Here is a 144,179-nt window from a genome sequence, read left to right as displayed (position 1 = left end):
GGAGGATTAGCAGCAATCTTCCATTCCAGCTTATTAATTAATCAAAAACCCAGACAGAGCTTTAATTCATTTGAAAGCTTGACTCTTAGTCTTGTCCATCCAAATTGGAAGTCCCAAAAACCACTTTTATTTGTTATTATCTATCGTCCACCTGGTCGTTACTGTGAGTTTCTCTGTGAATTTTCAGACCTTTTGTTTGACTTAGTGCTTAGCTCAGATAAGATAATTATAGTGGGCGATTTTAACATCCACACAGATGCTGAGAATGACAGCCTCAACACTGCATTTAATCTATTATTAGACTCTATTGGCTTTGCTCAAAAAGTAAATGAGTCCACCCACCACTTTAATCATATCTTAGATCTTGTTCTGACTTATGGTATGGAAATAGAAGACTTAACAGTATTCCCTGAAAACTCCCTTCTGTCTGATCATTTCTTAATAACATTTACATTTACTCTGATGGACTACCCAGCAGTGGGGAATAAGTTTCATTACACTAGAAGTCTTTCAGAAAGCGCTGTAACTAGGTTTAAGGATATGATTCCTTCTTTATGTTCTCTAATGCCATATACCAACACAGTGCAGAGTAGCTACCTAAACTCTGTAAGTGAGATAGAGTATCTTGTCAATAGTTTTACATCCTCATTGAAGACAACTTTGGATGCTGTAGCTCCTCTGAAAAAGAGAGCTTTAAATCAGAAGTGCCTGACTCCGTGGTATAACTCACAAACTCGTAGCTTAAAGCAGATAACCCGTAAGTTGGAGAGGAAATGGCGTCTCACTAATTTAGAAGATCTTCACTTAGCCTGGAAAAAGAGTCTGTTGCTCTATAAAAAAGCCCTCCGTAAAGCTAGGACATCTTTCTACTCATTACTAATTGAAGAAAATAAGAACAACCCCAGGTTTCTTTTCAGCACTGTAGCCAGGCTGACAAAGAGTCAGAGCTCTATTGAGCTGAGTATTCCATTAACTTTAACTAGTAATGACTTCATGACTTTCTTTGCTAACAAAATTTTAACTATTAGAGAAAAAATTACTCATAACCATCCCAAAGACGTATCGTTATCTTTGGCTGCTTTCAGTGATGCCGGCATTTGGTTAGACTCTTTCTCTCCGATTGTTCTGTCTGAGTTATTTTCATTAGTTACTTCATCCAAACCATCAACATGTCTATTGGACCCCATTCCTACCAGGCTGCTCAAGGAAGCCCTACCATTATTTAATGCTTCGATCTTAAATATGATCAATCTATCTTTGTTAGTTGGCTATGTACCACAGGCTTTTAAGGTGGCAGTAATTAAACCATTACTTAAAAAGCCATCACTTGACCCAGCTATCTTAGCTAATTATAGGCCAATCTCCAACCTTCCTTTTCTCTCAAAAATTCTTGAAAGGGTAGTTGTAAAACAGCTAACTGATCATCTGCAGAGGAATGGTCTATTTGAAGAGTTTCAGTCAGGTTTTAGAATTCATCATAGTACAGAAACAGCATTAGTGAAGGTTACAAATGATCTTCTTATGGCCTCGGACAGTGGACTCATCTCTGTGCTTGTTCTGTTAGACCTCAGTGCTGCTTTTGATACTGTTGACCATAAAATTTTATTACAGAGATTAGAGCATGCCATAGGTATTAAAGGCACTGCGTTGCGGTGGTTTGAATCATATTTGTCTAATAGATTACAATTTGTTCATGTAAATGGGGAATCTTCTTCACAGACTAAAGTTAATTATGGAGTTCCACAAGGTTCTGTGCTAGGACCAATTTTATTCACTTTATATATGCTTCCCTTAGGCAGTATTATTAGACGGTATTGCTTAAATTTTCATTGTTACGCAGATGATACCCAGCTTTATCTATCCATGAAGCCAGAGGACACACACCAATTAGCTAAACTGCAGGATTGTCTTACAGACATAAAGACATGGATGACCTCTAATTTCCTGCTTTTAAACTCAGATAAAACTGAAGTTATTGTACTTGGCCCCACAAATCTTAGAAACATGGTGTCTAACCAGATCCTTACTCTGGATGGCATTACCCTGACCTCTAGTAATACTGTGAGAAATCTTGGAGTCATTTTTGATCAGGATATGTCATTCAAAGCGCATATTAAACAAATATGTAGGACTGCTTTTTTGCATTTACGCAATATCTCTAAAATCAGAAAGGTCTTGTCTCAGAGTGATGCTGAAAAACTAATTCATGCATTTATTTCCTCTAGGCTGGACTATTGTAATTCATTATTATCAGGTTGTCCTAAAAGTTCCCTAAAAAGCCTTCAGTTAATTCAAAATGCTGCAGCTAGAGTACTAACGGGGACTAGAAGGAGAGAGCATATCTCACCCATATTGGCCTCTCTTCACTGGCTTCCTGTTAATTCTAGAATAGAATTTAAAATTCTTCTTCTTACTTATAAGGTTTTGAATAATCAGGTCCCATCTTATCTTAGGGACCTTGTAGTACCATATCACCCCAATAGAGTGCTTCGCTCTCAGACTGCAGGCTTACTTGTAGTTCCTAGGGTTTATAAGAGTAGAATGGGAGGCAGAGCCTTCAGCTTTCAGGCTCCTCTCCTGTGGAACCAGCTCCCAATTCAGATCAGGGAGACAGACACCCTCTCTACTTTTAAGATTAGGCTTAAAACTTTCCTTTTTGCTAAAGCTTATAGTTAGGGCTGGATCAGGTGACCCTGAACCATCCCTTAGTTATGCTGCTATAGACGTAGACTGCTGGGGGGTTCCCATGATGCACTGTTTCTTTCTCTTTTTGCTCTGTATGCACCACTCTGCATTTAATCATTAGTGATCGATCTCTGCTCCCCTCCACAGCATGTCTTTTTCCTGGTTCTCTCCCTCAGCCCCAACCAGTCCCAGCAGAAGACTGCCCCTCCCTGAGCCTGGTTCTGCTGGAGGTTTCTTCCTGTTAAAAGGGAGTTTTTCCTTCCCACTGTAGCCAAGTGCTTGCTCACAGGGGGTCGTTTTGACCGTTGGGGTTTTACATAATTATTGTATGGCCTTGCCTTACAATATAAAGCGCCTTGGGGCAACTGTTTGTTGTGATTTGGCGCTATATAAAAAATTGATTGATTGATTGATTGATTGATTTTATTATTATTGTTTGTTAAATAAACTATTTTAATTGGCCTGAACCTTTTGAGTTATTTCCCCCTCCCAGTTAGTTTGTTTGGGTTGTGACTTGCCGTCGAGCCAGGCTTGTTACATTTGTAACAAGAACAACTGGCTCCTTTGCACTTTGTTTTACAAGAACAAGTCATCAGTTCAACACAGGTCGATGGAATGGGTTCAAGTGTCCTCCAGACTGGCTGCAGACCTTCATTGTTGAGTGTCCAGGCCTTTGTATCATCAGGTTGAGGAACATCAATATGTTGTTTGTGAGCTTGAAGCCAGACTTTTGCTTGGTAGTTAGCACGGCATTTGTGGAGTTCAAGGGCATCTTGAGTTGGTGGAAGCATTTCTAAGGCAGCCTTTGCTTTTCCAAATAGGTACAACCTAGCATGGTTTATGCTTGGCTGTTGTGGAGCACCATACAGATAACACACAAACTCTTCAATAGGGGCAAGATCACCATCTCAACCTATGCCAGAGAGAAGTTCTGTGTGCTCCTGGTATATTTTCCAACACCTTTTTTGCCATGACCAGTGAAAGCTGAAGTTGTGTCTGATCCATTCAGAGCATGGAAACCTAGTAGATTTTGCCTCACTGTCGGTGTGAGTTTCTGGCAAATAGTATGAATAGGGTAGCATTTCCTCTTTCTTGCTGTTCCTGATACCATCCACACCTCAGTGGCATTATCAGGTTTGAAGTAAACAAGCAACAGAAATACATCTGTATCCCTGCAAAATACAAGGATACGCTCATATCCTCTACTAGCTGCTTCACATAAGTGAAGAACAAGCCGTGTGTCAGCTTCTTCATGATAACATTTTAGTTCATTGGCATCTCTTTTTGTAGACCTTGCATCTGTAGCTTCAGGGAATCCACCACTGGTGACTAGCTCATAGCCTTCAGAAAGTTCACTTCCTTTTTCAGTGATGACCTCTGATAGAAACTGCAAGATCTGCCTTATTTTCATCCATGGCAATGAAACTGTTCCACACCTGTGGAAGTGGCACCAAGGGATTGTCAATCAACTTTCTGATTGGTTTTCTTTTGCCCAATCTCTTTTTGCGAGTTGCTGTCTTGACTGATGTGATACCAATGTACCTATCGAATACAACATCTACTCATGTGGTTTTTTTCATCAAAGTGTTGGGCAACACATTTGAAGAAGGCCTCTCCATAGTCATGAAATGTTTGACAACCTGATGGTTTTCCCAGTGCTTGGACCAGTGCATGTCCATCAATCAGAACACATGTCTTCAAGTTTGGAGGTGGTACTTGGTTTGGAATTTGAAGTCCAGCTGATAGATTGTTAATCATCTCTGCCTTCACAGTTGAATTAATTTCTCCCCCAGGCTTTGCCAAGGAAAGCGGCACAGGTGACAATTCATGCTTAAGAATACCCCTGGCAAAAATTATGGAATCACCGGCCTCGGAGATGTTCATTCAGTTGTTTAATTTTGTAGAAAAAAAGCAGATCACAGACATGACACAAAACTAAAGTCATTTCAAATGGCAACTTTCTGGCTTTAAGAAACACTATAAGAAATCAGGAAAAAAAATTGTGGCAGTCAGTAACGGTTATTTTTTTAGACCAAGCAGAGGGGAAAAAAATATGGACTCACTCAATTCTGAGGAAAAAATTATGGAATCATGAAAAACAAAAGAACGCTCCAACACATCACTAGTATTTTGTTGCACCACCTCTGGCTTTTATAACAGCTTGCAGTCTCTGAGGCATGGACTTAATGAGTGACAAACAGTACTCTTCATCAATCTGGCTCCAACTTTCTCTGATTGCTGTTGCCAGATCAGCTTTGCAGGTTGGAGCCTTGTCATGGACCATTTTCTTCAACTTCCACCAAAGATTTTCAATTGGATTAAGATCCAGACTATTTGCAGTCCATGACATTGACCCTGTGTGTCTTTTTGCAAGGAATGTTTTCACAGTTTTTGCTCTATGGCAAGATGCATTATCATCTTGAAAAATGATTTCATCATTCCCAAACATCCTTTCAAATGATGGGATAAGAAAAGTGTCCAAAATATCAACGTAAACTTGTGCATTTATTGATGATGTAATGACAGCCATCTCCCCAGTGCCTTTACCTGACATGCAGCCCCATATCATCAATGACTGTGGAAATTTACATGTTCTCTTCAGGCAGTCATCTTTATAAATCTCATTGGAACGGCACTAAACAAAAGTTCCAGCATCATCACCTTGCCCAATGCAGATTCAAGATTCCTCACTGAATATGACTTTCATCCAGTCATCCACAGTCCACGATTGCTTTTCCTTAGCCCATTGTAACCTTGTTTTTTTCTGTTTAGGTGTTAATGATGGCTTTCGTTTAGCTTTTCTGTATGTAAATCCCATTTCCTTTAGGCGGTTTCTTACAGTTCGGTCACAGACGTTGACTCCAGTTTCCTCCCATTCGTTCCTCATTTGTTTTGTTGTGCATTTTCGATTTTTGAGACATATTGCTTTAAGTTTTCTGTCTTGACACTTTGATGTTTTCCTTGGTCTACCAGTATTTTCCTTGGTCTACCAGTATGTTTGCCTTTAACAACCTTCCCATGTTGTTTGTATTTGGTCCAGAGTTTAGACACAGCTGACTGTGAACAACCAACATCTTTTGCAACATTGCGTGATGATTTACCCTCTTTTCAGAGTTTGATAATCCTCCCCTTTGTTTCAATTGACATCTCTCGTGTTGGAGCCATGATTCATGTCAGTCCACTTGGTGCAACAGCTCTCCAAGGTGTGATCACTCCTTTTTAGATGCAGACTAATGAGCAGATCTGATGTGATGCAGGTGTTAGTTTTGGGGATGATAATTTACAGGGTGATTACCAACACAGTGCAGAGTAGCTACCTAAACTCTGTAAGGGAGATAGAGTATCTCGTCAATAGTTTTACATCCTCATTGAAGACAACTTTGGATGCTGTAGCTCCTCTGAAAAAGAGAGCTTTAAATCAGAAGTGTCTGACTCCGTGGTATAACTCACAAACTCGTAGCTTAAAGCAGATAACCCGTAAGTTGGAGAGGAAATGGCGTCTCACTAATTTAGAAGATCTTCACTTAGCCTGGAAAAAGAGTCTGTTGCTCTATAAAAAAGCCCTTCGTAAAGCTAGGACATCTTTCTACTCATCACTAATTGAAGAAAATAAGAACAACCCCAGGTTTCTTTTCAGCACTGTAGCCAGGCTGACAAAGAGTCAGAGCTCTATTGAGCTGAGTATTCCATTAACTTTAACTAGTAATGACTTCATGACTTTCTTTGCTAACAAAATTTTAACTATTAGAGAAAAAATTACTCATAACCATCCCAAAGACGTATCGTTATCTTTGGCTGCTTTCAGTGATGCCGGTATTTGGTTAGACTCTTTCTCTCCGATTGTTCTGTCTGAGTTATTCTCATTAGTTACTTCATCCAAACCATCAACATGTTTATTAGACCCCATTCCTACCAGGCTGCTCAAGGAAGCCCTACCATCATTTAATGCTTCGATCTTAAATATGATCAATCTATCTTTGTTAGTTGGCTATGTACCACAGGCTTTTAAGGTGGCAGTAATTAAACCATTACTTAAAAAGCCATCACTTGACCCAGCTATCTTAGCTAATTATAGGCCAATCTCCAACCTTCCTTTTCTCTCAAAAATTCTTGAAAGGGTAGTTGTAAAACAGCTAACTGATCATCTGCAGAGGAATGGTCTATTTGAAGAGTTTCAGTCAGGTTTTAGAATTCATCATAGTACAGAAACAGCATTAGTGAAGGTTACAAATGATCTTCTTATGGCCTCGGACAGTGGACTCATCTCTGTGCTTGTTCTGTTAGATCTCAGTGCTGCTTTTGATACTGTTGACCATAAAATTTTATTACAGAGATTAGAGCATGCCATAGGTATTAAAGGCACTGCGCTGCGGTGGTTTGAATCATATTTGTCTAATAGATTACAATTTGTTCATGTAAATGGGGAATCTTCTTCACAGACTAAAGTTAATTATGGAGTTCCACAAGGTTCTGTGCTAGGACCAATTTTATTCACTTTATACATGCTTCCCTTAGGCAGTATTATTAGACGGTATTGCTTAAATTTTCATTGTTACGCAGATGATACCCAGCTTTATCTATCCATGAAGCCAGAGGACACACACCAATTAGCTAAACTGCAGGATTGTCTTACAGACATAAAGACATGGATGACCTCTAATTTCCTGCTTTTAAACTCAGATAAAACTGAAGTTATTGTACTTGGCCCCACAAATCTTAGAAACATGGTGTCTAACCAGATCCTTACTCTGGATGGCATTACCCTGACCTCTAGTAATACTGTGAGAAATCTTGGAGTCATTTTTGATCAGGATATGTCATTCAAAGTGCATATTAAACAAATATGTAGGACTGCTTTTTTGCATTTACGCAATATCTCTAAAATCAGAAAGGTCTTGTCTCAGAGTGATGCTGAAAAACTAATTCATGCATTTATTTCCTCTAGGCTGGACTATTGTAATTCATTATTATCAGGTTGTCCTAAAAGTTCCCTAAAAAGCCTTCAGTTAATTCAAAATGCTGCAGCTAGAGTACTGACGGGGACTAGAAGGAGAGAGCATATCTCACCCATATTGGCCTCTCTTCATTGGCTTCCTGTTAATTCTAGAATAGAATTTAAAATTCTTCTTCTTACTTATAAGGTTTTGAATAATCAGGTCCCATCTTATCTTAGGGACCTCGTAGTACCATATTACCCCAATAGAGCGCTTCGCTCTCAGACTGCAGGCTTACTTGTAGTTCCTAGGGTTTGTAAGAGTAGAATGGGAGGCAGAGCCTTCAGCTTTCAGGCTCCTCTCCTGTGGAACCAGCTCCCAATTCAGATCAGGGAGACAGACACCCTCTCTACTTTTAAGATTAGGCTTAAAACTTTCCTTTTTGCTAAAGCTTATAGTTAGGGCTGGATCAGGTGACCCTGAACCATCCCTTAGTTATGCTGCTATAGACGTAGACTGCTGGGGGGTTCCCATGATGCACTGTTTCTTTTTCTTTTTGCTCTGTATGCACCACTCTGCATTTAATCATTAGTGATCGATCTCTGCTCCCCTCCACAGCATGTCTTTTTCCTGGTTCTCTCCCTCAGCCCCAACCAGTCCCAGCAGAAGACTGCCCCTCCCTGAGCCTGGTTCTGCTGGAGGTTTCTTCCTGTTAAAAGGGAGTTTTTCCTTCCCACTGTAGCCAAGTGCTTGCTCACAGGGGGTCGTTTTGACCGTTGGGGTTTTACATAATTATTGTATGGCCTTGCCTTACAATATAAAGCGCCTTGGGGCAACTGTTTGTTGTGATTTGGCGCTATATAAAAAAAATTGATTGATTGATTGATTGATTGCTTGGTCTAAAAAAGTAACCGTTACTGACTGCCACAATTTTTTTTTTCCTGATTTCTTATAGTGTTTCTTAAAGCCAGAAAGTTGCCATTTGAAATGACTTTAGTTTTGTGTCATGTCTGTGATCTGCTTTTTTTCTACAAAATTAAACAACTGAATGAACATCCTCCGAGGCCGGTGATTCCATTAATTATTTATGGTCTTCTGGATGTTTTGTTTGCTTGAAACATTTGATTTGTACATATCTGCAAAGGTTTTGGACTTGTGTTTCTTCATGCTTTTATGAAATCCACGCCCTCTTTGCCCACGTCTTTCTTTCACATTGCTTAACATTGCCTTTTTTCCACGTTCTTCAGCACTTAACAGGTCTTGGACAGTGTCTGTAGGTGCAGCATCTTTTGTTGCCAAAGACACCAGGGGGATATCTTCCTCTGAAATATCCTCAGTATTTTCATCTACTGGGACCCGAGATATCCTGAACACATCCAACTTTTGCAGAGTGGAAGTGAGCTTCTTCACATCTTCAATGTCCCTATTTGTACGTGATGGTAGACTGTCTGAATGGTGCATTACAGCATCTTCATCTCCTACTCTAAAGAGGACCCTAGTTTCTTCTGAAATCTTGGATCTCTTTGACCATGTAATGCAAAACTTTTCTCGGGCTGTCTCATTTTGTGTAATACCTATTATACCATTGTGCAATTTGCAGATACGATTCATCCATTCTGTTGCTTGGTCCACTGGGACTTGTTTGAAGCACTTGTTGGTCCTTTTTACTACAAAGTTGTCAGCTTGAAATTCATTATAAACTTCAGGAGCTGTTGTTGGTAGACACCTCATGTCGGCTAGGTACACCAAGCCCCATCTGGCATAATTTGTGTGATCATATATGGTAAACCAAGGCAGCATTGCACCAAAGGTCTCCAGGTGAAGGGACCAATTACCATCCCGCTCTGCCCTGATAAAGTCAATCAGGGTTTCCACCATTTTCATGTAGGATGACCACAACCTATAGTTTGGGTTGGCATTGTGTTTCCTTTCAAACTCTTCTAGGAGATCTTGCACCTTTTGACTTGCCAGTTCATCTGCAAAGTCCTGAACTGCAAGCTTTATTGTGTCCACTGTTAATGTTGACCAGTTATTGTGAAATAAGGAACAGAACGATGAACAGTATTCTACATATTATTTAAGAAATAAGTTTTCATATTTTTTTCACTTGTCTTGTAAATTGCATATAAAGTAAGGTTATCCAATGTATATACACCAATTTAATTGCTATAGAGACGTTTGCCATGGCCACAAATGTAGGAATTGACACCAAGATTATTAAAATCAGGCAAAAAATGACTCGATAAGCTGAAATTTGCTAAAATGGTGGCCATCTTGAAAAATGGCCGCCATTTTATGATTTTTAAATTTTTAATTCAAAAGGGTAATCTTTTTTATGATTTATGACCTCAAGGATACCCCAAAGTCATATTTTAAGTATATTTTTTTAATGTCAATTACAAAAAAAATTCTTTGACCTTCATGTTTTCAGGACCTTGAAAATGACCTTAAAAGTCAAAAATCAGCTCGGCATCCGGCATATTCATATTCAGCATACATGAAATGACCTAAATCACATGGGTGCCAGCTTTTAACAAGAAGATGCCTCTTGGTTATTTTTTTTTTCCAACTTGGCTGGCCTACAAAGGTAAAGGAAAAAAAGGCAAATGTGCCAATGAAAGGGGAATTACCCTCTGCAAGCAACATAGGAAAATTTTGTGAAAGAATCCTACACCATAGAATAAAACCCCTGATACAAATCAGTGAACTACAGGGAGGTGGTAAGGAAAACAAAGGAACTGCAGACCACATTTCACTATTAAACCACCTGATTGACAACAAAAAACCAAGATACATAACGTTCCTGGGTGTGACCAAAGCATATGATAAAGCCTGGGCAGATGCCCTGATGTACACTCTCTACAAAAACGGACTAAGAGATCAAATATGGCTAAAAATAACGGAGCTCAACGAAAACCTGAAAGCCTCAATAATGACCAGATATGGACTTACAAGACAAATACAGATCAGACAGCGTCAGACAAGGATGAGTTTTGTCAGTCATAATGTACGTGTTATGTGTCGACGCGGGTTGAAGAGCGGACCTGCGTCTGACAGAACCCAGCGCTAAAAATAACCAGAAAGCGGTTCCAAAACAAAACAATTTATTTTTTTACCCTCTTTGGTGCATAACAATGTGTACAAACTAAACAGCGTCTTTCTGGTGGAGTGACTGTTGGCACGCTCTCCAGCACCCGTAAGGATCAAAGCTCGGCGCTCCTGGACCCACTACCACCGCCAAACACCCCCCAGGTGGACACGACAAACTGACTCTCTGTGAAGCAAAGAAGAGGTGAGGTAAGTCAGCAGTTACAACAATATCTTTCAAAAGACACACGCTATCAGCAACACATTCAGGTCTGTATCTTTTTTAACTTTATGCAAATGAGCAGCTTCTCACAACAGGTGGAGGATCACTCATCCGCACGCCACAGCAGTGAGAAGCAAGCTGCACAATTCTCATCACAATTCAAGTATACTGTGTAACAAAACACCAAGTTACTATCAACAATTAGTCAAACACTTAATTACCTTTAATGTGTGCTGACAGCATGTGTCCTCACCCTTCCTTGCTTCACGGGCTCGATGTGTCAACCCCAGGCGCGGTCCTCAGCGTCTCACAAACGAACATCACAAGGTCGAGTTCCCGGCAGTTCTGCTTGAATCACACATGCCTTAAATGCAGAACGCCATCCAATTATCTGCTTCAGCTGAAAGTCTTTAAGGTTGCATGTGAGCACCAGTCACAGGTGCTACACATGATGTTGATGAGGGTGAGGATTCTTCAGCTAGCACCTTCTCCACAGACAAATCAGTTTCCATGCCACCTGAAGAGCAAAGAAAAGAAAAGAACACCAAAACATCCAGCCACACCCCCCAACACACAACAGTACGCACTACTAATAGACGAAATAGGCAAAGAGAGAGAGATCCTGAATAACAACCTTGGAATAGAGACAGGTACATGAGAAAAATAGGATGCCTACTATGGATGGACGACATAGCCCTCATATCAGAGACAGCCAAAGAAATGCAAACAATGCTAAACATAACAAATGATCTAGCAAATAGGTACCACATAGAATTTGGGGAAGAAAAAAGCAAAGTTATGACAATAGGGAAACCAAAAGATGATACAAATTTCTACATAGGACCCAAGAAACTGGAAAAATGTGTAAATTACAAATACCTAGGGAAAATAATCAACAATAACAACATAGTAGAGAAGCTTGAATCTTCGACTGGACTGGGTTGCTTGACACGAGGACGTTTCGCTTCAAATCGCAGAAGCTTCCTCAGCTAAAATTCTTGCTCTGGAAGTCTGACTTCTGTCTGACTCTTGTAGAGAAGAATATGTTGGGAAGGTGTCGTGACACAGACCCACAACAGGGGGGCGTTAATGAACGGACAATGGATAAGCTAAAAAGTAACAATTTAATGTTGTGAAGCGCACAACGAAGTACAGACAATAACAATATTGCGGAATGTCAATCATAAACAAGGTGGCGTGTGGCAGGCTCGAAGATAGAAGACGTTTGGTGATAGAAGAGCCGGAACCCACACAGCTTCCACCACCAACGGATCTGAAGAACACCGGAGCCGCCAAGCCCTGCGCCCCAGGTGGCCACTGTCTTCAGCAATCAGACCCGGTACTGCTGGCAGAGAACAGAAACAGTTTGATGAGTGTGAGTACGCACACTCAGTAATCCCACAGTCTGTGTTCAGTAAGGAGGGAGCACCTCCACCTCCAATCACACACTCATGCAGCTCCTGTCTAACCACTTATCTGGTTGGGGTGTGAAGCGAAGCAGTCGCTGATCACACCAAACGCCAATCCCACAGATAAGGCAATCCCACAGGAAAACGGCTGCAAAGAAGTTCAGATTATTAGTCAGCGTTAAATACAGCAGAGAATAATACCTGTATGGTAGATGATTTCTCGGCGAGGAGGTGGAGTTGCAGTCCGGCCTTTATGGTGATGGTGATGGGTTGAATGAGTGACAGCTGGTGCTGATGAAGAGCGACAGCTGTCACTCCCAGTGGCTCCGGCGCCCTCTCGTGCTTGAAGCCCGCACTCCAAGCAGGGCGCCATCTGGTGGTGGTGGGCCAGCAGTACCTCCTCTTCAGCGGCCCACACAACAGAATAAAACAGAAGCCAACAAAAGCTGGAGTTTTAAACCTAACCAGACCCCTCCTACTGAAAGGCAGACTGCTATAGGCTAGTGACTAAACAATAGCTCTAATTAACAACTATTGTGCTGTAGTTAACACACCTAATGGCAGGACAGCTGTCCCTCTAATGATGGGATGGATGCCTTTCTGATGGCTCCCTTGATGACATGAATGACTCATTACCATGAACAAAACACTGAAACTCCTTTGACCTCATTAGGAGGGTGCTTCAAACAAGGATAAATACAGTAGGATCAGACCTAATGAAAAGCATAATCAACAACAGTAAACCTGTTGGGAAGGTGTCGTAGCACGGACCCACAACAGGGGGCGCAAATGAACGGACAATGAATAAGCCAAAAAGGTAACAATTTAATGTTGTGATAATACACAACGAAACGTACAGTAATTTGCACAGTCAATTTAACACCAGGTGACGTGTAGGCAGGCTCGAAGATAGAAGACCCCCGACGAGAGAGAAGCCGCGTCCCACACGGCTTCCACCACCAACAGTCTGAAGAACACCGGAGCCGCCAAGTCCCGAGTCCCCAGGTGGCCTCTGTCTTCGGCTGTCGACCCTGGTACTGCTGGCAGAAAGCAGAAATATGATGAGTGAGTGTGAGTCCGCACACTCAGGAATTCTCAGTCCCAACACAGCCAGGAGGGAGCACCTCCACCTCCAAACTAGGTTATCACTCGTGCAGCTCCTGTTGTCTTCTTTCTGGATGGAGTGAGAGACGAAGACCGTCGTCCTCTCACTATCCGCCAATCCAGTCTTCCACAGACCTCACAGGTACGCGGCTGCACAGATCACAGTTTAGATACACTGAATAATTATAGCAGAGAAGAATTACCTTGGTAATGGTAGTCGATTTCTCGGCGGGGAGGTGGAGTTGCAGTCCGGCTTTTATGGTGGTGATGATGAACGAGTGACAGCTGGTGCAGAGGATGAGTGACAGCTGTCACTTCTTCTGGGTCTGGCGCCCTCTCGTGCTTGGAGCCCGCACTCCAAGCAGGGCGCCCTCTGGTGGTGGTGGGCCAGCAGTACCTCCTCTTCAGCGGCCCACACAACAAAACCATGGAAAAGGGAAGTCAACAAGATTAGGGAAAAACTGTAAATAACAGATCAAACAAGCAAAGGAGATATAAAAAGGAAAATAGGTGAACAGCTAATGAAGAATATCAAAGAACAAGGAGAGATCAAATCAAAGGTAAAACATTACATTGAAAATGTAAAAATGTTGGAAATAGGAAAAAGGAAACCCTACCTGGACAAACTAAACAGGATGGAAGCACATAGCATCATGATGGCAAGAACAAGAATGCTGGCAGTAAAATGCAACTATAGGAATAAATATGCCAATGTATCCTGTAGGTTCTGCAATGCTGAGGAGGAAACCCAAAAACATATACTAGAAGAATGCCAGCAAATCAATAGGCAAGAGTACCCGAAAGTAACAACTGAGGATACACTGTAAAAAATGTCCGTGAAAATTACAGTGAAAAAGTGTGAAATGGCAACACGAATAAACCGTAAAGCAAGAAGAAGCTTATTGTTGTAGAATAAACATTGAATTACCATAAATTTAAAAACTGTCAAAAATGTTATTTTTAATTGTTTTAACATGTGAAATATATGGTGAAAAGCTGAAATGGTGACAGCATTGGACAGTCATATTAAAAATACCACATTACTGTATTATTCACGGAATATCACCCAAGTCATCCAGAGGCATACATTTTTAACTTATGGTTCCAATTTTAACCTACTCATTTTGGACAAGTTATTTAAAATTACTGTCATGTCTGAAGTTTTATAAAGTGAAAATATCAGATATATGTTTTCGTTTTAAAGTAATGTGCTAATTTTTAAGAACCAATCAGTGTTTAGCAGAGGCACTTTTACCCAGAATGCTTTGCGGTCTGTGTTTGTTACAAAACCTCAGAATTAGTGCATTATTCAACATTAAAAGATATGTTATATTTTAACTTTGTACAAATGACAGAATTAACATTAATGGAGTTATTGTTGGGAAGGTGTCGTGACACGGACCCACAACAGGGGGCGCTAAGGAACGGACAATGGATAAGCCAACCAGTAACAATTTAATGTTGTGGAAACACACAACGGAATACAGACAGAGATATGGATTGCCAATGATACACCAGGTGACGTGTGGGCAGGCTCGAAGATAGAAGACCTCTGGCGAGAGAAGAGCTGATTCCCACACAGCTTCCACCACCAGCGGGCCTGAAGAACACCGGAGCCGCCAAGTCCCGAGTCCCCAGGTGGCCTCTGCCTTCGGCTGTCGACCCTGGTACTGCTGGCAGAGAACAGAGAAAATCCAGGTGAGTGTGAATCCGCACACTCAGTAGTCCACTCACAGTCAATGTTCTCCAAGCAGGGAGCACCTCCACCTCCAATCACACACTCGTGCAGCTCCTGTGTAACCACTTATCTGCTACGGAGCGTGATGCGAAGTCATCGCGGTCACGCCCTTCTCCAGCTCCGATAAGAACACCACAGGGCAAGCGGCTGCAAGGAAGAGTTACGTTAGCAGAGAAATTTACCACAGAGAAGATTACCTCTTGGTTGCTGATTTCTCGGCGGGGAGGTGGCGCTGTAGTCCGGCTTTTATGGTGATGTGGTGAATGAGTGACAGCTGGTGCAGATGATGAATGACAGCTGTCACTCTCCGTTGCTCCGACGCCCTCTCGTGCTTGAAGCCCGCACTCCAAGCAGGGCGCCATCTGGTGGTGGTGGGCCAGCAGTACCTCCTCTTCTGGTGGCCCACACAACAGTTATTCTATCAGTATTTTCACAAAACCATAAGTTAGTATGACTTTATTTTTCAAGACCTCTGCCTGACCGGAGCATTATGATTAGAAGAGAACTGATTTTGTGGGTGCTCTCAGGATGTGTCTGTGTAGCTTCCTACAGGGGGCAGTATGGTCAAACATGGAAATACTGGCTCATTCTTTGGGTCTTTTGTCGCTTTTGATGCTTTCAACAGCGATCGTGTTAAAAGTCAATTTCAGCTTCTTAGTAATTGCAAATGTACTAGAAAAACACTGGAATTTATCGATTATCTGTAACTTCCGATACATTTTTGTGCTGTTGTTTTTAGCAGGAATAAACCATAAAATAGGGTAATAAATTATGTGGAATGGATAGAAATTCACCTTAAAAGGTTTATACTGTGAATTGAACAGTCATACTGTCAAGGCATAAATAATTGTGCTGTTGTTTTAACAGAAATTGACCATAAAATAGGACAATAAATGCTGTGGAATGGATAGTATTTCACTTAAAAAGCAACAGGGTTACATTGTGAATTGTACAGAAAAACCATGAGCCTACATAAAATTTCACCGTTATTTTAACAGTAAATCATCTTTATTGGAACATTTTCAAACAGTTGTTTTTACAAGTGTTAATATACCTTACTGTGAAGCCATATACAATATCACTGTATTTTTTATGGTGAAAAAATGGCAACCACAGCTGCCAGTTTTTCACCGTAAATTTGACAAGATTTTTTTTTTTACAGTGTATCTTTGAAGAAGATACAACCAAACTAAGAGAAACTGCAAAAGCTCTTACACGGATCGAGGAAAATGTAAAATACTAATGTGCTGCTCCCCCCTCAAAATGGTAGGGTAGCACCCAGCAGACCTGGGAATGCACACGACACGAGATGAGATGAGACGAACAACAAATGAAAGAAAGAGATGTAAAAGGGTGTTTTCAGCATCGCAGTGTGTTGTGTATTTTCACCTCCAAACATTCTTAAAACTTTTAACAAGACAAACAGAGTCAAGAAACACCAGTGAGACAGAAAGTCAAATTTAGCTCGCGAGGAGTGCAGACAGTCCGTACACGTAGTACCACTGAGAGCACTGAGGACTGCTGCGCATGCTCACTCTTTTTATTAGGAGAAGCTCTACCCACATTGTGAAACTTGTCCTAAGGGTGGGGGGAAACATCGCAAGACAAGTTTCTTCCCGTAAAACAAAATATCTTATGGCACGTATACTAATGATTGCAGCTGCGTGGAGAAACTTTGTTTAATCTTATCAATGGAGGTCAGCACGTCCTGTTCTTGCAGGCTCGTCTGTTGTACTTATCATCTGTTCTTCATCTGCTTGGAATGTTCCTGTACTGCACAGCACAAGGTCATAAATTTACAACAGTCAAAAACAACCTCCAACTCTCACTCCCAGTTCAGACTGACCCCAGCATGCTTCACTCCCAGTCGTTAGTGGCTACAAAAACAAAGTTGAGCTGTCAGTGTAATAATAACAAGTACATTCTCAGGGTTGCGTTAAGACATGTGCAAAACAGCTCAATAACATTTCATCAGAACAAAGACAAAGGAACAAATGTTTAACAGTGATAAAAATATATACAAAATCTTTAACATTTCCCTCCTGTTATCGCTTGTTAAACATATAGTAGGCATCACCTAGCTTAGCACTTCTTTTGAGATTTTCACTAAAAGGTTCATCATGGTATGTTCTACAGGCTTACACCCCAGAGGTTATGTCATCATTGTCATCATCATCGGTGTCTGGGTCATCGTACTTCCATTGGTCTGGGTACAGGTCATGAGAGCCCTCTTCCTCCTCCTCGTCGTTTTGCCCCAGGAGTGGATATGAAGCTGGTCCCCCTCCTGGTCCTGGACCTATTGCTGTGGTTATCATTCTATTTGCAAGGCCTCGAAGACATGGAATACAACAACATCCACACAATGTTAGAATCGCAGCAAATACTGCTATAGACACTAATAGTGAAGAAATCAAAGACCTCCATTTTCCCATCCCTTCCAGCCACCAATCCCAGCCTTCGGTGTTTACTCCACTGTGCTCTTTCATCTTCCTGTTCAACGTCCTCAGACCGTCGATGGCTTGAGTGAGGCTGCCATCTGCAGCTGTGTTGTTGGGAATGAATGTGCAGCATTGTTCTCCGAACATGGCACAAACACCTCCTTTCTCTGCCAACAACATATCCAGAGCAATACGGTTCTGGAAGGCCATAAGGGACGTGGTTTCTAACTGTGAATGGACAGCCTTAAATCCTTCCTCAGTCCAATTTCCTAATTTCTGCACATTGTAGTGGATGTAGTTTATTCTGTCTACGTTCTTATTCATTGAACACCACCAACAGATGGAGGATTCGAATCCAGCTGCTATTTGATCAGCCAGTTTATACTCGTCAGGCACTCCTCTGGGGACTCCTATCGCATCAATATATGTTGGATCCCCCACTCCTTTCCAATCTCTTTTTACTCTATGTCTGGTTATGCCTTTCTGCCAGTCTTCAGGAATGAGAGAGGCTGTATATGTCATGACTTCTTCAGGTGTCATGGGTATGGCTTTAACTGGTAACAATAATGATATTAATGCACAATAACCTGACACATTTCTTGGTAGTCTGTCAAAGATTCTGTTATCACCACACCACCACCATACATCACTCCTACTGACAGGTTTGAATGTGGAATTACTATGGACCACCTCCTTACACCAGGCAGTGTGGTTTAAGCTACCCAAAGTCTTACTTGTCCCTGTCAAGTTTACACATGTATGGTTAGCATGCCCAACTTTGCTTGAAAATAAAGGTTTAATCTTAGTCAATTTGGTCAATGGATAGATCTTGTCCCACTTAGAACAATTGTTGTTTGCTGCAATGTATGTCTGTGTCATTACAGTCAACAGACAGTCTGTGGTTATTGTTGCCGGTATTACCTGTAATATAGGTCTGGATCCCATACATACAACACAGTCCGTCTTTGTAGCTAGTCCTGCTTGTTCTGCCATTAAAAGCCAATTATTATTCTGCCCACTAATTCCTGTAGTTACTAGGAACCAGTCATCTGTTTTCATTCCTTTTGTACTCTTAATCGACACTCCTTTCGTTTTTGTTAATGCGGTTAGTATTGGTTCCAGTATTTGATCATGCTCACAAACAAAGAAGAAGAAATAGGGATCCTGGCCTGACTTTTCTACCCAGAGGAGGAACAACCAGCAATCACCCGTCTGCCCTGGTGGAAAAATACTCCCTGTTGCCGTTGTATTTATCGCAATGAATAAATTGTCGTCAGTCTGATACATTTTGAGGAATTGGCTTTGATACTTAGCCCACCCGGTTCGTGCCCAACCGGGTGTCCAAGTATTCCATCTATCGGCCACCAGGGTATCCCATCTGTGATCCTGTTGATCGTTCGTCAAATACCACTTGTGACCATTCCCGTACCATGCTCCTGATTGACCATCCCACCTTCCATGTGTTAAAGAACCATAAGGTACAGAAACGATCACTGTAGAATTTTTTGGTATGCAGACTTGTACGCCAAAGCGATAAGCATTATTATTATTGCATTTATGTACTGAAGTGTTGTATACTGTGCCTTCCTCTCTCCTTGACCTATTTAGTTTGTTGATGTGTCCTGTAGTATCGTGTCCGACACTTATGGCTTTCAATAATAAGCCTAATCCAAAAAAGAAAAGTAGCATAATAAGGACTGTCCATGGGGTCCAGGGACCCTCGTTCTTTTTGTTTTTTACTTTCGCCATTTCTACACACTACAGCACACCTATGTTCAGAACAGTGGTTTCTTAATGTCTTCTGCTAGCTTTCGTGTCTAACCTGGATCTTAACACCAAGCTCACACACTATTACTAGTCTTATCCTACTGTTCTTACTGTTTGTCTGTGTCTGCAGAAATGACTTTCTTACAGTGAGTTAAATGAATCCATGTACTTCTTTCCCCAATTTTCAAAGCTGTGGGTGTTGTGAGTAGTACTTGATGGGGCCCTTCCCACTTAGGTGAATGCCAGTGTTTTCTCTTGCTGCTTCTTATCAACACCCAGTCTCCAGGTACCACTTTAGGGTCATCCTGTGGAGAAATGGGATCATCAGTGTTTGAAACTCTCCCTCGTTGTCTTTCTAACATTTTCCTCATGTAATCTGCCAAATTGGCTTCCTCAGGTACATCCCAAATTTGCCCATAATATGGCAATCGGTATTTTCTGCCAAACAGTGTTTCATACGGTGTCAACCCCATGGTACTAGTTATGTTTATGTACATTTTTACCAAATCTACACAATGTGTCCATGGTCTGCCTGTTTCCTCCATTGTCTTCCTAAGTCTGTTTTTTACTGTCCCATTCATCCTTTCCACTAATCCGGCACTTTGTGGATGATAAGCACAGTGATTTTTAAGATTGATCTGTAGTGCTTCTCCCACATGTTGCACTATTGTATTAACAAAATGCGCTCCATTATCTGAATAGACTGTTTCTGGTATTCCAAATCGTGGAATGATGTCTTTGCACAGTGCTTTAGCCACTGTAAGTGCATCTGCATGTTTTGTGGGGAACAATTCTACCCATTTTGAGAAGGCATCAATTACGACTAAACAAAATTCCTTCCCTTCATGTTTACTCAACTGTATATAATCCATGTGGATCACTTGAAAGGGGTATTGTGGTGTTGGAAATTTGCCTCTTTGGGGTCTCAAATTACCCTGTGAGTTGTGTTTTGCACAGGTCATACATGCTCTACAATGCTGTTTTGCATATGCATCAAACCCATAAAGACAAAAAATAGATTGTAATTGCGATAACATACCCCCTGATGAGACATGCGTCATGCCATGGCTCATGATAGCTGCCCATTTAAACATGTTTTTTTGGCAATATGGGTTTCTTTTGTGGTCATACGTACAAGTCGTTTGCATATGTAGCTCCTTTGTTTAACCACATTTGTTTTTCTTTTTCAGTTGCCTGCTGTTGCATGTCAGCAAGCAGTGTGTGACCTAAATGCAAATCCGGAGAGGTTTCGTGTAGGAGAAAAATAGAAAAAGCTGCTGCTGCCTTTGCGGTTTTGTCAGCAAAATCATTTCCTTTTGAAACACTGTCAGAGCCTTTGGTGTGAGCCGCACATTTGCATATAGCAATTTGTTTAGGCAATTTCACAGCTTTCAGTAGTGCAGTTAGGAGAGTGGCATGAGTCACCGGCTTTCCAGATGATGTCACCATTCCACGCTCTTCCCACAGTTTTGCAAACACATGCACTGTGCTGAAAGCGTACTGGCTGTCTGTATAGATTGTTACAGCCTTTCCTTTAAATAAATGACAAGCTGCAGTTAGAGCTACTAATTCAGCTGCTTGCGCTGAGAATGATGATGGCAACGAAGTAGAATCCAATACTTCTGAATTTGTGACAACAGCATATCCAGATTGTGTTTGTCCATAAGCATTTTTAGTGGAGGATCCATCACATACACAATTGTACTGTGTGGGATGGGCGTATCCAAAAGATCAACACGGGCCTTCATACAGACAGTTGCTACATCAAGACAATTGTGCGGCTCACCATCCTCAGGTAAAGGTATCAATGTGGATGGATTCAATGTTGTACATCGCTCTACCGTAAGGTGTGGTTGTGATAATAGCAAGGACATGCACGAAAGATGTCTTGCTGGGGACAAAAAGCTCATGTTTGTCTGCAACAGAAGTGCAGAAACTGCATGTGGAACTTTCAATGTCAGCTGATGGAATAGAACAACATTACTGCTACTTTGAACAGCCATAGAGGCTGCAACAACAGCTTGTACGCATGGTGGTAGAGCACTTGCCACTGCATCCAATTTAGATGAGTAGTAGGCAACTGGCCTTAATTTTGAGCCATATACTTGTACCAAAACACTAGTCATGAACTTATTCTTACAATCAACTGTTTGAATGAATGGTTTACTATAATCTGGTAGTGCCAAAACTGTGGATGACACTAATATTTGTTTGACTTTCACAAAGGCTTCCTCAGCATCTTTGTTCCATTCCAGCACTGTTGACATTGAGATATCATCTTTGTACATCAAATCAGAAAGTGGACTAGTCAACTCTGCATAGCAAGGAATCCATGCCCTGCAGTAATTTGTCAGTCCAAGAAATGACATCATCTGTTTTTTAGTTTGTGGTTTCGGAGCATGTAAAATCGCTTCCTTTCTGTCAGACAGGATCGTGCGCCCTGTGGCTGACAGTTCATGTCCTAAATATTTCACTTTATCCCTACACAACTGAACTTTGTTTTTACTCACTTTGTGGCCATTATCAAATAAGAAACACAATAATGCTACTGTGTCAGTTATGCAGTTTTCTCGCGTGTCAGAGGCAATCAAAATGTCATCAACATACACTAATAGTTGGCTATCTGCCGGTGGAACGAAGTTGGCTAAACATGCCGACATGACTTGAGAATAAATCGTTGGACTTTCTGCATAACCCTGCGGTAATCTAGTAAATGTATATCGTTGTCCTTTAAAGGTAAAGGCAAACCAGAACTGACTATCTGGGTCCACTGGTACAGAGAAGAATGCATTACTGTTGGGTATTTTCGCCTCCAAACATTCTTAAAACCTTGATAAGACAAACAGAGTCAAGAAACACCAGTGAGACAGAATGTCAATTTTAGCTCGCGAGGAGTGCAGTCAGGCTGTACACCAAAGCTACACTAAAGTCTGGCCTGCGCTCCCGCTCTTTTTATTAAGGACTTCCCTACATACATGGGCGGTACAGCTCCTAAGGGGAGGAGTGATAGCGCGTGAGCTGTTGCCGCAGAACCGCTGATTGCACAATACATTCAGGACGTTCAGAACCTTTTTAATCTTGGGCTCGATTAAGATGTGTTTAAGACATCTATCGATTAATCACACTTCTTCTGACACAAAGACTAATGTATCATAATCACACTGTGGTTGGAACATTCAATTCTCTATTCTTTATCTCACTGCTCCGCTTACGGCTGCATTCTGCCTGGGTCATCTTCACATATCCTGAAAAAGAGCTTAGCGTGCACACAGAGATACCACAACTTGCAGAAACACTTCATGTCACATATCTTAAGTAACCTTCACCCATCACATCAGTACAGTACACTTTATCAGAGCAGAGAGAACTACATTCTACCAGAGCAGACAACACAAACATGCATGATAAAATAAAACAGTGTATCTACAGAATAACTCCAACATTCCCCACTGTTTATCATGCATTCCAACGGTATTACATCTTCACCTAAAAGTAAACAATTGTTACTAAGCAACCACTTCTTATTCAGATTTTCAGCTGCAATTTTCAGGCACCACAGACTTTAGGTGCGTCAACAAGTCCTTGGCTAAAACGGGAATGGCTTTTACTGGGAGGAGTAGGGACACTAAAGCACAGTAGCCTGACACATTCCTAGGCAATCTGTCAAAAATTCTATTATCTCCACACCACCACCACACGCCACTTCGGCTGACTGGTATAAATGAACCGTTTATCTGTATTATTCGACTACACCACTTGTCTTATTACATTTTCAGCTAAAGCTTCATAGGCTAAGAGTGTGTTAACTCATCACGTCAACAGTTCAAGCTTGAACTGGAGTTGTGAGCTTTTCAATATCATCATAATTCTCAGCACAGTCATTATAGTTTTCTCCACTAAGGTCTGACTGTTTCAATGCTTGATATTTTGGCATAGTTTGTTGGAAAGCCAGATTACACTGTACAAATGTATTTGACACCATTTTGCCAACCATTGTTTTGATATAAGGGATCACACAACACATGCAAAGTCCAATCAGAATTAGGACTATAATAACTGGTGTCACCATTTTCAATAGTAACTGCCACCATGGTCCTGAAGTCAACCAGGACCAGGGATTCCACCGGTTCACGGCTAGGGTGTCTTTATGCATTGCATCACAAAGTTTATTCAGCTCTTCCAATGCGTCCTGCACATCCACTGAATGAATGGAGTCTGGGATGAAAGTACAGCATGTTGTGTTCAGCAGAACACAAACTCCTCCCTGTGAACCAGTAAGCAAGTCTAAAACCATGCGATTTTGCATCACCATGGTACATAAAGCATCTATTTCAGTGTTTTGAGCTGCTACTATTTTCTCAGTTACATTCATGAACAGACCCAATCGATAATTCAGAGTTTCAATCATTAATTAATTTTTTTTTTTTTTTTCCCACTCCTATCCAGGGGAACAATGAATGTGCTATTTTATCTCCTACAGACCACAATTTTTGGTCCTTTGGTACATCCGACCCCCACATGTGATCCTTTTCCTTTTCGCTAAGGCTTATAGTTAGGGCTGGATCGGGTGACCCTGGACCATCCCTTGGTTATGCTGCTTTAGACGTAGATTGTGGGGGGGTTCCCATGATGCACTGTTTCTTTCTCTTTTTGCTCCGTATGCATCACTCTGCATTTAATCATTAGTGATCGATCTCTGCCCCCCTTCACGGCATGTCTTTTTCCTGTTTTTTTCCCTCAGCCCCAACCAGTCTCAGCAGAAGACTGCCCCTCTCTGAGCCTGGTTCTGCTGGAGGTTTCTTCCTGTTAAAAGGGAGTTTTTCCTTCCCACTGTTGCCAAGTGCTTGCTCATAGGGGGTCGTTTTGACCGTTGGGGTTTTTCATAATTATTGTATGGCCTTGCCTTACAATATGGAGCGCCTTGGGGCAACTGTTTGTTGTGATTTGGCGCTATATAAGAAAAAAGTTGATTGATTGATTGATTGATCATGTGGTAACACATCTGGGTATATCAATCTCCTCCGTCTGGTGCTGCCATTCTTCTCTGTGGAGGTCCTTGGCACTACCACATATGTATGGTCAGTCACCTGGGTAGGTGCACACACACCACCCCAATTTGGTAGGAGACTCATGTACAGTCTGGAACCACAAAGCCAATAGATGTCATCATACACCGGAGTACCATTTACAGGTGGTAGCAAAAACTTACTAACATAAGCACATGCTTCATCCGTTCCCCATGGACAGGAGCCTGTATAATTACATCCCCGTCCAATGTGATGAAGATAAGTACCATCCACATATTATGTTTTGGTTAGGCTTAAATTATTTGATAAAACATACCTTTGGGTACACAGACGTTTCTTAATTTTACCTACAGTTTTATTCCCTGTCCCGTAAAAGCAAATCGGGAATGGCCGTTGTGATGACAATTTAACGTGATGATATTTTTGCATTTCCCTTCAGTCTAGTCAATGGAGCAGCACTTGGGCATGCTTGTACGTCCTCTGTTGAAATCCCCATCATATAAGTGGTTGCACTGAGGCAAGTGGTGTTACATCTTATCAGATTTGCTGAGAACTGCTGCCCCCGAAATACAGTTTGATTATGCATCCGTATGATAAGACATTCTGTCACCCTAGCAGGGTACGGTTTAGCCGTCAGAGCTGGGTGTGTTGAGGATATAGGCATTTGCGAACAAACATAACAATTAGTAACGTAATTCCATAGCCAATAAATGAACATCTCTGTACCACAAATTAGTATGGTATATATGAGGGTGTCCATCTGTCTCATTCACATTATGAATAAACCTCTTCTGACGTTGCTTGCGTTGTTCTCTGGCTCGGTCCACAGTGAGCTGCAATTCTTGGGTCAACCACCAGGCCAGGAATCCGAGGAGCACGAAACACAATAAGATCACAACGCAACCGGCTGCACTACCAGCAGTCTGGCAGCGGCAGCGCTGAGCACGCTGCTCCGGGGTCTGCTGTAGTTCAGTCATGATTGCTAGGATACAGTGTTGTTAACCAACCTCACCTAATAGTGCAAGGATCTCCCTGCTTCACTGGCATTGAGACAATCTATTGCTAATTAAATAGACTCCCTTTGTAGCCAGACTTCCCCTTACACTGTGGAGGCAGCCAACACACGCTGTATCTTACAATGACTTAGATGTATCCATGTTGATCTCTCCGCTATCTTTACTGCTGTTGGTGTTATATGGCTGGGGGGGCCTGGCTGCCGGTTTGTTTCTGTTTTTTGGTTTTCCTCCCAGGTGGCGTGCGTTTGGGACTGAGTGGCTGTGTTGCTGAGGCTGTCAGGACTTCACCCTGATCACCTGCGACTCGTCAGGACTCACAGCTGTAGTGCATCTGGATGGATTGGAACATGTTGGCATTTAAGACTGGAGTGCACAGTGTGTATTTGCCAGAGACTCAACCTTGTGACCAGACGGGTGAGATCGTCGTCTCGGGAGCCATCTCATCAGCAGCGGATGCTGAGAACGTCCAGGTTTGATGCACAGTCTGTGAAAGAGGAGGGGGTGAGGTCTCACGCTCGTCAGCACACTTCCTGAGGTACGTTAGATTTTGTGACTAACAGTTATACAGTCAGTAAATGTGGTGTCCCTCACACCTTACTGTATTGAGCTGTTTGTTAGTCATGTATCAGCTTCCACTGCAGTGGAGTTTTGTGAACTGGATGTTCCATGCCTGCAGGTTAGGAAGCTGATCAGTAATCAAGCCAGGAAGTGTTTGCTGTTTGTACACCTTTAAGTGTTCTGTGTGTAGAGTGTGGACTCACATAATGGTTCCTTCTTTCACAGACTCGGTTGTTGCGACCACCTGGGGGGTGTCGGCGGGGTCCTTGGGTCCGAAACAGCTTCTGGCTCCGGACCGTTAGCGCTGCTGGGAGCGCACCACGCCAGGCCGCACCTTTTTATTGTATTTCACTGTTATGTATTAAATTCAGTTAGCCTTTGTACCGTGCTCTGCTTATTTCATACTGGGTCCTTCAAACGCTGGTCGGTTCTCCGAGCTGCGTCCGACACATAACAGTTGGTGTTGTTAACAGCACTTGGTATGGACCTTCCCCACGACGACTGGACCAGTTCTTCCTCTTAATCACTCTGATGAACACCCAGTCTCCTGGCTGGACTACTGGAAGGCCATCCTGTGGAAGATCAAAATTATTCGGCAGTAAATGTGTTTAAGTTATCTCTTTCTGTGTTAATGTCTTTTTCATAAAATCTGCTAATGTTTGTTCCTCATCTGCTGTTTTAGTATCCATGTCAAAATTGGTAGACGATATGGTCGTCCATAAAGTATCTCAAATGGTGTTAAACCTGATGGTGTTGGTGTTATTCTCATATACAATTTTACTAGGTCCAAACATTCAATCCAGGTTCGTTTTGTCTCTTCTATACATTTCCTTAATCTTATTTTTATTGTGCCCTTTGTCCTTTCCACTAATCCTGCACTTTGTGGGTGGTAAGCACAATGATGTTTTAACTTAATTTTCATGTGTTCTGCTACTCTTTGTACAACTTCATTTACAAAATGTGTTCCATTATCACTGTACAATGTCTCTGGTATTCCATAATATGGAATAATTGTCTTACACAGTGCTTTTGCTACTGTTAAAGCATCTGCTTTTTGTGATGGAACAATTTCTACCCATTTTGAAAAGGCATCAATTAATACTAGACAGTATTGATAAGGTCCACATCGATTTAGTTCAATAAAGTCCATATGAACAATTTGAAAAGGATACTGTGGTTTTGGGAATTGCCCTCTCCGGGGTCTTATACTTCCCTGTGGGTTGTGTTTCAATCAGGTAACACAGGCTTTACAAAAATTTTTTGAGTATAAATTAAATCCATAGGTAGTAAAGTATTGGTCTACCATATATACCATCCCCCCTGTCGACACACCCATGTGTCGCAATTGCAGCTGCTTTGAATAAGCTTTTGGGTAGGATGGGTTTGTTATGTATACAATAAAGTCCTTTGGGGTTTGGGGTTGCCCCATTTTTCAACCACAAATGTCGTTCCTGCGCTGGTGCCTGTTTTTGCATATCCAATAAAAGGTCAGAATCTATTAATGGTTCATTGTCTGTCTGGCAGGCGATAAGAATGTATCCAAACGTTTGGAATAATAGCCAACTGGTTTATTTTTATTACCATGTTGTTGTAGCAAGACTGCACACATGAATCCCCGTTTTGTGTCCACCATGAGAGTGAATGGCTTGGCATAATTGGGCAGAGATAATACTGTGGAACTCACAAGTTCTTGTTTAAGAGCTGTAAACTGTTCTTCAGCTTCTTTATTCCACTGTATTTTGTCAGTCATATCCATTGGTATAGAGTGTATTAAATCCTGCAATTTCTGCACCATCTCTGCATAACATGGAATCCAGGCTCTGCAATAATTACAGATACCTAGAAAAGTCATCATTTCCTTTTTCTGCTTCAGGTTTTAATGGATATTGTTTGATCCGTGGTCTCCAATCAGATCGTGGCTTAATTTTGACTGGCGGAGTATTTTTCAACTGTCCTACATCTGTGGGTGCATTCACCCAGAGATGAGGAGGCAGTTTGGCCAATAAAGTCTCATCTTCCTGTGTCAACAACACAGATGTTGTTAAATTTCAATCATCCAGATCTACTTCATGTATCACCAGTGTCGTCCAAGCACTTACAAACTTGTATTTCCGATACAAGCCTGTGGATGGACTGAAATCCCACACCGACATTGCATCTGCTTCATGCCAATCAGTTGCTTCCTCAGCTATTTTAACAATTCTTCCAAGGTCCTTCCAGGACTGAGTGTCTGCCCTTATCAGTGAAATATGCGGCACAGCCTCAGGTTTTCCTCTGTACCATTTGTCTGCACTTTGGGTCAGCACTACACTACACACAGAGGTGGTTTTTCTGTCTGTGTATAGGTGTGCTACTGTCTGTAATTCTGATGGAATTTTCAGAAATCCTGCTCCATATCTTTCATCCTTTCGTGGCGTGAATAGCATAGTTATGTGTAGATCTTTAGGTGACATCATTACTACATGTTTGCTGTTTTCACAGGTCATCAGACCTTCCTCCAATAATTGTTCAGTTTGTCTCAATTCCGACAGATCCAAAGAGTACTGCCAGGCCTGGGCCAAATTTGTATATACAGTAGCGGGCTGCCTTTTTTGTTTTCAGATTTCTTTCTGCGTGTATGGCGTGGTCTACATACTCTTGTAACCCAGCTGTTGGGAGCGTTATCATGTGTTTGTCTACCCATGCTCGGATATCTGATCTGGAGTTGGCATGGAGTGCATTTGTCAATTGTTGTTCATACATGCTATCATTTTTCAGTGGTAGAAGACCACTGTGCACTTTAAAAACTTTTTCCATTCGATGTCGATAGTCTTTGAATGGTTCATCATCTTTCTGTTTTGTGCGATTTATTTCTGTGTAATTTGACTTCTGCTGGTATTTCTGCTTAATTCTCAGCAATAGTGCGGCCAATCGATCTTCCAATTCTTGACTATCATGGGCTAATGGAGTGTGGTCTGCCTCTGCAGGATCCCAATCTCCTGTTACATCAGCCCAATCCTTTGTCACAGTTGCCATTATGACTTGTTGAACTTCATCCCCTCTAAGATTGTAGGATTTAACCAAAGCGGTTACGTCAATAATGTACTGGGCTACATCTTCTCGTGGGGGAGTTACACCTTCCACAGCTGCCTTAACGTCTGCTTGTGTCCAAGTTCGGTACACAAGAATAGTTCTTGGTCCTGACGTATGTGGATTTGCCACATGAATCATTGGATAGACTCCTGATCCACCTGGTTCCTGATCAGCCGGTGGGGCTGATGGTCCAGGTTGTTTTTCTTCATCTTTTGGTGTTTTGGATCGTGTTCTCATGACGTGTTGTGTAGGGTCTACATATGATGGGGGTTGTCCCTGTGGTAAATCTGGATAGAGTTTATTCTCCTTTATTTCAGCTTCTGGCTGACTGTGTTTTGTAGTATCCAATTTTACTACCATTTCTACTTTTGGAGCCGCAGGCCCTGTCTCATTATCTTCTTGTCTGTGAAACATCACGTTCCCCTGCTCCTTCTTATCATTTACTGTTTCTTTCTGTCTTTCCTTTGCTTCTCTAAGGCCCTTCTTTCGTTTCTCAACTTCTCTTTCCCATGCTACAATTTCACCTTGACCTTCTTTTTTTCTTTTTTTTTTTTTCACTTGTTCCACACTTTTTCTCAATACTGTTCTTTAGTTTAGTTAATGACTCTTTCTGCAGGCGTCCATCAAATCCATGATCTTTTATCCACTTATCTAAGTGTTTTGTTGAATTTGGATCAATTTTATTCATGTATATCCAATCTTTTGTTTTTAGATCGTCTCGGGACTTAGGTCTCTCATTTTTACTGTTAGATTTTCCCATTTTGTGTTTTCAGAACGTTTTAGACCAGTGATGGGTTTGCCCCTACAGGGTCCTAATCCACTGGTGGTGTTACAATCACAGGGTAGTAATCAACTATTCTGAGAAGTGCGTTCCCTTTCGCCACCCCGGAGGGCACAGGAAGGCCTTGCCTTTGCTTCTTCTCAAAACTTACTACTTACTTTCCTGTGAGATTTTCATAGAGGGGAGTCGAAGTGACTCCACACTCTCACTCAGTCACCTTTATTACACTCACACACAGTTATTTTATTTACACAAATACATAGAAACACTTTTAATAACCGTACGCGTATTCTTAGGCCAGGGGAGCTCGCCCTCCCGTGGAATTTAACTAATGTCCTGCATTAGGGGAGTCCACCATCCCTGCGACGTTTAACTGCCTTTTCACTGTGCACTTATTTCTAAACTAAATTTAAACACCAGTGAGACAGAATGTCAATTTTAGCTCGCGAGGAGTGCAGTCAGGCTGTACACCAAAGCTACACTAAAGTCTGGCCTGCGCTCCCGCTCTTTTTATTAAGGACTTCCCTACATACATGGGCGGTACAGCTCCTAAGGGGAGGAGTGATAGCGCGTGAGCTGTTGCCGCAGAACCGCTGATTGCACAATACATTCAGGACATTCAGAACCTTTTTAATCTTGGGCTCGATTAAGATGTGTTTAAGACATCTATCGATTAATCACACTTCTTCTGACACAAGGACTAATGTATCATAATCACACTGTGGTTGGAACATTCAATTCTCTATTCTTTATCTCACTGCTCCGCTTACGGCTGCATTCTGCCTGGGTCATCTTCACATATCCTGAAAAGAGCTTAGCGTGCACACAGAGATACCACAACTTGCAGAAACACTTCATGTCACATATCTTAAGTAACCTTCACCCATCACATCAGTACAGTACACTTTATCAGAGCAGAGAGAACTACATTCTACCAGAGCAGACAACACAAAACATGCATGATAAAATAAAACAGTGTATCTACAGAATAACTCCAACAATTACTGATATCTATTACAGAAAAACAACTAGAATTTGATCTCAATGAGTTTAACAGTGTGTGCGGATCTGGAACACATGGAGCTCTTTTTACTACAGCAGCATTTACAGCTTGGAGATCCTGTATCATTCTCCATCCCACTGAGGGCGGAGCCTTTTTTACAGGAAATATGGGTGTGTTACATGGTGACTCTGGGCATGGCACTATTACTCCTGCTGCCAACAAATCCTCTATTACTGGTCTGATTCCGTCAATTGCATCAGGTTTCAACGGATACTGTCTTACACATGGTCTGTATTCTGTTTTTGGTCTTATAACTACTGGTTGTGCATTTTTAATCAGTCCTACATCTGAAGGACCTGTTGTCCACAATCCTGATGGCACTGAGGAAAGAAGTTCATCTTCCTCAGGACTCAATTGAAATACTCAGGATTGTGAAGTGGACACATCAATGTGTGTGCCTGCGTGCATCACCAGAGATACATTTACTGGGACTTTATACAATTTGGTGGATGGACTGAACTCAGTGTGAGGTCCTGCTCTACTCCAATCAGTAGCCGATAATGCAGTCATAGCCGTTACTCCTAACTCCTGCCACTCAGTCAGGAATGGTTTACAAAGTGACACATGTAATGACATGCCTGTGAGTCTCAGTTTCAATATGTCTTCTGTCGCCCCAGATACTGTTATGACAGCTGTTGAATTGCCGTCATAAATTAAATCCGTCATAGTCAGCTTGACTGGTGAAATGTTTTTTAACTTGTTTTCATAATCGCCATCAGGACCTGGCGTATCTTTGTGCCACATAGTGAAATGTAGGTCAGATGGTGACATTTTTTGTTCCGGATGTTTTAGTAATGCTGTCGCTTGCAACATAATGTCTTTACCCCATCCTGCTGCATCTTCCTCAGAAATGTCAAATGTATAGTAGTAATGAAAGATGGAATCTTCATCTTCATTCTCTTCTCTCATCATCATATTAGCTTCTCCACATCGTTGGACAACTAATTTCCCTTGTTCCACAATTATGGACAACCCTAATGCAGTTAGGCCGTCTCGTCCTAAGAGGTTAACTGGACATTGTGGCATGTTCAACACTGACATAGTACATGTCAGGCCAAATGGATCTGTCAATGTTATGGGTTTAGTGAGAGGGACATTTGATGTTTGCCCATTTGCTGAGCGAACTTTGAATGTTTCGCTGCTCAATTTATGGACTGGTATATTATCATTGCATGTAGTTCTACATGCCCCTGTATCACAAAGAAACACTACGGGCCGCCCATTTACTAACAAGGTCACTTCTGGTTTGGGTACTGGATTTCCCAGTAAGGCACACAGATCCATATCACAATCAGACTGCCTATCTGATGTGGAGTCATGGATTATGGATTCTAGTCATTGTGGATATTGTGGCTGCGGAGGAGTATTTCGCTGTGGAGCTCTTTCCGCATTCGGGGGTGGATTTGGACAATTCCTAGACATATGTCCCTCTCTTCCACAGTTCCAACATATCAGGGGACCACGGGGTGATCCTCCCTGTCTGTTCAGTGGTTGCTGTGGCGGCCATGGTCCTTGACGTTGTGGTTGTCCACCTTGTCTATTCTGCCATGGTTTTTGGGGACGTTTCCATTGTTTTTGCTGTCTCATATTACTCTGCTGGCAATATATTTCATCATCCCCTTGTGCCACATACACTCCTTTGTCATTACTTCCTGTCTGCTTTTTCTGTTTCAGGACCTCCTTGGCATGACAACAGTGAGTGTGTGTTTCTTCTAATGTGCCAGTTGGCAAGCCAATCCAGTGTTTCTGTATCCAAGCTTTTATATCCTTATTGGAATGCTGGATCAGAGCGTTTTTTAATTGTTGTTCATACACCGGTGTTCCTGGCAATATGCCACTATGGACCCTAAAGACACTCTCAAATCTGCATCTAAACTCTGCCCATGGCTCTCCTTCTTTCTGAGTTGTCCTAGTAATTTCAGTATAATTTATCTTTGGGCCCAATACTCCTTTTGCTCGTGTAATCATAGCTTCCACTCTTGTCTGCAACACTGGATTATCATGCTCCAGTGGCTTTCTTTCCGCGTCTACAGGATTCCAGTCCCCACGTACCTGACTCCATTTTGGGCCACATGCTTTCATCCATACCTGTTGGACCTCAGTTCCATTCAGGTGATACGACTTTCTAATGTTTTCTATGTCTTGCATGAATCCCTCAATGTCAACATGAGGTGACGGTATCATGTCAACTGCTGCCTTAATATCATCAGCATTCCATGTCCGATAAACAAGCATGGTGGGTCGGTGGCCTGGAGATCCTGCACGGGGATTTGGTACTTCTATCAAAGGATAATTACCTTCCTGATCATACTGCTCTTCTAAGGGAGGAGCAGTAGGCACTTTCGTCTGACTACGTGTTTGTGGTTTTTGTTGTTTTTCACTTTTCACTTTAGGTCGCACTGCTAGATCATAATGTGGAGGTGGTGGTTCATCATCCTGTGGTAAGGGAGGATACAAATGTGTGCTTGTTGACGGACCAGCCGTCGGCGGAGGTTGTGGTTGTTGTTCAGGTTCTCTATGTGGTATTATCACATCTTCTTCTGCCTTCCCTACACCCTTCTTTTTCCTGGCTTTTTCCAACCTACGTTTCTCTGCTCCTTTCTGTCTATTCTCGGCCTCTTCTTCCCAAAATGCCACTAAGTCTGCCCCTACTTTCTGCTTCTTTTTTTTATCACCTTTATGTTCCTTTTCCAACCTTTCCTTCAGTTTCTGAATACTAGTCAGGTTCAGTCGTCCGTCAAAGTCATGTTTATTTATCCAGGTCTCCAATTTCTTTGTTGCTTTTGGATTTTTTTGCTTCCATAAATTTCCAGTCGTCAGTTGATAAATTGTCTTTCTTTTTAGACGTCTTTCCCCCCATTTTTATTATTCGTTGTTATAATTTGGACTTCAGACGGGGGCACACCTAGGGTGTTCTAAATCTGAAGTTTTCACTCTCTTTGGACGTGACAATCAACAGTCCGTCGTGTGGTTGATTCCTTTCACCTCCCCGTAGGAAGCGGAATCACTTGCCTCTGCTTCCACACACGGTTGTCACTCACGTTGTCCAAAGTATTACACTTTCACACTTTTATTCCCTACCGGTACGTATATATATATATATATAAACAGAGGAGTCCGCACCCTCCTTCGGAATTTAACTACATACACTCACTTGTACTGTAGAGGAGTCCAACCTCCTTGTAGACCTTAACTGTGTTACATTAACAGACGATTCTACATCATCGCTTGCGGAGTTTAACTGTTTATGTGATCTGATCACCACTCGTTCAGTACTTTTACAACAAATTTATACTCACTGGCTTGACTTCTTGTTCGTCTTCCTCAGGAAAATCTCGTCAACCAGACGATGCCAACGGCGGTCGACAATTGCAGACACGATCAATCGATTGGACCTTGGCCAAGGATTTTCGTCTGGACTTGACGACCTCCGCCGGACACCTCCGGTGTTGTTGAGATCCCGGACGAGCCCCCAGTCAATGTTGGGTATTTTCACCTCCAAACATTCTTAAAACTTTTAACAAGACAAACAGAGTCAAGAAACACCAGTGAGACAGAAAGTCAAATTTAGCTCGCGAGGAGTGCAGACAGTCCGTACACGTAGTACCACTGAGAGCACTGAGGACTGCTGCGCATGCTCACTCTTTTTATTAGGAGAAGCTCTACCCACATTGTGAAACTTGTCCTAAGGGTGGGGGGAAACATCGCAAGACAAGTTTCTTCCCGTAAAACAAAACATCTTATGGCACGTATACTAATGATTGCAGCTGCGTGGAGAAACTTTTGTTTAATCTTATCAATGGAGGTCAGCACGTCCTGTTCTTGCAGGCTCGTCTGTTGTACTTATCATCTGTTCTTCATCTGCTTGGAATGTTCCTGTACTGCACAGCACAAGGTCATAAATTTACAACAGTCAAAAACAACCTCCAACTCTTCACTCCCAGTTCAGACTGACCCCAGCATGCTTCACTCCCAGTCGTTAGTGGCTACAAAAACAAAGTTGAGCTGTCAGTGTAATAATAACAAGTACATTCTCAGGGTTGCGTTAAGACAGGTGCAAAACAGCTCAATAACATTTCATCAGAACAAAGACAAAGGAACAAATGTTTAACAGTGATAAAAATATATACAAAATCTTTAACAAGTAAGTAAGTAAGTAAATTTTATTTATATAGCACCTTTCACAGACAAGAGCCACAAGGTGCTTCACAACATAAAAGCAGAGTACACCACACAAAACATCAGACAATGGCCGAGACATAAAAACATAAAACATAACATAGGATCACAGAGCAGCCTAAAAGCTAAGCAAACGCTTGAGTAAAAAAGAAAGTCTTAAGTTGGCTTTTAAAAGTATCGACAGAGTCCAGTGAGCACAGAGAGAGCGGGAGACCATTCCAAAGCCTGGGAGCAACAGCCTGGAAGGATCGCTCTCCTCTGGTTGCAAAATGGGTGTGAGGAACCATCAACAGATTTTGGTCCACAGACCTCAAAGCCCTGGCAGGGGCATAAGGCTGGATGAGGTCACAGATATATGGAGGCGCCTGGCCATGTAGAGCTCTAAAAGTTAAAACCAAAATTTTAAAATTGATCCTGAAGGACACTGGCAGCCAATGAAGTTCCTTTAAAATTGGGGAAATATGAGTCCTTCTGTTAGCTTGTGTCAGAATTCTTGCTGCAGAGTTCTGTACCAACTGCAGTCGACGCAACTCCTTCTTGTTTAGACATGAAAACAAACTGTTACAATAGTCTAAACGTGTTGACACAAAAGCATGAATAATAAGCTCTAAATCATTTCGAGACACCATTTTCCTGAGCTTAGAGATATTTCTTAATTGAAAGAAGCAATTCCTCGTCAGCTGTTTACAATGCTGTACCAACGACATTGTTGTGTGGGCCGCTGAAGAGGAGGTACTGCTGGCCCACTACCACCAGAGGGCGCCCTGCTTGGAGTGCGGGCTCCAAGCACAAGAGGGCGCCAGACCCAGAGGAAGTGACAGCTGTCACTCATTACTCCAGCTGTCCCTCATCTACACCACCATATAAGCCGGACTGCAACTCCACCTCCCCGCCGAGAAATCGACTACCAGTACTAAGGTAATTTCTCTGCTGAATTTAAACTGTGACTTACGTCTGATCTGTTTGCAGCAGTTGTCCTGTGGTGCCCTTTCAACTGGGTTGGCGGTCAGTGAGAGAAGCGACGTCTTCGCCTCTCACTCCATCCAGATAAATGGTTACAGGAGCTGCTAGTGTGTTCCTAGGTTGGAGGTGGAGGTGCTTCCTCCCAACTGTGTTTGGACTGTTAATTACTGAGTGTGCGGACTCACACTCACACATCATCTTTCTGTTTTCTGCCAGCAGTACCAGGGTCGACAGCCGAAGACAGAGGCCACCTGGGGACTCAGGACTTGGCGGCTCCGGTGTTCTTCAGGCCGTTGGTGGTGGAGGCCGTGTGGGACGCGGCTTCTCTCTCGTCGGGCGTCTTCTATCTTCGAGCCTGCCCACACGTCACCTGGTGTTTATTGACTGTGAAAATTAAGACACGTTTCGTTGTGTAATATCACAACATTAAATTGTTACCTTTTGGCTTACTCATTGTCCGTTCATTTGCGCCCCCTGTTGTGGGTCCGTGTTACGACACCTTCCCAACAGACATGGCTTTGTCAAAAATGACACCCAGGTTTCGAAGACATGATTTAGCAGACTGGCCCAGGTCTCCCAAGTACTGCTGAATACCTGGAATATGGGCATCAGGGGCAATAACCAATGTCTTTGTTTTGTCTGCGTTAAGCTGAAGAAAGTTATTCGTTAGCCATTGTTTAATTTTCGCCAAACAATGGAGGAGGGAATCAAGCCTCTTAATCTCAGATGGCTTAAAGGAGCAGTAAAAGCTGGATGTCATCCGCAAATAACTGGCAAGAGACATCAATAAATCTTTGAATGATCCTACTTAAAGGGATCAAGTACAATAAAAACAAAATGGGGCCCAATACAGAACCCTGAGGGACTCCACATAACAGGTCCGCAGACTCTGACCTTATCTGGTTAGCAAAAATGCTAAAGCTGCGCCCAGACAGATATGAAAAAAAACACCGAAGAACTGACCCTGACAGTCCGACATGATCCCTCAGTCTATTCAGCAGGACCTGGTGGTCAACAGTATCAAAGGCAGAGGACAAATCCAAAAGAACGAACACGGTGGATTTCCTAGCATCAGCAGACATCATAATGTCGCTGGAAACTTTCAAAAGAGCCATTTCCGTAGAGTGTTGTCTACGAAAACCGGACTGAAACCTGTCATGAATGTTATTCTGATCCAGGAAGAGTGTCAGTTGGTCTGAAACCACCCTCTCGAGGATCTTAGACAGGAATGGGAGCTTAGAAATAGGTCTAAAACTACTTAGCTCCATTTGATTTAAACCTGTTTTTTTCAGTAGAGGCAACACTATGGCATGCTTAAAAGCACTGGGAAACACACCGGTGGACAAAGAAAGATTTACCATTCTAGTAATGCATGGACCAATTACCTCAAATACTTTAATAAAGAGTCTGTAGGGAAGGATGTCCAGTGAGCAAGAGGAAGGTTTCATAGCCCTAAATGAAGACCAAATGCTGGGAGCAGGCTCAATAACAATAGAAGTACCACACAGGGAGGGTGGAATTTTATCCTTAATCAACTTGATTTTGTCAGTGAAAAAACTCAAAAAAGCATTGCTGTCAGCTTCAGAAAACACAGGAGTAACTGAAGCAGCAGGACATACAAGAGAGTTGATTGTATCAAACAACACTCTGGGATTCTTCTTATTCACAGACACCAGCTGACGTATGTAGACAGAACGGGCACTCAGCCATTTTGTTATATGATGAAACCAGCTCCCTGAGATGAAGCCTGTGAACCTCAAGTTTAGAGGATTTCCACAGGCATTCAGTCCTTCGACACAGCTCTTCATTAATCCAAGGGCACTCATTTTTCTGTAAAGACACGTTGTATTTAACAGGAGCCAACTGATCAAGAATAGTATCACAGTGATGGTTAAAACACTCGATAAAATTGTCCATATCAAGAAAATCAGTGAACAAACAAGGATTAAACATAGAAGAAAATCTTTCTGCAGTTTCAGCAGTGATGATACGCCTCCAAGACTTAACTTCTAAGGGCTTCTGATCAGAGCTGGAATGCAGGTCAAACGAAACAAGACTATGGTCGCTCAAGTGGACATCTTTTATAGACATATTTAAAATGTCTAGGCCAAGTGTAAAAACTAAATCTAAAATGTGACCCTTTTGGTGAGTGGGCTCAGAAACATGTTGCACAAAATTAAAAGCTTCAGTCAACGATAAAAGCTCCATAGCAGAGCAAGATAACTTGTCATCAACATGAAGGTTAAAATCTCCAAGAATTAAAACAGATTCCAACGTTATAATAGAGGATAAAAAGTCACTAAAATCCTTAAGAAAGGCAGTAGCAGGGCCTGGGGGGCGGTAAACCAACACACAGAAAAATGGGTTTGAGAAACCCACCTTGACCAACTGTGTGTTGTGTGGGCCGCTGAAGAGGAGGTACTGCTGGCCCACCACCACCAGAGGGCGCCCTGTCTGGAGTGCGGGCTCCAGGCACCAGAGGGCGCTGCCGCCTCACAGGAGCAGCCGGGGTGACAGCTGTCACTTATCGCCTACAACAGCTGTCACCAATCATCTGATCAGCAATGGTATATCAGCAGGACGACATCTCCACCTCTTTGCCGAGATATCGCTCTACCTAGAAGGTACCGTACTCAGCTGACTGTGTTGTCTTTTTTGACAGTAACCCTTTATTACTTTTGTGCGTTAAATAGCAGACATTCTTCCAATGAGAGGTGGAGGTGGTTTTCCCGCCATACGGGTTGCTGGGTGCAAACACACCCACATTTAACTGTTTTTGTTCCTCGCCAGCAGTACCAGATCCGACACGCGGAGGCAGTGGCCACCTGGGAGTTCGGGACTTGGCGGCTCCAGTATTCCCGGGGTTCGGTGGCGGAGGAAATCGTGTGGTTCCGGTTCTGCTTTGGACAGACGTCTCTTATCTTCGAGCCTGCCACGTGACACATTTTTGTGAATTGACTTCTTTGTCTATTGTTGTGATCCGTTGTGTTTGTTGTGCTTATTCACAACAGTAAAGTGTTGTTATTTGACTTCCTCCATTGTCCGTTCATTTGCGCCCCCTGTTGTGGGTCCGTGTTCCTACACTTTCACAACACTGTGATTCAAAGGAGGGAAAATCCTGTGATTGTACCCCTTTACAAACATAATCCTCTTTATAAACGATGGCAAGGCCCCCACCACGGCGACAGGGGCAGGGCTTCCCAAGGACACAGAACCCAGCAGGGCAGAGCTCATTTAAATGAAGAAATTCCTCTTCTCTCTGCTAAGTCTCCGAAAGGCACATTAAGTCCAACATTTCCGTTGATATAAGATCATTCAGGGAAAATGATTTATTGCCGATTGAACGCACGTTCAATAAACCAAGGCGCAAGGTGGGCGACGTCATGTAGGCGCTGTCTGAGGCTCGCAATGGGATAGGACGAAGACAGTGGTCACGTGGACTCCAGCTGATCCGTGCAGGCGGAGGCGTAAACACGGAAGTGCACAGTAGCGACGGAACTACGCCACCAGCATACCAGCGCTGAGAAAAGTCTAGAACACCCGTACCTAACCGAACAGATGTCGATGCAGATGTGCCATCGCACACATCAAAGAGAGGAATGTGGTAGAGGAAGCGAGCCCGTCCTCGGCCACCGGTGCTGGCGCCCAAACGCGCCACTGCACGCCTTCTCTTCACCTGGACACCAGCCCGCGAGCCTCTTCTCTTATCCAAAAAGCCTTTTTTCCTCAGTCTCCTGCGGATCTTACACGGCGCCCTCAACAGCAGCGGATAATCAGGTGAGTCGGAGCCGATAGTTAGGGGCGGAGGAAATGCCTGGTTGAACCTGTCTCGTGAAGCAAATAGGCTCTCCATTGTCTCCTTGATATGAAACAAAGAGTCCCGATCGTAAGTCCGTAAAGCCAAGACACCTCCATCTGCTAGTCGGGCTGCTAAAATGACAAATGTCGTAAAAGTGGCCATTAGTAACCAACACAACAGGAGCCGAGCGACAGCCACGCCAGTCACAGGCACCATCTTGGAAAAAAAAAAACTGTTGACCATAAAATTTTATGGTAGGTTCAAAGGTCAATGCATATAAACACTGTGCATTATCAGGATCATGGCGGTGAAGTACAGTCATGTCTGTCTGTAGAAACTGGAACAAGTACTGCAACTTCCTCGTGCAAGGGGTTTATCAGCGACGGGGAGAGTGGAGGAGCTTCCGAGCTTCAGTGTTCCAGTAAAACCCTCGGAAAAAGAGGAAAACCAACTCCGACCAGATCAGTTTACTGACAGTCAACAGCGTCGTCTTTGTTGTGAAAGTGTAGGTACACGGACCCACAACAGGGGGCGTAATGAACGGACAATGGAGAAAGGTGAATAACAAGTTTTACTGTTGTGAAACGAGCACAACTAATACAACAATCAATAATTTGGGGTTTAGGTCGAAATCCGCTGGTGTCGTGTGGGCAGGCTCGAAGGTAGGAGACGTCCGTCCCAGTCGAACCGGAACCACCCAGATCTCCTCTGCCACCGAACCCTGGGAGTACTGGAACCGCCAAGTCCCGAATTCCCAGGTGGCCACTGCCTCCGCTCGTCGGATCCGGTACTGCTGGCGGGAGAGAGCAACAAACACACAGGTGTGGATGCGACAGCACCCAGTAAACGGAGAGGGGAGAAGCCGCCTCCACCTCTTGTCACTATACAGCAGGAAGGTGAGTACTTATCCAAGTAATTAGCTTTCAGTAGTCAGCTGTCCTGAAAAGGTTTAACAAGTCTTATCTGGTTATGCAGAATATGCGTGCAGAGAACGTTACCTCAATCTTAAGGCGATATCTCGGCACTGAGGTGGAGACGCCGTCCTGATGATATACCTCCGTGCTGAGTGGAGTCAGCTGTGTCCAGTAATGGGTGACAGCTGTCACCCTGACTGCTCTCGTAAGGCGGCAGCGCCCTCTGGTGCCTGGAGCCCGCACTCCAGACAGGGCGCCCTCTGGTGGTGGTGGGCCAGCAGTACCTCCTCTTCAGCGGCCCACACAACAGGACCCCCCCCCTCAACGGGCGCCTCCTGGCGCACGACCGGGCTTGTCCGGATGGCGACGGTAGAAGTCGGCCAGGAGGGCCGGGTCCAGGATGAAGCCTTTCTTCACCCAGGAGCGTTCTTCGGGGCCGTACCCCTCCCAGTCCACCAGGTACTGAAAACCCCGGCCCATTCGACGGACGTCGAGGAGCCGGCGCACGGTCCAAGCCGGTTCCCCATCGATGATCCGGGCAGGAGGTGGTGCCGGACCCGGGGTGCAGAGGGGTGAGGTGTGATGGGGTTTTATCCGGGAGACATGAAACACTGGATGAATCCGCAGCGAGGCCGGAAGCTGGAGCCTCACTGCGGCGGGATTGATGACTTTGAGGACTTTGAAGGGACCGATGTATCGTTCTTGGAGTTTGGGGGAGTCCACTTGAAGGGGAATGTCCTTGGTGGACAACCACACTTCCTGCCCAGGACGATACTTGGGGGCCGGGGCCCGCCGCCGGTCTGCATGTTTCTTCGCCCTCGTCCGGGCCTTCAACAAAGCAGAGCGGGCAGCACGCCACACCCGACGGCACTTCCGTAGGTGGGCCTGGACCGAGGGCACACCGACCTCTCTCTCGACCACCGGAAACAAGGGGGGCTGATACCCCAAGCACACCTCAAACGGGGAGAGGCCGGTGGCTGATGACACTTGGCTGTTGTGGGCGTACTCGATCCAGGCCAGGTGGGTACTCCAGGCCGTCGGGTGCGCGGCTGTCACACAGCGTAGTGTCTGCTCCAATTCTTGGTTGGCCCGCTCTGCTTGCCCGTTGGTCTGGGGGTGATACCCGGACGAAAGGCTGACCGTGGCCCCCAGTTCCCGGCAGAAGCTCCTCCAAACGTGTGAGGTAAACTGGGGACCGCGATCGGAGACGATGTCTGATGGTATTCCATGCAGACGGACGACGTGGTGGACCAGGAGGTCCGCTGTCTCCTGGGCCGTTGGGAGCTTCGGGAGGGCCACGAAGTGGGCCGCCTTGGAGAAACGGTCCACTATCGTGAAGACGACGGTGTTTCCCTGGGACGGCGGGAGACCCGTGACAAAGTCCAGGCCGATGTGGGACCAGGGGCGATGAGGCACGGGCAGTGGCTGTAGCAGCCCTGAGGTCTTTCTGTGGTCGGCCTTGCCCCTGGCGCAGGTGGTACAGGCCTGGACGTAGTCCCGGACGTCGGCCTCCAGGGATGCCCACCAGAAGCGTTGCCGGACGACTGTCACGGTCCTTCGCACCCCAGGGTGACAGGAGAGCTTAGAACCGTGACAGAAGTCCAGGACTGCAGCCCTAGCTTCTGGTGGGACGTATAGTCTGTTCTTTGGTCCGTTTCCGGGGTCCGGGTCACGGGTCAGGGCCTCCCGGACGGTCTTCTCCACGTCCCAGGTGAGGGCGGCCACGATAGCGGACTCCGGGATGATGGGATCCGGGGGATCCGACGGTTCCGTTTTGACTTCATCTTCGTGCACCCGGGACAATGCATCCGATCTTTGATTCTTGGTCCCGGGACGGTAGGTAATCCGGAAGTCAAAACAGCCAAAGAACAGTGACCAGCGGGCTTGCCTGGGGTTCAGCCGCTTGGCGGTCCTGATGTACTCCAGGTTCCGATGGTCAGTGAAAACCGTGAATGGCACGGCTGTTCCCTCCAACAGATGTCTCCACTCTTCGAGGGCCTCTTTCACAGCAAGGAGTTCCCGATTGCCGACGTCATAGTTCCGTTCAGCGGGGGTCAACCTGCAGGAAAAATAGGCACACGGGTGAAGGACCTTATCGGTCTTCCCGCTCTGGGAGAGCACCGCTCCTATCCCTGAGTCCGAGGCATCCACTTCAACCACTAACTGGCGGCTAGGATCGGGCTGCACCAGAACTGGTGCAGACGAAAAGCGCCGTTTCAACTCCTTGAACGCGGCTTCGCACCGATCCGACCAGGTGAAGGGGACTTTTGGAGAGGTCAGGGCTGTCAGGGGGCTAACTACCTGACTGTAGCCCTTAATGAACCTCCTGTAGAAATTAGCAAAGCCGAGGAACTGTTGCAGCTTCCTACGGCTTGTGGGTTGGGGCCAATCTCTCACCGCCGCAACCTTGGCCGGATCAGGGGCGACGGAGTTGGAGGAGATGATAAACCCCAGGAAGGACAAAGAAGTGCGGTGGAATTCACACTTCTCGCCCTTCACAAACAGGCGGTTCTCCAACAACCGCTGCAGGACCTGACGGACATGCCGGACATGAGTCTCAGGATCCGGGGAAAAGATGAGTATATCGTCCAGATACACGAAGACGAACCGGTGCAGGAAGTCCCGCAAGACATCGTTTACCAACGCTTGGAAAGTCGCGGGAGCATTAGTGAGACCGAACGACCAGGTACTCAAAATGACCTAACGGGGTGTTAAATGCCGTCTTCCATTCGTCTCCCTTCCGGATCCGAACCAAATGATACGCATTCCTAAGATCAAGCTTGGTGAAGATTTTGGCTCCATGCAAGGGGGTGAACACTGAATCCAACAAGGGCAACGGGTATCGATTGCGAACCGTGATTTCGTTCAACCCCCTATAATCAATGCATGGACGAAGCCCGCCATCCTTTTTACCCACAAAAAAGAAACCAGCACCCATCGGAGAGGTGGAATTCCGGATCAACCCGGCAGCTAATGAGTCCCGGATGTAGGTCTCCATTGATTCACGCTCCGGCCGTGAGAGGTTGTACAGCCTACTGGACGGGAACTCACTGCCTGGAACCAAATCAATGGCACAATCATACGGGCGGTGGGGAGGAAGCGTGAGAGCCAGATCCTTGCTGAACACGTCAGCGAGGTCATGGTACTCCGCCGGCACCGCCTTCAGATTGGGCGGGACTCGGACCTCCTCCTTAGCTTGGGAGCCGGGAGGAACCGAGGAACCTAGACACTCCCGATGGCAGGTTTCGCTCCACTGAACCACTACCCCGGACGGCCAATCGATCCGGGGATTGTGCTTTAGCATCCAGGGAAAACCCAAAACCACACGGGAGGTGGCCTGAGTCACAAAGAACTCGATTACCTCCCGGTGGTTACCTGACACCGCCAGAGTTACAGGTGGTGTCTTATGCGTGATTGGTGGGAGTAGGGAGCCATCTAGTGCCCGAACCTGCACAGGCGAGGTAAGAGCCACCAGAGGGAGCCCTATCTCCCTGGCCCATCTACTGTCTAGCAGATTCCCCTCAGAGCCCGTGTCCACCAGTGCTGGGGCCTTCAGGGTTGAATCCTCAAACAGGATCGTGACTGGGAGTCGTGTAGCAATGTGGGTGTGTCCCACGTGAATGTTTCGGCCCACCCCTGGCCCAGTCTCTAGGGGCGGGCGTTGGAGTTTAACCGCTCGGGGCAGTCGCTTGCGAGATGCTCACTCGAGCCACAAACATAACAAGCTCCGTAGGCCCGCCTCCTTTGTGCTCCAGGTGCCCTAAATGTTGCCCTGCTCGTGTCCATAGCTTCGTCAGCAGGGGGAGCTGTAGGCGCACGGAGCGCAGGAACAGAGGAGCGTGGGGAGGGCGGAGCTCGGTCGGAACCGGAAGGGAGAGGGACGACGCGTGCCTGGCCACGCCCTTCGCCTCGTTCCCGACGGCGTTCCTCTAGCCGGTTGTCGAGTCGTATGACTAGATCGATGAGCCCATCTAAATCCCGCGGTTCGTCCTTCGCCACCAGGTGCTCTTTTAGGACCAGTGACAGTCCATTTACAAAGGCGGTGCGGAGGGCAGTGCTATTCCAGCCGGATCTCGCCGCCGCGATGCGGAAGGCGACTGCATAGGCAGCTGCGCTCCGACGCCCCTGTCTTATTGACAGTAGCGCGGTTGAAGCGGTCTCTCCTCTGTTGGGATGATCGAACACCGTTCTGAGCTCCCGCACAAACCCATCGTAAGTATGAAGGAGCCGTGAGTTCTGCTCCCAGAGCGCTGTAGCCCAAGCGCGTGCCTCCCCGCGAAGCAGGTTTATTACATAAGCTACTTTGCTAGCGTCAGTCGCGTACATCACGGGACGCTGTGCGAAGACGAGCGAACACTGCATCAAAAAATCCGCGCACGTCTCCGCACAGCCTCCGTACGGTTCTGGAGGGCTTATGTAAGCTTCTGGGGACGGAGGAAGGGACCGTTGAACGACCAGTGGAACGTCGCTATCACGCGCAGGGTCCTCGGGAGGGAGAGCCGCAGCGGCGCCCGGAGGGCGCGCTTCCACTTGTGCGGCGAGAGCCTCCACCCTGCGGTTTAGGAGAACGTGCTGCTCGGTCATTAAATCGATCCGAGTGGTGAAAGCGGTGAGGATCCGCTGCAACTCACCGATTACCCCTCCCGAAGACGCCGACGCGCCCTGTTCTTCCATTGGCCGTTCAACAGCCGGTTGACGCCCCTCGGGATCCATGACGCTGGCCGAGATATCCTGTTGTGAAAGTGTAGGTACACGGACCCACAACAGGGGGCGTAATGAACGGACAATGGAGAAAGGTGAATAACAAGTTTTACTGTTGTGAAACGAGCACAACTAATACAACAATCAATAATTTGGGGTTTAGGTCGAAATCCGCTGGTGTCGTGTGGGCAGGCTCGAAGGTAGGAGACGTCCGTCCCAGTCGAACCGGAACCACCCAGATCTCCTCTGCCACCGAACCCTGGGAGTACTGGAACCGCCAAGTCCCGAATTCCCAGGTGGCCACTGCCTCCGCTCGTCGGATCCGGTACTGCTGGCGGGAGAGAGCAACAAACACACAGGTGTGGATGCGACAGCACCCAGTAAACGGAGAGGGGAGAAGCCGCCTCCACCTCTTGTCACTATACAGCAGGAAGGTGAGTACTTATCCAAGTAATTAGCTTTCAGTAGTCAGCTGTCCTGAAAAGGTTTAACAAGTCTTATCTGGTTATGCAGAATATGCGTGCAGAGAACGTTACCTCAATCTTAAGGCGATATCTCGGCACTGAGGTGGAGACGCCGTCCTGATGATATACCTCCGTGCTGAGTGGAGTCAGCTGTGTCCAGTAATGGGTGACAGCTGTCACCCTGACTGCTCTCGTAAGGCGGCAGCGCCCTCTGGTGCCTGGAGCCCGCACTCCAGACAGGGCACCCTCTGGTGGTGGTGGGCCAGCAGTACCTCCTCTTCAGCGGCCCACACAACAGTCTTTCTCGGTCTACTCATCAACCTTCCGAACAGTTCGCTCGGTAAGTTAGTGCGTTTATAAGAGCTATATAGATGAATCTTATCACAGGCGGGCACTTCTAATAATTTTTTATTTTCCTTCTACATGTGTGTGTCGTGGCTGACGTCACCCAGAAAACGACACACCGATAGGAAGCTCGTCAACTTGCAAACAAAAATCAAAATATTATTAAATAAAGTTCATGACATGCTAAGAACAGTCGTCACTACAGCTGAAGTTAACTCAAAGTGATTAAGAGAAGTTTAACACTAAACAGACAGCACTGTTAAACCAGTTCAAGTCAAGTTTAAGTTAAAGTTTGCTGGCTGGTGCAAAAATGATGACTGCTTAAAAATAGAGGAGTGATGAGTGTTCACAGCAGTGCATAAACTTTATGGTCATCTGTCTCAATATTGTAATTTTGATTGTAAATTAGAATTTTATCCATTATTCCTATTTCCATTTTTTGTTTACATATTATGTACATTTGGCCACAGTTTCTGTCTGACATGCAGTGAATGAAAGAGTGAAATCAAGTAATGACTTTATTATAGTATATACTTTTATTTTATTCAGAAGAGGAGAAAGGAATCCATCACTGGCCACCGTGTATGTCCTCAGACATATCATCTCATCAGTGGAGAGGAGACGGACCTGCAGACAAGCTCCTTACACACTACAAAGAAGGAAAAGCCAACTCATACTTCAGTTCACAGTGGCTGAAGGACGTGTATGACCGTCCGTCTCCATTCTGTTTACTGCTTTTTAAAAGCAGACTGCAGCCCTTCTATGAACATACACAAGCTTCGACACAAAGTTTGGGTGTGTCTCATAAAGATGACAGGGAAGGTGGTGAGTGGCAGCTGTACTTGTTTTGCTTACCAGCCAAATGATTAAGAAGTGGATTATAAATGCCCATGTAAAACTACAATATTGAATATTCCAATAATATGAACATTACAATGACAGTGTTCGGATGACCAAGGTCTCATCTGCTAAATCTTCATGCAGATCTCTCCCCCAATCACCATATAAATAATAATAATAAAAAACTTCTGAAAATTAAATGTTTCTGATTTTGTGTACAGTGCTAATAAGAAAACATTAACTCAAGAGTTGCACTGAAAAGGGCCCCAAAATATCTCTTGGACTGGAAACCGCTACCTTTCACATTCAATGTGCCAAGTAAGTATGAAATATTTCAAAAAGACAAAACTTTGTGGGATAAGACCATTTTTAATGACTGTATCTTATAGTCACATGTAGTCACCAATAAATCTTCTGTTCCATTACTGTAAACTGACCAATGCCTGTGTAGTAAAAACTGAATGTCTTTTAAATAACACTACTCATCTTATACTATTCTTATGAGAGCCATCTATATTTTTTGGTAACATATGTTGTCATTTGTTAATTAGCATAGTGTGTAAACTCTCAGCACACAAGTGGGGACAACAAATTGCAAAGTGCCTCACAGACTAACTCAGTGTCATCCAGGACTGGAACAAAAGGAACTGGCCCATTTTTGACCTCTTGACCTCTAGTCTGAACATGAAAGAAGCTTCTTATTTCAATGACATAATGTTACCAATGTGACTCTCAATGTATTGACAATAAAACACTTTAATTTCTCTTGTCTGCTTTTTTTTAAAGATATATTAAAATAAGAAAAAAAGCTATCTTTATGATAGCCTAGTATGGGCATAAGTGAAAAACTGATACATACAAAGAGAAAAATAACCATGACATAATTAACAATGTTAAATATGCAACAGTTTAAACAGTTTAGTTGTTCTAAGGAGAGTGTGAGAACTACAGACTTTCACAATGAAAAACAGGTCTCACATGGTAAAGTGTTCACAGCCTGATCATTTTGCTGCTTTTCTTCCAAACACTAGAAATGTCTCGTTATAGAACAGAGCCGACGTGGTCCAACTACTGACTTTACAAATGTTTACATACCGGTTTCTCTCCACACTGTGACTTCTTTCGGCTCTTTAAGCTGTTATGTTGCTTCAAAAAGTCTTCTGATCAGCATGAACGGTGTCAGCAGTCTGTTTATATGCATTGACCTGTGAACCGGAAGTGTTGGGAGCTCTCCGCACATGTGCACTGAGAAACTCGAAACTGGCTTATTGTTTACGTAGATGCCTCATGGACTGCCGCTGCCTATGGTGCGGCTGCAATCTTGGATGGGTCCCTATTGCGCCCCCAATGTATTTGTACTGCGGAATGTGTTTCCCAACTACAATAATCCGTAACTCCCTGAATTTTTACCAGATTTTCCCACGGTTTGGTTTGTTAGAAACAGCAGAGATTCAGTTACGATACAGGATGCTGTCACACATTAAAAATACGTACTTTCATGCTGAAAGACGTTGTCTTATGCTCTTTAACAAAGATGTGGTATGGCATATAGATAAATGTATAAATGAATTAATTTTATAATTTAGTAAAGAAACAAGTTGGGATTGTTCATTTGAATTCATCTCTGTCACTTTCACACACACACAATCTGACCCGTCCTGTCAAAACTATCAGGCTTGAAGTGCTCACGAGAGCTTTGATGACTCAGTGGCAACAAAACCTTCCTGTCTTATAGCAACTTGCAATTGCCTCCTCAAGCCTGTATCACTGGGAAACCTTTAAAAAGAAAATACAACAGCAATAGTAGTAGTAGCTGTGTTTCCATCCACCTATTTTAATGCACATTTTGATTTTGCCGTGAAACAAAAGTACATAACGTGGATGGAAATGAGCACAAATGCACTCTTCCTTTTGTCGCATTAACAAAAATTTGCTTAAGGGTTGCGATACTAGTTGGCTGGAAACACAGCTAATGAGACAGAGGACCAGTTCCTGCTGTAATAACAGTACACGTAAGTACCGTTTGTTACCATGACATAATATTACAAATGGTAAAATAACCAAAATTATTGTTCAGTCTTGTGAAAGGTAATCCCACGTGATCTGGTTTCTATACTGCACCGGTTATTGCAACCATAAACAGCACAAAATACAGACAAATTTGCTCACTTTCCATTGACTGCGGTGCTAGCCTATTGTGAAGAGACTGTCTCCATTATTCCAAGTAATACTCTTACAAGGAGAAAAGTTGTGATGATAACATAATTTCCAGGCCAAGAGAGCTTGCTGGTAAAAATTATTGACAACTTTGTCAGTAATTTGGTGATGTCAACGTTGCACATCAAAAGAAAGGAAAGGCCACCAAGGCTCCTAAAGACACAATTTGGGATGAAGTGCCATATTGTTAGATCCTGAGTTCTTTGGGTCTGTCCTGAATCAACAAGACTCTGTTACAAAAAGGACAGTTCAATTCATTTCATGAGAAGTTAAGCATAACAGATCTGGGGTTCTCACCATCCTGAGGTCAGCTTCCACCACCAACGGAGCTGAAGAACACCGGAGCCGCCAAGCCCTGCACCCCAGGTGGCCGCTGTCTTCAGCAGTCAGACCCGGTACTGCTGGCAGAGAACAGAGACAGTCCTGATGAGTGCGAGTTCGCACACTCAGTAATCCCACAGTCAGTGTTTAGTTAGGAGGGAGCACCTCCACCTCCAATCACACACTCGTGCAGCTCCTGTTTAACCACTTCTCTGGTTTGGGGTGTGAGGCGAAGCCGTCGCTGATCACACCAAACGCCAATCCCACAGATAAGGACACACCACAGGAAAACGGCTGCAAAGAAGTTCAGATGATTACTTTGTAAGTCAGCAGAGAAGTTACCTGAATGGTAGCTGATTTCTCGGCGGGGAGGTGGAGTTGCAGTCCGGCCTTTATGGTGGTGGTGATGAGTAGTGGATGAGTGACAGCTGGTACGGATGATGAGTGACAGCTGTCACTCCTGGTCGCTCCGACGCCCTCTCGTGCTTGAAGCCCGCACTTCAAGCAGGGCGCCATCTTGTGGTGGTGGGCCAGCAGTACCTCCTCTTCAGCGGCCCACACAACAGTCCAGAAAAGAACCACGAGGACCAGCTGTTATCTGAAATAAAATCTTTACTAACAGTGTTTCTTAACATTGTTAAATTCTGGATGGCCAGACCTATTGAACCTCCATCATCATCGTTGTAAGGGATGAACGTACAACAACTTTCTCCCACACATACACCACCTGAGGCCGCAGTTAACTGATCCAAAACCATTCGATATTGCATTTCCATGATCCTCAGAGCTGTCAACTCTACTCTTATGCCTCTAAGAGTCTCAACAGTGGAGTTGACAAAGTAATTGAATCTATAATTTAGAGTCTCCACACGTGACATCACTTTGCCCATGCCCAACCAGGGGAAGAGTGACAGCAGGACTCTCTGGTCTGTAGACCACAGCTTCGCGTCCTGAGGCACATCTGTTCCCCATACAGAGTCGTGGGGAGCCAAGTCATGCTTAAAGTGATGACTGGTCGAGAGGTGAGCGGCTACAACGTAGGAGTGCTGAGCCGTGCTTATTGGGGCACATCTGCCTGTCCATCGCGCTGGGAGGGCTATGAAGGCGTTATGGCCACACAGCCAATACATGGTCACCTGAGCATAGGTTCCCATCAGGTCCGGCGCTTGGAAGTACCACCATCCAACAGGTGAGTACACGGCCCCAAAATGATCTCACACAGCGGCTTAGCTATCTTTCCCAAATTGGTAATTGGGCCAGAAAACAAAGGCTGGTTGTTTGCATAACAGGTGAGTCGAGCTCCGGGATCAAGGAAAAGATTAGTGTGCACAGGTGTATCGAGTGACCCTTCTGCAGGCAAGAAATTTTTAAATGATATGTTTTTTGGTGCCTTGGTGGTTATATAGGAGCCAGTATATCGGTGAACTGATTAAGTACCATGGGATCAATTGCTGATGCTAACACATGTGGAAACAAAAGGCTGACATTTAGAAGTGGCAGTGGTCTTATGCGTGGGTGTGCCGCAGAAACAGGCATCAGAGAACACACATAACAGTTGTTCAAATTGACCTCATTAGCCAAAAACTTAGCATATCTATACCACATGTTCATCTGATATGGGTTACATGGCATATCATACATCCATTCAAAACTCGATCGTGAGCTTACTTGCTTCTGGTCTGAATTTTCACGCTGTTTATATAATTTATCATACCACCAAACAGTAGATGCCACAATTATAGCAATAATCATCAGGATTATCAGTAAAGTGTGAACTTTACACCCCGCTCTGGCGGCAAATCTTTCCATAACTGGAACAGTTTAAGTTATATATCTCTCCTTTTTCTTTTCTTTTTTTTTTTTTTTTACAGTTCTATGCTTGGAGAAGAGATGTCTTCTTTCTTGGTGACAGTTCAGGTTTTCAGTTCAGCAGTTCTGGGCTTAGGGACTGAAGGAATCAGGAACTCTTTTTATGCTGTTTTACCTTCAGATGTGATGCATGAATCTGTACTATATCAGTATGCATAAAGCATGCTGCAGTTGGAAGTACAATAATATGTTATGTACTTTGTCCTGTGTCCTGTTCTTAATGTTTCACACACACAGGTCCACAGGAATGGCTGTTGCCTTGACTCTACGGAGGGACAGACGTGCTTCTAGCTGTTGCTGGACCTATACAGGCCGTCAGCCGACACCTTTACACGTTGTTTCCTTCACTTAGTTCAGTGTCTTTCAGATATCTTTGCCTTTCTAGTGGGATAGATGCACCCAAGATGACCTCTCTGCAATTTTTTCTGCAGTGGGGGTGGTGAGCAGCACTTGGAATAGACCTTCCCACTTCAGAGATGAAATGGTCTTTATCAGCACCCAATCGCCAGTCTGGGTCAGATTCTCAGTGTCCTGCACAGAAACAGGAGAATCTGAAATCTTGTTAGCATGTATGACATTGAAGTATGATAGGAAATAGAAGACTTAACAGTATTCCCTGAAAACTCCCTTCTGTCTGATCATTTTTTAATAACATTTACATTTACTCTGATGGACTACCCAGCAGTAGGGAATAAGTTTCATTACACTAGAAGTCTTTCAGAAAGCGCTGTAACTAGGTTTAAGGATATGATTCCTTCTTTATGTTCTCTAATGCCATATAACAACACAGTGCAGAGGTAAGGGAGATAGAGTATCTCGTCAATAGTTTTACATCCTCATTGAAGACAACTTTGGATGCTGTAGCTCCTCTGAAAAGAGAGCTTTAAATCAGAAGTGTCTGACTCCATGGTATAACTCTCAAACTCGTAGCTTAAAGCAGATAACCCGTAAGTTGGAGAGGAAATGGCGTCTCACTAATTTAGAAGATCTTCACTTAGCCTGGAAAAAGAGTCTGTTGCTCTATAAAAAAGCCCTCCGTAAAGCTAGGACATCTTTCTACTCATCACTAATTGAAGAAAATAAGAACAACCCCAGGTTTCTTTTCAGCACTGTAGCCAGGCTGACAAAGAGTCAGAGCTCTATTGAGCTGAGTATTCCATTATCTTTAACTAGTAATGAGTTCATGACTTTCTTTGCTAACAAATTTTAACTATTAGAGAAAAAATTACTCATAACCATCCCAAAGACGTATCGTTATCTTTGGCTGCTTTCAGTGATGCCGGTATTTGGTTAGACTCTTTCTCTCCGATTGTTCTGTCTGAGTTATTTTCATTAGTTACTTCATCCAAACCATCAACATGTTTATTAGACCCCATTCCTACCAGGCTGCTCAAGGAAGCCCTACCATTATTTAATGCTTCGATCTTAAATATGATCAATCTATCTTTGTTAGTTGGCTATGTACCACAGGCTTTTAAGGTGGCAGTAATTAAACCATTACTTAAAAAGCCATCACTTGACCCAGCTATCTTAGCTAATTATAGGCCAATCTCCAACCTTCCTTTTCTCTCAAAAATTCTTGAAAGGGTAGTTGTAAAACAGCTAACTGATCATCTGCAGAGGAATGGTCTATTTGAAGAGTTTCAGTCAGGTTTTAGAATTCATCATAGTACAGAAACAGCATTAGTGAAGGTTACAAATGATCTTCTTATGGCCTCGGACAGTGGACTCATCTCTGTGCTTGTTCTGTTAGACCTCAGTGCTGCTTTTGATACTGTTGACCATAAAATTTTATTACAGAGATTAGAGCATGCCATAGGTATTAAAGGCACTGCGCTGCGGTGGTTTGAATCATATTTGTCTAATAGATTACAATTTGTTCATGTAAATGGGGAATCTTCTTCACAGACTAAAGTTAATTATGGAGTTCCACAAGGTTCTGTGCTAGGACCAATTTTATTCACTTTATATATGCTTCCCTTAGGCAGTATTATTAGACGGTATTGCTTAAATTTTCATTGTTACGCAGATGATACCCAGCTTTATCTATCCATGAAGCCAGAGGACACACACCAATTAGCTAAACTGCAGGATTGTCTTACAGACATAAAGACATGGATGACCTCTAATTTCCTGCTTTTAAACTCAGATAAAACTGAAGTTATTGTACTTGGCCCCACAAATCTTAGAAACATGGTGTCTAACCAGATCCTTACTCTGGATGGCATTACCCTGACCTCTAGTAATACTGTGAGAAATCTTGGAGTCATTTTTGATCAGGATATGTCATTCAAAGCGCATATTAAACAAATATGTAGGACTGCTTTTTTGCATTTACGCAATATCTCTAAAATCAGAAAGGTCTTGTCTCAGAGTGATGCTGAAAAACTAATTCATGCATTTATTTCCTCTAGGCTGGACTATTGTAATTCATTATTATCAGGTTGTCCTAAAAGTTCCCTAAAAAGCCTTCAGTTAATTCAAAATGCTGCAGCTAGAGTGCTGACGGGGACTAGAAGGAGAGAGCATATCTCACCCATATTGGCCTCTCTTCATTGGCTTCCTGTTAATTCTAGAATAGAATTTAAAATTCTTCTTCTTACTTATAAGGTTTTGAATAATCAGGTCCCATCTTATCTTAGGGACCTCGTAGTACCATATCACCCCAATAGAGCGCTTCGCTCTCAGACTGCAGGCTTACTTGTAGTTCCTAGGGTTTGTAAGAGTAGAATGGGAGGCAGAGCCTTCAGCTTTCAGGCTCCTCTCCTGTGGAACCAGCTCCCAATTCAGATCAGGGAGACAGACACCCTCTCTACTTTTAAGATTAGGCTTAAAACTTTCCTTTTTGCTAAAGCTTATAGTTAGGGCTGGATCAGGTGACCCTGAACCATCCCTTAGTTATGCTGCTATAGACGTAGACTGCTGGGGGTTCCCATGATGCACTGTTTCTTTCTCTTTTTGCTCTGTATGCACCACTCTGCATTTAATCATTAGTGATCGATCTCTGCTCCCCTCCACAGCATGTCTTTTTCCTGGTTCTCTCCCTCAGCCCCAACCAGTCCCAGCAGAAGACTGCCCCTCCCTGAGCCTGGTTCTGCTGGAGGTTTCTTCCTGTTAAAAGGGAGTTTTTCCTTCCCACTGTAGCCAAGTGCTTGCTCACAGGGGGTCGTTTTGACCGTTGGGGTTTTACATCATTATTGTATGGCCTTGCCTTACAATATAAAGTGCCTTGGGGCAACTGTTTGTTGTGATTTGGCGCTATATAAAAAAAAAAAATTGATTGATTGATTGATTGACATTCTTGTGGGACAACACTCGTCTCATATAATCAACTAATCCCTCACTTTCACTATCAGTCCCCATTATTGCCTATAAGTCTGGTAACGTATAGGGCCTGCCGTACAGAATTTCAAATGGCGTAAATCCAATTTCTAAGCTGGGCATTATATGCATGTATAAGTTCACCAAATCTAAACAATAAACCCAAGTTTTCCCTGTTTCTTCCATGCATTTTCTGAGCCTACTTTTAATTGTCCCATTTGTTCTTTCCACTAAACCTGCACTTTGAGGGTGGTAAGCACAGTGTGGGTTTGCATTTATTCTCAAGTGATCTGTTAAATGCTGAATGATTTTATTTACAAAATGTGAGCCGTTATCACTGTACAATGTTTCAGGTATCCCACGTCTTGGGATTATATCTCTACAGAGAATCTTTGCTACTGCCTGTTTAACAGGGAATATTTCTACCCATTTGCTATATGCCTCAATTTGCACTAAACAATTTTTTTCCTCACATTGGTTCAGTTCAATAAAGTCCATGTGAATGGTTTGGAATGTGTATTTAGGTGTTGGGAATTCCCTCGTTTTGGCCTCTCATTTCCCTGTGGGTTGTGTTTTGCACAAATTAAGCATGCTCTGCAAAAGTTTTTTGCAAATGCCTGAAACCCGAACATTAAAAAATGATGATTAACTAGTCCAACCATCCCCCCTGTAGTGACATGGCCCGTCCATGACTCAAAACAGACACCCACTTAAAGAGACTTTGTAGCAGGACTAGTTTGCTCGAGGACTGGTCCTTCTGAGCATACCACCGGGGCTGCCAGCACCCTCACTGGCTTCCACACCAGTGCCAGTCATCTGCAACCAGTTGTCACGTCCCGAACGCTTTTCAGGCGACTCCTGAGACATCAGACCCTTCATTACCCAGTGCAAACTACACTTTGAGCTTATGGCACCCATGTTCCCGTCAGACAGAACCAAGATTGCATATATCATCACTCACCTTTCCAGTTGAGCAGCAGCCTGGGCTACGGCCGAGTGGGGACGACAATCACCCGACTGTGCTTCACTCCCGGCATTCACAAAAGCACTCAAACAAGTATTCCTTTTTTCCCCCCTGTCTGCATATATAGTGATGGCAAATGCCACACTGGCAGAACCATTTATGAGCATTGCGTGAGTGAATGTGGTGTGTGTGTGACCCCCATCCGCCCTTCCCGATCACCCTACAAGTTCCTACTCAAAGCCAACCGACAACTTGGTGGTTGGCTCTCACTGCAGTATTGTATCACTTCCTGTTCCGGAGCACAGCGGTGTTTTTCTGTATCTGTTATCTGTTTAATCTGCGCAGTTAGATTGATCTAGTTATCTAGATTACGATTTGTTTCCCAGTGTAATCTTTACGTGCCTTAACTAAAGCACTCCTTCTGCTGAATCACCTCTAAATTATTTACACATTATTCACTTTGCGTGTTTTTAGGAATCCGCTAGCTTAGCGTAGCTACTAGCTCTTAGCCGATTTAGCATGGCGGCTTCTCCTGTCTCTCCCGCACTTTTCTGCTCTGGGTGTGAAATGTTTAGTTATTCCTCGGCCTCCTTTAGCAGTAACGGTACTTGTAATAAGTGTAGCTTATTCGTAGCTTTGGAGGCCAGGCTGGGCGAATTGGAGACTCGGCTCCGCACCGTGGAAAATTCTACAGCTAGCCAGGCCCCTGTAGTCGGTGCGGACCAAGGTAGCTTAGCCGCCGTTAGTTACCCCCTGGCAGATCCCGAGCAGCCGGGAAAGCAGGCCGACTGGGTGACTGTGAGGAGGAAGCGTAGCCCTAAACAGAAGCCCTGTGTACACCGCCAACCCGTTCACATCTCTAACCGTTTTTCCACACTCGACGACACACCCGCCGAGGATCAAACTCTGGTTATTGGCGACTCTGTTTTGCGAAATGTGAAGTTAGCGACACCAGCAACCATAGTCAATTGTCTTCCGGGGGCCAGAGCAGGCGACATTGAAGGAAATTTGAAACTGCTGGCTAAGGCTAAGCGTAAATTTGGTAAGATTGTAATTCACGTCGGCAGTAATGACACCCGGTTACGCCAATCGGAGGTCACTAAAATTAACATTAAATCGGTGTGTAACTTTGCAAAAACAATGTCGGACTCTGTAGTTTTCTCTGGGCCCCTCCCCAATTGGACCGGGAGTGACATGTTTAGCCGCATGTTCTCCTTGAATTGCTGGCTGTCTGAGTGGTGTCCAAAAAATGAGGTGGGCTTCATAGATAATTGGCAAAGCTTCTGGGGAAAACCTGGTCTTGTTAGGAGAGACGGCATCCATCCCACTTTGGATGGAGCAGCTCTCATTTCTAGAAATCTGGCCAATTTTCTTAAATCCTCCAAACCGTGACTATCCAGGGTTGGGACCAGGAAGCAGAGTTGTAGTCTTACACACCTCTCTGCAGCTTCTCTCCCCCTGCCATCCCCTCATTACCCCATCCCCGTAGAGACGGTGCCTGCTCCCAGACCACCAATAACCAGTAAAAATCTATTTAAGCATAAAAATTCAAAAAGAAAAAATAATATAGCACCTTCAACTGCACCACAGACTAAAACAGTTAAATGTGGTCTATTAAACATTAGGTCTCTCTCTTCTAAGTCCCTGTTGGTAAATGATATAATAATTGATCAATCAATCAATCAACTTTTTTCTTGTATAGCGCCAAATCACAACAAACAGTTGCCCCAAGGCGCTCCACATTGCAAGGCAAGGCCATACAATAATTATGAAACACAGTCTACGTCTAAAGCAACATAACCAAGGGATGGTCCAGGGTCACCCGATCCAGCCCTAACTATAAGCCTTAGCGAAAAGGAAAGTTTTAAGCCTAATCTTAAAAGTAGAGAGGGTATCTGTCTCCCTGATCTGAATTGGGAGCTGGTTCCACAGGAGAGGAGCCTGAAAGCTGAAGGCTCTGCCTCCCATTCTACTCTTACAAACCCTAGGAACTACAAGTAAGCCCGCAGTCTGAGAGCGAAGCGCTCTAATGGGGTAATATGGTACTATGAGGTCCCTAAGATAAGATGGGACCTGATTATTCAAAACCTTATAAGTAAGAAGAAGAATTTTAAATTCTATTCTAGCATTAACAGGAAGCCAATGAAGGGAGGCCAACACGGGTGAGATATGCTCTCTCCTGCTAGTCCCCGTCAGTACTCTAGCTGCAGCATTCTGAACCAACTGAAGGCTTTTTAGGGAACTTTTAGGACAACCTGATAATAATGAATTACAATAGTCCAGCCTAGAGGAAACAAATGCATGAATTAGTTTTTCAGCATCACTCTGAGACAAGACCTTTCTGATTTTAGAGATATTGCGTAAATGCAAAAAGGCAGTCCTACATATTTGTTTAATATGCGCTTTGAATGACATATCCTGATCAAAAATAACTCCAAGATTTCTCACAGTATTACTAGAGATCAGGGAAATGCCATCCAGAGTAACGATCTGGTTAGACACCATGCTTCTAAGATTTGTGGGGCCAAGTACAATAACTTCAGTTTTATCTGAGTTTAAAAGCAGGAAATTAGAGGTCATCCATGTCTTTATGTCTGTAAAAAGTAAAAAAGTAAAATGAGTCCACCCACCACTTTAATCATATCTTAGATCTTGTTCTGACTTATGGTATGGAAATAGAAGACTTAACAGTATTCCCTGAAAACTCCCTTCTGTCTGATCATTTCTTAATAACATTTACATTTACTCTGATGGACTACCCAGCAGTGGGGAATAAGTTTCATTACACTAGAAGTCTTTCAGAAAGTGCTGTAACTAGGTTTAAGGAAATGATTCCTTCTTTATGTTCTCTAATGCCATATACCAACACAGTGCAGAGTAGCTACCTAAATTCTGTAAGTGAGATAGAGTATCTCGTCAATAGTTTTACATCCTCATTGAAGACAACTTTGGATGCTGTAGCTCCTCTAAAAAAGAGAGCTTTAAATCAGAAGTGCCTGACTCCGTGGTATAACTCACAAACTCGTAGCTTAAAGCAGATAACCCGTAAGTTGGAGAGGAAATGGCGTCTCACTAATTTAGAAGATCTTCACTTAGCCTGGAAAAAGAGTCTGTTGCGCTATAAAAAAGCCCTCCGTAAAGCTAGGACATCTTTCTACTCATCACTAATTGAAGAAAATAAGAACAACCCCAGGTTTCTTTTCAGCACTGTAGCCAGGCTGACAAAGAGTCAGAGCTCTATTGAGCTGAGTATTCCATTAACTTTAACTAGTAATGACTTCATGACTTTCTTTGCTAACAAAATTTTAACTATTAGAGAAAAAATTACTCATAACCATCCCAAAGACGTATCGTTATCTTTGGCTGCTTTCAGTGATGCCGGTATTTGGTTAGACTCTTTCTCTCCGATTGTTCTGTCTGAGTTATTTTCATTAGTTACTTCATCCAAACCATCAACATGTTTATTAGACCCCATTCCTACTAGGCTGCTCAAGGAAGCCCTACCATTATTTAATGCTTCGATCATAAATATGATCAATCTATCTTTGTTAGTTGGCTATGTACCACAGGCTTTTAAGGTGGCAGTAATTAAACCATTACTTAAAAAGCCATCACTTGACCCAGCTATCTTAGCTAATTATAGGCCAATCTCCAACCTTCCTTTTCTCTCAAAAATTCTTGAAAGGGTAGTTGTAAAACAGCTAACTGATCATCTGCAGAGGAATGGTCTATTTGAAGAGTTTCAGTCAGGTTTTAGAATTCATCATAGTACAGAAACAGCATTAGTGAAGGTTACAAATGATCTTCTTATGGCCTCGGACAGTGGACTCATCTCTGTGCTTGTTCTGTTAGACCTCAGTGCTGCTTTTGATACTGTTGACCATAAAATTTTATTACAGAGATTAGAGCATGCCATAGGTATTAAAGGCACTGCGCTGCGGTGGTTTGAATCATATTTGTCTAATAGATTACAATTTGTTCATGTAAATGGGGAATCTTCTTCACAGACTAAAGTTAATTATGGAGTTCCACAAGATTCTGTGCTAGGACCACTTTTATTCACTTTATACATGCTTCCCTTAGGCAGTATTATTAGACGGTATTGCTTAAATTTTCATTGTTACGCAGATGATACCCAGCTTTATCTATCCATGAAGCCAGAGGACACACACCAATTAGCTAAACTGCAGGATTGGATGACCTCTAATTTCCTGCTTTTAAACTCAGATAAAACTGAAGTCATTGTACTTGGCCCCACAAATCTTAGAAACATGGTGTCTAACCAGATCCTTACTGTGGATGGCATTACCCTGACCTCTAGTAATACTGTGAGAAATCTTGGAGTCATTTTTGATCAGGATATGTCATTCAAAGCGCATATTAAACAAATATGTAGGACTGCTTTTTTGCATTTACGCAATATCTCTAAAATCAGAAAGGTCTTGTCTCAGAGTGATGCTGAAAAACTAATTCATGCATTTATTTCCTCTAGGCTGGACTATTGTAATTCATTATTATCAGGTTGTCCTAAATGTTCCCTAAAAAGCCTTCAGTTAATTCAAAATGCTGCAGCTAGAGTACTGACGGGGACTAGAAGGAGAGAGCATATCTCACCCATATTGGCCTCTCTTCATTGGCTTCCTGTTAATTCTAGAATAGAATTTAACATTCTTCTTCTTACTTATAAGGTTTTGAATAATCAGGTCCCATCTTATCTTAGGGACCTCGTAGTACCATATCACCCCAATAGAGCGCTTCGCTCTCAGACTGCAGGCTTACTTGTAGTTCCTAGGGTTTGTAAGAGTAGAATGGGAGGCAGAGCCTTCAACTTTCAGGCTCCTCTCCTGTGGAACCAGCTCCCAATTCAGATCAGGGAGACAGACACCCTCTCTACTTTTAAGATTAGGCTTAAAACTTTCCTTTTTGCTAAAGCTTATAGTTAGGGCTGGATCAGGTGACCCTGAACCATCCCTTAGTTATGCTGCTATAGACGTAGACTGCTGGGGGGTTCCCATGATGCACTGTTTCTTTCTCTTTTTGCTCTGTATGCACCACTCTGCATTTAATCATTAGTGATCGATCTCTGCTCCCCTCCACAGCATGTCTTTTTCCTGGTTCTCTCCCTCAGCCCCAACCAGTCCCAGCAGAAGACTGCCCCTCCCTGAGCCTGGTTCTGCTGGAGGTTTCTTCCTGTTAAAAGGGAGTTTTTCCTTCCCACTGTGGCCAAGTGCTTGCTCACAGGGGGTCGTTTTGACCGTTGGGGTTTTACATAATTATTGTATGGCCTTGCCTTACAATATAAAGCGCCTTGGGGCAACTGTTTGTTGTGATTTGGCGCTATATAAAAAAATTGATTGATTGATTGATTGAACTTCTATCAGGAAGGGCAGACCACCAAAACAACACAAAGACAGACAAAAACGAGAGACAAGTGGTGAAGACAATAACTGTAACGTGAGACATCGAGGAGATGGCGCCCCAACCATACGACATACCAGGACAAACAACCACACATGAACAAACAGTGACAGCAGCAGTCTGTTGTCTAATTAGTGAGCATCCATACCCTAATCTAGAACACCATAGTGTTAATCCCCTTAAAAGCACCCAAAAACCGAATTGTAGTGTCGGCCACAAACACACAACCATCCATACACAGAGACCCAGATCACAGCTAAATATCCAAACACTACTGTGGCTGGTTGTGTTGGGCCAAGACAAGAGTACAGAACCTTACCATATGACATGGACCACTCCGGCACGTCAGAAGCCACGCGGCCGGCCATGAGCAACAACGGAAGTGGGTCCAGGATGCAGGGCCCCGGGGAACCAGGAGAAAAAGGGCAGCGGAAGGGCACAGGGGCCAGGAAAGGCAGCCCCCAGAGCCACCAGCAGCACAGCAAACCAACAGGGGAGTGGCCCGACGGCGCCGGAACGCATTCCCGACACCACCCCTCCCCACGGAGGCACAGGGAGCAGCCCCATACCCAAGGAAAGCGCGCAGGGCGCCAGCATAGGCCCACCAATAGGGGGAGCCCCAGAACAACATCACCAGGGCCACGGCCCCCGAGGGCAGGAGTGAGCAGCGGCAAGGACAGGGGCTAAAGGAGCTACCGCAAGCAAATCCAAAGCACAAAGTAGGGACCACCAAGCCATACGAGGGCAGGGACCAGCCCCCAGACAAGAGGCAAGGCCCAACTCCGGGGCCAGGAAGAGGACAAGGCCCCCCGACAGCCAGGCCCCCCAGCGCACCCAGCAGCGCACAGCTGCGCCACAGACTGCCCTGCAAACCCATCCCCAATACCCTACCACAAATCTATGTGAACACTACAGTGTGCTACTTACAACCCAATATGATGTGCATGCAGGTGCTAACCTTTTTAAGTGCATTAAAAGGGTGTGACATGTCAATTCAATTCAATTCAAATTTATTTATATAGCACATTTAAAACACAGCTGCAGCTGACCAAAGTGCTACACAATAATAGCAATACAAAAGTGTAAAATATTAACAAAGGAAAAGAATAACAATAAATAAATAAATAAATAAAAATCTAAAAATATAGAGAGGCCCAACCCCAGGCCGCAGGCAGAAGGAGAGGCACGGCGAGGGGAAGAGGTCACATACACCGGCCCCACCGGGCCCCCAGCCCGACCCCAGATTCGGCAGAGGTGCCAGGGAAACCATGGGACGGGGGGAGGTGGGCAGCCCCGGAGGAGCACCAGAGGCCAGGGAGGAGCAAACCAACAGGGGGGACGGGGAGCCAGGGAGCCGCAGATGGATGGGCCATCCCGCCCAGAGGTCCCAGAACCATAATAAAATATAATATATATGAAAAAAAAAAACTCCAACTGACTCTATCAAAGGCTTTTTTTGCATCCAATGACACCACTATTGCCTTGGTATGGCTATGCTGTGATTTGTCAATGAGATTGTGAAGTCTTCTGACATTATTGGTAGAATGTCAACCCTTAATAAACCCAGTTTGATCCTTATGTATTATCAAATCAAAATTAAATCAATTTTATTTATATAGCGCCAAATCACAACAAACAGTTGCCCCAAGGCGCTTTATATTGTAAGGCAAAAGCCATACAATAATTACAGAAAAACCCCAACGGTCAAAACGACCCCCTGTGAGCAAGCACTTGGCGACACTGGGAAGGAAAACTCCCTTTTAACAGGAAGAAGCCTCCAGCAGAACCAGGCTCATGGAGGGGCAGTCTTCTGCTGGGACTGGTTGGGGCTGAGGGGAGAGAATCAGGAAAAAGCCATGCTATGGAAGAGAGCAGTCTAAGTCTATAGCAGCATAACTAAGGGATGGTTCAGGGTCACCTGATCCAGCCGTAACTATAAGCTTTAGCAAAAAGGAAAGTTTTAAGCCTAATCTTAAAAGTAGAGAGGGTGTCTGTCTCCCTGATCTGAATTGGGAGCTGGTTCCACAGGAGAGGAGCCTGAAAGCTGAAGGCTCTGCCTCCCATTCTACTCTTACAAACCCTAGGAACTACAAGTAAGCCTGCAGTCTGAGAGCGAAGCGCTCTATTGGGGTGATATGGTACTATGAGGTCCCTAAGATAAGATGGGACCTGATTATTCAAAACCTTATAAGTAAGAAGAAGAATTTTAAATTCTATTCTGGAATTAACAGGGAGCCAATGAAGAGAAGTCAATATGGGTGAAATATGCTCTCTCCTTCTAGTCCCTGTCAGTACTCTAGCTGCAGCATTTTGAATTAACTGAAGGCTTTTCAGGGAACTTTTAGGACAACCTGATAATAATGAATTACAATAGTCCAGCCTAGAGGAAATAAATGCATGAATTAGTTTTTCAGCATCACTCTGAGACAAGACCTTTCTAATTTTAGAGATACTGCGCAAATGCAAAAAAGCAGTCCTACATATTTGCTTAATATGTGCATTGAAGGATATATCCTGATCAAAAATGACTCCCAGATTTCTCACAGTATTACTGGAGGTCAGGGTAATGCCATCCAGAGTAAGGATCGGGTTAGACACCATGTTTCTAAGATTTGTGGGGCCAAGTACAGTAACTTCAGTTTTTTTCTGAATTTAAAAGCAGGAAATTAGACGTCATCCATGTCTTTATGTCTGTAAGACATTCCTGCAGTTTAACTAATTGGTGTGTGTCCTCTGGCTTCATGGATAGATAAAGCTGGGTATCATCTGCGTAACAATGAAAATTTAAGCAATGCTTTCTAATAATACTGCCTAAGGGAAGCATGTATAAAGTGAATAAAATCAGTCCTAGCACAGAACCTTGTGGAACTCCATAATTAACCTTAGTCTGTGAAGAAGATTCCCCATTTACATGAACAAATTGTAATCTATTAGATAAATATGATTCAAACCACCGCAGCGCAGTGCCTTTAATACCTATGGCATGCTCTAATCTCTGTAATAAAATTTTATGGTCAACAGTATCAAAAGCTGCACTGAGGTCTAACAGAACAAGCACAGAGATGAGTCCACTGTCTGAGGCCATAAGAAGATCATTTGTAACCTCCACTAATGCTGTTTCTGTACTATGATGAATTCTGAAACCTGACTGAAACTCTTCAAATAGACCATTCCTCTGCAGATGATCAGTTAGCTGTTTTACAACTACCCTTTCAAGAATTTTTGAGAGAAAAGGAAGGTTGGAGATTGGCCTATAATTAGCTAAGATAGCTGGGTCAAGTGATGGCTTTTTAAGTAATGGTTTAATTACTGCCACCTTAAAAGCCCGTGGTACATAGCCAATCGATGACAATATTTTTTCTAAGCAAGATGCCAATGCCTTAGCAATGATTTTTACATCGGTATTTATTAATGATAGAGGACGGTAATTAGAGTTCAGAGTATGGTCTTTTTCTGGTTTCAATATAAGTTTTATTGTTGCAGTATTCATATGAGCGGGAATTTGACCTTTAATCCAAATTTCTGAAACAGTCCTAAAGAATAGTGGAGCCAGTATCTGCCAAAAATGTTTCAGGAATTCGAGAGGACAGCCATCTGGAACCGGAGCCCTGCCGTTAGGCATTTTATTCAAAGCTGCATGTAGTTCTATGATAGTTACCGGAGTGTCTAATGATTCAGTGTGCTCTTTAGAAAGCTGAGGCAAGTTTAGATTATCAAGGAATGACTGGATATCTACTGGATTAGGTGCATTCTCTGATGAGTACAGATTACTATAATAATTCTTAAATATCTGATTAATTTCCTGTGGTGACTGTGTGAAGTTTCCAGCTTGATCCTGGATAGATGTTATCCTTGATTTTTCCTTATTGCATTGTAGTTGATTTGCCAGAAATTTACCTGATTTATTATTATGTTCGAAATTATTATATCTTCTTCTTCTTCTTCTTTGTCTTTCGGCTGTTCCCATTAGGGGTCGCCACAGCAGATCAATCTTTTCCATCTCGCCCTGTCCTCTGTATCTTCCTCTGTCACACCAACCACCTGCATGTCCTCCCTCAGCACATCCATAAACCTTCTCTTTGGCCTCCCTCTTCTCCTCCTGCCTGGTGGCTCCATCCTCAGCATCCTTCTCCCTATATACCCTGGGTCCCTCCTCTGCACATGTCCAAACCATCTCAATCTCGCCTCTCTGACTTTGTCTCCAAACCGTCCCACCTGAGCTGTCCCTCTGATATGTTCATTCCTAATCTTGTCCATTCTTGTCACTCCCAAAGAGAATCTCAACATCTTCAGCTCTGCCACCTCCAGCTCTGCCTCCTGTCTTTTTGTTAGTGCCACCGTCTCTAAACCCTACAACATAGCTGGTCTCACTGTAATAAATATTGCAGAGAAAGGCAAGAGCTTCTCTCAGAATTTAGAAGAATCGACCTGAAAGACGTGTCTGTAGGAAATATTTTAGACAAGTGGGGACAAGTGGGAGGTGGAAGTGTTGGTTTTTAAATACCTGAAAGACACTGCATCGAGGATTTATTACTGCCATAACGGACTAATGCACCAGGTGGCAGCAGTGCACCAAAAAGGACGCCGGCTGCCGGTAAACGCCATAGAAGAAGAAAAAGAAAGTGACACGTCAGTGTCTAGTTTTTCCAACTGTAGCTGAGACACCAAGAAGCGCTTACATTTTCCGAACTGTACTGAGTAAGCTTAGACTAAACCTAAAGTCTGTGTTTTTCCTCTGAAATGGAAGAAGTGGAGATTGCCGATATCAACGACGATGATTTCACATCATTGGAGAAGCAGGGGCCGCTGGAAAACGCGGACCTGAGCGTCCTGAGCCTAACTGGTAAAACTCGCATTTCTTTTTCCTCTTTTCTGCTGTGGTTAAGTTGTTAAATTGATTTTCAGCTTCATGATAATTTGAGCTGCACCAGTGACGCACATCTACTGGATCGTGTGATACAAACAGACAACTAGTTATTTACATCGTACGTTCTGTCCACAATAGAGATTATTATACTGTTTATTTAGGTAGTCTCGCCTGAGTCCAAAAACAATTTCGACCTAATCGGTAACAATTAAGGGGCAGAGGGTTCTCCTCCGAAACTGTTTAGTATAGCTGTGCTGTTGGCAACTATCACCCGAAGGGAAGCTACTAATCGCCGGAACGGAATGGAACCGGAACAACAGGTGTTAGTCCATGGGCCAAGCAGGTTTTTGGTGCCACTTAAGGTGATGAAACGACACTTGGAATCCAGCCTCAGTGTACCATGGCCTACACAAAAAATGTATGATAACCATTCCAGGGTGGTCAATGAAGAATTACAGAGAGGTCAAAATGTAAAAATTATACAATTATATTAAAAACTATACTACATTATTTGTCTGATCATGATAATTCCAAAAACGTATAGTTTGGACTATCTGAATGTTATGGGGTAAAAACATCACAATTGGTGGGTGACAAAGGCCAGCCTCAGTTTGTACAGGGGTTGAAAGTTAAAGTTGCTCCGATTTCAGTAAAAAATGAAGCATGTTATTGTTTGGGTCAATAGGGTTCTAAAAAGGAACAGTTTGCACCATCTGTCATGCTTAGTTGTAACATATAGTTGTATGCGAAAGTTTGGCCACCCCTGATAATTTTCATGATTTTCCTTTATAAATCATTGGTTCTCTGGATCAGAAATTTCAGTTAAATATATCATATAGCAGACAAACACTGATATTTGAGAAGTGAAATGAAGTTTAGTATTTACAGAAAGTGTGCAATATTTAATTAAACAAAATTCCGCAGGTGCATAAATTTGGGCACCATTGTCATTTTAGTGTTTTGAATACATTTAGCACTAGACATAATAACCGGTTTCATGGTATACCGCGGTATGATAAAGCCACGGTATCAAAACCACTAAAATTTTCCATTATACCGTTTCTACGGTATGAGCGGGTTATGAGAATTCTTGAGAGGCAGAGCGAAGGCAGCCGCTGCCACCCTTCCCCCTGGCGCGCACCTCTGTCTCTGTTTACAAACAGGCAGCTAACGTTAGCTAGCTCTGCATCATGGCTGAAGGAGGAGAAGCATGCACCGAACTTTTCTCTCCCCTCTGTCTAAAAAGACTAATGGGCCTTTCACACTGAACAAGTCGGAAGCATCAAATGCGTCAAAAATCGGTCTAAAAAGTATTATTTTCAATGAGACATGTTGCTTTTTAGATGCGCCAGAAGCGTTACGTCAAAAGCCGAGCAAAAGCGACGTTTCTGTTGGGAGCGTGCATTGCCACTTGTCGGCAGGCTGACGCGGTCAAAGTTTAACCCAGTCCAACTTTCGACGCTCTGAGCTGTGACGTAGCTTCGCGCTGCGCGTCGGGCCAAAACACGGAAGACTAGTGGCAGAAATCACTGATCTATACAAAACAGAAACGTGTCATGGGACTGCTCATTTATAGAGCAGTTTTCTGAAGAAAAATCCTTGGAAATGCTTTTTTGTTGTTGTTTGTCACATCAAAATTTGTGATTACTGTTAAAAAAAAGTTTAAAAGACTTGTAATTAAAATAGCTAAATAAATCAATAAAGGGTTCTTTAGAAACCTTTCATCTGTAAATTAAAACCACCTGTTATTTCAGATTAGATCATTTCTTGTTTAACATAAGGAACCTTGGACATTTATTTTTAGACAAATAAAATACCATGGAAATTTGTACACTTTTTTAAGTCTGGTAGATTATTTATATCTCATTTCAACCAGAAAAACACACACTGTAAATAAATAAAAATGTTTATTACAAATGCAACAGGAAATAATTTAACAATGACTGCAGTGTGATTGTAAAGTAGGATTTCTGTGACATAAACCTCATGATGGATTTTTTATAGTCATTTAAACTTGTAATTTCGTCAAAATATGTAATTGCCTTTAATGTTATCAGGACAGAGTCATTTCTAAAATATGAATTTGAGCACAATAAGTGGAGAGCTTCTACCTGTGCAGATGTCTTTGGATTGATTTTGTGGACATTTTTAATGATCCGTTCATTTATTGTTAAAATATAAAATGAAACAGCTTTTTAAAAAAATAATATAGTTGCTGTTGAAAGAGTCTTCTATTTAGAAGCAGGCGATGTTCTGCCAGCACCCAGCAGGGTGATGGGAGAATCGTTCTACTGCTATTTTTTTAAAGGTTTTTTTTTGTGGTTCAGGCGCCGCAAATTCAAGATGGCGATCGCTGAACTTTTTTCAGATTGTGGAAACAGCCAGAGCGTGACGTAGCAATCTCCGCCCCCTTGCCGCTTCTGAAGCGAAGCGTCTGACATCACGACGCGTTGGAAACGCATTCGACGGATTGGAAAGCGTTGACGTATCGGCCTAGTGTGTTCAATGTGAAAGTCCCTCAAGTTTGCTTTTTCGTCTTATTTTCTGCGGAATAGCTCTTCAAGCCAAAAATGGTGCCAAGCACTTTGTTGGTGAAGCTGGGCCAAGTATTGAGCATCCGGAGCTCTGGACCTTATTCCAGCCACGTTTCTCCCTAAGCAAGTAAATCATGTTTCTCAAGGGGCAGATGCTACATGTCTAAAAGAGTGACTATTATTTTGGTATTTTCTATAAAGTTATCAATGGTATAGTGCTCGTAGCGGTAGACATCGCGTCAATTAGTGCACCTGAATCACGCAAATAGCCATAATGTTGTTAAAGCACATTTTAAAGCTATACATAATACTGTGAAACCGTGTGTTTTGAAACAAGGTTCGGTCAGATCGGCACACAGAAATGATCACACAGACTGCATTTTGCTAGAACAAACAGGCGTATATTTATTCCCCACAAAAGCAGTTACATCAAGCACAAGTGGTTGCAGCGCATGAAACATCTCTTTCTCTCTTACCGTGACCCTTTAAGGTGGAGAGCCAACACCTTCGGCAGAGTGCGCTTGTCAACCGGCTGGGCGTTCGTACGTAAACCCGCAGCAGACTCTATCGGAGCATGGCTCTGCCTCCTCTTTTCTAGTGTGTGCGCAAAGGGAGGGTGAGTGGCCATTTCAAACTCCCTGGCGCACATAATTTCTTTAATCAACAGGCATCAAAAAGGTATTTCCTCTTGCAAAAACATCTCTTCAGCGCAGTCGTCAATAGCAACGCGATAGCAACAAAAACAAAGTTGTGAATAATAACAAGTACCTCCAGCTCTTCACTCCCAGTTCAGACTGACCCCAGCATGCTAAAACAAAGTTGAATAATCAGTGTAACAAATACCTCCAGCCCAGTTCAGACTGACCCCAGCATGCTAAAACAAAGTTGAATAACAAGTACATTCTCAGGGTTACTTTAAGACGGGTGCAAAACAGCACAATAACATTTTTATTATACATTTCCACTCTTGGTGTTTTGCACCAATCAAGTTATGTAACTTTGTATGGAGATAGGTAAATGTGAATTCCATCCATAAACATTGACTATATCGTGCCAGAACCTTTCCCACATTTCTTCTAGTGATTCACAAACAAAATTTCGAGTAATATAGTCTTGATTATCCTCATTCCATGCAATATATTCATACACATAACCCGGTATTGTGGGGTCTAATGTGACATTATATTGGTTTACTCCAAAAGGATCATGAATTAACAGTCAATTTCATCGCATTCGTTTGAAATATTACCCATTCCACTTCCCGTCTTAATCGTATAACATATATACATGTAAAAATATTACAAAAAGTCATAACACATATTGCTATTACTAACACTATTAAAGGTGGCACTAAGGTGCTCCTGGCAGTGAGAGACATCCCTGAAAAGATATCCCACCAGTGGTGTGCTGACGCTTGCTGTACTAACTTTGCTACGTTTTACCCGGTCACTGGTAATCAATGTGGATACCATGAGACTGGAGACGTTGGACTTATGTGACTCTATTAATTGCTGAATTTCCGTAGATTGTTCCAATGCGCATTTGAAACGCTCCAGGGAAAGACTCCATGGGGAATGCAATACATCCCATTGTACCGAAGTCAGCCGACTTGATACAGAATAATTAGTCAAACGATAAGTCCGGTTTCCCCAATGCCACAGGTGCACATTGTTCAGGCAGCCAGTATACGGAACCGAAGGTACCTGTGAATTATTTTTCATTGTTGCGACACACAGAGCATGTGGGCCAACTTGCCACAACATTTCTCTGGGTGTTTCCCTAGTCCAATCACAAAGTACAACCTCTGAGTCGGTTAGACATGGATTAGCATATCCAGTTTGCAGCACACAGGCCATTCCTTTATCAGTGATGTCACACATTTTAGTATCAAAAGTCGTATTGGTTTTTGGTTCTAACCACTCTCCGTCCATATGCAAAAACCAATAACCAGTAACCGTTATTACAGGTAATACTTGATATTTACAAACAACCTTTGGTTGTGTCACATTGTACTGGGTCCAGTGTCCAGTACATACTGTTTCATTACACTGTGTAAATTCTGGATGTAACTTTAACCATAAGGTATCAGTTATATTCCAAATCCATTTCCAATCATGATAGTTCCCTGTGGTAACTATACGCTGAAATCTTTCTCTTTGAGCTTCAGCATGAAGACTTTGTATAGCACATGCTGTCCAATTTCCCATATGAGATAAATTTTGGAAGACATTGAATGTTTCATTCCATAATGCCAATTGCCATTTGAAATTCTTTTGCCACAGATTTGCATTTTGTAATTGTCCCACTAATGCTGTAGGCAACCACTCTCCAACCTGATGGATAGCTTGAGAGGAATATCGTCCAGTATTGGACAACATTGTTCTGGTTACCTCATTATCAATTGTGTTTGACACTCCCAGTACAGTTCCTGTTCCTCCTAATAGAGTGTCATACCACGCCCTTCGACGTCTTCTGCAAATTGGAATTTTTGGAAAGGTAACTTGCCAATATACCTTTGTCTTCACTGTTGCTTGTGCCAAATAGGTGCAGGTATCAATTAAAGGTGCAACCTGGGTTTGTGTTGCCTTAGCCTCTTTTGGTAGTACCCAAATTGGGTATCCCCAACGTGTTCTGTTTATCATAGCAGTACCATTAGTTATCCATATTGATGATTCTGCAGTAATATTCCAATGTGTTCCATTTGGTGAGGGGTTACAGTTCTTGGTGGTATCATTCTGCACACACATATGTATTAGAGATGACACTGTCAAGTGACACCCTTTTTCTACCATAAGTACAGTGTATTTCCCTTTAAGACATTGTCTACATTGGTAAATTGGACATTTACTAGTTAGGTTTCCAAATGGACATTTCGTATTGTGGGCACAAGTAAAATTGTCCTGTTGACTTGTTTTAGTGAGATTTCTCCAGACGAGCTCCACTCGTGGTTGGACTTCTCTCACTTGATGTCCTTCCGTCGTTCCCCAACAACTGGAGACCATGGCACCACCTACAAGGAGGAGTATGACCCAGCAGCCGACACCTCCAATCCCGGGGCTTCCACTGGTTGCCATGGCGACGTACACCTCCTGTGGTCCTCGATCGCCCGATCAGCAACTCCCACCAGGACATTGAGTCTGATCAACAGAAGAAAGACTATTCATAGAATAACAATGATTAGTCCTCTCTTACATAACACTTTGATATAGGCACATTTACCCATTTTTCTTCACCCTGATAGAGTATACTAACAGTTGCATCATTCCCTTGAGCTATAATTTCTGCCGCCTTAGGCGGTCCGTTAGGTTGTTTCACCCAAACTTTGGTACCTGCTTGATCTGAGGAACCAAAACCTTGTGTTCCTCATGTAGTTATTACTACGGGTTTTGGTATCTCCTGTACCAACCCCATTTCACAGGGTTTAATTATTAATTGAGCAATTTTGTCCCCTTTGTTCAATATCAGGGGTTGTTCTCCAAACAATCTACAAACCACTCCAATCTCGCCTTGGTAATCTGCATCTATCACCCCGGCCTGAATAGTCAGCCCTTTAAGTGATAGACCACTGCGTGGCAGGACGTGCCCATATGTGCCCTTCGGACACTGTAGGCGTAGCCCTGTTTTTACCACTTGAATTTGATCAGGTACCAATGTGACAGTAGTCAATGTTCTTAAGTCTAGTCCTGCTGAGCCTGGAGTTGCTCTGACAGGTAGTTCTGCTTGTGGATCAATTTTCCACATTTTGATGCTTTCTGTAGTATGTTCTATCATTTCTCCTGAAATCATTCTTATCAAGGGTGTGGATCCTGACCCTAAAGGTCGATTGTTCAGCTGATCCACAGCAGTGGTCAAATCCTGTTTCCATTGTCGCATAGTGCGATCTTTTGATAGCTTCAATAGGATCTCTTTAAGGAGCCCATTCATTCGTTCTACTAGTCCCGCCGCTTGCGGGTAATAGGGAATATGATAAATCCATTCAACATGATGTTCTTTGGCCCACTCTTTTACTTTATTCCCCGTAAAATGAGTACCATTATCAGTTTGAATCTGTACTGGCAAACCATAATACTGCTGTATTATTTTCAAACACTTAAGTGTGGCCATTTGATTTGCAAATTTACATGGATGCACTACCAAGACTCCCGAAAATGTATCTACAGCAGTGCATGCATGTCTACATCCCTTAGACATGGGCAGTGGTCCAATAAAATCCAACTGCCAAATTTGACCGGGACTTTTACCACGATTTAACTGCCCATGCAAATGTTGAGGAACACCCTTCCGGTGGTGTTGACATTGTTCACACTCAGTGATTGCTGTTTTTACATCATCCAATTTTAGATCAATACCCCGATCTCTGGCCCATTTTAGGGTACCTTGAACCCCCCAATGTCCTGCTTTGACATGAGCCCATCTAGCCAATCCTGGGCTGGATTGTCTTAATTCAATCATTACTCTTACTAATTGATCTGCAGCTTTATTATATAAAGCTTCTGAGTCTTGTCCATTAGTGTGTGCATCTACATGCATCACAGTAATAGGAATTGTTTTAGCCTTTTCCCAAATGTCTTCCCACAATTCTCTTCCCCAAACTTCCTTAGAATGTATTTTCCAATTAGTGGCATGCCATGTAGGCATCCAGGTAAGTAGTCCTTGGGTCACTGACCATGAGTCTGTATAAATATGGAGGCCCTGTGGTCCTCCCTGCATGACCACCATATGCACGGCCTTCAACTCCGCCCACTGACTGCTTTTTCCTTCTCCTAATTCTTCCAGAGACTGACCTAATTGTGGATTAAAAGCTCCTGCTTTCCATCGCCTTTTTCCTGCTTGATATTGACAGGAACCATCAGTGAACCATGCTCGACTTTTCTCATCATCTGACAAATCATCCCACCTTTTTCCTGCTTGAACAGGAGATTCCTCCAATGGTTGAACTTCAAAAGGTTCCTCATCTTCCTCAGGAGCATCAGCTACTTGTTCATGCAGCAATGACACCCCTTTTTCACCTGGTTTTACACGCTCTGACACATACCACTTCCATTTTATCACACTAGCCTCCTGAGCTGTCCCTATTCGGTGAGTGGTGGGATTACTCATCACCCATGTCAAAATAGGTACGTGTGTCCTCATCATTACTTCATGTCCCACTGTTTGTGATTCAGTTTCAATTAACGCCCAGTAACATGCTAAAAGTTGCTTCTCAAAAGGTGTATAACGCATACCTGCGTCCGGGAGTTTTCTCGACCAGAATCCTAAAGGTTTGCGTATCCGGTTTTGTTTTTGCCATAAGCTCCAATTAGCATAATCATTTAAAGCAGACACTTGAAGTTCTACTGGTCCTGATTGCATTTTTCCCAAAGATACAGCTTGCTGTATGGCTTCCTTTGCCATATCAAATGAGCATTGTTGTTCCTCCCCCCATACAAACTCCTCCTTTTTCCTAGTACACCGGTACAGAGGCTGCAAAATCTGTCCTAAATGTGGAATATGATGTCTCCAAAATCCAAATAGACCAATATATCTTTGTGCATCTGTTTTATTGTGAGGTACTGGAAAGTTAGCTATTTTCTCTTTAGCTTTTTGTGTGATTTCCCTCTCTCCTTTATTCCAAACTATTCCTAAGAATTTCACTGTTTGAGCTGGTCCCTGAACTTTTGCTGGATTGATCTCCCATCCAAACAACTTCATATGTGCCACTAATTTCGGTAGATATTCTGCTACCTCTGCTTCTGTGTCTCCTTGGAGCATTATGTCATCAATGTAATGTGAGATCATCATTCTCGTTGGAACCTGGAACTGTTCCAAATGTTCTGCCACCACTCTATGACAGATGGTGGGACTGTGTAAGTATCCTTGTGGTAATCTTGTGAATGTATACTGTCGACCTTCCCAAGTAAATGCAAACTGTTCCATCCTATCTTCTGGGATCGGTATGGTAAAGAATGCATTAGCCAAGTCTATAACAGCATACCATGTACCGCTATGGTGTTGTACTCGTTCAATTATGCTCACAGCATCAGGCACGGCTGAAGTTAATGGAGGCGTGTGTTTATTTAGACCTCTAAAGTCTACTGTCATTCTCCACGTGCCGTCCGATTTACTGACTGGCCACAATGGATTATTCCATTTTGTCGTCACTGGTTTCAAAACTCCTGCCTCCAAGTAGTCTTTTATAGTTGCAGTAATTTCTGCTTGTCCTCCAGGAATACGATATTGTTTCTGATTAATCACTTGTGTAGCTTCTGGTATAGGAAAGGGTTCCATTTTAACCTTTCCTACCAAAATCATTCTTATGTTTGCTACCCCAAATTGAAACTTACCCTGTTCTAAATGTAAAGTCATTCCGGCCAAAATATCCATACCAATTATCCATTCGTTGATTGGAGTTACTATCACGGTATACACTTTTATTGGCATGTTTCCAATTTTAAGCGGTAGTGTTATGTTTTTACCATACACTAACTGTCCGCCTAACCCGGTTAAAGGAACCACTGGTCCCTTCATTTTCTCTGGATTTCCATGAATTAATGAGGCCTCCGCTCCTGTGTCCACTAAAGCCGAGGTAACCCGAATTGATTTCTTCCAAAATATTTCCAATCGCACATGGGGTCTAATATCACTTGTGAACCATTGTTTTAATTCTCGGCGGGCCACAAGAGTTTGACCATCATCCTAATCTTCCTCGCAAGGGTCAAAGCTCCGAGAACGCCTTTCTTTATTTTTCCCTTTCTTTTTGTCTTTCTTTCCTTTCCGGACTGCAGCTATTTGCACCAGATCATCGTCAGAGTCCTCCTCCTCCTCCTCCTGTAGGGGAGGGGCACTAGGTTTCACTCCTTTCTTTTCTCCCTGCACAATTTCTTTCAACAATGAGGCCAATTCAAATATATCAGGGCGCATCCCTGACACACAAGTCACTTTCAATCCTTTTTGTTTACATTTTTCAGCCAAGACGGAAGTTGGTACACCGTCTATTTCTTCAGCTGGGACTCCTGCATGTAACAATGCCTTCCACATTTCACTCCTACTACTTCCTCCAGGTTGACCACGAGGTCGTGGAGGTCCATCATTTCTGTAAGCTTTAGGTCGTGCTCCTTCCTGATTGTGACTTACATCTGTCCAATCTCCTAATGATGCTAATTCCAACAAGCGCGTCTTAATAGCAGTAAATGTCAATTCTGCTGCTCCCAACAGTATGGTTAGCACTGCAGCCCGATAATGGGGCGGCGCATCACGTATTATAGCATCCCGTATGATTTTAGGCACCTCTCCATCATGTACGTTAACATTAGCTGCTCGGGAAACTGACTCACGAGTGCACAACCTGGTCAAGCGATTAACAGCATCTTTCAACGTTACCCATTGCCCTTTAATTTCAGGCCAATCATGATAGCTAGGAAACACTCCCTGAGCTGCTATCGCATACATATCAACCAATGGGAATGCATCCGCTTCTCCCATTGCTCTCCCTACAGCTCGAAATTCTGCATTTATCCGACTATCAGAACTTAAACCTGAGAATCTGGTGAAGTCTCCGTTATCCACCATCACTGCATCACCACCTTCTTCTGCCAGGCGATTAAGCCAGGAATCAGGCGGTTCTCCAGATTTTTGTCTTAATCTGCTTGTAATGTGAGAGATTTCTTCTTGTGAATAATCCTCCGTTACATTTGTCAGTCGAGGAGCAGGCTGAGGTTGCGGTATAGGTCCCTGAATGGGTTGTCCATCCGCTCCCAGCCTAACATGTCCCTGATTATCCATTAAAGGACCTAGTACAGGTGGCACTACCTTTTGCTCTTGCCGTCTCCGCATTATTGGTTGTATTTCCAATGAAGGATAAAGTGAATTAAACGGGCCAGGTGGTGGCTCTGGTCTTATTCCTCCATCATACCACCCTCCCTCATCTTCCCCTTCATCTCCCCATATATCACCATCCCAAGATTCAGGATCCCACTCCTGGGACATCCCAGCCACGTATAAACACACTTGTTTTGTGTTTACATTCCGCGGCTTCTTATTGTTCCGTGCTCTGGTGGTTTTTGATATGAGTTATGGATTTTCCTAACAGCTGTTGAGCTGCTGTCAGATGTCTCTAATTCCTTAACTTGAATTTCCAATTGCTTCACTTGTTGTTCTAATTTTGTCACCTTTTGTGATTTAGCACATTCTGATGAGCGGACTGTATCTAAAGTTAAAACCCGCTCATTCCAGGCTTCTGCGCAAATCCACATCATTTCACTAATTCCTCCCAATGGAGTTTTATCTTTAACCTCCACCCGCTTTAACATCTCACATAAAACTGGTGGAGTCGCGGTGGGAATTGCTCCAGTCCACGGCCCAGGGCGTCCCCCACGTCGCCGTAGAAGCTGACCTAATTCCTTAAAAGTAATCCCATCCCACCCCGGGACCACTTCTTCCTGTTGAGATGCCACCTCTGCATCTCTTTTTCCTTTCCCAAAACAAGACATTTCTGTGTGTAGTCTGAACACCCCTCGTTATCCTGCCGACAACGCCAAAAATGTTTTGAAACAAGGTTCGGTCAGATCGGCACACAGAAATGATCGCACAGACTGCATTTTGCTAGAACAAACAGGCGTATATTTATTCCCCACAAAAGCAGTTACATCAAGCACAAGTGGTTGCAGCGCATGAAACATCTCTTTCTCTCTTACCGTGACGCCTTTAAGGTGGAGAGCCAACACCTTCGGCAGAGTGCGCTTGTCAACCGGCTGGGCGTTCGTACATAAACCCGCAGCAGACTCTATCGGAGCATGGCTCTGCCTCCTCTTTTCTAGTGTGTGCGCAAAGGGAGGGTGAGTGGCCATTTCAGACTCCCTGGCGCACATAATTTCTTTAATCAACAGGCATCAAAAAGGTATTTCCTCTTGCAAAAACATCTCTTCAGCGCAGTCGTCAATAGCAACGCGATAGCAACAAAAACAAAGTTGTGAATAATAAGTACCTCCAGCTCTTCACTCCCAGTTCAGACTGACCCCAGCATGCTAAAACAAAGTTGAATAATCAGTGTAACAAATACCTCCAGTTCAGACTGACCCCAGCATGCTAAAACAAAGTTGAATAACAAGTACATTCTCAGGGTTACTTTAAGACAGGTGCAAAACAGCACAATAACATTTTTATTATACACAGCGGTATTTTTGCCCACGGTTATCATACCGTCTAAATCTCATACTGGCACATGCCTTTGCACTAATTATTGGAACACAAAATTGGTTTGGTAAGCTCATTTACCCTTGACCTTCTTACACAGGTGAATCCAATCATGAAAAAGGGTATTTAAGGTGGTCATTTGCAAATGTTTCTCCTCTTTGCTTCTCTTAATGAGGGGCAACATGGGAGCCTCTAAACACCTCTCAAATGACCTGAAAACAAAGATTGTTCAACATCATGGTTTGGGGGAAGGATACAAAAAGCTGTCTGAGATTTCAGCTGTCAGTTTCCACTGTGAGGAAATGGAAGACCACAGGCACAGTACTAGTTAAGGCCCGAAGTGGCAGGCCAAGAAAAATCTCAAACTGAAGTGAAGGATGGTGAGAACAGTCATAGTCAACCCGCAGACCTGCTTCAAAGACCTACAACATGATCTTGCTGCAGATAGTGTCTCTGTGCATCATTTAACTATACAGCGCACTTTGCAGAAAAAGAGATGCTGTATGATGCTGTAATGCAGAGGATGCCTTTCCTGTGTACACGCCACAGAGTCACTTGAGGTATGCTAAAGCACATTTGGACAAGCCAGCTTCATTTTGGAATAAGGTGCTGTGGACTGATGAAACTAGATTTGAGTTATTTGGACATAACAAGGGGCGGTATGCATGGTTGAAAAAGAACACAGCATTCCAAGAAAAACGCTAGCTAAGTACAGTAAAATTTGGAGGTGGTTCCATCATGCTGTGGGGCTGTGTGGCCAGTGCAGGTACTTGGAATCTTGTTAAAGTTGAGGGTAACAGCTAATCAGCTAACTGAAAAGTTATCTTTTATGTAGGTAAACCGATAAACCACCCAAAAAATTATCGGAAGCGACAGTTAACCGCTAACTTTCAGTATTGTCTCCCGCACACTTGCAACTACTGACAAGCTGATTTTGAGTTTAACACCATGATCGCTTCTGGTAGCGTCGGTGGCGACCACGAATCCAAACAATGAGGAAGCTATAGGAAGCGTTTAAAGGCTGTTATTTCTGCAAAAGGAGAGTCCTGACTCTGAGAAAGATGTGACACTCACATCGAAACGTTAGTCCCGTTGTACATCTTTGTTTTCAGCACCTTATTAAACTTTCCGGCACTTACTTCTATGTTGCACCAGTTATTTTTCCCTTTTACAAATTAGTCGTTTCTGCACCAGATTTGTTTGTGCTATACAGAAGTGCGGTGAACTCTTTGTTTTTGTTCTACAAGATATTTAATGTTCAAACTGATAAACTTTATTGTTTTTGTGCAAATATTTGCTAATTTTGAAATGGATGCCAACACGTTTCAAAAAAGCTGGTACGGTGCAACAAAAGACTGGGAAAGTTGATGAGTGCTCAAAGAACACCTGTTTGGAACATTCCACAGGTGAACAGGTTAATTGGAAACAGGTGAGTGTCATGATTGGGTATAAAAGGAGCATCCCCAAAAGGTTCAGCCATTTACAAGCAAAGAGGGGGCGAGGATCACCACTTTGTGAACAACTGCGTGAAAAAATAGTCCAACAGTGTTTTTCAAAGTTCAATTGCAGGAATTTAGGGATTCCATCATCAACAGTCCATAATATAATCAGAAGATTCAGACAATCTGGAGAACTTTGTTCACGCAAGTGGCAAGGCCGAAAACCAACATTGAATGCCCGTGACCTTCGATCTCTCAGGCGTCACTTCATTAAAAACAGACATTGTGTAAAGTTGGCGTGCTCAACCAATCGATTGCGATCAACCGGTCGATTGCGTGCTGAGTTCCACTTGATTGCATTAAAAAAAAAAAATAAAAATCTGTCAATGGACTCGAGAGAATGTCGTGTTGCTATAACAGACTGATTCCGCAGGTGGCAGCAGTGCACCAATAAGGATGCCAGCTGCCATTAAACACCAGAGAAGAGCTCTTCTGTGGTGGAGGATAAGAAACGAAAAATTATAATTCTACTGTCCCAACTTTTTTGAAACCTGTTGCAGGCATCCATTTCAAAATGAGCAAATATTTGCACAAAAACAATAAAGTTTATCAGTTTGACCATTAAATATCTTGTCTTTGTGGTGTATTCAATTGAATATAGGTTGAAGAGGATTTGCAAATCATTGTATTCTGTTTTTATTTACATTTTACACAATGTCCCAACTTCACTGGAATTGGGGTTGTAAATATTTTGTTAATTTACTGTCTTAATGTATTTATAAATTGTTTAGGTTTTTGTTATTATATCAATCAATCAATTTTTTTATATAGCGCCAAATCACAACAAACAGTTGCCCCAAGGCGCTTTATATTGTAAGGCAAGGCCATACAATAATTATGTAAAACCCCAACGGTCAAAACGACCCCCTGTGAGCAAGCACTTGGCTACAGTGGGAAGGAAAAACTCCCTTTTAACAGGAAGAAACCTCCAGCAGAACCAGGCTCAGGGAGGGGCAGTCTTCTGCTGGGACTGGTTGGGGGCTGAGGGAGAGAACCAGGAAAAAGACATGCTGTGGAGGGGAGCAGAGATCAATCACTAATGATTAAATGCAGAGTGGTGCATACAGAGCAAAAAGAGAAAGAAACAGTGCATCATGGGAACCCCCCAGCAGTCTACGTCTATAGCAGCATAACTAAGGGATGGTTCAGGGTCACCTGATCCAGCCCTAACTATAAACTTTAGCAAAAAGGAAAGTTTTAAGCCTAATCTTAAAAGTAGAGAGGGTGTCTGTCTCCCTGATCTGAATTGGCAGCTGGTTCCACAGGAGAGGAGCCTGAAAGCTGAAGGCTCTGCCTCCCATTCTACTCTTACAAACCCTAGGAACTACAAGTAAGCCTGCAGTCTGAGAGCGAAGCGCTCTATTGGGGTGATATGGTACTACGAGGTCCCTAAGATAAGATGGGACCTGATTATTCAAAACCTTATAAGTAAGAAGAAGAATTTTAAATTCTATTCTAGAATTAACAGGAAGCCAATGAAGAGAGGCCAATATGGGTGAGATATGCTCTCTCCTTCTAGTCCCCGTCAGTACTCTAGCTGCAGTATTTTGAATTAACTGAAGGCTTTTTAGGGAACTTTTAGGACAACCTGATAATAATGAATTACAATAGTCCAGCCTAGAGGAAATAATGAATTAGTTTTTCAGCATCACTCTGAGACAAGACCTTTCTGATTTTAGAGATATTGCATAAATGCAAAAAAGCAGTCCTACATATTTGTTTAATATGCGCTTTGAATGACATATCCTGATCAAAAATGACTCCAAGATTTCTCACAGTACTACTAGAGGTCAGGGTAATGCCATCCAGAGTAAGGATCTGGTTAGACACCATGTTTCTAAGATTTGTGGGGCCAAGTACAATAACTTCAGTTTTATCTGAGTTTAAAAGCAGGAAATTAGAGGTCATCCATGTCTTTCTGTAAGACAATCCTGCAGTTTAGCTAATTGGTGTGTGTCCTCTGGCTTCATGGATAGATAAAGCTGGGTATCATCTGCGTAACAATGAAAATTTAAGCAATACCGTCTAATAATACTGCCTAAGGGAAGCATGTATAAAGTGAATAAAATTGGTCCTAGCACAGAACCTTGTGGAACTCCATAATTAACTTTAGTCTGTGAAGAAGATTCCCCATTTACATGAACAAATTGTAATCTATTAGATAAATATGATTCAAACCACCGCAGCGCAGTGCCTTTAATACCTATGACATGCTCTAATCTCTGTAATAAAATTTTATGGTCAACAGTATCAAAAGCAGAACTGAGGTCTAACAGAACAAGCACAGAGATGAGTCCACTGTCCGAGGCCATAAGGTCATTTGTAACCTTCACTAATGCTGTTTCTGTACTATGATGAATTCTAAAACCTGACTGAAACTCTTCAAATAGACCATTCCTCTGCAGATGATCAGTTAGCTGTTTTACAACTACCCTTTCAAGAATTTTTGAGAGAAAAGGAAGGTTGGAGATTGGCCTATAATTAGCTAAGATAGCTGGGTCAAGTGATGGCTTTTTAAGTAATGGTTTAATTACTGCCACCTTAAAAGCCTGTGGTACATAGCCAACTAACAAAGATAGATTGATCATATTTAAGATCGAAGCATTAAATAATGGTAGGGCTTCCTTGAGCAGCCTGGTAGGAATGGGGTCTAATAAACATGTTGATGGTTTGGATGAAGTAACTAATGAAAATAACTCAGACAGAACAATCGGAGAGAAAGAGTCTAACCAAATACCGGCATCACTGAAAGCAGCCAAAGATAACGATACGTCTTTGGGATGGTTATGAGTAATTTTTTCTCTAATAGTTAAAATTTTGTTAGCAAAGAAAGTCATGAAGTCATTACTAGTTAAAGTTAATGGAATACTCAGCTCAATAGAGCTCTGACTCTTTGTCAGCCTGGCTACAGTGCTGAAAAGAAACCTGGGGTTGTTCTTATTTTCTTCAATTAGTGATGAGTAGAAAGATGTCCTAGCTTTACGGAGGGCTTTTTTATAGAGCAACAGACTCTTTTTCCAGGCTAAGTGAAGATCTTCTAAATTAGTGAGACGCCATTTCCTCTCCAACTTACGGGTTATCTGCTTTAAGCTATGAGTTTGTGAGTTATACCACGGAGTCAGGCACTTCTGATTTAAAGCTCTCTTTTTTAGAGGAGCTACAGCATCCAAAGTTGTCTTCAATGAGGATGTAAAACTATTGACGAGATACTCTATCTCACTTACAGAGTTTAGGTAGCTACTCTGCACTGTGTTGGTATATGGCATTAGAGAACATAAAGAAGGAATCATATCCTTAAACCTAGTTACAGCGCTTTCTGAAAGACTTCTAGTGTAATGAAACTTATTCCCCACTGCTGGGTAGTCCATCAGAGTAAATGTAAATGTTATTAAGAAATGATCAGACAGAAGGGAGTTTTCAGGGAATACTGTTAAGTCTTCTATTTCCATACCATAAGTCAGAACAAGATCTAAGATATGATTAAAGTGGTGGGTGGACTCATTTACTTTTTGAGCAAAGCCAATAGAGTCTAATAATAGATTAAATGCAGTGTTGAGGCAGTCATTCTCATTATATACACACATTAATATTATTTATTTTTATTATTATTATTTATTATTATTATTTATGAAAACCCCAAAACCCAGAACTCCCATAATGCATTGCAGCACAAGAATTTAGAGGTTTAGTGACCGTCCCAGCGATCGCTCCAAATTAATTATACCGAGTATCATCATTGTGACATTAAATTATTTTCATGATTACACATTTCTTAATGCAGTTATGTGATTGGTTGATTTTACTGTTCGTTCATATGTAGGAGCGCAGAGTGCATTTATTTTTTTTATTTCTCTGTACCTTTCCATGACCACCAATTACAGCTCTTACAGGACCACGTCATACCTAGCAACAGGGTTACCCCGCCTCCTCATTAAGATAGGAGTTTCTGTCTCCTTTTTGCTCAGGCTTGCTCTCACACATGCTGGCTCAGTCTTAGGCTAAGATTCCTTGCCAGGAAATTTTAGGCTAAGTTAGAAGCTCTTCGAGATGCTTCGTGCATATGGGCTTGGGTCTTTTAGTGAAATTTAGGGTTAGTCGCTAGTGATCACCATAGTATTTCTTCTGTTTTTCTTGTTGCTTAATGCTGACAAATTATACTGTATTTGTTGTTTTTCTGATGCTTGATTCTGTTTTTTCTCTCTGTTTGAGGTACGGCTCCATCCAGAGATGGGGGTGGTGTCTTCTTCTGCAAACCTCCCGTCCTGTGCACTGGCAAAATTTCCTGTATATTCATTTTGTCGGTAGCATGGCCCAAGCAGAGGGTCACCCCTTTGAGTCTGGTCTGCTTGAGGTTTCTTCCTCAGATCATAAGGAGTTTTTCTTGACCACTGTCGCCTGTGTGCTTGCTCTGGGGGTTGGTAAGATTAGACCTTGTGATGTGACTTGAGGCAACCTTTTTGTGATGTGAGGCTATATAAATGAAAATAAATGAGTTGAAGATCTGTCGGACAGTGGGCTCCTCCAGATGTTCCCAGTTAACCTGTACTATCCGTTTGGGCTTACCAGGTCTGTCCAAAGTCCTCCCCCACCCTCTGATCCACCTCACCACCAGATGGTGATTAGTTGACAGGTCCGCCCGTCTCTTCACCCTAGCATCCAGAATATGTGGCGTCAGATCAGATGATACGATCACAAAATCGATCTTCGGCCTAGGGTGCTGTGGCACCACATACACTTATGAGCATCCTTATGTTTGAACATGGTGTTTGTTATGGAAAGCATAAACAGGAGGGACCCCAGGATGGAGTCCTGAGGCACACCCATAGTAACTTTACAGGGATGTGAAGTGAATGATTTGATTTTAATGAATTGAGTACGATTGGCAAGGTAGGATTTGAACCAGGTAAGTGGTATGTGTGTGATACCAATGGAGAACAGTCTGTCCAGGAGAATGGTGTATGAGATTTTATCAAATGCTGTACTTAAATCAACTAAAATGAGAATGGATAAAAGGCCGGAATCAGCTACAAGGAATACATCACTAGTGATTTTTGATTAGACGTTTCAGTGCTATGAAAAGGGCGGAAACCAGACTGGATTTGTTCAAAAAGTTTATTATGGAATAGACATGGGTTAAAGTTGTCCGTCACCACGGCGGATTTCTGTCATTTGGAAAATTTAACCACACATATGCGCGCACGTCATGCGTGTTTTGGGGCTGAAATATGATGCTCTCACTGTCAAAGCAACATCCCATTCTGCACTAATCAAAGCAGCAGCAGTGTCAGCGTGGACTGCGGAGGAAGGGACTGTGTGAATTTTCACTTTGCTCTGTTTACTGGTTGCCATGAGCCACGGTCCTTCTCCCTGTCCAGCGGAAAAAGAGAAAGTGTTTTTTTTGTTTGTTTTTTTTTAATCAGTTGGACCTGCGGCCGGAGGACCAACGCCCAGCTGCTAACAGATGGTGGCAGCAGCAGAGAACGAGTCACTTGGAAGAAAAGCGCTTAATCAGTGAAGTTCCACAAAAACCACACATGAAGGATATATTTTTTCTTTCCTTTTTTACACGAGGGCCCGTAACTTCAGCTTGTCAGTGAGCTGACGTAACACTGTGTGCATTTGAAGGAACGAGTCACGTTTCACATAAGGGAGGACATTATTTTTAACTTCAGTTGATGAAGTGGTGAAGTGGCAGATATTAATGATCCAGTCCCGGTCTGAGGGTTGGCTGCCCCTCGGAAAAGCCACATTAATGAGGAATGAATAAAAACTCTGGTGGGACACAGCGGATGAGCCTCGTTTATTGATTGCACCAAAGTCCTGGTTAGTGACTTTAATCGACAAAAAAGGTGAGTCACGATTGATATCTTTAAATGGCTTTGATGAAGTTTAATTTGCAATGAAAATAAATTGAAATTGAAACTTAGTGCTCGCGGCCATCAATCACCTTAGCATTTATTAGTGGTTTTTCCAGCCAACTGATTCTGCTTTTTCTCTCTGTCCGAGGTGCAGAGGGAAATGCAAGGGAGTGGCGTCTGTAGAAAACGGGATGCTGCACTGACCGCAAGATGCCATGTCTGAAGCTGATGCAGAAGATGGTTTAAATTCCAGTTTTCTGTTTCTTCAGCTCTGTCAAACTTTGTGAAGACCTTGTAACTATTAGTATGGCCTAACCAGTGGGTCACCCCTTTGAGTCTGGTCTGCTTGAGGTGTCTTCCTCAATATTATCAGAGGGAGTTTTTTCTTACCACTCTCGCCTGTGTGCTTGCTATAGGGGTTGGTAAGGTTAGACCTTACTTGTGTGAAGTGCCTTGAGGCAGCTTTGTTGTGATTTGACACTGTATAAATGTAATGAATTGAACTTAGTTGAATTATAATAGAAAAGTGCCCTGTGAGTCACTTTTCTTCTTGACACTGGTGGCTTTGTGGCTGCCGTCCGTAGGGAACACACTGACATGTCATAGAATCCAGTGGACATTGACCTTATTTGGCCGTTATTTTGGAGACCAAGCATTCAACTCAGTCAAAACATTTCCATTTACTAATTCTAATAGCTAAAAATTTGGAGCAACTTGTGTCTGCTGTATGAAATTAAATTGATCTTTGTCAACTTTTTTGGTAGTTTTCATTCCACAACTCATTCAATCATAAATGGTCCAACCAATTCGGTGTTTCGCAGTTGTGAATCTCACGCCATCTGGCAGTCTGTGACTCACATGAGAGGTCAGTTTCAGCAGAGTTACGGTTCAGGGCACAATGTAAACACCTTGTGAAAGGGTGGACAACAAGACAACATTGGGGCATGGCAGAAGTTTATCATAGGCGCTACACGTCTTCTCGATAACCCTCTTAACTCGAGAGAACGTGTCATCATAATCGCTCGTGAACTTGCTGAATTGGCACCAGTCACATCCTCACTTTGCCACTGTTTACATGCACTGTGAGATGCCGGAACTCTGCTGGTGCTGTGGTGCATTCTGGGAAGTGTAGGAGGATTATGGGAAACATTAAAATACCAAATACCTTTTTCCAATCTTTGTTAGCTAATGTGGTATACCTCTCAACATGATTGGAGCATTTTTAAATTTTGACCTTTAGGTAATCTTTTACTGATCCAAATTTTATTATATATAGCTGGCACAATGGGAAGATCACCAGATCTGATTCTGATGATTAATAACTTTATTTTTGCCAGCCATTGGACCCAAATACTCCATTTAAAATGGTAGTGAAAAGTGTGGACTACTGAAAGTTCCTTGTATAAAGTGGGAAATGTGGTTTTAACAGCTCTGACTTTTTATTTGTGAAAGAATATTGTCATTTGTAGACCTAATGGGGTTTTTGTGGTCTCACCCACAGTTGGAGACATTTTGGCACAGTATGGCTGGTATATTATGGTTGTCACGGTGCTGCTCTTCCTGTTGATTCAACACATGCGCAAGAGAAGCTCCAGCCAGAGCAGCAGCACCACATCCTCACCAGCCCGGCAAGGTCAGTAGAAAGATTCATGGACTATGATGTTTGCAAATGACATTGTGATCTGTAGCGAGAGGAGAGCACAGGTTGAGACGAGCCTGGAAACATGGTGACACATTTTGGCGAGAAAGGGAATGAAAGTTAGTAGGCGCAAGACTGAGTACATGTGTGTGAATAAGAGGGAGGCTGGTATCACAGTAGTACAGTTACAAGGAATAGAGGTTGTTAAGTGAAATAAGTTTAAATACTTGGGTCAAGTATCCATAGTAATGGAGAGTGTGGTAGAGAGTGCAGGCACAGTGGAGTGAGTGGAAAAAAGTGGCAGGAGTGATTTGTGACAGAAGGATATCTGCAAGTGTGAAGGGGAAAGTTTACAAGACAGTAGTGAGACCAGCTATGTTGTACACTTTGTAGACTGTGGCACTAACAAAAAGACAGGTGGCAGAACTGAAGATATTACCATTTTCTTTGGAAGTGACAAGGCTGGACAAGGTTAGGAATGAACTTCTCAGAGGGACAGTAGGGTAAGAAAAGGGCATATAGCAAGTTGTACACTAACAAAGGAGAAAAGGATTTGTGCTGATCGGTCAGACAACGGGACTGTGCTGGAAAGGATGTGCAGTAGGATAGGGTGATAAAAGATGCAGATGGTAATGTGCTGACAAACGAGGAGAGTGTTGAGATGGTGGAAAGAATATTTTGAAGAGCTGATGAATGAAGAAAATGAGAGAAAAGGCTGGGTGATGTGAAGATGAAATCAGGAAGTGTAAGAGATTAGTAAGGAAGAAGTGAGGGCTGCTATGAAGAGGATGAAGAGTGGAAAGGCAGTTGGTCCAGATGACATTCAAGTGGAGGCATGGAAATGTTTAGGAGAGATGGCAGTGGAGTTTCTAACCGGACTGTTGAATAAAATCTTGGAAAATGAGAGGATGCCTGAGGAGTGGAGACGAAGTGTGCTGGTTCCTATTTTCAAGAACAAGGGTGATGTGCAGAACTGCAGTGACTACAGAGGCATAAAGTTGACCAGCCACAGCATGAGGTTTTGGGAAAGCATAGTGGAAACTAGTCTTAGAAAGATGGTGAAGTTCTGTGAGCAGTAATATGGTTTCATGCCAAGAAATAAGAGTACTTATGGAGAAGTATAAAAGGTCAGAGTGAGTTGCATTGCGTGTTTATGGACTGAAAAAGACTGCTAAAAAGATAGCTAACTTTAGAAACCACTTACGATTTAACCTGAGATGCAAACAAAACAATGTTATTCCCAAATGCATGAAGCAAAAGGCACTAGAAGCAGGTCACACAGCAGAAAAGATCCAGCACAGTTACCTTAGGAGGATTTTGTTTCTTAGAATTAGAAGGCTTCATTTTAAAATATTATACCTCCAAAATAATCTTGATAGTCTGCACAAAAGTTTAGAAACTTTAGTGGAGGAAGAGGCCCATAATAAGATCACAAAGTTCATAGTTAAAATTCAAATGGCTGAGCATTTAAAAAAGTAAGGAGCGGCAAATCAGGAAGTTTCACAACCTTTTAGTGCAGAAAAGGCGTACTTTCAGTGGGAGTATTTTTAAAGATACACCCAGACAAATTAGTGACAACAGGGAAAATTGGGTAAAGAATCTCCAACAGGGTTCTTACACAGACAGAAAAGGATGTGCTCGTTAAAGGACTAAATTTCTCAGTGACCCCTAAACATATACCGACAGTAGATTACATCACTGCAGTAGAGTCAGCCATTAAACACAACAGTTTGTCAGAGTCAGAAGCTGGGGACCTCCGACTAAGTCACAGCAGTGCTGAACAGTGCTAAGCCTCCTCCGTCCAACATCACAGGAGAAGAACGGAAAGCTTTGTCAGCACTGCAAAAGGACCAATGCCACCTTATCCTACCAGCGGATAAAGGCAGATGCACGGTGGTCCTGAACACATCGGACTACGAGGCCAAGATCAACAACTTGCTCAGTGACTCCAATACATACGAACGTCTGAAGACCCCACGGGCGGCTATAAGAAGAAAATCATTAACTACCTCCAAAACCTGGAGAAAGAGGGACTCATCGACAGGCAGACATACTACAGACTGTACCCTGGGGACGCCATTCCGTGCATCTATGGACTGCCCAAAATCCACAAACAGGATGTGCCACTCAGGCCTATTGTATGTAGCACAGATTCCATCACGTACAATTTGGCCAAGCACCTCAAGTAGATTTTGGTTCCTCTAGTGGGTAACTCAGACCACCATGTGGAGAACACACAAGATTTTGTGAACAAGATCAAGGACCTGCAGCTGGAGGCAGATCAAACAATCGTGTCATTTGATGTGACTTTGTTGTTCACCTGCATCCCCACCGCTGAGGCTGTCTCAGCTGTGAGGCAGAGACTGCTGGAGGATGTGTCTTGAAAGGACCAAACTTATACCAGACCACATCTGCCACTCTTGGAGATCTGTCTTAACACCACGTATTTCCTGTTTAGGGGGAATTACTACAGGCAGATTCGTGGTTGTGCGATGGGGTCTCCGGTATCCCCCATTGTGGCCAATCTGTACATGGAGCGAGTGGAGAAGACAGCCTTGACGTCTTTCACGGGCATCTCTCCCAGTCACTGGTTCAGATATGTTGATGACACATGGGTTAAAATCAAGCAACAGGAAGTTGAAGACTTTACAGAACACATCAACTCGGTGGATGCCAACATCAACTTCACATGTGAGGATGCCAGAAACAACCATTTAGCCTTCTTGGACTGTGATGTTACGATTGGAGAGAACAGGCAGCTCCAGACAGGGGTTTACAGAAAACCAACTCACACTGACCAATATCTGCTCTTTGGCTCAAACCACCCCCTTGAACACAAGCTCGGGGTGATCAGGACGCTTCAACACAGAGCCCTACAGGTGCCCACAACTGCAGAGGGAAGGGCTAAAGAACAACAACTTGTCCGGAAAGCCCTCACAGTATGTGGGTACCCACGATGGTCCCTGGACAAAGTGCAGAAGTCCCAGAGAACAAAGAGACCAGATAGACAGGAGACAGAGACAAGAAGAAGAGTGTCTCTCCCTTATTTAGCAGGAGTAGGGGGAAAACTACAGAGGATCTTCAGACAGCACAAAATCCCAGTTTACTTTAAACCGGTTAACACCTTGAGACAGAAATTAGTTCACCCTAAGGACAGGATCCCTAGTTACAGAGCAATGTAGTGTATTCTATCAGATGTCAAGAAAACTGTAACGAACACTACATAGGTGAGACTAAGCAACCTTTACACAAAAGGCTATACCAGCACCGCAGAGAGGGCGTCAGTGGACCTCAGTCTGCAGTTCATCTCCACCTTAAAGACACTAACCACACGTTTGAGGACAAGGAAGTTAAAATATTGGCCAGAGAGAAGAAATGGTTTGAGAGAGGGGTCAAGGAGGCATTCTTTGTGAAACGTTTGAAACCCAGCCTTCACCGGGGAGGGGGTCTGAGACACGCTTTATCCCCTGTTTACAATGTGGTACTCAGGTCAAAGAGTTTCAGTCTTTTGTTCATGGTAATGAGTCATTCACATCATCAGCAGTCGTCAAGGGAGCCATCAGAGGGTCCATCCCATCGTTAACAGGGACAGCTGCCCTGTCATTAGGAGGGTGCTAACTAGAGCGCAATAGGTGCTAATTAGAGCTATTGTTTAGTCACTGGCCTATAGCAGTCTGCCTCTCGGTAGGAGGGGTCTGGTTAGGTTTAAAACTCCAGCTTTTGTGACTTCTTGATTATTCTTCTCTACAAAAGTCAAGACAGAAGTCAGATCACCAGAGCAAGAATTTTAGCTGAGGAAGCTTCTGCGATTTGAAGCGAAACATCCTTGCGTCAAGCAACCCAGTCCAGTCGAAGATTCAAGCTTCTCTACTATGGAAACCACCTGGACAACTGAGCCTACATAGAAACAGGACTGAAAAAGCTTATGAAAGAATGCTAACAGAAGAGTTGTGGCATTGTATGAGGAAGTTTGGAGTGGCAGATATGTATGTGAGGGTGGTGCAGGACATGTACAAGAACATTGTGACAGGAGTGAGATGCGCAGTAGGAAAGACACATGCATTCAAGGTGGAGGCTGGTTTGCATCAAGGATCAGCTCTGAGCGCTTTCTTGTTTGCAGTGGTGATGGACAGATTGACGGATGAGCTCAGCCAGCTATGTCCATGGACTATGATGTCTGTAGATGCCAGGTTGAGACGAGCCTCGATGTAGAAATATGCTCTGGAGAGTAAAGACATTAAGAGCAAGACTGAGTACATCTGTGTGAACAAGGAGACAGGTGGAATAGTGCATTACAAGGAGTAGATGTGGTGAAAGTAGATGAGTTTAAATACTTGGGTCAACAATCCAAAGTAATGGAGAGTGTGGTAGAGAGGTGAAGAAGAGAGTGCAGGCAGGGTGGAGAAAGGTGGCAGGAGTGATTTGTGACTTGACCCAGCTATCTTAGCTAATTATAGGCCAATCTCCAACCTTCCTTTTCTCTCAAAAATTCTTGAGAGGGTAGTTGTAAAACAGCTAACTGATCATCTGCAGAGGAATGGTCTATTTGAAGAGTTTCAGTCAGGTTTTAGAATTCATCATAGTACGATACGATACACTTTATTGTCCCTTCCGGGAAATTTGTCTTAGACTCCAAGAGCTGCACAAGTAAAAAGTAAAACTGCCATGACATAATTACATAACTCATACAAATTACATAACTTAATACACACATCAATCATACATATTGCACATCCCTAATACACATATCCAAATTACAAATGCCCGTATTACACAGCGGTCTCCCATAATAATTCATGCATATTGCACATATCCCTAAAAACACATACCCCTATTGCACAGCCATCTCCCACATATGGTTAAGGAAAATACTAACAGTGAATAGATAACACTAAAATAATAATGCCACCATGTCACCTATCCCAGGAACCATATTTAAGACTCTAATTGATGTGGGCACAAATGAGTTTTTAAAGCGATTCAGTTTGCACTGAGGGACTCTATCGCCTACCAGACGGTAGGAGTTCATACTCAGGATAGAGGATGTGAGAAGGATCTGACAAAGCTCTCTGCGCTCCTTTGAGAACAGACTGTTCATACATGGACTGCAGGGAAGAGTTTCCCGTCCACCCTACCACTTTCATAGCAGTCTTCACCAGACAAGCAAGCCTAGATTTTAACTGGACAGAGAGATTACCGTGCCAAGATGACATCCCATACCGGATAATGCTTTCCAAAACAGCCTGATAAAACAAAAACAAGATTTTCTGCTCAACCCCAAATGCCCTAAGTCTGCGCAGAAAATATAACCTCTGCTGTAAACGAGAGCATAAGTTATTGACATGCGTTTCCCAGCTGAACTGGTTATCTATGTAAACGCCTAGATACCTGTAAAAGCTGACCTGATTGACTTCTTCATCATGGATTACCAGATGGGCATGATCACCAATAGAACAAGGGTCAATTATCATCTCCTTAGTTTTCTTTACATTTATAGTAAGAAAGTTAGCATCACACCAGTGAACAAAAGACTGCACCTCCTCAAAGTACAGTGATGGATCTGAGTCTTTATAAAGCAGACTGAGGATGGCAGTATCATCAGAAAATTTAAAAACATGATTTCCATGAAAGTGGCTAATCCAATCATTAGTATAGAGAGTAAAAAGGACAGGCCAACTGACACAACCCTGAGGTACGCCAGTACTGATGTTTTTAGAATCAGAGATTGTGTTATTAACTCTGACATTTTGAATTCTATCTATTAAAAAGAATAAAACCATTTTATAATTACAGGATTTACTGACAGGTGAATTAATTTTTGAATCAGTAAATGAGGCTGTAACGTGTTAAAAGCTGAACTAAAATCAATAAATAAGACGTGCGCTAGCCTTTGGGTCTTCGAGGTGTTTTAGTGACAGGTGGGTGATGCCATAATGGCATCATCTGTACCCCGCCCTCTCCTATACGCAAACTGCAAGGGATCTAGATCTGAATTTATCTCTGACTTTAAAATAGACACCATATATTTTTCCAAACATTTCATAACAGAAGTTAAAGCTACCGGTTTAAAATCATTGTTAGTCGTTGGGCACGGTTTTTTGGGTACTGGAACAATAATTGAATTTTTCCAGAGTAAAGGAACTGTGTGCTGATCCACAGACTGCTGGAAAACTGGGCACCAGGCTGGTGTGAGCTCCTCTGCAAAAGTCTTTAAAAGAAAAGCTGAGATGCCATCTGGGCCAGCAGACTTATTTTTCTGAACCCTACTAAAAAGTAACTTAATTTTGCCTGGATCAACTACTAACCTGGGGTGCAAATCAATAGATGAAATGGAATTTAAAATGTTAACACGATCCAAAGAAAAATCCTGAGTCTCAAATAAGTCATTGAGCTCATTTGCTTTTTCCTGATCATCATCTGTTACAAAACGTTTCCTTTTTGTTACCATATTAGCTGCCACTTTCATTGAATCCCAAAGTTTTTTAGAGTCCATTGAGGCAAAATTCTGCTCAATATTGTCCTTGTGCCTCTTCCTTGCATGCCTTAGCATCTGGTTCAGTTCTTTTTGCACAGTTTTTAACCCCATCCGGTCTTGATTCTTAAAAGCCATTTTTTTTACGGTTAATACAGTCTTTAACTTCCTTGGTTATGTAAGGCTTGTTGTTTGGATACATAATATCCTTTCTGGTAACCACACAATCAGTACAAAACTGTATGTAGTCTGTTATAGTATCCGTGGCCTCATCAATGTCCAGAGTATGAAAAATGTCCCAATCTGTGCAGAGGAAAGATCCCTTTAAAGCCTCTATGTTATCACTTGACCAAACAGGCACTGTCTTGATCTGTGGCTTGCTGCTCTTCAACACAGTCTTATAAGTTGGGATCAGATGTATTATGTTATGATCTGAATTAGACAAAGGAGGCTTTGCTCTGGCCCTGTAGGCATTCTTAATATTGCCATAACATTTATCTAAAATCTTGTCATCCCGAGTGGCACAGTCAACATATTGATCAAATCCAGGGAGGGACAGTTCTAATTTACAACTATTAAAATCACCAAGTATAAAAACAGGAGGACCAGGCGTACGTTGCAACTGAAGGTGAACAAAGTCTGCAATTTGAGCTGCAGCTCGGGCTGCGTTTCCACTTGGGGGAACATAAACAGCAAAAATTAAAATATTACAAAACTCCCTCGGAAGATAAAAGGGTCTCACAGAAAGGCACAGAAGTTCAACATCTTTGTTACACACCATCTCCCTGAATGTGTAATTCCTGCACCAGCCTTCATTGACGAACACACAGATGCCTCCTCCACAGCTCTTACCTGAGGATGCACTCTGGTCCGCTTGAATGACAGAAAAACCCTCCACATCAATAAGTGAGCTTGGAATATCCGCATGTAACCATATCTCTGTGATCACAAGCAGGCCTGACTCCCGGTACTCAAAGCCTACTCTGGCATTGGTACGAAGCTCCTCCATCTTATTTCTCAGAGACCTTGCATTGCACAGGATCATACCCGGCAGCGGCGGTCTGTTGCCTCTTCGGCGAAAACGCTGGCGTATTCCTCCTCATCTGCCTCTTTTCCGATGACGTGCTCTGCGGGCCTGTTGTATCCTCAGCGTCTCCGGCAGATCAGCCAGAGGCATGATTCCCGCAGATCGCAGGGAAAGAAGAGCGTCTCTGGTGTAGGTGAGTGATCGCTCACCTGCTTCCGTGTTCGGAAAAGTTTGGCAGATCCTCAGCAATTCCCAAAAAATCAGAATTATAAAAATTTGGTGCATAAATAACGCCATGGTGCTTCCCCACACACACTAACAAATAACAATCCAACAATTAAAATGTTTAAAAGTTTAAAAACACAGCAGTTAAAACACAGCAGCTGCAACAGGAGTCCGGGTCGCCACAGGGCAGCGCCACCAGTTCAGTACAGAAACAGCATTAGTGAAGGTTACAAATGATCTTCTTATGGCCTCAGACAGTGGACTCATCTCTGTGCTTGTTCTGTTAGACCTCAGTGCTGCTTTTGATACTGTTGACCATAAAATTTTATTACAGAGATTAGAGCATGCCATAGGTATTAAAGGCACTGCGCTGTGGTGGTTTGAATCATATTAATCTAATAGATTACAATTTGTTCATGTAAATGGGGACTCTTCTTCACAGACTAAGGTTAATTATGGCGTTCCACAAGGTTCTGTGCTAGGACCAATTTTATTCACTTTATACATGTTTCCCTTAGGCAGTATTATTAGATGGCATTGCTTAAATTTTCATTGTTACGCAGATGATACCCAGCTTTATCTATCCATGAAGCCAGAGGACACACACCAATTAGCTAAACTGCAGGATTGTCTTACAGACATAAAGACATGGATGACCTCTAATTTCCTGCTTTTAAACTCAGATAAAACTGAAGTTATTGTACTTGGCCCCACAAATCTTAGAAACATGGTGTCTAACCAGATCCTTACTCTGGATGGCATTACCCTGACCTCTAGTAATACTGTGAGAAATCTTGGAGTCATTTTTGATCAGGATATGTCATTCAATGCGCATATTAAACAAATATGTAGGACTGCTTTTTTGCATTTGCGCAATATCTCTAAAATTAGAAAGGTCTTGTCTCAGAGTGATGCTGAAAAACTAATTCATGCATTTATTTCCTCTAGGCTGGACTATTGTAATTCATTATTATCAGGTTGTCCTAAAAGTTCCCTGAAAAGCCTTCAGTTAATTCAAAATGCTGCAGCTAGAGTACTGACGGGGACTAGAAGGAGAGAGCATATCTCACTCATATTGGCTTCTCTTCATTGCCTCCCTGTTAATTCTAGAATAGAATTTAAAATTCTTCTTCTTACTTATAAGGTTTTGAATAATCAGGTCCCATCTTATCTTAGGGACCTCATAGTACCATATCACCCCAATAGAGCGCTTCTCTCTGACTGCAGGCTTACTTGTAGTTCCTAGGGTTTGTAAGAGTAGAATGGGAGGCAGAGCCTTCAGCTTTCAGGCTCCTCTCCTGTGGAACCAGCTCCCAATTCGGATCAGGGAGACAGACACCCTCTCTACTTTTAAGATTAGGCTTAAAACTTTCCTTTTTGCTAAAGCTTATAGTTAGGGCTGGATCAGGTGACCCTGAACCATCCCTCAGTTATGCTGCTATAGACTTAGACTGCTGGGGGGATCCCATGATGCGCTGAGTGTTTCTTTCTCTTTTTGCTCTGTATGCACCACTCTGCATTTAATTATTAGTGATTGATCTCTGCTCCCCTCCACAGCATGTCTTTTTCCTGGTTCTCTCCCTCAGCCCCAACCAGTCCCAGCAGAAGACTGCCCCTCCCTGAGTTTTTCATAATTGGGAAAAAATTAAAATAATTGGTAAATGCCAATATGCATCTGCTTCTCTCCTGTGTGTTTTCATCACTGTTTGAGCGGGCAGTTCAGCACAAACAGCCTGGCTGAATTTTAAAAAAACTACCTGAGAGCAGGACAGACGCTGTGACAACACTGATGGCGCGGTGCCATTGTTCCATTGTCTGGGGAGAACCCTGTGATATCATGTTTTCTGATTGTCCGCTGTATGGAGACTGGCGGGAAAAACCGAAGACGCTTTCTCGCGAGGTGCGACACAAGACGTGATGTAAATGAGAAAACAACTTGTCCGGTCGGACAACGATTTAGAGCTATTGCTTGTCCGATCACATTTTACACTTGTCCCGAACAATCGGACAAGCGTTAATGTCGATGGTAGCCATGGCAGTATTTTTAAATTTTTGTCCATTTTTCAGACAATATGACAACACAAAACCTTTTCACTCATGGTTAGTGGTTGGGTGAAGCCATTTATTGTCAAACAACTGTTTATGCTTTTTAAATTATGAGGACAACAGAAACGACCCAAATGACCCTGATCAAAAGTTTACATACCCTGGTGATTTCGGTCTGATAACGTGCACACAAGTTGATGCAAACAGGTTTAAATGGCTGCTAAAGGTAACCATCCTCACCTACGATCTGTTTGCTTGTAATCAGTGTTTGTGTGTATAAAAGGTCTGACAGTTTCTGGGCTTCTGACTAGGGATGGGTATTGAGAACTGGCTCCTTTCAGGTATCGTTAAGAAATGATTCGATCCACCGACATTAATACCTTTTTTGCTTAACGATTCCCTTATCAGTCCTTCAGAGTTGCCGTTGTTGTTGGGGGTGTTTGTCAGGAAAATGATCATTTCTCTACATTGATTACAGACCCTGCAGCGGGTCTGCAGGAAATAAAGGAAATAAATTGAAGGAAATAAATTGAGTTTGTCACTGCACACACAGCAGGTAGACCTTTGCAGTCAACCTTTGCAATTAAACTTCACCACTGGAGTTTGGCTGCAAATATATTTATTTGTTTTCTCCCTTGCCTGCTGCTTTTACAAGTGAGTGGAAGACGTTAAACAGTGGGTTCATGGTGGTAGCGCTTGTTAAGCACCAGGAAAGTCTTGACCTCACCTGTGTGACCCCTTGGTCTCTACCTGATCCCTGCCGTCCGTTGATGTGGAAAAAAGGAAGCCAGTCTCAATTTACGATGTGAATTCTCTCGGAAGATAGACTACTTATGCTGGAATTTATTAACAAGTTATTAATCAAACAGTGAGTACAAATAAGTTTACCAGACACAGAATTCTGTGGATCCGTTTGGCTGGCTCCTCCTAACGTAATTCTTTGCAAATCACCAGCAGGAGAGAGAGCAGAAAAGACTAAACTCTCTCTCCTACACTACTTTTTTATAATCAGAATTTGCTCTCTGTTGATTGGTCAGAGTCCCATCCGTCTCCACGATCCAGCAGTGGTCTCCTCCCACAGACCACCCACTGTGCGGTCCTCGTCTCCTTTTCTCTGCTCCTTTGATAGGCAAAGTCTCCACCACATCGTTATCAGCTTGCTTTTGGCCTCCTCGTACCTGGCGCTGCAGTGACTTCACTCCTCGCTCAAGGGCTCTTCCTCTGACTCCCAACTGGGCCTTTACCTGAAAAGGATCTATTAGACTCGTCTCTAGCTGATACCAAACATCTGCACTTGTCAACAAACCCACGGTTAACCTCAGTGTTCACAATATTTCTGTGAAGGCTCTGTTGTCCAGGCGGTTTCCATAGTAGAGAAGCTTGAATGTTCAACTGGACTGGGTTGCTTGACGCGAGGACGTTTGGCTTCTAATCGCAGAAGCTTCCTCAGCTAAATTTCTTGCTCTGGTAGCCTGACTTCTGTCTTGGCTCTTGTAGAGAAGAATAACAAAAGCCAGCAAAGCTGGAGTTTTAAACCTAACCAGACCCCTCCTACCGAGAGGCAGACTGCTATTGGCTAACAATTGCTCTGCTTAGCACCTATTGTGCTCTAGTTAGCACCCTCAATGACAGGACAACTGTCCCTCCTAATGATGGGAGTGACGCCTCTCCTGATGACGTGAATGACTCATTACCATGAACAAAAAACTGAAACTGCCTTGACCTGAGTACCCCATTGTAAACAGGGGACAAAGTGTGTCTCAGACCCCTTCCCCAATTAAGACTGTTTCAACTGTTTCACATCCAATGCTTCCTTCTCTCCTCTCTCAAACCATTTCTTTTCTCTGGCTGAGATTTTAACTTCCTTGTCCTCAAACGTGTGGTTAGTGTCTTTAAGGTGGAGGTGAACTACAGACTGAGGTTCACCGACGGCCTCTCTGCGGTGCTGGCATAGCCTTTTGTGCAATGGCTGCTTCGTCTCACCTATGTAGTGTTTGTTACAGTGTCGGGCTCTGTGTTGAAGAGTCCTGATCACGTCATCAGGAGAGGCGTCAGTCCCATCGTTAGGAGGGACAGCTGCCCTGTCATTAGGAGAGTGCTAACTGGAGCACAATAGGTGCTAATTAGAGCAGTTGTTTAGTCACTAGCCAATACCAGTCTGCCTCTTGGTAGGAGGGGTCTGGTTAGGTTTAAAACTCCAGCTTTGCTGGCTTCTGTTATTCTTCTCTACAAGAGTCAAGACAGAAGTCAGACTACCAGAGCAAGAATTTTAGCTGAGGAAGCTTCTGCGATTTGAAGCCAAACATCCTCGCATCAAGCAACCCAGTCCAGTTGAACAGTCAAGCTTCTCTACCACAGTATTCACAACACATTCCTAATATGGAATGACACCCTGACAAACTGAAACTAAACACCTGTTTCACTGCACACACAGCAGGTGCACAGACAGCTAACTGCATCATACCTTCAACAAGCTATTTTTTAACAGAAAAGCAAATGAACTCTTCTAACAATTGTCAGGGTCAAAACACATTACCCCTTACGGACACTTAAAAATGAATGGACGCGAGACCAGCAAATCTTTTGTCAGCTGCATGCAGCGGGAAGAGCAGTCTCAGAGCAGTCACTACCTCTCTTTCGACTCTTGTCGAACTGTCTTCCTGTGCACAGCGTTTTTATTAAGCAAAAGTGGTATACAAGCTGGGCGTGATGACATTGTCGGTTATTGTGACTATCATGAATAGGAGCAAAACATCCTGTGCAGCTGGTGTGCTATTGCAAGCTAATATGTGTTTCCGTGGGTTTGCTGCTGTCTGCCTGTACTCCTTTTCCCCATCAAACAACACGTCACCCGACATGACGTGAACCCAGCCGGTGCACATCAGTTCCATTGTTTCGCTGTCCTCCCACAGACAATGTCCTTGCTTCAAGGCCATAATCCCAACAGAGACGTGCAAAACTACATGGTGCAAAAGATATATGCATGCATATGACATGTGATGCAGAACAAATGATAATATATGTTGGGACAACATAATATAAATATATAAGTTGTGCTGGTGTTAATACGATGATATTATGATTATATTGTGATGATATACAGTCAGGCGCATAATTAACAACAATAAACACTTCTGTTGAAGTAATAAAACACTCATAATTGTGATGAAATTATCCTTAGCTCAAAAGGTAAAGCATGATAAAATGACACAAATGGTTAATGCAGGAGTTGTTTAAAATATATATTCCTTCACACTCCACAGAACGAAGTGTCTTCCTCGAACAAAAAGCCAGGGTGCCGCGAGTGCAGTTGCTCTTTTGCACGCTATTATTAATATCAAAATAATCATGGTGTGTTCTATGAAATCTGCATGATTAGTGACAGTAGAAATCACGTGATGGAAGCATGCTGCCTGTTTGTGTGAAAAAGCAGGCAGCATGCTTTGATCTTGTAATTTTATTGCCAAGCCCCCCCCCCCCCCCCCCCCCCCCCCACACACACACACACACACACAAACTCTTAAAACCATCATCACCTGTGTTGCAGCTTTTTGGAAAAGCTTTTGCAAAATCAAGCATTTTAGGCCACAACAATTACACACCAAAAAAAAAAGCCAGAGAAATTCTGGAGTAATCAAATATTACATAGATTTTACTTTGAGAAATCACCCCCTTTCTGTCTCTTTTTTTTTTTTTTTTTTTTTTTTAAAGATTCAGTGTCTGTGGTCAGAAGACAGGAGGCTGTAGAAGCAGCTCGGAGAAGAATGCAAGAGGACCTTGATGCCAAAGCAGCCGTTTTCAAAGAAAAACAGAAGCAGGTACATTTGTGCAAATCAAATCTCTGTCCACATAATGAAGATGTTTCCACAGTTTTACATTGTAAACTGAGTATCTACTATGTTTTTTGAACAGCAAGAGGAGGAGAAAAGGAGGCAGAAAATTGAGATGTGGGAGAGTATGAAACAGGGGAAGAGTTATAAAGGAAATGCAAAACATTCTCAGGTAACGTTCAAATATAATATCACTGGAACCACATAAAAACACATTGCACTGTCACTCTGGATATGTATTGTGAGCTTGTCATTCTGTCAAGTAAAGGTGCCCAGACATGAGCATGTTTTTGATTCACGCAACAGCACGACCTGTGTTATGATATGCTGGAGAGTAAACTCGTCTTCAGCTGGTGCAGACAGGACACAAGAGGGGCACCGATGCATGCTATTGTGCACAGAGTTTTGAAATGTTCAAAAACTATTTCACGCACAAATGTCGTACTATGTGGCGCGATCTAATCTCCAACACGACGTGCAGCTCGTCAAGTGGAGTCAACAAGCAGTGAACAGATCGAGTGGTGACATCAGCGGATCACATCAGAGCGCAGCTCGTCTGAAGGATTATAACAAGAAGTTAAATCTGTTATAAACATAAAAATAAATACTTTAGCAGCTGCACACACAAAGGAAAAAACATGTAACTGTTTTGTCAAGCCATGACAATGTAAACAAGTCAAATAATTACCTTTTTAGATGGCTCAAAATGCTTTCTGCAGTTTGTTAGGCGGGGACGCGCGTGAACGGCTCCGGCTGCAGCCTCCTCTGTGATTCAGGAAGTGATTAGAGCCATTTTCAATGACCAGTTTGCAGAAAAAAATGATTAATCAGCCACAAAATAATTATGCGTGGCAGTCGGTAGATCAAAGAACGGCATCCAGCTGTGAACACAGCGGATAGGATTGTCTCGACACAGGTCGTGCTGTTGCGTGAATCAAAAACATGCTCGTGTCAGGGCACCTTAAGATTCTTTCAGGATTAATTACATTTTTTTGATCAAATATATTATTAAATTATACGAGGTCTGTTAGAAAAGTATCCGACCTTTTATTTTTTTCAAAAACCTGATGGATTTGAATCACGTGTGCTTGCATGAGCCAACCTTGAAACTTCGTGCTCATGCGTGAACTTTTTCACGCCTGTCGATTGCATCATTTTCTGATAAGCAGCCTTTGTGTGAGGATGGATCCCTTATTTAGCAGGAGTAGGGGAAAAACTACAGAGGATCTTCAGACAGCACAAAATCCCGGTTAATACCTTGAGACAAATTAGTTCACCCTAAGGACAGGATCCCTAGTTACAGAGCAATGTAGTGTATTCTATCAGATGTCAGGAAAACTGTAACGAATACTACATAGGTGAAACTAAGCAACCTTTACACAAAAGGCTATACCAGCACCACAGAGAGGGCGCCAGTGGACCTCAGTCTGCAGTTCATCTCCACCTTAAAGACACTAACCACACGTTTGAGGACAAGGAAGTTAAAATCTTAGCCAAAGAGAAGAAATGGTTGGCATTCTTTGTGAAACAGTTGAAACCAAGCCTTAACCGGGACGAGGTCTGAGACACGCTTTGTCCCCTGTTTACAATGGGGTACTCTGGTCTAAGCAGTTTCAGTCTTTTGTTCATGGTAATGAGTCATCCACATCATCAGGAGAGTCATCAAGGGAGCCATCAGGAGAGGCGGCCGTCCCATCATTAGGAGGGACAGCTGCCCTGTCATTAGGAGGGTGCTAACTAGAGCACAATAGGTGCTAATTAGAGCTATTGTTTAGTCACTAGCCTACAGCATTCTGCCTCTTGGTAGGAAGGGTCTGGTTAGGTTTAAAACTCCAGCTTTTGTGGCTTCTGTTTATTCTTCTCTACAAGAGTCAAGACAGAAGTCAGACTACCAGAGCAAGAATTTTAGCTGAGGAAGCTTCTGTGATTTGAAGCGAAACGTCCTCAAGTCAAGCAACCCAGTCCAGTCTAAGATTCAAGCTTCTCTACAAATGAATAAATCTCTCTCCCAGACCCATCCTTCCAAGAACTGACCATAAATATGCCCATTCTAACGTGTGAAATGCTTTCATGGCGTCCAAAGATAAAATAGCTGGGTGTCCCATAGCTGCATGCATCAACAATGTGTAGCAAACACCTAAGATTGTCTGTTGCCAAACGACCTTTTATGAAACCAGTTTGATCACAATGAACCAGAAATGTCATGTTGTTCTGTAACCGGCGGGCTAACATCTTGGCATAGATTTTAAGGTCTGCAAGGATTAATTAAATTTAAAATAGTTTATGAATTAAATGAATCGTCATTTAAATTGTTAGATGAATTAGATGAATGTGTGGAAGATTTGAGCCAACTTTCATATTATTTTACCAACTATATTGGAACCACTGTATAATTAAGTCTTCTGTCATTGGTTTTTATAAGTATAAAAATGTATGTTCGCATATCGGAGCATTTAAAAAAATTAGTAGTAGTGAAAATGAGAGAACGAATTATGAAAATTAAAGAGCACCTGACATGATTTTTTTTTTTTTTTTTTTTTTTTTTTTTTCCTTCCAATGAGAGTCTGGATTCTGGCTGAAGGTATTTTGGACCATTCTTCTTTACAAAACATCTCAGGTTTGTTGGTTTCAGAGCATGGACAGCCTGCTTAAAATCACACCACAGATTTTCAATAGTATTCAGGTCTGGGAACTGAGATGGCCATTCCAAAACGTTGTACTTGTTACTCTGCATGAATGCCTTAGTAGATTTTGAGCACTGTTTAGTGTCGTCTTGTTGAAAGATCCAGCCCCGGCGCAACTTCAAGTTTGTCACTGATTCATGAACATTGTTCTCAAGAATCTCCTAACCCTAACCCATCACCACAAAGTGCTTTGAGAGGCTGGTGATGAGGCGCCTGAAGCAGACCATCGATGTGACTGTAGATGAGCACCAGTACGCGTACAGGCAAAACCGGTCCACAGCTGATGCCATCTCCACCGTGGTGCATCAGGCCCTCTCCCACTCAGAGAACAAGGACTCCTATGCAAGGCTGCTGTTCCTGGACTTCACTTCTGCGTTCAACACCATCATCCCGCAGAAACTGGTTTCCAAGCTGGCTGAACTAGGAGCCCCCTCAGCACTGTGCAACTGGATCCTGGACTTCCTGACTGTGAGGCCACAGAGTGTCAGGATCAACACCACCTCATCCTCCACCATCATCCTGAACACTGGCTCACCCCAGGGTTGTGTGCTCAGTCCACTGCTGTACACATTGATGACCTTCGAATGCAGAGCCCAGCACAAGAATAATCTTGTTAAGTTTGCAGATGATACAGCAGTGATTGGGCTCATTAGCCAAGGGGATGAGACAGCGTACAGGCGAGAAGTGGAGAACCTGACATGGTGGTGTGGAGACAACAGCCTCATCCTCAACACCCAGAAGACCAAGGAGATAGTCGTTGACTTCCGCAGGTCAGTCCCCACCACCCCCTCCCCCCTCTACATCAACAGAGCAGCGGTGGAGATCGTCTCCTCCATCAGGTATCTTGGAGTCCACCTCTCCAACACTCTCACCTGACACACCAACACCACGGCTGTCTTCAAGAAAGCCCACCAACGTCTCTATCTTTTTGAGGAAATTGGGAAGGGCTGGACTGAACACCAAGGTCCTCAGGGCCTTCTACAGCTGTGCAGTGGAGGGTGTCCTGTCCTGCTGCCTCCCTGTGTGTTATGGTGGCTGCACGGTGGCGGAGAAGAAAGCGCTGCAGGGGGTGGTGAAGTCTGCACAGAGGACCATCGGATGCAGCTTACCACCCATTGGGGACATCTACATCTCCAGATGTAGAGACAAAGCCACCTGCATCCTCTGAGACTCCACCCACCCTGCGCACAGTCTGTTCACACCCCTTCCCTCTGGAAGGAGGCTGTGCAGCATCCGGGCAAAAATGTCCAGACTGAAAAACGGCTTCTACCCGAATGCTGTCAGACTGTTGAACAGTTCAACATCCACCACCAAACTGTGAACATTGCACTACATGCACATTGTCACCTTCTTAATACTCTAATGCTGCTGCTGCTGACCCTGTGCCTTGTATATATATTCTATGGCCAAAGGGGTGCACATATTGTACATTGCAAAAGTTTATACAATAGGTTAGGTTAAAAAAATTTGTCCCAGTTAATTACACCAAGACCTGGAAAAACTGCATTTCTTTCTGCCTGTAAGGGTCGAGTGACAGTAAAAGTGAGTCTTAGTCTGAAATTAATGCGTCAGAAATTTTGAACATTTCAAAATTTTCTTTGCGCACACAGCTATGCACAGTTTGCAACAGTTTGACGTGTTTACTCATTGGCATGCGAGATTGCATGCCAGTGCGGGGATCAAATTGATGCAAGTGTCAAGGTGTCTGAATCAGAGGCTCAGAGGGGACCACGCATTCACTGCAGTGGCTCCAAAGTTATGGAACGACATGCCTCACCAAATTAGACGGGGCGCGATCTTGATCTTCATGATCGTAACAGCACTTTGACAAACAAAAGATCAAAAAGGCCCCAGGACCTGACGGCATCTCACCCTCATGTCTCAGAGCCTGTGTGACCAGCTGGTCCCCATCTTCACAGAGCTGTGGAGCTGTGCGTGGTTCCTTCCTACTTGAAGGCTCCATTATTATCCTAGTCCCAAAGAAACCCTCCATAACAAGACTGACTACAGACACACCGCCCTGGCATCTGTAATCATGAAGTCTTTTGAATGGTTGGTGCCTGAAAGACATCCCAGGACCCCTGCTGGGCCCCCTGCAGTTTGCCTCCCGGGCAAATAGGTTAGTTGAGGATACAGTTAACATGGCATTACATCCTGCAGCATCTGGACTCTGCAGGGACGTATGTGAGGATCCTGTTTGTGGACTTAAGCTCGGTGTTCAACACCATTATTCTTCACAAAAACTCTCCAACCTCTCTGTGTCAGCTGCCATCTGTCAGTGGATCTTCAACTTCCTGGCAGACGGGACACAGCAAGTGAGGATGGGGAGCATCACATCCAGCACACAGACAATCATCACTGGCGTCCCTCAGGGGTGTGTGCTCTCCCCACTGCTCTTCTCCCTCTACACAACTGAGTGCACCTCAGGGAACCCCTCTGTTAAACTCGTGAAGTTTGCGGATGACACCACCATCATTGGACTCATCCAGGATGGTGATGAGGCTGCATACAGACAGGAGATGGAACAGTTTGTCTTTTGATGTGGTCAGAACAACCTGGAGCTGAACCCGCTCAAGACTGTGGAGATGATAGTAGACTTCAGGAGAAATCCACCATCACCGCCCATCCTCAACAACACTGTGCCTACTGTGGACACTTTCTGGTTCCTGGGATCCACCATTTCCCAACATCTGAAGTGGACCTCCCATATAGACTCCATCAGAAAAAAGGCACAGCAGAGGATGTACTTCCCCAGACAGCTCAAGATGTTCAACCTGCCCCAGGAACTGCTCAGCATCTTCTACACATCCATCATCCCGGCTTGCCTTGTGCATCTCCATCTCTGTTTGGTTTCCCTCTGCTTCCAATCATGACAGGCGTAGGCTTCAGCCAACGTCATCGAAGCCAGCCTGCCCTCCATCCAGGACTTGTACCAGTCCAGGACCAGGAAGCTATCAGATAATATCTCTGCAGACCCCTGCCATCCTGGACACACCCTGCTTAAACTCCTCCCCTCTGGTCAACATTACAGAACTCTGTACGTCAGAACAACCAGACACAGGAACAGTTTCTTTCCACAGGCTGTCACACTGATGAACAATTTAACCTGCCAGAAAAACTGATTCATTCATATACCTCATGTACAACTTCAATCTGTTTGTCTGTTTCACACATCCTTTCTTTTCTGTTTTTGCACATTTTATTTTACTTGCGCATTTTATTACTGTGAAGTGTTCCATGTTTAGTGTATATTTATACATGCCTTACAGAGCGACTGCAGCTCAAACCAAAGTCAAATTCCTTGTATGCTGTGGATACTTGACTTTTTTTAGTATGGTTATTATTACTCATTTTTTTTATGGCTTTTAATTATTTTTGTTGTATTCTGTTTACAGTTTTATGTGAATTTTGTTTCTCAAAACCAAGTGAGTCTGAAAGAAGGAGAAGAGTAATGCAAGACACCCAGACAACCCAAAAGAAGTTACAGGCTTCTGTGGCTGTGATTGGAGAAACTGTGCATAGTGTGTGTTTTGCATTTTGTATCACCAGGTTTACAGCTTAATGATGAAGTGGAGCAGAGAAGGATTCTCTCACCGAAACATCAAATCTAGTTTGCATCCCAGATATACCTTCTGGCAAGTTGTAGCTGAATGTGCTAGTTTGTGCATGTATTATTTGAGTGGTGCATGTAATTTTATACTTCACTTGCACTGGTGCAAGTAACTTTATCCAAGTTTTGTCAGCTATAAGCACCAGTAGAATGAACCAATAAAGGAATAAATAAGAAAAAAAAAAAACAATTTCCAGTGTATTGTCTTCGTCTTCCCTGCGTTTTATGATTCTCACACATGGAGCGAGTTGAGTTTGTTGTGTTCGCGTGTGCACATGCAAACAAGAAAAAAAAAAAAAAAAAACTGGCTGCTGCTGTGGTTTCCTCTCTCTCTGCCCCCAAACCCTTGTCATCATTATGTTATAAAACCAGTCACCATTTGTTCTATTATACATCTGTGTAGTTAATAAAATTATCTTCACGGACGATTAGTTTGCGCGCGCACACATGGAAAAAAAAAAACTGGCTGCCGTAGGACACTTAGTGATATTTTTTCTGGCCATGATCATTTGTGTGCACGTTTTCCTTTAGTTGAGCCCTTGAATTAATGAAACGTGCGCACGTTTTCCTTTAATTGAGCCCTTGAATTCATGAAACGTGCGCACATTTTCCTTTTAGTCCAGCAGTTAAGGGATAGAATCGTGCACTTTTTTACAAAAGCGCCAAACTTTGTCCAGGGACTCTTTAGGTTATATTAAGTCATGTCAAAGTGGAGACATGTGATTTTAGCGCCTGTATCCTGCGTTTTTAAAAGGGTGTTTGCATGGTTGCTTGCTCTTGCTTGCTTCTACTGGTGGTTGGCTCTCACTGCGGTATTGTATCACTTCCTGTTCCGGAGCACAGCGGTGTTTTGCTGTATCTGTTAGCTGTTTAATCTGCGCAGTTAGATTGAACTAGTTATCTAGGTATTAGATTTGGTTTTCACAGTGTAATCTTCACGTGCTTAACAAGCACTCCCTCTGCTGAATCACCTCTAAATTATTTACACATTATTCACTTGCGTGTTTTTAGGAATCCGCTAGCTTAGGCAGCTACTAGCTCTTAGCCGATTTAGCATGGCGGCTTCTCCTGTCTCTCCCGCACTTTTCTGCTCTGGGGGTGAAATGTTTAGTTATTCCTCGGCCTCCTTTAGCAGTAATGGTACTTGTAATAAGTGTAGCTTATTCGTAGCTTTGGAGGCCAGGCTGGGCGAATTGGAGACTCGGCTCCGCACCGTGGAAAATTCTACAGCTAGCCAGGACCCTGTAGTCGGTGCGGACCAAGGTAGCTTAGCCGCCGTTAGTTCCCCCCTGGCAGCCGGGAAAGCAGGCTGACTGGGTGACTGTGAGGAGGAAGCGTAGTTCTAAACAGAAGCCCCGTGTACACCGCCAACCCGTTCACATTTCTAACCGTTTTTCCCCACTCGGCGACACACCCGTCGAGGATCAAACTCTGGTTATTGGCGACTCTGTTTTGAGAAATGTGAAGTTAGCGACACCAGCAACCATAGTCAATTGTCTTCCGGGGGCCAGAGCAGGCGACATTGAAGGAAATTTGAAACTGCTGGCTAAGGCTAAGCGTAAATTTGGTAAGATTGTAATTCACGTCGGCAGTAATGACACCCGGTTATGCCAATCGCAGGTCACTAAAATTAACATTGAATCGGTGTGTAACTTTGCAAAAACAATGTCGGACTCTGTAGTTTTCTCTGGGCCCCTCCCCAATCGGACCGGGAGTGACATGTTTAGCCGCATGTTCTCCCTGAATTGCTGGCTGTCTGAGTGGTGTCCAAAAAATGAGGTGGGCTTCATAGGTAATTGGCAAAGCTCTGGGGAAAACCTGGTCTTGTTAGGAGAGACGGCATCCATCCCACTTTGGATGGAGCAGCTCTCATTTCTAGAAATCTGGCCAATTTTCTTAAATCCTCCAAACCGTGACTATCCAGGGTTGGGACCAGGAAGCAGAGTTGTAGTCTACACACCTCTCTGCAGCTTCTCTCCCCCTGCCATCCCCTCATTACCCCATCCCTGTAGGGACAGTGCCTGCTCCCAGACCACCATAACCAGCAAAAATCTATTTAAGCATAAAAATTCAAAAAGAAATAATAAATAGCACCTTCAAACTGCACCACAGACTAAAACAGTTAAATGTGGTCTATTAAACATTAGGTCTCTCTCTTCTAAGTCCCTGTTTGGTAAATGATATAATAATTGATCAACATATTGATTTATTCTGCCTTACAGAACCTGGTTACAGCAGGATGAATATGTTAGTTTAAATGAGTCAACACCCCCGAGTCACACTGTCAGAATGCTCGTAGCACGGGCCGGGGCGGAGGATTAGCAGCAATCTTCCATTCCAGCTTATTAATTAATCAAAACCCAGACAGAGCTTTAATTCATTTGAAAGCTTGACTCTTAGTCTTGTCCATCCAAATTGGAAGTCCCAAAAACCAGTTTTATTGTATTATCTATCGTCCACCTGGTCGTTACTGTGAGTTTCTCTGTGAATTTTCAGACCTTTGTCTGACTTAGTGCTTAGCTCAGATAAGATAATTATAGTGGGCGATTTTAACATCCACACAGATGCTGAGAATGACAGCCTCAACACTGCATTTAATCTATTATTAGACTCTATTGGCTTGCTCAAAAAGTAAATGAGTCACCCACCACTTTAATCATATCTTAGATCTTGTTCTGACTTATGGTATGGAAATAGAAGACTTAACAGTATTCCCTGAAAACTCCCTTCTGTCTGATCATTTCTAATAACATTTACATTTACTCTGATGGACTACCCAGCAGTGGGGAATAGTTTCATTACACTAGAAGTCTTTCAGAAAGCGCTGTAACTAGGTTTAAGGATATGATTCCTTCTTTATGTTCTCTAATGCCATATACCAACACAGTGCAGAGTAGCTACCTAAACTCTGTAAGTGAGATAGAGTATCTCGTCAATAGTTTTACATCCTCATTGAAGACAACTATGGATGCTGTAGCTCCTCTAAAAAGAGAGCTTTAAATCAGAAGTGCCTGACTCCGTGGTATAAACTCACAAACTCGTAGCTTAAAGCAGATAACCCGTAAGTTGGAGAGGAAATGGCGTCTCACTAATTTAGAAGATCTTCACTTAGCCTGGAAAAAGTCTGTTGCTCTATAAAAAAGCCCTCCGTAAAGCTAGGACATCTTTCTACTCATCACTAATTGAAGAAAATAAGAACAACCCCAGGTTTCTTTCAGCACTGTAGCCAGCTGACAGAGTCAGAGCTCTCTTGAGCTGAGTATTCCATTAACTTTAACTAGTAATGACTTCATGACTTTCTTTGCTAACAAAATTTTAACTATTAGAGAAAAAATTACTCATAACCATCCCAAAGATGTATCGTTATCTTGGCTGCTTTCAGTGATGCTGGTATTTGGTTAGACTCTTTCTCTCCGATTGTTCTGTCTGAGTTATTTTCATTAGTTACTTCATCCAAACCATCAACATGTTTATTAGACCCCATTCCTACCAGGCTGCTCAAGGAAGCCCTACCATTATTTAATGCTTCGATCTTAAATATGATCAATCTATCTTTGTTAGTTGGCTATGTACCACAGGCTTTTCAGGGTGCAGTAATTAAACCATTACTTAAAAAGCCATCACTTGACCCAGCTATCTTAGCTAATTATAGGCCAATCTCCAACCTTCCTTTTCTCTCAAAAATTCTTGAAAGGGTAGTGGTAAAATAGCTAACTGATCTGCAGAGGAATGGTCTATTTGAAGAGTTTCAGTCAGGTTTTAGAATTCATCATAGTACAGAAACAGCATTAGTGAAGGTTACAAATGATCTTCTTATGGCCTCGGACAGTGGACTCATCTCTGTGCTTGTTCTGTTAGACCTCAGTGCTGCTTTTGATACTGTTGACCATAAAATTTTATTACAGAGATTAGAGCATGCCATAGGTATTAAAGGCACTGCGCTGCGGTGGTTTGAATCATATTTGTCTAATAGATTACAGTTTGTTCATGTAAATGGGGAATCTTCTTCACAGACTAAAGTTAATTATGGAGTTCCACAAGGTTCTGTGCTAGGACCAATTTTATTCACTTTATACATGCATCCCTTAGGCAGTATTATTAGACGGTATTGTTTAAATTTTCATTGTTACGCAGATGATACCCAGCTTTATCTATCCATGAAGCCAGAGGACACACACCAATTAGCTAAACTGCAGTATTGTCTTACAGACATAAAGACATGGATGACCTCTAATTTCCTGCTTTTAAACTCAGATAAAACTGAAGTTATTGTACTTGGCCCCACAAATCTTAGAAACTGGTGTCTAATCAGATCCTTACTCTGGATGGCGGTACCCTGACCTCTAGTAATACTGTGAGAATCTTGGAGTCATGTTTGATCAGGATATGTCATTCAAAGCGCATATTAAACAAATATGTAGGACTGCTTTTTTGCATTTACGCAATATCTCTAAAATTAGGTCTTGTCTCAGAGTGATGCTGAAAAACTAATTCATGCATTTATTTCCTCTAGGCTGGACTATTGTAATTCATTATTATCAGGTTGTCCTAAAAGTTCCCTGAAAAGCCTTCAGTTAATTCAAAATGCTGCAGCTAGAGTACTAACGGGGACTAGAAGGAGAGAGCATATCTCACCCATATTGGCCTCTCTTCATTGGCTTCCTGTTAACTCTAGAATTTAAAATTCTTCTAAGGTTTTGAATAATCAGGTCCCATCTTATCTTAGGGACCTCGTAGTACCATATCACCCCAATAGAGCGCTTCGCTCTCAGACTGCAGGCTACTTGTAGTTCCTAGGGTTTGTAAGAGTAGAATGGGAGGCAGAGCCTTCAGCTTTCAGGCTCCTCTCCTGTGGAACCAGCTCCCAATTCAGATCAGGGAGACAGACACCCTCTCTACTTTTAAGATTAGGCTTAAGACTTTCCTTTTTGCTAAAGCTTATAGTTAGGGCTGGATCAGGTGACCCTGAACCATCCCTTAGTTATGCTGCTATAGACGTAGACTGCTGGGGGGTTCCCACGATGCACTGTTTCTTTCTCTTTTGCTCTGTATGCACCACTCTGCATTTAATCATTAGTGATCGATCTCTGCTCCCCTCCACAGCAGTCTTTTTCCTGGTTCTCTCCCTCAGCCCCAACCAGTCCCAGCAGAAGACTGCCCCTCCCTGAGCCTGGTTCTGCTGGAGGTTTCTTCCTGTTAAAAGGGAGTTTTCCTTCCCACTGTAGCCAAGTGCTTGCTCACAGGGGGTCGTTTTGACCGTTGGGGTTTTACATAATTATTGTATGGCTTTGCCTTACAATATAAGGCGCCTTGGGGCAACTGTTTGTTGTGATTTGGCGCTATATAAAAAAAAATTGATTGATTGAATTGATGGTACAATACGGGGTATAATTTGCTATTCATATGACAATACGATCATACGGTATTATGTAGAGGGCCCAGTGACCAAGATTGGACATTAAGCTGTAGAGAATGGCTACTGCAACTAGTGCAAAGCTATACAGAGCTCTGTGATTCATGTATCGTCCGTCGTGCGGCGTCATATGTCGTCGTACATCCTTATATATAGCAGGGTGGTATGTTTCAAATGGAAAGAGGTAAAGGACTCATTTCAGGCCTGTAGGGATCTTAACAGGCCTCTACCTCTGAGACATAAAATGAGGTCACTGTGATCTTCCTAGCATGAAAGCTGTAGGAGTAGTTCATTAAAAATATTCATGAAACATTTGTGCATATCTAGAAAGTTTGCCAACCAGGTATTTACAATGTTTTCAGTTTAAAAATATGGTGATAATCGTCTTGATACCAATAACATAAACAACAATAATAATGGTTATGGCCATAAAAACAAAATTGATTTCTTGTAATTAAAAAAGCATTTCTTTCCGTTCAAACACTTATTTTAGAGTATAAATATGTTCGAGTGCATGAGTAGCATCTTTTCTTTGCTCTATGCTCACAAACAGCTATATTGCATAGTATATGGTATTCACAATGAGTTAGACAATATTTAGTCACTTTCCATAGATTAACGCTTTTTCTAAGAGTGTAAGCACACTGAAGTACAATCACAGCATCCCTACTTAGCCTTAAACATTTTTCATAACCTTCAAGTTTATATTATGAATTTAAAAAGACATTTGGATAAGAGTTTGTCATGAATTATATGCTGTAGAAGGCTGAAAATGGTTATTCTCTTAAACCCAAGTTTTTAGAGTGTAGACGTTTATGCATTCAATGTCTCCAGATCTTATATATAAGTGGTTAGGGTCCTTCAGGATCTGCCATAAACTCCTGCGAATGTTCTACCAGTCTGTGGTAGCCGGTGTCCTCTTCTCTGTGGTGGTCTGCTGGGGGAGCAGCATGAAGAGGAGGGATGCCATGCGACTGGACAGGCTGGTGAGGAAAGCTGGTTTAGTGCTGGGAACAGAGCTGGAGACACTAACATCAGTGGCAGAGAGAAGGACCCTCAGTAAACTGCTGGTCATCATGGACAATGTTGAGCACTCTCTGCACAGCGTCATCATCAGGCAGAGGAGCTCATTCAGTGGCAGACTGCTGTCCCAGTCCTGCCACATGGACAGATTCAGGAAGTCTTTTGTCCCTCAGGCCATCAGACTGTTTAACTCTTCTCAACACAGCAAAAAATAACCCTGTGATACATCTTAGACCTTTTATTGCTTTTTTTTTTTTTTTTTTTTTTTTTTGGCACTACCAACAATGTTTACACTGTTTACTTCTTTGCACAACCTACACTGTTTATATTGTGTACTGTTTACATCTGCACTAAATCAAATCAATTTTATTTATATAGTGCCAAATCACAACAAACAGTTGCCCCAAGGCGCTTTATATTGTAAGGCAAAGCCATACAATAATTACGGAAAAAACCCCAATCGGTCAAAACGACCCCAGTGAGCAAGCACTTGGCGACAGTGGGAAGGAAAAACTCCCTTTTAACAGGAAGAAACCTGCAGCAGAACCAGGCTCAGGAGGGGCAGTCTTCTGCTGGGGCTGGTTGGGCTGAGGGATGAGAATCAGGAAAAAGACATGCTGTGGAAGAGAGCAGAGATCAATCACTAATGATTAAATGCAGAGTGGTGCATACAGAGCAAAAGAGAAAGAAACACTCAGTGCATCATGGGAACCCCCCAACAGTCTAAGTCTATAGCAGCATAACTAAGGGATGGTTCAGGGTCACCTGATCCAGCCCTAACTATAAGCTTTAGCAAAAAGGAAAGTTTTAAGCCTAATCTTAAAAGTAGAGAGGGTGTCTGTCTCCCTGATCCGGATTGGGAGCTGGTTCCACAGGAGAGGAGCCTGAAAGCTGAAGGCTCTGCCTCCCAGTCTACTCTTAAAAACCCTAGGAACTACAAGTAAGCATGCAGTCTGAGAGCGAAGTGCTCTATTGGGATGATATGGTACTATGATGTCCCTAAGATAAGATGGGACCTGCTTATTCAAAACCTTATAAGTAAGAAGAAGAATTTTAAATTCTATTCTAGAATTAACAGGAAGCCAATATGGGTGAGATATGCTCTCTCCTTCTAGTCCCTGTCAGTACTCTAGCTGCAGCATTTTGAATTAACTGAAGGCTTTTCAGGGAACTTTTAGGACAACCTGATAATAATGAATTACAATAGTCCAGCCTAGAAGAAATAAATGCATAAATTAGTTTTTCAGCATCACTCTGAGACAAGACCTTTCTAATTTTAGAGATATTGCGCAAATGCAAAAAAAGCAGTCCTACATATTTGTTTAATATATTGAATGACATATCCTGATCAAAAATGACTCCAAGATTTCTCACAGTATTACTAGAGGTCAGGGTAATGCCATCCAGAGTAAGGATCTGGTTAGACACCATGTTTCTAAGATTTGTGGGGCCAAGTACAATAACTTCAGTTTTATCTGAGTTTAAAAGCAGGAAATTAGAGGTCATCCATGTCTTTATGTTTGTAAGACAATCCTGCAGTTTAGCTAATTGGTGTGTGTCCTCTGGCTTCATGGATAGATAAAGCTGGATATCATCTGCGTAACAATGAAAATTTAAGCAATGCCGTCTAATAATACTGCCTAAGGGAAGCATGTATAAAGTGAATAAAATTGGTCCTAGCACAGAACCTTGTGGAACTCCATAATTAACCTTAGTCTGTGAAGAAGATTCCCCATTTACATGAACAAATTGTAATCTATTAGATTAATATGATTCAAACCACCGCAGCGCAGTGCCTTTAATACCTATGGCATGCTCTAGTCTCTGTAATAAAATTTTATGGTCAACAATATCAAAAGCAGCACTGAGGTCTAACAGAACAAGCACAGAGATGAGTCCACTGTCTGAGGCCATAAGAAGATCAGTCAATTAATCAATCAATTTTTTTATATAGCGCCAAATCACAACAAAGAGTTGCCCCAAGGCGCTTTATATTGTAAGGCAAGGCCATACAATAATTATGTAAAACCCCAACGGTCAAAGCGACCCCCTGTGAGCAAGCACTTGGCTACAGTGGGAAGGAAAAACTCCCTTTTAACAGGAAGAAACCTCCAGCAGAACCAGGCTCAGGGAGGGGCAGTCTTCTGCTGGGACTGGTTGGGGCTGAGGGAGAGAACCAGGAAAAAGACATGCTGTGGAGGGGAGCAGAGATCGATCACTAATGATTAAATGCAGAGTGGTGCATACAGAGCAAAAAGAGAAAGAAACAGTGCATCATGGGAACCCCCCAGCAGTCTACGTCTATAGCAGCATAACTAAGGGATGGTTCAGGGTCACCTGATCCAGCCCTAACTATAAGCTTTAGCAAAAAGGAAAGTTTTAAGCCTAATCTTAAAAGTAGAGAGGGTGTTTGTCTCCCTGATCTGAATTGGGAGCTGGTTCCACAGGAGAGGAGCCTGAAAGCTGAAGGCTCTGCCTCCCATTCTACTCTTACAAACCCTAGGAACTACAAGTAAGCCTGCAGTCTGAGAGCGAAGCGCTCTATTGGGGTGATATGGTACTACGAGGTCCCTAAGATAAGATGGGACCTGATTATTCAAAACCTTATAAGTAAGAAGAAGAATTTTAAATTCTATTCTAGAATTAACAGGAAGCCAATGAAGAGAGGCCAATATGGGTGAGATATGCTCTCTCCTTCTAGTCCCCGTCAGTACTCTAGCGGCAGTATTTTGAATTAACTGAAGGCTTTTTAGGGAACTTTTAGGACAACCTGATAATAATGAATTACAATAGTCCAGCCTAGAGGAAATAAATGCATGAATTAGTTTTTCAGCATCACTCTGAGACAAGACCTTTCTGATTTTAGAGATATTGCGTAAATGCAAAAAAAGCAGTCCTACATATTTGTTTAATATGCGCTTTGAATGACATATCCTGATCAAAAATGACTCCAAGATTTCTCACAGTATTACTAGAGGTCAGGGTAATGCCATCCAGAGTAAGGATCTGGTTAGACACCATGTTTCTAAGATTTGTGGGGCCAAGTACAATAACTTCAGTTTTATCTGAGTTTAAAAGCAGGAAATTAGAGGTCATCCATGTCTTTATGTCTGTAAGACAATCCTGCAGTTTAGCTAATTGGTGTGTGTCCTCTGGCTTCATGGATAGATAAAGCTGGGTATCATCTGCGTAACAATGAAAATTTAAGCAATACCGTCTAATAATGCTGCCTAAGGGAAGCATGTATAAAGTGAATAAAATTGGTCCTAGCACAGAACCTTGTGGAACTCCATAATTAACCTTAGTCTGTGAAGAAGATTCCCCATTTACATGAACAAATTGTAATCTATTAGATAAATATGATTCAAACCACCGCAGCGCAGTGCCTTTAATACCTATGGCATGCTCTAATCTCTGTAATAAAATTTTATGGTCAACAGTATCCAAAGCAGCACTGAGGTCTAACAGAACAAGCACAGAGATGAGTCCACTGTCCGAGGCCATAAGAAGATAATTTGTAACCTTCACTAATGCTGTTTCTGTGCTATGATGAATTCTAAAACCTGACTGAAACTCTTCAAATAGACCATTCCTCTGTAGATGATCAGTTAGCTGTTTTACAACTACCCTTTCAAGAATTTTTGAGAGAAAAGGAAGGTTGGAGATTGGCCTATAATTAGCTAAGATAGCTGGGTCAAGTGATGGCTTTTTAAGTAATGGTTTAATTACTGCCACCTTAAAAGCCTGTGGTACATAGCCAACTAACAAAGATAGATTGATCATATTTAAGATCGAAGCATTAAATAATGGTAGGGCTTCCTTGAGCAGCCTGGTAGGAATGGGGTCTAATAAACATGTTGATGGTTTGGATGAAGTAACTAATGAAAATAACTCAGACAGAACAATCAGAGAGAAAGAGTCTAACCAAATACCGGCATCACTGAAAGCAGCCAAAGATAACGATACGTCTTTGGGATGGTTATGAGTAATTTTTTCTCTAATAGTTAAAATTTTGTTAGCAAAGAAAGTCATGAAGTCATTACTAGTTAAAGGAATACTCGGCTCAATAGAGCTCTGACTCTTTGTCAGCCTGGCTACAGTGCTGAAAAGAAACCTGGGGTTGTTCTTATTTTCTTCAATTAGTGATGAGTAGTAAGATGTCCTAGCTTTACGGAGGGCTTTTTTATAGAGCAACAGACTCTTTTTCCAGGCTAAGTGAAGATCATCTAAATTAGTGAGACGCCATTTCCTCTCCAACGTACGGGTTATCTGCTTTAAGCTGCGAGTTTGTGAGTTATACCACGGAGTCAGGCACTTCTGATTTAGGGCTCTCTTTTTAAGAGGAGCTACAACATCCAAAGTTGTCTTCAATGAGGATGTAAAACTATTGACTAGATAATCTAGCTCACTCACAGAGTTTAGGTAGCTACTCTGCACTGTGTTGGTATATGGCATTGGAGAACATAAAGAAGGAATCATATCCTTAAACCTAGTTACAGCGCTTTCTGAAAGACTTCTACTGTAATGAAACTTATTCCCCACTGCTGGGTAGTCCATCAGAGTAAATGTAAATATTATTAAGAAATGATCAGACAGAAGGGGGTTTTCAGGGAATACTGTTAAGTCTTCTATTTCCATACCATAAGTCAGAACAAGATCTAAGGTATGATTAAAGTGGTGGGTGGACTCATTTACATTTTGAGCAAAGCCAATCGAGTCTAACAATAGATTAAATGCAGTGTTGATGATGTCATTCTCAGCATCTGTGTGGATGTTAAAATCGCCCACTATAATTATCTGAGCTAAGCACTAAGTCAGACAAAAGGTCTGAAAATTCACAGAGAAACTCACAGTAACGACCAGGTGGACGATAGATAACAAATAAAACTGTTTTTTGGGACTTCCAATTTGGATGGACAAGACTAAGAGTCAAGCTTTCAAATGAATTAAAGCTCTGTCTGTGTTTTTGATTAATTAATAAGCTGGAGTGGAAGATTGCTGCTAATCCTCCGCCTCTGCCCGTGCTGCGAGCGTTCTGGCAGATAGTGTGACTCGGGGGTGTTGACTCATTTAAACTAACATATTCATCCTGTAGCCAGGTTTCTGTAAGGCAGAATAAATCAATATGTTGATCAATTATTCTATCATTTACTAACAGGGACTTAGAAGAGAGAGATCTAATGCTTAATAGACCACATTTAACTGTTTTAGTCTGTGGTGCAGTTGAAGGTGCTATATTATTTTTTGTTTATGAATTTTTATGCTTAATTAGATTTTTACTGGTTTTTGGTGGTCTGGGAGCAGGCACCGTCTCTACGGGGATGGGGTAATGAGGGGATGGCAGGGGGAGAGAAGCTGCAGAGAGGTGTGTAAGACTACAACTCTGCTTCCTACCCTGGATAGTCACGGTTTGGAGGATTTAATAAAATTGGCCAGATTTCTTGAAATGAGAGCTGCTCCATCCAAAGTGGGATGGATGCCGTCTCTCCTAACACCAGGTTTTCCCCAGAAGTTTTGCCAATTATCTATGAACCCCACCTCATTTTTTGGACACCACTCAGCCAGCCAGCAATTCAGGGAGAACATGCGGCTAAACATGTCACTCCCAGTCCGATTGGGGAGGGCCCCAGAGAAAACTACAGAGTCCGACATTGTTTTTGCAAAGTTACACACCGATTCAATATTAATTTTAGTGACCTCCGATTGGCGGAACCGGGTGTCATTACTGCCAACGTGAATTACAGTCTTACCAAATTTACGCTTAGCCTTAGCCAGCAGTTTCAAATTTCTTTCAATGTCTCCTGCTCTGGCCCCCGGAAGACAATTGACTATGGTTGTTGGTGTCGCTAACTTCACATTTCTCAAAACAGAGTCGGCAATAACCAGAGTTTGATCCTCGGCGGGTGTGTCGCCGAGTGGGGAAAAACGGTTAGAGATGTGAACGGGTTGGTGGTGTACAGGGGGCTTCTGTTTAGGAATACGCTTCCTCCTCACAGTCACCCAGCCGGCCTGCTTTCCCGGCTGCTCGGTATCTGATGGAGGGTAACTAACGGCGGCTAAGCTACCTTGGTCCGCACCAACTACAGCGGCCTGGCTAGCTGTAGGATTTTCCACGGTGCAGAACCAAGTCTCCAATTCGCCCAGCCTGGCCTCCAAAGCTACGAATAAGCTACACTTATTACAAGTACCGTTACTGCTAAAGGAGGCCGAGGAATAACTAAACATTTCACACCCAGAACAGAAAAGTGCGGGAGAGACAGGAGAAGCCGCCGTGCTAAACCGGCTAAGAGCTAGTAGCTGCGCTAAGCTAGCGGATTCCTAAAAACACACAAAGTGAATAATGTGAAAATAATTTAGAGGTGATTCAGCAGAGGGAGTGCTTTAGTTAAGGCACGTGAAGATTACACTGTGAAACAAATCATTATCTAGTTATCTAGATCAATCTAACTGCGCAGATTAAACAGCTAACAGATACAGCAAAACACCGCTGTGCTCCGGAACAGGAAGTGATACAATACCGCAGTGAGAGCCAACCACCAGTAGAGGCAAGTAATGACCTACCTACCTCCTTATTACTGCATTATTACACTATATTTACTCCTCCGTTATATTCTGTGAGACTGGATGCTGACAAAATTTTATTTTTAGTTTAGTTAGTGGTTTGTATTGAGTGGTCTATTTTCTTTTATTTATTTAATCTTATTTGTGTGTCTGGTGTCGTGTGTGTCTTGTCTAATGTGCAAGCTGCTGGATGCCTTGAATTTCCCCCTGGGATCAATAAAGTATCTATCTAAGTATCTATCTATCTATCTATCTATCTATCTATCTATCTATCTATCTGTCTGTCTGTCTGTCTGTCTGTCTGTCTGTCTGTCTGTCTGTCTGTCTGTCTGTCTGTACTTCAGGACACTATAAAGTACCTCTGATAAAGTTTTGGCGCTTTTGTATAAAAGTGCATGATTCCCCTAAAATTTGTCCCTTAGCCGCCGGACTATTTCGTTCAAAATGAACTCCATAATATGAGCTAAATTGTCATCCTCACCGACAGGGAGACGCGTCGCCCTCAGCATCCTTTTAATGTCCTTAAACTCCAGATGATGTCATGCTGGGCAGCTGCAGTTCTCTGTATGTCCTTGTGCGCCCAAACCATGATGATATATCCTGAGCAGATCCATTTCTAATTGGGAAATGTATCACACTGTCTCCTGGTTTGTGGACTAATAGTCAACAATTATGTGTCAAGACAATATTGAGTGTACATTTTACAAATCTTGGCCACGTTTAAGTAGATTGTGCCCTTGTTTTACTCAAACGATGCTTAAAAGGAGCGCACAGTATAATAAAACGTGCACATTCTCTCCACGTGCAAAACATTTTGCGATGACACTTCCAGGGCTGCATAGTTCCTTGCGCTCTCTCCCCTCAAACTCTGTCATAATTGTGTTATAAACCAGTCACCATTTGTTTTATTATACATATGTGTAGTTAATAAAATAATCTTCACAGACGATTCGTTCGCACATGCATGTGGGGAAAAAAAAGAATTCTGCCTCTGCTGCTGCTGCTCTCCCCTCAAACTCTCCCCAGAGAGGAAGAGTCTGACACATCAGAGGAGTTTTAAGGTTGATATAAGACTGACTCTTGGTTGTGCAAGTAACTTTTTTTTGGTGCAAGTAATTTTTTTGTTATTCGACCCCTGACCTTTCACTGCTATGCTGATGATACTCAGTTATACATGCAGATAACTGCTGGTCATCTCATCCACATAAAAGCCTTAGAAAATTGCCTTGCAGCAGTGAGAAGTTGGATGTCTTGAAACGTACTACTTTTAAACTCTAATTAAAGACTGAAATGATGGTTCTTGGTCCAATGAGACATCGGCATCAATTTAACCAGTTAACGCTCAGCCTCGGCTTGTGTGTCATACATCACACTGACAAAGTGAGGAACCTTGGGGTAATTTTTGATCCTACGTTGTGCTTTGACCTCCACATTAGAAATATTACTAGGACTGCTTTCTTCCACCTGCGAAATATATTGAAGATTCGTCCCATCCTGTCTATGGCTGATGCTGAGACCCTGATCCATGCATTTATCTCTTATAGATTGGACTACTGCAATGTTCTATTTTCTGGTTTACCGTAGTCTAGCATCAGGGCTGTCCAATTTGTTCAAGATGCTGCAGCCAGACTTTTGACACGAAGCAGAAAGTTCGACCACATTACACCCATTTTGGCATCCCTTCACTGGCTTCGTGTCCCAGTGAGATCAGATTTTAAGGTTCTGTTACTAACCTATAAAATTATTCATGGACTGGCACCTCCCTACCTAGCTGACCTAATTAAACCTTACGTACTGGCCCGGGCTTTACATTCTCAGTGTGCAGGACTACTTTGTGTTCCTCGGGTGAATAAGAAGTCTGTGGGTCACGGAGCTTTCTCTTATCATGCCCCTGTTCTGTGGAATTGTCTCCCTACCTCAATAAAATAATCAGATTCTGTGGAGACTTTCCAGTCCAGACTTAAGACGTACTTATTTTTCCTTTTGTATGGCTAGCATACTGCTAGTATACGCTTTTTACTCTTAATTTTATTAGTAAACAGAGCATGCTGCAGCCTCAGCTTTACCCAAATTCTGGGTCTTTTAGTGAAGCTTAGGGCTAGTGGCCAGTGATCACCTTAGTATTTCCTGTATTTTTTATCTTTCTGATGCCTGATTCTGTTTTTCTCTCTGTTTAAGGTGCAGCTCCAGCCAGACATGGGTGTGTTTTGTTTTTTTTTTGCTGGAGACCCTCCTGTCCTCTGCACCAACAGCATTTCCTATATATTTGTTTTGTGAATTGTTCTGTAATTTCTCTGTAGCATGGCCCAAGCAGAGGGTCACCCTTTGAGTCTGGTCTGCTTAAGGTTTCTTTCTCAGAGGTTTTTTTTTTTCCTTACCACTGTTGCACTGGGGGTTAGTAAGGTTAGCCATCATTCCTTAATGGTTAATGTAATATTTTTGTTTATCCCCTTGAATTAAAGCTCATAGTTCACAAAAAAAGGATTTAACTCCATTGTTATGTTCTGAAACAATAGTTCCAAAAATTGTCATTGGTCAATTGTCACCTACTTACTGTCAGTGGTGTAATGTATCTTTAGTGTTGTTCAATGGAAATGCAGAAGGATTTCAATAGCAGTGACCTCTTGACTCTTTGTAATCTTCTTTCCAAATGCAGAACAATTCCTATTGCCATGTTTGATCACACCTGTAACAGGGAATTATTTTGATTCTCTCACTGCAGACCAATGAAGAGGCAAACTCGGCTACAACTGTGCTGAAGCAAAAGACGGAAAAGAAACCACTTCGCAACAGTGGTATGTATATTAAAGGGCTGCATCTGAGTCACTTCATCCAATAACTCATAATCAATAACAGTAATCATGCATTTATTTCCTCTAGGCTGGACTATTGTAATTCATTATTATCAGGTTGTCCTAAAAGTTCCCTGAAAAGCCTTCAGTTAATTCAAAATGCTGCAGCTAGAGTACTAGAAGGAGAGAGCATATCTCACCCATATTGGCCTCTCTTTATTGGCTTCCTGTTTATTCTAGAATAGAATTTAAAATTCTTCTTCTTACTTATAAGGTTTTGAATAATCAGGTCCCATCTTATCTTAGGGACCTCATAGTACCATATCACCCCAATAGAGCGCTTCGCTCTCAGACTGCAGGCTTACTTGTAGTTCCTAGGGTTTTTAAGAGTAGAATGGGAGGCAGAGCCTTCAGCTTTCAGGCTCCTCTCCTGTGGAACCAGCTCCCAATTCAGATCAGGGAGACAGACACCCTCTCTACTTTTAAGATTAGGCTTAAAACTTTCCTTTTTGCTAAAGCTTATAGTTAGGGCTGGATCAGATGACCCTGAACCATCCCTTAGTTATGCTGCTATAGATTTAGACTGCTGGGGGGTTCCCATGATGCACTGAGTGTTTCTTTCTCCTTTTGCTCTGTATGCACCACTCTGCATTTAATCATTAGTGATTGATCTCTGCTCCCCTCCACAGCATGTCTTTTTCCTGGTTCTCTCCCTCAGCCCCAACCAGTCCCAGCAGAAGACTGCCCCTCCCTGAGCCTGGTTCTGCTGGAGGTTTCTTCCTGTTAAAAGGGAGTTTTTCCTTCCCACTGTCGCCAAGTGCTTGCTCACAGGGGGTCGTTTTGACCGTTGGGGTTTTTACGTAATTATTGTATGGCCTTGCCTTACAATATAAAGCGCCTTGGGGCAACTGTTGGTTGTGATTTGGCGCTATATAAATAAAATTGATTGAAATTGATTGAATAACTGTATTCTACATGTTCCTACTTTCTTATTTATTCATCCATCCATTTTGTATACCTGCTGACTGCAATTTAGGGTCACGGGGGGCTGGAGCCTATCCCAGAAATCATAGCGCATGAGGCGGGGTTCACCCTGGACAGGGTGCCAGTCTGTCACAGTGTTCTTAACGATTCACAATGGATTCAGTAAAAATTAAGTCCCTTTGCCTGCCCCCTTGTTTGTACTTGGGGTCGCCACCGCAAATCCAAGGTGGATCTGCGTGTTGAATTGGCACAGGTTTTACACCGGATGCCCTTCTTGTTTGAGCTGGGAACCTTCTGCACTGAAACCAAGTGCTCTAACCACTTGGCCACCACCCCTGCCACAACAGATTCAGAACTTTTTTTTTCTTCTTTGTATGTTTTCTCCATTTTGCTTTAGTTTCTCCTCACTGTTGGAAATGTAGAGTTGCTTCCATTCAACAGTTCGCATTGTGTTTGCAAGTTAGCTCAGCTCATTAGCATGGAGCAGCAACAAATTCAACCTGCTCCGTCAACGTTAAAAGCAAGCCTTTGTGCACATTTTTGATTTTATAATATGGTGAGTTGTAGTTTGTTGTCTGTATTACAACGTTTGGAAAGATGTGTCATTTGATTTAAAACATAGATTCTCTTTGAAGTTATTAATTCTGACTGAAATCTGCGTGGCTCTGTTTGGAGCTGTGCACTTAGTCCCACAAAACAGGAACAGAACAGAGAACAATTCTCATTTCTTGCCCGTAACAAGAGTCCCAGTCAGTGACTTTAATCTGCACAAAGGTGATTGACATCTTTAAATGGCTTTGAGAGGAAGTTAATGAAGAAATTGCAGACCTGCCGCTTCTGAAAAGGAGCGAAGCAGAGAACCAGTGAAGCAGTAGGTCGTAGCACTGCTTTATTGCTTCAAGCAGTGCAATCAGTGGAGAGAAATCATCATTTTTCTGATACACACCATCAAAAACAACAGTCACTCCGGCGTAATGTGAACTGAAGGACCAATAATGAATCGTTAAGCAAAAAGACTATTGATGTGGGTGGAATGAATCATTTCTTAACGATTCATAAAAGGAATTCAATACCCTGCCCTAATCTATCACCTGTTTCATTTCAGAAGACCTCCGCCACAACAGTGTCATGGAAAGCAAATACCTTTATTCATAGATTTACTTTTGTTTACATTACCTTTTTAAAAAAAGAAACAACTGCAGAATCTTAGGCACACTTTTCTTTTATGGTGTCATTTGCCACACCACCTTTCTTAGCACAGTGCATCCCACTTAAGTAGATCCTGAAATTAGCAGCTCTGTGTACTGAATTAATTTAGAATCACAAATTTATTTTTGAATCAAATCATGACCCCAGGGATGCTTATTCGCCGTCTTTGGATGGTTTTCCATCTTTTTTGTAAATTCTTGCCGTCTGAAATAAATGCAGGGCTGTGAAAACTCTGCGGATCCGCGAAATTCCACGGATTTCATCATTGGGAGGGGGTTAGTGTTTTACTCTGTAATCGTGATCATCACTGAGTTTTTAAAATGTCTATCGCAAAGTGTTTTTTTTTTTACAACATCGTGCAAGTTTTATAAGACCGCGGCGGTCCGTGGACACTGATCTGTGTGTTACAGATACAAATCAGTGTCCTCGGGTCTGCAGAGTTTCGAGGAGAAAAAAGCCTGGCTGTTGGCGACAGTAGTCGTAAAGCGTGACTGAGTGGTTGCTGCGGCGATGCTATGTGTCTCTTGTGCAAACCTTATGGCCCAGTCACACGGCACACAACGATTCCTGAACGAAGGGAAAAAATAAACATTACAATTCATTGAGAAAAGGTGGATGAAAGAGCTTTTATCACCTAACAGTCTGCGAAGCAAGAGCGCAAAAGGGACGAAAGAGGAACTTAACAAAACTGAAGCTCACGATCTCAACGAAACGCGCCTGGAGCCACAGCTGGAGCACAGCGTGTCTGCTCCAGCACTCGGCGCTGGAACGGAGCTCATAGCGCCTGAGTCCTGGAGAAACTGCAAACAGAATCTGTGGAGATGTCGATGGACCACCTCCTCTGGTTCCTTGTCCAGAACAAAAGAGGGGTCATCTCCATCATCATCAGAATCCACACTGTCTGTCGACACGATGCGCGCTCCGTCGTGCTCCCATTAAAAAAAAAGTGCGCCGTGGTCACTGCTGTATCACAGTATTATGTTCTAAGCCATATATATTGATTTATAACAGAAAACTGTCAAAAGGGAGAATAAATATGAATATAAGTGTAAAGATGATTGAATATGCGCTCACTGTTTGTTTCACTGTTTGTCTGTTAGCGTTATTAAATTTGTTTTAACGTATTTTTTTAAGCAGTTCATTGGTTTAATGTGGATGTGACCTGTCAGAACTTCACTGCACTTTGCACTTTGGACCTTGTCATCACAATGAAAATCGCACTGCTGTGGATCATTTTCTGCCTATCAGCGTTTGCGCACGGGAGCTGCCTCACAAGCCGGCAAAGCTTCCTTACTTACACTAGAGAGCATCTTTTGTCACTTCGCTCACCTGGTGGGGTTCCTTCAGTTTGTCTACCTGCGGACTGTCAGGAAATCCGACGGCCTCTTAAATGTCTGGGGAAGAGGAAAAAGCGTGGCTCCAGGGGAGGCGTGAGGCACCGACTCTGGAGACGCCGCAGCAGATTCCCGCTGCCTGTCATCACTCTGTCTAACGTCCGCTCGGTAAGCAATAAACTCGATGAACCTGTGCTGAGAGCCGAGCATGACAGTGAATTTACACAGAGTAATCTTGTGTGTTTGACGGAAACATGGCTTAAAGATCATCACGATACACCGAGCCTGTCAGGCTACACCGCTGTCAGAGCGGACAGGGACGCGCGCACTCCGCACAAATCCATCGGAGGGGGTCTGTGTTTGTTTGTGGATAACAGCTGGGCCACTCAGTACAGCATACGAGAGCAAGTATGCACACCTGATTATGAGAAACTGACTGTATCTTTTAGACCCTTTTATCTTCCGCGGGAGTTCAGACAGATCACTGTCATTCTTGTATAAGTGCCCGGTCCAGATGACGACGCAGCAGGAGAGAGAATAGCAGAGAGCTGTAATAATGCACTCACCCGCTCTGCTGACCAGCCCGTTTTCATTCTGGGTGACTTTAACTCCTGCAGTCTGTCTGACCACCTGCCCACTCTACAGCAGTATGTAGACTGTCCTACACGTCTGCATCGGACGCTTGACCGTTGCTATGGCAACATCCCAGAGGCTTATAAAGCAGTATGCAGACCGCCTCTTGGAAAATCTGACCACGATGTGATTCATCTTTTGCCTAAATACAAAGCTGTGGTCAAAATAATTAAAACAGTTAATAAGCAGGTACAGGTGTGGTCCGAGGAAAGCAAAGAGCAACTCAGAGACTGTTTTGATGAAACAAACTGGGACATTTTCTTTGAATCCTGTCTGGATGGAGATGAACTCACTGACACCATCACATCTTATATTAAGTTATGTGAGGATAACGTGTCAGAGACTAAAACTGTGAAAATATTCCCAAATAACAAACCCTGGGTGTCCAAACAATTGAAAATCTGTCTTAATGAAAAGAAGGCAGCCTTCTGCTCTGGTAATGTGCAATTAATGCAGGAAAAAAGGAGACAGCTGAGAGGGAATATATTTAAGGCAAAAACTGAGTACAAGAATAAAGTAGAAAGTAAATTTTTCAGTGGCAATATAAAACAAGGCTGGGAAGGTCTAAACACACTGATGGGCAAATCCAGTAAGAAATGTGATGCTCTTACAACCATTAATCAATGTTTTGTTGATGAGTTAAACCGTTTCCTGTAGATTTGATAAAGTGGATGATAAACAGGAATGTGATGAGATCTGTAAAAATCTTCCAGCAGGAGCTCCCACAGCTATCACTGAGGATGACGTGGTTAAAAGTCTTTCTAAACTGAAGCCAAACAAGGCCACTGGCCCAGATGGCCTGAAAGCCCGTCTACTCAAAGACTGTGCTCCTCAATTAAAAGGAGTCTTTTCCAGATTGTTTAATTCCCTTCTTGTCACAGGAGTGCCTAAATCTTGGAAATTCTCCATAATAAGGCCTATACCAAAAAAGCCAGGGGCAAGCAAACCTGAAGATTTTCGGCCCATTGCCATAACCTCCATATTATGTAAAACTATGGAGAGAGTTTTAGTTGACGTCCTGACCACCACAGTGGTCAGTGAACTAGACCCTCTGCAGTTTGCCTATAAGAGGGACAGAGGTACTGATGATGCCGGATTGATCTTGCTGGACATGAACTCAAAGCAGCTTTCACTTGCTAAAGCATATGCTCGGGTTTTGTATGTAGACTTCAGTGCAGCTTTTAATTCTTTGAAATTACATATTCTTCTGAAAAGGCTGGCTGATTTAAATGTTGAAAAGGGCCTGATGCTCTGGATAAGAGACTTTCTGTCTTGTCGCCCTCAAAGAGTTTGTGCTAACAACATTCTGTCAGGAGAGCTCATCATAAGCACTGGCTGCCCACAGGGTAGCGTTCTTTCACCTCTGCTCTTCTCTCTTTTTACTAACGAATTTGCAGTTAATGACACAAACTTTAAACTGATTAAATACGCGGATGACATGGCCCTAGTCGGCCTGCTACAGAAGTGTGACTCCTCTGGCGAAGCCTCCTATCTCGCTCATATTAAGGCTCTTGAAGCTTGGTGTCTCGACAGCCAGCTGGAAATCAATGTGTCTAAGACAAAGGAGCTTGTTTTTCACACAAAGCAAGAACTGACTGTGCAGCCAGTTTCACTCGATGGCCAGCTTGTTGAAACGGTGCAAACTTTTAAATATCTTGGTACAGTTCTTGATAGTCACTTGAGCTTCTTTGAAAACACTGATTTTATCTTTAAGAAATGTTCACAGCGACTCAGTCTTCTCAGAAGATTGAGTTGTCTTGGTGTTAATCCGCAGATTTTAGAGCTTGTGTATTCTGCACATATTGAGAGTATTTTAACATTTCATCTTTGTGTTTGGTTTGGTCACTAGAGTTGTAAATGTAAGGACAAATTAAATAGAATTGTAAAAATGGCAGGGAAAATTGTGGGAAAACCCCAGAAGACTCTGAACCACATTTACACTGACAAGATGGGGAGGAAAGCTCAGAGAGTCCTGGCAGACAGCTCTCATCCTCTGTCCTGTCAGTTTGAGCTCTTGAAGTCTGGGAGGCGCTACAGAGCTCCTCTGGCCAAAGGTTCTTTCAAAAAATCTTTTATACCAAATGCCGTCACCATAATGAACACAAAAAAGTGACCACTCCAAAAATTAAACCTGAACTGCTGTTGTGAAAGTGTTGGAACACGGACCCACAACAGGGGGCGCAATGAACGGACAATGGAGAAAGTAAATAACAAGTTTTACTGTCGTGAAAGTGCACAACCAATACAACAATTGACAATTTGGGTTTACACCGAATTCCACTGGTGTCGTGTGGGCAGGCTCGAAGGTAGGAGACGTCCGTCCAAGTCGAGCCGGAACCACCCAGATTTCCCCTGCCACCGAACCCTGGAAATACTGGAACCGCCAAGTCCCGAATTCCCAGGTGGCCACTGCCTCCGCTCGTCGGATCCGGTACTGCTGGCAAGAGAACAAACACACAGGTGTGGATGCGGCTGCACCCAGTACACAGAGAGGGAAGAAGCTGACTCCACCTCACGTCAATACTGCAGAAAGGTGAGTACTTATCTTTTAGTAGTCAGCTGTTCTGCAAAACTCAGAGAGACAATATAATGTAGCAGAGAATCGTTACCTCTAACGTAAGGCGATATCTCGGCACTGAGGTGGAGACGCCGTCCTCCTGATATACCTCTGTGCTGAGTGGAACAGCTGTGTCTGGTGATGGGTGACAGCTGTCACCCAGGCTACTCCCATAAGGCGGCAGCGCCCTCTGGTGCCTGGAGCCCGCACTCCAGGCAGGGCGCCCTCTGGTGGTGGTGGGCCAGCAGTACCTCCTCTTCAGCGGCCCACACAACAACTGCTTTACTTCTGTTTTATTTGATTTTATTAGATCTTACTGTACGTTTTATTTATCTTACTAGGTCTTATTCTATTTCTTCTTTTACTTCCATGTATTTTATGTATCTTATTTTTGTTTTATTCGTGTATTTGTATGAATGTTTTATGACTGTTTTTTTGTCTTTTTTGTGCTGGTGAGCCGAAGACAATTTTCCACATCGGTGGACAATAAAGAATTCTATTCTATATATCAGAGCAGTAAATTAATCAGTGCGTGTGAACGCGCGCATTGACTAGTGTGGTTATTTCCACCAGCTGATCACTGATCCACAACGTGAATTCTTCCTTCCAGAACAGCTCTTTATGTCATCATTTTGATTCATCTACCTGTTGCCACATGTACAGAAGGACTGGATTGTCATTCCTACACTCAGATTGTTATATTTAATACAACATAATAAGTGCACAGAGCAGCTCCTGCTGCCGCTGATGCTGCATTCAAGTACTGTCGGAAATTACACAACTTTTTCGTTGTTTCAAATTCAACAGTTGCTTGTGGCAAAATAATTAATTATATCCACACAAAAGATTAATTCTGGCCTATGTAAGGTGCCTGAGCCCATTGAAGCTGCACCCCCCCCCCCCCCCCCCCCCCCCGACACAGATAAAAAAAATCCAAGCAAGCAGGCTGAGTGTGCCCTGTAATTTCCGACAGTACATGAACGCAGCAGCAGCCTCAGCGCTCAGAATCCGGCTTCTGCACTGTGTGAAAATGTTCAGCTGCTCCAACGAAGTCAAATTAAACAATAACGTTACAAAAACTACACAAACGATTAAAAAACGCCAAGAACGACAGCTAAATGAAACACAGACGAACTGAGGTTTTCGTTGCCCTTCGTTCAAATTTTTCAACAGTTTAAAAATCCTGACGTAGCGCCCGCTGCAGGAACGAAGCTGTGCGAAGGTTAAATGATGTCAACGACAGTCAACGAAAGTCCAGATTTCTTGTTTCGTCAGGGCTTCGTCACCCTTCGTTAAGTGCCGTGTGACTGGGCCATTAAGCTCAACGTAGCATGTGGACATTGCAAACCTTTTAGAGCTCTAAAGTTTTTAAAAGAAGACTTGTGTAGCATGTCTGTCACGGGCCGACGTCAGACAAAGAGAAGATGGTGAGAAAGACTGTTTGAAAACGTCTGATAAGGACAAGAATCCGTGGAATTGTCGCTGGCTTTATGAACACACCTGTAAGATAAAAGAAACGGGAAAAGTGAACTGTGCCCTCAGGATTTTAGACAAGGTTATGTGACTTTTTTCATTAATCTAGACTTTGTTTCATTGGGAAAAAAGCCTGTGGCTTTGAATGGATTTACATGAATTTACACAAGAATATAAATGAGTTTTTATTAATACAGACTTTTTTCATGGGAAAAACACACTGTGGCTTTGAGTGGATTTACAGGAATTTACACAAGAATATGTGGCTTTTTTACTATAAGGCATGTTATTGATATTTTACCACGGTTTTCAAAATATTCTACAAGCTTTAGCTGTGGTTTTTGAAATGCTTTAAGTCTTTTCAGTCTTCATAAATTTCACGTAGTTTAATTGTTCTGAGTTTAATGCATAATTTGGTTTACAGTTAAAAGGAAAATCATTCCAGGTCCTACTTTCACGTCATATTCTGTTATTTCAACATCATCATTGACGGTTTAAATGAAAGGTTGAATACAGGGTCCTTTAAATCAAATCAAATCAATTTTATTTATATAGCGCCAAATCACAACAAACAGTTGCCCCAAGGCGCTTTATATTGTAAGGCAAAGCCATACAATAATTACAGAAAAACCCCAACGGTCAAAACGACCCCCTGTGAGCAAGCACTTGGCGACAGTGGGAAGGAAAAACTCCCTTTAACAGGAAGAAACCTCCAGCAGAACCAGGCTCAGGGAGGGGCAGTCTTCTGCTGGGACTGGTTGGGGCCGAGGGAGAGAACCAGGAAAAAGACATGCTGTGGAGGGGAGCAGAGATCGATCACTAATGATTAAATGCAGAGTGGTGCATACAGAGCAAAAAGAGAAAGAAACACTCAGTGCATCATGGGAACCCCCCAGCAGTCTAAGTCTATAGCAGCATAACTAAGGGATGGTTCAGGGTCACCTGATCCAGCCCTAACTATAAGCTTTAGCAAAAAGGAATGTTTTAAGTCTAATTTTAAAAGTAGAGAGGGTGTCTGTCTCCCTGATCCGGATTGGGAGCTGGTTCCACAGGAGAGGAGCCTGAAAGCTGAAGGCTCTGCCTCCCATTCTACTCTTAAAAACCCTAGGAACTACAAGTAAGCCTGCAGTCTGAGAGCGAAGCGCTCTATTGGGGTGATATGGTACTATGAGGTCCCTAAGATAAGATGGGACCTGATTATTCAAAACCTTATAAGTAAGAAGAATGAAGCCAATGAAGAGAGGCCAATATGGGTGAGATATGCTCTCCCCTTCTAGTCCCTAAATATGCACTAATTTTGAGACTTTTTGTTCCAGGAGATGCTAAAAATGTATCATTAGACAAAAAAAAATTATTTGGTTTCTGGGATCCCACGGGGCCCAAGACGTCGGTTCCTGGGGGCCTATGCCCCCCAGATCCCCTGCACCTTTTCTTCGGATTTCACAATTTTCATTTCACAGCCCTACAAATGGCAGAACATTATTTTTTATTTCTTCAAATCGCCGAACTAATATTTTGCCGTGAAATGCCCAAATTCCTTTGAAATCGATCATCATAAAGTGGGTTGTTTACCAGAGAAGGAGGCCGCCATTTTGGTATATGGACAACAGTTCAACGCTCATTCTCATTGGTCGAAAAATGAGGCCTCGCTCTCACTGCCTCCGATACGCTTCCCAAGTCTGCGGGCTCAGTAAGCGCCGCAGTGGGCCAATCACACCGCCCCCCTGTCTGCTGTGCGGAGCTGCGACCAACTCCGGCAACAGGTCTGGAGACTGTTCAAACATTTCTACATGAGCAGGCATGGAAACACTTCTGTTTTGATGCAGAGCACTCTGGCAGCCCGCAAGGATAGACTTCTTGTGGAAAAATCCGGAACGCCGTAGGGTCTCGGTAATGGCAGCCGCAGAGGTCCATGGTCACTGAGAGAGGTTTGTATCTTTTTAATGACTTGGATTCTCTGCGGGGCCTGCATCCGTACTCCACAATGGTAACACAGAGGCAGTGTGAGCGAGGGGTGGCAACGACTCTCCACGCAGAATCGCTTTTCGCCATACGCTCTCGTGAAGGTAGTAAATATACAACGTCTCGATGGTCCAGACAATTTCCTGCCTGCTTCCTGCGCCAAATCTCATAGCATCGTTCAACAAATTTTCTACCTTGCCAGTTTCTCATCGTTTATTTCCAATATTACACAAGAGAAATACAGGTATGGCAATAATTTAATGCTGATATCATTTAAACAAGTAAATTCTGTGATATTTTGGTATTGTTGTATGATAAATGTAATGCTTAGGGAGTAAACACGGCAATCATTGAAGTTTGTTTCCACCAATGGCACCGTCCACCACGCATTTTAGTATGTGGCCATGTCTTTTTTGTTTTTGGTTGTTAAACTGTTAAATTGCCTGCCAAATCGATGGAATCTTTGATACAAGCTTAAATAGATAGATAGATAGACTTTATTGATCTCACAGAGGAGAAATTCACGTTACGTCAGCTCTTAAGACAACACACAAGGTGGGTGCAAGTAGAGGAAAATGTTCATCGAACATTCAGCGTGTGCAAGGATAAGCAATAATAATAATACTTGTAACAGTACAAGATATGAGAAATGAGGTAGAAATAGAATATATATATATATATATATATATATATATATTCAGATTAAGGAGCATTACAACTGGATTAAAGACGGCCCACAGCGGCTGAGGGCACGCCGCGCCTCGAGTGGCCATCGACAGGCTGAAACGACCAGATCATTTCCAAACTGAATGCTGTGTTGATCCGGGATGTCGTCTGACTACCAGAGAAACAGCAGAAAAGGTGGACATAGCACTTTTCCGGCACATTCCACTGTTAAAAGAGATTTTGTCATGAAAACAGGAGCGGAGGAATTCGCCACGGAGCCGCTAATGGCACGGAACAAAAGCACCTCCGTGTTGGTCTCACAGGACATGTTGTGACATGCTCAGCTCTTCAACAATTTCTCGTATACTAGCTCGACTGAAAAGCCACCCAAAGCCGTCTGAATCTTCCAAATGGTGGAAGAGCTGGGCATGTCACAACATGTCCCGTGAGACTTCCAACACGGAGGTGCTTTTTGTTCTGCACCATTACGCGGCTCCGTCCTGACGCGCGAATTCCGCTGCACATATTTCATTACAAAATCTCCTGTAACAGTGTAATGTGCCGAAAAAGTGCTATGTCCGCCTCTCTTGCCATTTCTCTGGTAGTCAGACAACGTCCCGGATCAACACAGCCTTCACTTTGGAAATGATCTGGTCGTTTCAGCCTGTCGATGGCCACTCGAGGCGCGGCGTGCCCTCAGCCGCTGTGGGCCGTCTTTAATCCAGTTGTAATGCTCCTTAATCTGTATGATGCCCATAAGATCTTCACCGAAAGCCATCTGAATTTTCCGAATGGTTTCCACCTGGCTGTCTCTCACAGTTTCTGAAAAAAGTTTGATGCAGCAAAGCGGCAGTCGCTCAGCCATTTTCCTGACAATGAAAATCTGCTGAGGGGGCTGGACCACTCCTCCCACAAAGCGTGCTCACAGGCGAATGACGCAACTGACAGACGTGAAAAAACTCACGCATGCGCACGAAGGTTCAAGCTTGGCTGATGCATTCACACATGATTCAAATCCATATGGTTTTTGCAAAAAACTAAAAAGGTCGGCTAGTTTTCTAACAGACCTCGTGTGTGCGTATATATATATATATATACGCACACACAAGTAGTTCCTATTCGCCTCTTTCCAGGAGAAATACATCTTGTATTGAAAAACGTGAAACAAATTACACACGGTGGGGGTGGGGGGAAAAGAAAATCAGTAAATAAATTTCAGTAAATTCTTGAAAAAGAAAATCAGTAAATAAATTTCTGTATAAAATAAAAAAAAATTTCAGGTTCAGATTCTTAGAGGTGTTTGGTCTCAGACTGAGATGGATAATTTAAACAAATTTAACATTTTATTGTTGTGCATTACTGAGTGACTAATAGTAATCGAGTGGCTTCAGTATTATGATATTATGATATATCTCTTTACCTAGTCTGAAAGCAGTTATGAAGTTATTTATAACATGTTAGTTGAGAGTTATGATTTTTCAAAAACTAAATAAAGTTTTCATCAAGATTTACCTATATTTGTAAACTGTTGTTATATTCTGTACATGCTTCTATTGGATGGCACAACATGCATTCAAAAGCCACATGTTGTGCCATACTGCTGGAGAGCACAAGAGAAATTTAACAGCTGTTTCAGGTCCAAATTTAGTCCAATGAATGTACCAGAATGCACCACAGGTCACTTCAAAGTGGCGTGAATAATGAATTTGCGGTAATGTCCTCTTCACTAGTTTGTGATTTTAAAAACGGCATTAATTTACATATAACCAGGGATAAAAAAATGTCCACTTTTTTACCAGTTGCCTGGGTCATTTTTGAGATCAGTGTTCAGTGGGAAGCGTTCAGTGCTGAATTTAGTGCTTTTCCATCAGGCACCTTGTTGGGCAGCTAAGGGGTCTTCGAGATAATAATATTGAACCATTGGCGCTGTGCTCTCATTCACTTGACTGTCTGCGTTTGTGATTAAAGGTGAGTTATGGTCTGATAACAATCATTAATTGTTCTTATAAGACAACCTGTAAGCAGAATGCTACTTGTGCTGCTGCTTTAAGACTTGCGTGAATGTTGACTGAGCTGCGCTGCTGTCGTGAAGCAAAGCTGTTGCTTTTTGTTCCGCATTCTCTTCATATTTCCCTGCTAAACCCTTAAAGAGCATATGTCTGTGAGTAATACTTACCTTTTTATGTTCCGATTATCTTCCGATAAGTTTTGGTCCAATAATTTTTAGTCCGCTAACATTTTTGCAGACTTGGCTTTTTGTGGTAGATGCACAGTTCTATCCTCTACAAACGGAGAACTGCTGGTTCAAGAAGAAACCGCTCTATCCTCTGCAGGCAAAGGAGAACTGGTCATACAAAATTTTTAAAAAAGCTCATTTCTTTTGACCCCATATTGATATGCTGGCAATAGCACCCAAGTCATCCAGAGGCATACAGTTGCATACAGTTTTAACTTATGGTTAAAATTTTAACCAAACTAATTTCGGACAAGTTATTTAAATTAACGTCATGTCTGAAGTTTTATAAAGTGAAAATATCAGATATATGTTTTAGTTTTAAAGTACTGGGCTAATTTTAAAGGTTTTAGTGTGGACATGGTGTGTGCGCAGTGCAGTCTGGGTAAAAGTTCACGACAGGAGAAATGCATTTGAGACGCTGTGATCAGGCTCCACACGAACAACAGCAATAAACTCTTTGTATATTGTGCCTAAAACTCTCGTGAATATGTTCTCTGGGTTTATACACGTTGTTATTGTGTTTGTTTTATGTAAAAATGCCAGAAGAAGCCCAGGTTGCTTCCTCCAAAAGCGGAAAAGGTTAGGTTTAAAACTCCAGCTTTTGTGACTTCTTGATTATTCTTCTCTACAAGAGTCAAGACAGAAGTCAGACCACCAGAGCAAGAATTTAGCTGAGGAAGCTTCTTTGCGATTTTTAAGCGAAACCATCCTCGCGTCAAACAACCCAGTCTAGTCGAAGATTCAAGCTTCTCTACTAACCCTATCGTCTACACTGTAATGAGCAGCTCCCCGCCCACTTCACGAGGAGTTTTTCCTCAATACGCAGTAGTATGTTGAGGGCTATGCGCGTAGGACTGAGGAAATTAAACATGTTTAATTTTCTTCAGCGTACAGCACAGCATAGAGCCTTCATGCGAGTACACATACTGCCGTGCTACTGTCCTCTATTGTGAGCTTGCCCACGCAGCAACACGGTACTGTGCGCCATTTCACACCTCCTGCCGGGCTCCATTGTTCTTCTGGAGCTATAAATACTGCAAGATCGTTGCTTCACTTTATCATACTGGACTCATTATATGAGCACTGTTCACTGTGTCGCAAAGCTGACTGTTGCCGTTTCATATCTCTCTCTCTCTCTCTCTCACTCACTCACTCACACACACACACACACACAGGGAGAGAGAGAGGGAGACCGCACACGCTACAAGACTCCTTAAAACATCCACCAAAACAAAGCCGCACCACACCATGCAGTAAAGAACAGAGTGCACTTCCACAGAGGCAGAAAATAGCACTTAACTGGTTTAATAGCGGCATGGTACACGCGACTGCGTGCACACATTAAAATGTGAACACACGCAACTGCAAGTATGAACAAAAACTGAAAAAGGCTGACTACGCGTGTATTTCGGGCATATTTAAATGAAACACAACGCTGCAATGAGCAGCTCTACGAATACGGCAGTGTGACAGGGGCTTAAGCGTCCTCCACATTAGCATAAAAAAGGTCCAGTATTCTGTTGTTCCTGGTTTTACACGTGACATACTGGATGAACATGGGGAGGGTGGCGGAGAGGGAGGTGTGGTTAAAGTCCCCAGTGATGAGGAGGAGGGCGCGGGGGTGTTGTGTCTGCAGCCGTGTGACTGTACTGTGGATCCGCTCACAGGCAGCGGCGGCGTCTGCAGAGGGAGGTATAGGTTACTTCCAAACTCCTGAGGGAGCTAGTAGGGCCTCATGCTCACCGCAAGTAGCTACACGTCCAAGTAGCTCACCGCGAGTAGCTCCACGCCCTTCCAGCGCCTGCTTGCGGATCAGCAGCTCGGTGGATTTCTGGTAGCGACGAATCTCTCTCAAGGCCACAGTACCAGGCCTGTAGCGGTGAGGTTGTTCTTCACACCGCTGGTGGCTAGGAGCGCTCTTACGGGCTGCTTTAGTGGCTAGCTTTAATGTTCAAATCTTCTGAATTAGTTGCATTATTTTAACTTAACAGATATGTATTATATATCACTTTGTACATTTTAAGAGTTTACATTAATATAGTTATTCTGTCCAGATAATTTTATTTTTAAAGCAAAACCATAATCAAACCTGCTTTCCATTTCAAGACCTCTGCCTCATCGCAGGACCACCGTATCCTGTCAGGGTAAATGACGGTTTCCTACAGCAGGGGGCAGAGCGCACAAGACAGACGCGCTGGCTCATTGGCTGTTTGGGTTTGTGATTGCCGTTGGTTCTATTAGAAGCTTTTGCTGTGTTTAAACTCAAAATTAGCTTCTTAGTAGCTGAGAGCGTTATGGGAGGCAAACTGAAAGTTATCGGTTATCTGTAGCTTCAGATGAGTGTTTAGACAGTTTATCGTTTAGCGTTAAAAAAGATAACTTTTCAGTTAGCTGATTACCAGTTATTGAATCTAACATTTTGGTTAGCTGTGCCCACCACGTTTATAGCTTAAAACCGGAGCAATGCTAGCACATTAGCATGTCTGTGGCATTTTAAATGTTAAAGTTTGGCATCTTTTTTTTTTGCGTGCATTGTGGTTCTGTAATGAGTCAGTATTTGTTGAAGTTTATAAAGAGTTGTGCTGTTTGGAATTTTACTGTCTGTTAATTTTAAGAGTGAGTGAGTATTGTCTTGTTAGGCAACATTATGAATGACCCATATTGCCCTTTTCTGAAGAATAATTAGTGATTTTATTGAACTCATGTAGTTATTGCTCCAGTTCTCTACAAGTCCGGTCAGACAGTGGAACAGTGTAGGATGTGGAGGGATTTATGGTCCAGAACATGTTTTGTTTGTTTAACACTGAAATGCTTCTTGATAATTTGGTTTGATATATTTGATGTGTGGTTTCCAAACTGATTTTCTCATCTATTATTGCCCCAAGGAGTTTATTTTCATTGACCCTTTCAGTTTGCACCCCATCTATCTGTATTTGCACTTGCTTATTCCTTCTGTAGTTTCCAAATAACATTAGTTTTCTTTTATTTAAAAGGGACCTCCTCTTAAAATTTTTGTGGGGTAATAGCTTCATTCTAAATAGTATATCACACTAATATGAGTTCTGTCCAAAAAGTATCAGACCTTTTATTTTTTGCAAAAACCATATGGATTTGAATCACGTGTGATTGCATCAGCCAAGCTTGAACCTTCGTGCGCATGAGTGAGTTTTTTTCACACCTGTCGGTTGCATCATTCGCCTGTGAGCAGGCTTTGTGTGAGCAGTGGTCCATCCCTCTCGTTGGATTTTTATTGCGAATAAATGTCTGAACGATTTGGAGCCTTGCTGCATCAATTTTTTCCAGAAACTGTGAGAGACCTCCAGGTGGTAACCATTCGGAAAATTAATATGGCTTTCAGGGATGATTTTATGGGGATTACACAGATTAAGGAGTGCTCCAGCCGGTTTAAAGACCGCCCACAGCGTCTGGGAGTGTGCCGCGCTCCGAGCGCTGATCGACAGGCTGACACCCCGCTGAAACAACCAGATCATTTCCAGCGTGAAGGCTTTGTTGATCCGAGACGTCGTCTGACTTTCGCAAAAAGGCAGGAGACGTGGACATCAGCACTTTTTCGGCACATTCTACAGGAGTTTTTTTCATGGAAAGAGAAGCGGAGGATTGCGCCATCGTGCCGCTCATGGCGCGGCACAAAACCACCTCCGTGTTGGTCTCACAAGACGGCTTTCAGACGGCTGTCGGTTGCTTTTCAGTCGTGTGAATATCTGAGGAAAATGAGCATGAGCTGGACATGCCCCAACATGTCCTGTGAGCTTCATCATGGTGTTGCTTTGCACCATGCGGCTCTGTCCTGACGCGCGGGATTCCTCCGCACGTCTGTCTCAATGTGCCGATAAAGTGCTGATGTCCACGTCTTCCACAATTCCTGTGCTAGTCAGACGGACATACCGGATCAGACAGCATCCAGTTTATAACTATGAACGGCACATTCCACTGTTACAGGAGTTTTGTCATGGAAAGAGGAGCAGAGGAACTCTGCGCGTCGCGGCGGATTCGCATGGCGCAAGCAGCGCCGTGATGAAGCCTCACAGGACATGTTGGGAGCATGTCCAGCTCATGTTCAATTTCTTGGATATTCACACGACTGAAAAGCAACCGGAAGCCGTCTGAAAGCCATCTGAAAGCGTCTATGAGACCAACACGGAGGTGGTTTTGTGCCGCGCCATCCTCCGCTCTTTTTCCATGAAAAAAACTCCTGTAACAGTAGAATGTGCCGAAAAAGTGCTGATGTCCACGCCTTCTGCCTTTTTGTGAAAGTCAGATGACGTCCCGGATCAACAAAGCCTTCACGTTGGAAATGATCTGGTTGTTTCAGCGGGGTGTCAGCCTGTCGATCGGCGCTTGGAGCGCGCCGCGCTCTCAGACGCTGTGGGCGGTCTTTAAACCGTCTGGAGCACTCCTTAATCTGTGTAATCCCCATAAAATCACCCTGAAAGCCATATTAATTTTCCGAATGGTGTCCACCTGGAGGTCTCTCACAGTTTCTGGAAAAAAATTGATGCAGCAAAGCTCTAAATCGTTCAGACATTTATTCGCAATAAAAATCTGACGAGAGGGATGGACCACTGCTCACACAAAGCCTGCTCACAGGCGAATGACGCAACCGACAGGCGTGAAAAAACTCACGCATGCGCACGAAGGTTCAAGCTTGGCTGATGCAATCACACGTGATTCAAATCCATATGGTTTTTGCAAAAAATAAAAAGGTCTTATACTTTTTGGACAGACCTTGTATGTGCAGTTATTTGCAAAATTATCTCCCCCCCCACCTGAGTGGCTGAGAGAAAAGGAGGCTGGAGATAATTATCATACCGCACAGACACATTTTACATGCATTGTGGGCATCTGAACGGCAGTTTTTACGGTGTTTGTTTAAGGGATCCATTGCGGTTTGAAAAACGGCTTTTTTTTCTTTTTTTTTTTGATACATTACGGTGCATTTAACGGTGTTGTCTTTAATTACGCTGTAAAAAGTGTCATAATAACTGACAAAATGGTGTTTTTTATGATGTATGTTTCGTGATATGTGTCTGAAAGTGGCATATTTGTGGTACTGTGGCTTGGCATACAGGAGAGATGACAGTGCGCAAGCTTGGTGGACATAAATGGTAAATGGACTGCATTTATATAGCGCTTTTCCATCTGCATCAGACGCTCAAAGCGCTTTACAGTTATGCCTCACATTCACCCCGATGTCAGGGTTGTTTTGTGGGCCGCCAGAAGAGGAGGTACTGCTGGCCCCCACCAGAGGGCGCCCTGTCTGAAGTGCGGGCTTCAGGCACAGGAGGGCGCTGCCACCTTCCAAGAGCGGCCGGGTTGACAGCTGTCACTCATCGGCTATGACAGCTGTCACCAATCATCTGCACCTCACCCCGCATAAAAGCAGGACAACACCTCCACCACGTCGCCGAGATATCGTTCTTCCAAGGAGGTAATATTCTCTGCTGTATTTAACACTGACAAATACTCTGAGCTCTTTTTGCAGCGTTTCCTGTGGTTTCCTTATCTGCTGGATTGGCGTTTGGTGTGATAGCGGCGGCTTCGCCTCACACCCCAACCAGATAAGTGGTTAAACAGGAGCTGCACAAGTGTGTGATTTGAGGTGGAGGTGGAATTTCCACCATCCTTGTTACGGGGTGCACACACACCCACACCTGACTGTTTGTGCTCTTCACCAGCAGTACCAGATCTGACACGCGGAGACGGTGGCCACCTGGGGAACTCGGGAACTGGCGGCTCCAGTATCCTCCTGGTTCGGTGGCGGAGGAAATCGTGTGGTTCCGGTTCTTCTCCAGACGGACGTCTCCTATCGTCGAGCCTGCCCACACGACACCTTTATTAATTGACCTTATATTCATTCTATAATCTGCTGTGTGTAGTTGTGGAATTCACAACAGTAAAGTGTTCAGATTTAACTTCTCCTATTGTCCGTTCATTTGCGCCCCCTGTTGTGGGTCCGTGTCACTACACTTTCACAACAAGGGTGCTGCCATACACATATAGTGACGTCATAAAACTTCTGACCAATCACATGCGTTCTTTATCAATTTTTATTTTATCGATATTTTAAGCATAAAAAAAAAGGTGGGAAATACATGTTTTTAATATGTTCGATCAGATAAGATAATTAAATTTAGGCTAGCCCTTGAAGCTTAAAGGGCCTTTCACACTGAACGCGTCAGAAGTGTCAAAAATCGGTTTAAAAAGCATTATTTCCAGTGAGACGCGCTGCTTTTTAGACGTGTCAGAAGCATCGCATCAAAAGCTGAGTTAAAAAACGCTTCTGACGGGAGCGCGCATTGCCGCTTGTCGGCAGGCTGACGCGGTCAAAGTTCAATCCAATCCAACTTTTGACGCGTTAGCTATGACGTAGCTTTGTGCTGTCCAGTAGGAACAAAGGCGTCGGGCCAAAACATGGAAGACTAGTGGCAGAAACCACTGATCTATACAAAACAGAAATGTGTCACAGGACTGTTCATTTATAGAGCAGTTTTCTGAAGAAAAATCATTGGAAATGTTTTTTGTTGTTGTTGTTTACCTCAAAATTTGTTATTACTCTTAAAAAAAACAAAAGTTTAAAACACTTGTAATTAAAATAGCTAACTAAATCAATAAATGGTTCTTTAGAAACCTTTCATCTGTAAATTAAAACCACCTGTTATTTCAGATTAGATAATTTCTTGGTTAACATAAGGAACCTCGGACATTTATTTTTAGACAAATAAAATACCATGGAAATTTGTACACTTTTTAAATCTGGTAGATTATTTATATCTTATTTCAACCAGAAAAACATACTGTAAATAAATAAAAATGTTTATTACAAATGCAACAGGAAATAATTTAACAATGACTGCAGTGTGATTGTAAAGTAGGATTTCTGTGACATAAACCTCATGATGATTTTTTTATAGTCATCTCAACTTGTAATTTCGCCAAAATATGTAATTGCCTTTAATGTTGTTATCAGGACAGAGTCATTTCTAAAATATGAATTTGAGCACAATAAGTGGAGAGGTTCTACCTGTGCAAATGACTTTTGACTTTGATTTTGTGGACATTTTTAATGATCCCTTCATTTATTGTTAAAATATAAAATGAAACAACTTTTTAAAAAAATATAAAAGTTGCTGTTGAAAGAGCCTTTTATTTAGAAGCAGGTGAGGTGATGTTCTGCTGGATTCTCTGGACCAGGTGAAGGTCTGTTCTGCAGCTTTGAACTCTGGTGGTGTTGCTGAAGACACTTTTGTCCTATTTTGAAGAGCAGAGATGTTTTCTTTCGACTGGACTTCGTGGTGTTCAGCTCATCAATGGAAGTTTTGGTTGTCTGCACAGGAAATGTTCCTGAAGAAATACTAAACAGCTCATATATATATATATATATATATATATATATATATATATATATATATACATTTTATTTATATAGCGCCAAATCACAACAAACAGTTGCCCCAAGGCGCTTTATATTGTAAGGCAAGGCCATACAATAATTACGTAAAAAGCCCAACGGTCAAAACGACCCCTTGTGAGCAAGCACTTGGCGACAGTGGGAAGGAAAAACTCCCTTTTAACAGGAAGAAACCTCCAGCAGAACCAGGCTAGGGGAGGGGCAGTCTTCTGCTGGGACTGGTTGGGGCTGAGGGAGAGAACCAGGAAAAAGACATGCTGTGGAGGGGAGCAGAGATCAGTCACTAATGATTAAATGCAGAGTGGTGCATACAGAGCAAAAAGAGAAAGAAACAGTGCATCATGGGAACCCCCCAGCAGTCTAAGTCTATAGCAGCATAACTGAGGGATGGTTCAGGGTCACCTGATCCAGCCCTAACTATAAGCTTTAGCAAAAAGGAACGTTTTAAGCCTAATCTTAAAAGTAGAGAGGGTGTCTGTCTCCCTGATCTGAATTGGGAGCTGGTTCCACAGGAGAGGAGCCTGAAAGCTGAAGGCTCTGCCTCCCATTCTACTCTTACAAACCCTAGGAACTACAAGTAAGCCTGCAGTCTGAGAGCGAAGCGCTCTATTGGGGGATACGGTACTATGAGGTCCCTAAGATAAGATGGGACCTGATTATTCAAAACCTTATAAGTAAGAAGAATTTTAAATTCTATTCTAGAATTAACAGGAAGCCAATGAAGAGAGGCCAATATGGGTGAATATGCTCTCTCCTTCTAGTCCCCGTTAGTACTCTAGCTGCAGCATTTTGAATTAACTGAAGGCTTTTCAGGGAACTTTTAGGACAACCTGATAATAATGAATTACAATAGTCCAGCCTAGAGGAAATAAATGCATGAATTAGTTTTTCAGCATCACTCTGAGACAAGACCTTTCTAATTTTAGAGATATTGCGTAAATGCAAAAAAGCAGTCCTACATATTTGTTTAATATGCGCATTGAATGACATATCCTGATCAAAAATGACTCCAAGATTTCTCACAGTATTACTAGAGGTCAGGGTAATGCCATCCAGAGTAAGGATCTGGTTAGACACCATGTTTCTAAGATTTGTGGGGCCAAGTACAATAACTTCAGTTTTATCTGAGTTTAAAAGCAGGAAATTAGAGGTCATCCATGTCTTTATGTCTGTAAGACAATCCTGCAGTTTAGCTAATTGGTGTATGTCCTCTGGCTTCATGGATAGA

At 43.0% G+C, this 144,179-nt stretch overlaps 1 protein-coding gene across 1 annotated transcript; it reads left to right on the top strand.

Moving 5' to 3' along the window:
- Positions 1-65,835: 65,835 nt before the first annotated feature.
- On the top strand, positions 65,836-128,975 carry selenos (selenoprotein S; the record flags this gene model as incomplete). The annotated part of the gene is made up of 6 exons (XM_034165482.1): positions 65,836-66,060; positions 86,648-86,779; positions 100,267-100,373; positions 100,468-100,557; positions 122,399-122,471; positions 128,927-128,975. Coding segments are annotated over exons 1-6 (554 nt in total), but the record flags the coding sequence as incomplete, so codon positions are not given.
- Positions 128,976-144,179: the final 15,204 nt, after the last annotated feature.

The sequence above is a fragment of the Thalassophryne amazonica genome, unplaced genomic scaffold (genome assembly GCF_902500255.1).
Source record: "Thalassophryne amazonica unplaced genomic scaffold, fThaAma1.1, whole genome shotgun sequence".
Lineage (NCBI taxonomy): Eukaryota > Metazoa > Chordata > Actinopteri > Batrachoidiformes > Batrachoididae > Thalassophryne > Thalassophryne amazonica.
This window is presented reverse-complemented; position numbering and strand designations above follow the sequence as displayed.